The 137,679-nt window shown below is 49.4% G+C and overlaps 9 protein-coding genes, 3 long non-coding RNA genes and 1 other non-coding gene across 40 annotated transcripts in view; 8 read left to right on the plus strand and 5 right to left on the minus strand.

The window, feature by feature from the left end:
* Window positions 1–3,528: 3,528 nt before the first annotated feature.
* SMIM33 (small integral membrane protein 33) lies at window positions 3,529–3,973 on the minus strand. The gene has a single exon (XM_075163860.1). The coding sequence runs from the start codon at window positions 3,971–3,973 to the stop codon at window positions 3,551–3,553; it is 423 nt and encodes a 140-aa protein (XP_075019961.1). The 3' UTR covers window positions 3,529–3,550.
* Window positions 3,974–6,899: 2,926 nt separating this feature from the next.
* Window positions 6,900–28,738, plus strand: ECSCR (endothelial cell surface expressed chemotaxis and apoptosis regulator). Of its 5 annotated transcripts, none has more exons than XM_075163861.1 (11): window positions 6,900–7,091; window positions 17,235–17,276; window positions 17,868–17,918; window positions 19,771–19,884; window positions 20,390–20,437; window positions 22,360–22,434; window positions 23,003–23,101; window positions 24,342–24,440; window positions 25,047–25,083; window positions 26,448–26,547; window positions 27,103–28,738. In XM_075163861.1, the coding sequence occupies exons 1-11, from the start codon at window positions 7,034–7,036 to the stop codon at window positions 27,109–27,111; spliced, it is 732 nt and encodes a 243-aa protein (XP_075019962.1). In that variant the 5' UTR covers window positions 6,900–7,033; the 3' UTR covers window positions 27,112–28,738. The 5 variants fall into 5 exon arrangements, with proteins under 5 accessions (XP_075019962.1, XP_075019963.1, XP_075019964.1 ...); XM_075163862.1 differs by having other exon boundaries at window positions 6,955–7,091; window positions 22,360–22,407; window positions 27,103–27,729; XM_075163863.1 differs by lacking the exon at window positions 20,390–20,437 and having other exon boundaries at window positions 6,955–7,091; window positions 27,103–27,730.
* Window positions 28,739–31,196: 2,458 nt separating this feature from the next.
* DNAJC18 (DnaJ heat shock protein family (Hsp40) member C18) lies at window positions 31,197–49,058 on the plus strand. 2 transcript variants are annotated; one of them, XM_075164037.1, is made up of 7 exons: window positions 31,197–31,340; window positions 31,537–31,682; window positions 32,862–33,047; window positions 36,198–36,310; window positions 37,682–37,791; window positions 39,868–40,040; window positions 48,597–49,058. In XM_075164037.1, the coding sequence occupies exons 1-7, from the start codon at window positions 31,303–31,305 to the stop codon at window positions 48,965–48,967; spliced, it is 1,137 nt and encodes a 378-aa protein (XP_075020138.1). In that variant the 5' UTR covers window positions 31,197–31,302; the 3' UTR covers window positions 48,968–49,058. The 2 variants fall into 2 exon arrangements, with proteins under 2 accessions (XP_075020138.1, XP_075020139.1); XM_075164038.1 differs by lacking the exon at window positions 48,597–49,058 and adding an exon at window positions 44,157–45,220 and having other exon boundaries at window positions 31,202–31,340.
* Window positions 49,059–49,189: 131 nt separating this feature from the next.
* PROB1 (proline rich basic protein 1) lies at window positions 49,190–55,738 on the plus strand. Its single transcript, XM_075164036.1, has one exon. The coding sequence runs from the start codon at window positions 51,018–51,020 to the stop codon at window positions 55,347–55,349; it is 4,332 nt and encodes a 1,443-aa protein (XP_075020137.1). The 5' UTR covers window positions 49,190–51,017; the 3' UTR covers window positions 55,350–55,738.
* A 793-nt stretch (window positions 55,739–56,531) lies between these two features.
* On the plus strand, window positions 56,532–57,968 carry MZB1 (marginal zone B and B1 cell specific protein). Its single transcript, XM_075164041.1, has 4 exons — window positions 56,532–56,724; window positions 57,033–57,139; window positions 57,214–57,318; window positions 57,421–57,968. The coding sequence occupies exons 1-4, from the start codon at window positions 56,533–56,535 to the stop codon at window positions 57,596–57,598; spliced, it is 582 nt and encodes a 193-aa protein (XP_075020142.1). The 5' UTR covers window position 56,532; the 3' UTR covers window positions 57,599–57,968.
* Window positions 57,969–58,071: 103 nt separating this feature from the next.
* On the plus strand, window positions 58,072–62,522 carry SLC23A1 (solute carrier family 23 member 1). Its single transcript, XM_075164040.1, has 15 exons — window positions 58,072–58,107; window positions 58,591–58,662; window positions 58,854–58,955; window positions 59,060–59,217; window positions 59,299–59,387; window positions 59,475–59,542; window positions 59,632–59,813; window positions 59,913–60,033; window positions 60,141–60,297; window positions 60,457–60,604; window positions 60,720–60,825; window positions 60,903–61,032; window positions 61,274–61,417; window positions 61,574–61,669; window positions 61,843–62,522. Exons 1-15 carry the CDS (start codon window positions 58,072–58,074, stop codon window positions 62,088–62,090), a joined length of 1,857 nt encoding a protein of 618 aa, XP_075020141.1. The 3' UTR covers window positions 62,091–62,522.
* A 2,000-nt stretch (window positions 62,523–64,522) lies between these two features.
* Window positions 64,523–74,148, minus strand: PAIP2 (poly(A) binding protein interacting protein 2). 3 transcript variants are annotated; one of them, XM_075164044.1, is made up of 4 exons: window positions 73,998–74,148; window positions 69,485–69,644; window positions 66,896–67,075; window positions 64,523–65,613 (listed from the first exon to the last, which is right to left on the minus strand). In XM_075164044.1, exons 2-4 carry the CDS (start codon window positions 69,620–69,622, stop codon window positions 65,548–65,550), a joined length of 384 nt encoding a protein of 127 aa, XP_075020145.1. In that variant the 5' UTR covers window positions 69,623–69,644; window positions 73,998–74,148; the 3' UTR covers window positions 64,523–65,547. The 3 variants fall into 3 exon arrangements, with proteins under 3 accessions (XP_075020145.1, XP_075020143.1, XP_075020144.1); XM_075164042.1 differs by lacking the exon at window positions 73,998–74,148 and adding an exon at window positions 70,022–70,517; XM_075164043.1 differs by lacking the exon at window positions 73,998–74,148 and adding an exon at window positions 70,381–70,499.
* Window positions 74,149–74,354: 206 nt separating this feature from the next.
* Window positions 74,355–78,794, plus strand: LOC142088594 (uncharacterized). Its single transcript, XR_012675877.1, has 2 exons — window positions 74,355–76,132; window positions 76,821–78,794. It is a non-coding gene; the product is annotated as an uncharacterized LOC142088594 (long non-coding RNA).
* On the minus strand, window positions 77,863–105,282 carry MATR3 (matrin 3). 12 transcript variants are annotated; one of them, XM_075164046.1, is made up of 15 exons: window positions 105,043–105,134; window positions 95,529–96,601; window positions 90,949–91,010; window positions 90,382–90,423; window positions 90,022–90,125; window positions 88,795–88,847; window positions 88,188–88,313; window positions 87,426–87,551; window positions 87,068–87,238; window positions 85,650–85,781; window positions 84,219–84,262; window positions 83,366–83,756; window positions 81,260–81,653; window positions 80,534–80,655; window positions 77,863–78,935 (listed from the first exon to the last, which is right to left on the minus strand). In XM_075164046.1, the coding sequence occupies exons 2-15, from the start codon at window positions 96,417–96,419 to the stop codon at window positions 78,885–78,887; spliced, it is 2,709 nt and encodes a 902-aa protein (XP_075020147.1). In that variant the 5' UTR covers window positions 96,420–96,601; window positions 105,043–105,134; the 3' UTR covers window positions 77,863–78,884. The 12 variants fall into 12 exon arrangements, with proteins under 12 accessions (XP_075020147.1, XP_075020146.1, XP_075020153.1 ...); XM_075164045.1 differs by having other exon boundaries at window positions 104,874–105,133; XM_075164052.1 differs by lacking the exons at window positions 95,529–96,601; window positions 105,043–105,134 and adding exons at window positions 103,152–103,211; window positions 104,874–105,003.
* Window positions 105,283–105,382: 100 nt separating this feature from the next.
* LOC142088596 (uncharacterized) lies at window positions 105,383–109,204 on the plus strand. Its single transcript, XR_012675880.1, has 3 exons — window positions 105,383–105,676; window positions 106,708–106,856; window positions 106,943–109,204. It is a non-coding gene; the product is annotated as an uncharacterized LOC142088596 (long non-coding RNA).
* Window positions 108,736–110,707, minus strand: LOC142088595 (uncharacterized). 2 transcript variants are annotated; one of them, XR_012675878.1, is made up of 3 exons: window positions 110,598–110,707; window positions 109,922–110,019; window positions 108,736–109,062 (listed from the first exon to the last, which is right to left on the minus strand). It is a non-coding gene; the product is annotated as an uncharacterized LOC142088595 (long non-coding RNA). The 2 variants fall into 2 exon arrangements; XR_012675879.1 differs by lacking the exon at window positions 110,598–110,707 and adding an exon at window positions 110,360–110,427.
* On the minus strand, window positions 109,234–109,437 carry LOC142088980 (small nucleolar RNA SNORA74). Its single transcript, XR_012676071.1, has one exon. It is a non-coding gene; the product is annotated as a small nucleolar RNA SNORA74 (small nucleolar RNA).
* A 14,416-nt stretch (window positions 110,708–125,123) lies between the features above and the next one.
* The window catches only part of SIL1 (SIL1 nucleotide exchange factor), a 101,800-nt gene continuing 89,244 nt past the window's right edge, over window positions 125,124–137,679 (plus strand). The window contains exons 1-4 of one of the 9 annotated variants that reach the window (XM_075164063.1): window positions 125,373–126,266; window positions 128,802–128,859; window positions 128,962–128,985; window positions 129,508–129,677. The gene's annotated coding sequence lies outside the window, so the exon portion shown is untranslated. The other 8 variants (XM_075164067.1, XM_075164062.1, XM_075164061.1 and 5 more) reach the window with 8 other exon arrangements.

Below are 137,679 nucleotides of genomic sequence, written 5' to 3' on the forward strand. Positions count from 1 at the left end.
CCACCGAGCTCTCAGCAAGCAGCGAACCTCCGAGCAGAGGGTCTCCGACCACCCTCGCCCCAACGCAGAGGTCCCGGAGGGGCTCGGCCGGCTCCCAGCCCTGCAGGGAGGCACTGGGTGATGCGGCCGCTCCCCCCATCCTCAGCCTCTGCCGGGGCTCGGGATGCCTCCCTCAATTTTGCACAATTTTAGGCAAGCCTGCAGCATCATGAGCAGAGTTTCCTGCAACCCCAGCTGTAAAACCCCTGCTAAACGCTCCTGGGAGCTATGTGTCTCTGCAGGGGTTATATAGGTGTCCCCCCCTGCAGGAGGCGAACACCCTAATTAGGAGGGAAATAAAAGGAGGGGCAGGCGATGCCTAATCAGGACAGAGTTAATAGGTGATGCAGCAGCTTTTAAAAAGCTTCCTAAGGCAGCAATCTGGCTTTGGGAAAAGCAACTAACTGCAAAGTCTCTGCCAGCTCCTGCCTGCTGTGCTCCAGGAGCTCCCCTGCGCAGAGGGGACGGTAAGGAGAGTTATTGTTGCTCTGCGTTCATAAAAAGATTATTGTTAAGGAGGGGAAGAAAGTTGTAAGTGAAATAAATTGGAACAAGCTCAGTGTTTGAATAGAGTAATAATGTTATGATAATTTGGATGCACAGCCTCTGCCGCTTGAGAACCCTAATGTATTTTATAAAGTCTTGTAATACAAAGAGCAATCCTATAAGCGGATAGCGGTAGAGCTGGCCAAATATAACAGAGGAGAATCTGTAAAAATGATATTTTATTGTGTAGGAGAAAGCAATCAGAAGCAGAGCTGAGATGTAACCCTTGGTGTCCTTCTGGAGGAGAAAGCTGGCAAAAGATTGTCGCTTGCTTATATGATCTAGTTTGCTCTTACGAGTCTTACAGTATTTTTTTTTCCTGTATTTCAAAAGGTTATGTCTAAATATCTGTTTGCAAATGAAATACATGGAAAAAATCCTGAAGGCCAGAACTTCAATACTAGCTCTTTCCAGAAAAGGTCACATAGAAGAAAGGGCTGCTGACAGCTCCTGGACTGGGCTGGAAGGATCAGAGCGCAGGACAAATATGGGGGAAACTGGAGCCCTGTCAGCACCACCGTTCACTGCCAGTTTTATTTGCTTTTAGCCTGACAACCTGAAACACCTGAACAATGGCGAAGCGTTTTGCAACGGTGGGGTTTCCCCAGCTCCTCCACTGTGTAAGTGATAGATCTAGGCCACAGCACGCCGAAACATAAATCAGGCCTTTACGAGTCCCCAGCGGCTGCAAATCAATGAGTTCTAGCAATAATTACCCATTTTATCTTCCTCTTTATTAATAGTTAGGCATTTTTAATCTTTTCTTTGCAAACACGATGTTTCCCTGTCCTTCAGTGGGAGCTGCCACGAAAGCTCCTTTCTCCGAGTAAAGACTTTGCCTTGAACTACGCTGCTCCCCGATCTGAAACGACACAACCACGAAAGCCGGGTGACGACTCCGCCGATTCACCCTGGAGGGGTGACACCGTCTCAGCCGATGTCCTCCAGACACGGTGTAGCCAGTCCGGGTGTAGCCAGACAGGCAGAACTTGTGACGGTTGGAAGGGATGTTCTTAAGCTCTTAGACCGAGCCCTCGCCATGGACCATCACAACCTACAGCCGTCGCCTGAAGAGGTGTCCCTGGAAGGCGGTTGGCTCTTCAGGTGGTGCTGCTAATTAGGGACGTATAAATTAAAAAAACATGCCCTGTGTTGACATGCAAGGGGAGGTGGGACTCAGTGATTTTCAGATGAAGTGATAGACCTTATCTCCTCTAACCCAGGCGTGGGAAGCTGGTAATGCACTAGCACCTCTGGAAAACAAAAGGGGGAAAATATCAAAACAGAAAACAACCCCCCCAAAAAGAAGTAATATAAATTATATTTATTGTAAAGACCAAAATTTTCCAGCAAGTCCAACCACCGCTTAGCTTTAAAGTAAGTGAGAGGAAGGACGCTGGAGCATCTGCCATGCCAGAAACACCTCCAGCGCCCAGAGGAACAGGTAAAAGGCCCCGTCCCTTGTCCAACAGTGCACAGAGGGATCTGTGCCGGGGGTGCGGCTTAGGACGGACACGGATCTGGCTTTTCTGTCCTGGGGTGGGGAGGGGAGAGGCGGGAACCGTATTTTGACTTCTGGGACTCTTCAGCAGAATAAATCTTTGAGGGTGATCCCAGAGGCTGCGCTCCCTCCCCAGGGACTGTCCTCCGAGCCCACGCACTGAAGACAGGCTTTGATGTCCAGCTTCCACCGAGGGAGGAGAAACCGAGACCAATTTCTTGTCCGAAGAGACGCCCGGTGCCTCCAGCAGCAGAAAGGCTCCCAGGGCTGAGCAGGTCACCACGGTCTGCTACCACCAGGAGCCTTATGGAGCTCAGGATGTTCTGCCTCTCCATCTGCTCCCTCTATGCCACCTCAACGAGCTTCTGCCCAAGGTGACTGAGCCACATCAACATCCATCCCACCGGGGTTGGCTACGCTGACCCCACCATCACTCCCTCCTCAGCTGGGACGTGCTCTGCTGCTTCCAACGCTGAAACCACCCGAGTCTCCAGGTCCCTGAGCAGAGCTTCCCTTGGCACAGGGACACAGACAGAGATGGGAACAATGAAGACGACCACAGTGAAGATAACCTCAGGTCTCCCCATCCCTGCTATTGTGTACAGAGATGCTGCAGGCTCTGCCCAGAGATGCACGCGTTTCTCCACCGGTGCCAACACCTCAAGATGTTCAGCCAACTGCAAGGGGTGGCTGATGTGCCGTTATCACCCCTCCTGCCTCTGCCGTGTCACCTCTCTTCTCTCACCCACCTCCACTGAGGGACCGGACACGTTGTCCTCTGCCGCTGGCTCCACCGCTGAAACACCAGCGCGGGTCCAGGTGCTGCCTCCTCTCCTCCGGCTGTTTTGCCGTGACGGGCTGAGCCCGCTGCCGGGGCTGGCAGGGGGGAGGACAGTGTTTCAGCCCTCCGACGGAGGAAAAGGAGGGCTGGAGGCTTTTCTGTGCCATATAGACGGCATAATGAGGACACTGTGCATGTGGAAACATCTTTAACCTGGAAAGCAATTCCAGATGAGGTAACTTCCAGCTCCTGTCGAGGGGCCGAGCATACACCCAGAGCTCCCCAGCTGGGGCAAGGACCAAGACAGCTCTCCTGGCCGCTCCCAGGCAGCGTGGGACAGGGAAAACCAGGGCGAGAAAAACCAGAAGAGATGCTAACGCTGTCCCACGTAGGCTGACCCAGCCCCAGAGCCTGGGCTGGGGACCCAGCTCTTGCCTGGGGACAGTGGCAACCCCCCGGGCTGGACTTTTGGGGGCTGATGATGGGTCATTTGAAACGATGATGGGTCACCGCAGTGACACTCAGCCTCCTGGCTGAGCCTACCTGGGGAAAGACACAATCCTGGGGAGCTACAACCTCCGTGTGCGGGAACTGGTGAGTCTCGGGCTAAGCTAACATCCCAGTCGCTATTTTTCCAGTGGGAGATGGTCCCTTGAGTCCTGCCCAGGTGGCCCACAGCCTCGTCACAGGTACGTGACCTCGATGACATTGGGCTCAGCGCTGCCGCAGGGAAGGTGATGCTTGCAGGAGCACTGGCAGCTCATGCCGGCTGCATCCACGCCGGCCGGCTCCCACTGGCAGAGCTGGGCAGGCAGCTTCTTCTGGGAGCCCAGATTCTTCCAGTCCATGAGGTGCACCCCATTGTCCAGGTCCTGCGGCATGGGCTCGTGGTAGAGGGTGATCTGGATGGTGCGGAGCTGAGGGCCGTAATGCACCACGATGATGATGAAGACAGCCAAGAGGACGAAGATGAGGACGATCACTGAGATCATGGGCAGGGCATCGGATTTCTTCGTCACGCTCCTGACAACGGAGACGGGAGTGAAGGCGGCCACGTCCTGGAGCTCAGGCTGTCTCAGTTGGCTGCCGGGCGCAGAGGTGTTCATGGCTGAGCAGGCTGACCTGGGACAGAGAAACGCGGGGTGGAAAGGGGTGACCACGGAGCAGAGGCCATCCGATGTCCTCACCTCCTGCCCCCGAGTCGGCAGCTCCCGCCTGCACTTGCAGCTGCTGGGGAATGGGACGGTCCCGTAAGTGCTCCCTCCCCCGGGCTCGCAGGACAGGATAAATTTTGGTGGTTATATCTGGGGTTGTAGGACGGTGCCCTGGACACGTTCAGCCGGGGAGGCGATGCCCTGCATCCCCTTGTCCTGGACACCTTCAGCGTGGGGCTCTTCCCTCCCCACTACACCTTGCTCCCTGGTGGGGAGCCCTCCACCCTCCCCTCTTCTCCCCCGGCCCCACGGTGCTAATCCAAGACCAAACCCACGGGGACCTCTCTGGGACACCCAACCCCACCAAAACACAGCACGAGGCATCCCTTGCCACAGCCGCAAAATCCCGTGGGAGCCAGCACGGGTGGGAGCAGGGGGCGGGGGGGGAGAGGAGGGCGGGAGAGCCCTCCCCAGCCCCGCGGGGGTACCTTGGCGTCCCTGCTGCATGGAAACCATCATCTCCAGCGACGAGGTTGGGAAGCTGACGGCAGGACCAGCAGAAAAACCTCCGGGATGGTTCTCCGGTGTAGGTGCAGCCAGACTCACCTCGGAGGCTGCCACGTCACCCCTCGGCCCCACACCCCCCCGGGATTCCGCGGGGCAGAGGAGGAAGCGGCTGCTCATCCCGCGGGCAGGAGAGGTGCTCCCTTACCTAGCCCGGTGCCACATCAGCGCCGCCGCCCCCTCCCTCGCTGTCACGCACCCTTGCCGGAAAAAACCCTCCTCTCGCCCGCTGCAAGACAAGCGCCCTTTTGTTCGGGGAGAAAGCACCTACCGCTCCTTCGGCTGCACACGTGCAACCCCCCGGCTGCCTAACTGCAGGAAACCTCCCTCCTGCCACCGGCTTGGCGTTAAAATTTAATGCGGTTAAGAAATCGGTGTAAAAAATCACCCTTCTGCATGTCAGCTCTTTGCACAGCCTGGCGAAGCGTATCCACACAATGCTCCGGGCTGGAAGGACCCTCACCCCGAGAGATGATGCAGCCCCAGGGTTGATTTTCTCTGCCGGGGGGTCCCACTGCTGCGAAGGACCGTTCGTCAGCACGGCTATGGCCGGCAGCGGTGTGAGTCCACGGCAACGCTCCGGACCCTGGGACCCGCTCGGGGTGGCAGGCAGGAGCCAGTGCCAGGTCGGTGCTCGCACCTCTCGCCCCTCACACGGCGGCCATGCAAGCAAGGCTGCGGGGATGCCCTCGAGTCCGGCAGCTCCTACCCCTGCAGGCAGGCGGGTACCGTCCCCCTGGTCCAGGGATGCCATGTGGTCAGACCCTCTGCCACCCGGAGTGACCCTCAGCACATCTCACAGCAGAAAAGATGGATCCTCTGGAGTTTTAGCCATTATAAAACATGTCTCCCCATCTTTCCGTCCCAAAACAACACTGCTCTTACCTAGAGGCTCTCAGCAGACAAGCTGGGGTGAATATCTGGGCTCTGTCTTTCCTGCACATGGGGAGGACAGGGTGGGAACTGCCTCTTCCCCCATCCAGCCGAGCGTCCAGAAGAGATTTGGCCGCACATTAGAGCTTCTGGGAATTTGCACTCATTTCAGGATTCAGTAAAACCTTAATCTACAGCGTAATCTCTGAGCATCGCATCTGTGCAAGGGAGAGAGAAAATGACGGGGGAGGCTGCTAACGGAGGTTTTGTAAAAGCAAAGGCTGCCGTGGGACACTGGCTGCTTTTGGCCTGATGGTTTGCTTGGGTTTTTGGAGGTGTTTGAAGAGACCCACTGAAACGCAAGGAGCTGCGCAGTGCACGGGAGATCTCTCCCTCCGTTCCTACCGCCGTCTCCTGGTGTGGAAAGCAAGGACCTTGCCGGCAGCATAAGACACCCCCTTGATGTTCTCCGTGCAGTGAAGGAGCAGCTGCGTTGCCCTCGGCCGAGGCTCTGCAGCTTTCCAGGGGGCTGTGTTGGGGGCTGGACCAGCCCCTCGAGCCAGCAGACGCAATGCTGTGGATGTGCATCCTGAACGCCCGCACCGACCCTCCGAGATGAGCAGACACGGGAGCCTTTCCCACGTGGGGACACCGAGACCCTTCTCCTCCTCCCAAACACCCATTCACATCCACCACGGGGCAACCTGTTACCTCCGAAGTTCAAACTGTGTCAGCAGGGGACAGACAGACAGACAGGACGTGCCTAGACAAGTGCATCACGAGGTCGGGGCCAAGAAACCAAATGTCCCAAACCCCTGGGGCTGGATGGGGGTTAGAACCGGCCCAATTTTCCAGTTCCTCCCCTTGTCAAGGAACTGGGGTTAGGGTAAGTCAAAGCCTGCCGTGTGCCGTAGGTCCTGCGGGGAAGGATGGTGCTGCTGCTGCCTGAAAAACAGCATCCCAAAGCCGGCATCCCAAAACCAGCACGTCCTGGTGCCCAGACCCGCTGGAGCTGCACGGGGAGGCGCAGGGCTCGGGGCAGCAGCGGCTGCTGAGTTACCCTGGCCCCACGAGGAGCAAATATTTCCAAATCCCTCCCGGAGATGTTAAGAAATCCCCTCTCGGATGGGAGGGGAGGACCGGCTCCTCCAGCAGCTCCTCGCCCAGGAAGGACCACCGCAGCCTGCAGCCCTCACGGCTGATGCGGAGCGGATTGGACCTGGGGTGCACATCCTCACCACAAAGCACCTCCCAAAAAAGCACCCTAAAGAAGCTACTGAGGCCCAAAGCAGGGCAGGCCCGCCGTGCCGCCGCTCTCCCCGCTACCAGAGCCGAATCCCCCAACAAACTGATGGCGAGGTTTCCTTTGCCGTCGGTAAGCGATGTCTCACATCCTCTCCGACCATAATGGGCTAAAAAACACAGTTCCCCTGTGGATTCAGCCCGTTTCCTTCTATTCTTTAACAGGAAGCTCTGCGAGAGTCAGCCCAGGCAGGCAAACCGCTCCTCACCCTCCTGTCCCTCCCGGGATGGACAGAGCCTTAGCGGGGCTGCAGAGCCACAAGCACCGAGAAGATGCTGGCCCCGTCCGTCCATCCGCTCCTCTGGCTCTTCGGCTGCGTGCTGTTCCGAGGTGAGATGCTCCGCTCGCCGCCCGGGGAGGGTGAGGCGGTGCTGGGCGGGGGGTTTGGGGAGCCCGGCTTCACGGGGGGCACCTAAGGGAACCAGCCAGACGTTCGAACACGTAGGAGCTGCCATCGGAAAGGGCAGCCTTTAAATTCAGGGGCGGCAGGAGTCAGGTTGCTGGGAAAAATGCGGCCGTACCAGGTTTACAGAGTTTATTTGACGCGCTGGAATAAAAGAACCTGTTTCCTGGTTGACAAAAGGAGTGTTTCTGCAGAGGGTTGCGATGCTGAGGCGTTTTGTAGTAAGTGACTTTTGTCAAATAAGCGTAAAGGTAGAACATTTAAATGTACAGGACATTATTTTCCTCAAAGGTATTTTTTCCTTGGCTGATTTTAATTTTTCCTCTCGTCGATATAAATACAAAAGCCATGTGCAAGACTCATGCAGAACGTGCCTCGTCCTTATTGTAACAATTCTGCTCCTTTGTGATAATTCTGCTTTAACTCCTCTTTCCCACGTGAGTCGCGGTGTGGGATGAAGGAACCGGTTTCCTGCTCTGAAGGGTGACAGGTTGTTTTTTCCTGCATCGTCAGGCACCTCTTGGGCTGCTGACAGCTGGAGTAGCTGGGAGCTGAAAAGCATTCAAAGGAATATAGACTGCAACATCACCGCTGCTTCTAATAGACAACCACCTAAAAATAACGTGTCTGCAATCCAAAGTTTTTATCATTAAACCGTAGAAGTTGCCTATGGGTTACAGCCACTGTGCTGGTAATAATGGGATTTTTAAAAGGCAGAGAATATAGAAACCAATTCCGTTAGTAGCTGTGTAATTCTGAGAAGTAAGAGCATGCGGATTGGAAAATTTCTCTCTTCATTAGAGGGCAACACTGCTGGCTTCAGCAGAGGGGCGAATTGTGCCCGCTGTCATACAAGGGGCTTTGAGGCCCCTCGGCCATCTTGCTATGCTCCTTACTTCTGGCCAGAATGCTGTTTTTTCCCTTAAAACTACTTGGTATGGTTTGCAGGGGACAGGAATGCCACAGAGGTTGTCACACAACCTCTCTGACGCCGAGGTCCAGCCCCTGCCCGGCGCGGGACCGCCGGCTGCACGGCCCCCAGAGTCACCTCCCCGCCGGACCCAGCTGCAGCGTAGGTGGCAGGGATGCCACCCGCCGTCCTTCGGCCCGGGGCGCGTCACTTTGTCCTCTGCAGTCTGCTTAAAGTCACGGGGCAGGGACCGTTCTGGCTAGCGCCGGACCCCGGCGGGGCCAACGCCGACGGACGATGCTAACGGCATCGCTGATGCTCGATGTGCATCAGCTGATGCTGCAGTCGCGCCTCTCCGGCTTCGATCAAAACAACCGGCCTTCCCCGCTGTCTTATATCCCGTCTCGCTTTTTTGCATTGATCTGACAGTTCTGAAATGGCTTTAATCGTATTTTTAACCTTTTAGCAAAGTCACTAAGGTGGCGCAGTACTTGGGGGGGGGAAAGCTTCTGCGCAAGGCAAAGCAGCAGGCTTAGGGAAAGGGGCAGAGACGGGGTCAGCGATGCCGCTGGTTCCCCGACAGACAGGCTGGAAAAGGGAATTAGAAGGTCTTGAACAAGACAGAAGAGCTCAGAGGTCTCCTTGCACCTGAGGAGGTGGAAGTAACCTTGCAGGAGTGACAGAGTTTGCTTTGGCTGGAAACTAATACCTGTTTCTACACAGGGGGGGTTTGTTGGGGGGTTTTTTGTAGGTTTGGGTTTTTTTTTTCCCCTTTGTGCAAGTTCATTAATTTATTAATGAATTTTTTATTTCTTAATTTAAACTTCTAAGCTCTCACAGTTATTTCTAAAGGGAAGTTAAATACTGTTGTTTTGAAATTGCTGAAGTGGGAAGGTTTGGAACATTTCCAACCTGTTTTTCCTCCCCCAGAAACACTTAACAGAAAATTTGTCCAAACAAACCTCTTCCTATGAACAGTTTCCATTACAATGGGCAGGCATTTTCCAGACAAAATATTTCCACTGAAAAATTCCTCCTCGAAGCTGGTGAGAACCCAGCAGGATTTTCCCACCGCCGCTCCATCCACTGCTCTCCTCATCTGCGCCACAGCCAGTGGATGGATAATGCCACGAGAAGCGTAGTATATTGAAAACATATAAATATGTCGATATATTTTTTTGATATAATCAAAAACATGGGGTGCAGCTAGAGGACAGAGATTGAGCTACCAGGGGACCTTCCAGACAGTGCTTGCATCCTAAAACCAGGGCATCTGGTGCATCCTAAAACCAGGGCATCTGGTGCATCCTAAAACTGATTCCTTGGCCAAAAAGGAGCAGCCAGCACAACCCTGAGCTGGTGAAGAAGGAAGAGAAAGCAGGAGGCGGTTAGGAGAAATGTTTGTTCACAAAACAAACTGCTCCCTTCTAGTAAACCGAAACCCCGCAGATGACTCTGCACATCTGACCAAAGTGGCCAGGGATGGTTTCCAGGAATTATGTCCCATTTACAATAGGTGAGTCAACAACAGGTGTCCTTGGAGGGGTCGGTGCTGGTAACCCAAGGCCGGGAATGCTCCTGCTGGAAAAGCCAAGGCGTGGGCTTAAGCCCGAGGCTGGAAAAGGGAGATCTGTGCCTTGCGTAGCACCAGCACAAGGCACCTCGGCTGGAAGGTCTCGTCACTCCACTGCCCGGAGGAGCCCACCCGGCATCACCCAACCACCATAACGAGGAGGAACCTCCCATTCCGTCTTTTTTGTAGACTTACGGGCTGGGGGGGACTGGTTTTACCTTTCAGCTAAATCATCCCAGCACAGCAGAAAGGAGCAAAGTCCCCTCTAGTATCTCTGGCTGCGGGGGTGTTTGGAGGTATAAAAGTTTCCAGGAGACTTTGCCCCTAATGCCGGTAGCTCGTGAAACTTCCTACAAAGCTGGTGAAACACCGGGGATGCAGTTAAACGGCACTGCCTCACCAGCAGCTGGGTTTCACAGGTTAGGGAGAACCTTCTCACCACTGGCGGGGGACCTGGTTTGGGACCCCGTTCCCTGAGATCAAGGTTGCTGATCCAGGACACAGTGCTGGGACAGGGACATCGTAGCACAGAAGCAGAGCTAGTGGCTTGGGCTTCCACCCTACACCAAGAGGGCAAAGAGCTGACGCGGAGCTGTTTATTGCAGAAAGGTGGAAGAGGGGGCCGTGGAGGTGTGGAGCGTGTCTGTCCACCCTCCGGAGCAAGCCAGGCAAACCCTTCTGGCACTGGGGACAGCCGCCGCTGGCTCCGGGCAAGAGAGGGGACCCACGGGGGGTGTCCCCCACCTTTCCCACCACCACCAGGCACAACTGCAGACCCTGCACGCTGGGCAAGCACAGCTCTGGGCAAGCAGCTCCAGACACACGATTCAATAAGCTCCTCTCGTACGTTAGCTAGAAGTTGCTAAAAATCTTGGAATCACACTGAAATGAGTGTGATTAGAAATGAGGGAGAAACATGTCACCGCTGACGATGCACCGGATGGAGACACAGGACCACTGGGCTTTGTGTCCGCCACTGATCACAGCCACGTAACGCTCCCGCGCCCTGTTTTCCCCAGAAATAGGGATAATAAAATGACCTCTTCCATAAAGTGCTTGGAAATCTGGGAATAAAGCCTCGGTGATATCAGCAGGGTCACTCACCAGCAACGCCCAAGTAAACCTGGGGAATCTTGGAATTACTGGAAAGAATAATAAATTTGTGAATAAAATTGGAAACAGTAGCAAAGAGCCTCCATGAAGCTGGGGGAAGCAAGACGTGCCTGGTAGGCACCTACCACTGATCCACCACATTGGCTGTGCTGTCGCAGGGCTCTGCGGACGCCTGTCCGGAGGTGTAGCGGACGCCTGTCCGGAGGTGTAGCGTACAAGCAAATACAGCAGCTGATCTCCTACAGCAGCTGGAGCACACAACATTTGGAACAAAACCATACAGACCGATGAGGACCACCTGCGAGGTGGCCTGTACGACGGCAGGACCTTGGCTGGTAGCCTCACCAAGGTGTGAGCTTAAGCAGCGCTGCTGAACTAACCTGCAACTCGTGACACCTCTGCGCCTCAGTTTCCCCATCTACAGAAAACAAAGCAGAGCTAACACTACCCCTCTCCTCTGTAAAGTGCTTTGAGATCTGCTGATGAATAATATTATTTTTTAAAAAAATGTAGATAGGCAAAAAGCACACGCTGGGCTCTGGCTCCCATCAAGCCTGGCTAGGTGGTCCCCCCACCTTTCATTTGAACTGGGCATGGAGTGATTTCCTCCTCCAAAACCCCAGAGCCAGGGTCAAACCCTAGGAGCAGCGTAGCCAGGAGAAGGGCAGGACCCACATCACCAGCACTGCAGAGACCAGGAGCAAACACAGAGCTCTAAAACGAGCAGGTCACAGAGGAAACTGGAACCAGTAAGCAGCTGGGAGGGTGACGGCGCAGCAGCCCGATGGAGCGGGTGTTCACTCCCCAATCACCACGGAGCAGCGGTGGTGCAGCCAGAAGAGCCATGCTGCTTTCTTCCTCCAGGAGCAACCACTTTTCGTGGAAAAAACAGACCTCAGCACGCACAGTGATGCAGCAGAGCCCGCTCCGTGCATGCGGTTTCCCCACATTGTTTGTCCCGTGGCTTGTTTTCTACATTCAAGTGGTTTTTAATTGACTTCTGCTAAGATCTGCTTCCAGAACAGCTCACCGGAGAGGAGCGCAGAGCGTGATGCTCAGAGAGGATGCCCAGAGCTGGGTGCAGCCCTTGAGGAGGGGCAGAGGAAGGCTGAGATTAATTTTAATTGCTGACGAGATCCGGGTTTAATTCCTGGCTCTCTAAACTTTCCATAACACTTTGGCCGAGTCATTACAATTCAGAACCACTGGGCAGTGAGCTGCCAAACCCCCCATGTCATTTGGGAATTAGACGCTTAAATACCTCTGTGGATCTGGGACCTGATTTAGGCTGTCAGTTATCCAGCCTGCATCACGACACTTCTCTCTCTTGCTCCACAATTTCCACCTTACCTGTTCTGCTGTGTGACCTGCAAGGCAGAGGCACCTTTTTTTAGGTGCTTAATAAAATGGGACCTAGGCTTTTGCAGATTTCCTAATACAGGATTATTTCCAGGTTTCCTAATACAGGATTTTTTTTCCATGTGAAAGTCCTAAGAATTGGGTGTTGTTGCTCTCTGCTGCTTCAGCAGCTGCTGTGCTTCACCCAGGAAACAGCTGCACTTGCATTAAGGGGTCGGTATATTTTTGTCACGGGTCATTTGACAGAAGTGCCAACATACGAATTGAAAAGTCTAATTTTAGGTGGCTAGGTCTCTTTTTCTGAAAGCATTTGTTTATGCAACCTGCAAGCAGAGGGTGACACCGAGGTTGATGCAGCGAGGCTGCACAATGCCACACGGGCTCTGCAGCCCCCTGCCACGCAATGCGCTCCCTGGGGACAGGTAGGACATCACCACATCTCCCCCCAAAACTGCCAGGGAAGGAGAAGAGTCCAGCGAGTCCAGGGTTACACGTCATCAGGGATAGACCATCCCTCCCCATCACCAGTTCTGAGTGGACAGGACCAGTCCCAGTGCCTTCATACTGGTGCCAGAGATCCTCCCCTGCGACTCCATCCCTCTATGAATACAGACTGGACAGCACGAGCCCTTCTTGAGCCTCACCTAAACCCTGCTGAAGTCTTCCCCACAGCTGGCCCAGGTCTCTGCTACAGCAGTGCTGATATACGGAGGCTCTGATGTAAAGTTTGGGGGTTTTAAATGTCAGTGCCTCTCTTTGATCAGCAGCTGGAGAAACCACTCTTCAAATGTCTACGATTGCAAAAAATAATACCAAAGCAGAAATACCTAAAATTCACCTTTTTTTGTTTCGCATCATTCTCTTTGTGTGCTGAGGAGTGAGCTGCTGGCTCTGGGTGAGAGAGCCGTGAGAGAAGGCTCCATGGAAAGACCCCTCCGCTCTCAGTCCAACACTCACATCTAACCTCATAGAAGAACTACTGCAAGTAACAGAAATCCAAAATTCCCCTGCTCGCCCTCTGGAAAAATTAACCGAAAAGCAGCTAGCGCTGAGTCAGAGCTGAACTGCACCTGCAGCTCCGAAGCGCTCCTCGGCAGCCCGATGGCTCCGGTGGGTAATCAGGAGTTTCCCATTACAGCAAGAGCAGAAAGCCGTATTTCCCATCGTAAATCCCTCAGCAAGCTCCCCATCTCCACCTAGAACTGCACAATCCGGCTATAAATCACTTGCATCCAAACACGCAATGAATATCTTGGCAGTGCTTGCGCTCAATGGCGAGTCATTTGAATGGCTTTGATGTTTATTGCAATTACAGCTGCGCTGGCTGCCTCCCGATTATTATTGCTAGCTGTTTATATAGCCAGAGCCCTCCACGGAGGGGAGCAGGGAGCTGGCAGAGGCACCGGGAGGAAACGGTTTCCAGCACCGTTTGCACGAGAGTCCCCTCGGGAGGTCTGCGGGGAGCCGCGACGCGTGGCCCTTTTTTGTTCGTACCCGTCCTGCTGCCCAGCCCCGCGACGTGACTCGGGTCTCTTCCTGCTTTGCGCACGTCCAGCCCTCTCCGCTGTAATTCAGCCGGGATGCTGCGCACCTTCACCAAAAGAAAACACCTAATATAACAGGACTTTTGATTATTTAAGTTGGCAGGGAAGGCATAACAAGCAGCAGCAGCCAGAAGTCAAAGCCAGACATGCTCCACTTTGAAATAACGTGCGGTCGTGTTTATAGAGCCAGGGCCATTTATTCCTGAGCAAAGTGCCAGAAGTGGATCTCCATCCCTTGGCCTTTCACTTCTCCACAGCAAAGCTCAAACGCAGCAGACCAGGGCGAGCATGAGGTGAACTCCAGGGACTGGAAAAAACCTGTTTATTCATCTTATTTACAATAACCCCATGGTTTAGTTTTGCAGACAGAGAACTCCTTATGAGCCAGTGCTCTGGTGTGACCTTCAGTGAGGGGCTGAGCTGTGGTGGAAGAAAGCATTGAGTACGGTCCTCTCGCCCCAGCACCGGGGATGCTGGAGCTAGCCCCCGGGATGCTGGAGCTAGCCCCCGGGACGGTCCCATCAGCAATGGCAGTGCAGGGCAGCAATGTCCTCTCCCTCGCTTTCGGCTTCCTCCCGTCCCCAGAGGCTCCATTCAAGCTCTCAGATTTCTCCTCAGCTGCACTAAAAATGGTTGAATAAACTGCCAGCTCAGCACCTTTATTCCCCTTTTCCTTCGACAAAGACTAAGTGCAGACAATAGCTCTTTCTTCAGCGATTCTGGATGCTTTCACATGCCATGTACACTAAAAAGCACCTGTGATAATTTAAAAAAGAAAATGTGTTACAAGCAGCTACTTCTCCCCACGGAGGAACAAGACAATGGCATCCGCAAGGGAATTTTGGAGAAAGGAGCTGTTTGAGTTCGGCAGCTGCTAGAGGATATTGGCCCCCATGATGACCTCAGCACATTATTTTTTGTGCTGAATGTATACAGAGTACCTTAAGGCATTTGCAAACCAATGTCCAGAAATTGCGCTGTAAAGCTGTTTAAGAAGAGGAAGCCCAGTGACAAAGAGAAAACTCGGCAAACTCTTGGGATCGACGGAAAGAGCCCAAGTCACCGCATGTTCTCCATGGAGTCAGCTGGGCCCCCGGGGAGCAGGCAGTGCCCCACAGCATCCCAGGCGACAGGGCTGCAAAGGGGTGCATCCCCCTGCCTCAAAAGAAGCATCTCTACCTCTTTTAGAAGGGCAACCGTTTGCCCAAAAGATCTTTTTTTCCATTGCATTAGTTGATTTAGTAAGTGATGTTACATCTGTCCATAATCCTGTCTATGTTACTAGACCGATGCTCATTTAACCTGCTCTTCAAAACCTGCAGAGAAGGATATCCCACAATTCTCCTACACAATCACTCCTAGCAACTCACTATCCTTACGTTAAGGCAGTTTCCTATTGCCTAGCCTCCCTTTTCCTTGCTGCAGTTAAAAGTCCTTGTTTTCTGGTCCTGTTCCCAATGGATTTACAAAACCAGTTAGTCCCTTTCTCTCTATGTAATTAAAGGTCTGATCATGTCTCCTCTTTCATGGACTAAACAAGACAGTTTTCCCAGCCTGCTGCCCAGAAGGCTAGAAGAGAAAAGCATAGAAAAGATCTAAAAAGTCAGGTCTGATTTTCACAGCCAAATCCTATCTGGGAAGAGACCATGTTTTATTACATATTCACCGTGGTTTGCACGCTGTTTTGGTTCCTGTTTGGCTGGGATCATTGTCATAAAGCCTCAGACAAAAAAACAATTACAGCTCCAATGCAGTTACGTGAGAAAAATGAGATCAATCAGGAGCTCGCTACACCCAGATGGTCCCAAGGGGTGAGCTCTGAGCCAAGCCCTGATAACCCACATGCACTGGATGCTAAAGATCTCATTCCAGGTACACACCACTACCAGGGCATTCGTCTGACCTCTTTCAGACACCTACAGTGTAGGGACCTACCACAAAGTTCGTCACCTACATCGCCTCTACGGCTCCTGGTAAGAAACGGGATGTTACAGGCTCCTCTAGCCACAGCTAGAGTAAGGTAGAGGTCTGAAATAGGTCAGAACAATAGGGTTTTAGGAGTGCCTGGTCCTCTCTTTGGTGAGAAAGAGAGTCTGGAGATGAGCTCTCTTGCAGGCTGGCTCACGAGAGATGTAAAGCAGCAGGTGAGATGAAGATTAAAGCAGCAGGTGAGATGGATCTCGTCTACAGGAGGACAGATTCTGGCTGTAAACGGGTGCACAAGCACTGCTCTGCTCTGGCTAGCGCTGCGTTGCTGGACCTCCCCTCCTGCCACCCCACGAGGCGCCGCATCCTGCAAAGGCACTGCCCCTCACCACAGACCACTGCTGCAATGGAGCCCGGCGGCATCGCAAGGGGACAGCGAGCTGGAAGGATTCAACCTTTACCGCTGTCCCTTTTTGTCCGAAACCTTTAGCTCTCGTGGGACTCCGGTGAGATGGATCACCGGTGGGATCAGATTCAGCTGGTGTCTGCAGCTGTAATGGGTTTTTTTTCATTAATCTTAAGTACAGACAGCACCAGGATCATCAGCAATAACCATTAAAAAATACCGATTAGGATGTGCATTTCAAAAATGACAGACTCAAAGTCACCTTTTCAAAGTTAAACCAATTGGGTTTGATTTGAGTGTTTAAAGTGCATTTACATCTTGTCCTCAATTATGGGAACTGGACATTTCTTCTTCCCGTTTTAAATGGCAGCATTTTTAATTAGCATCTCATCTAATCATAGGACTCCAGGAGCTGGGCCTTAAAGAAAAACACCAGGGATCCTGAGAGGAGGCAACATGGGGGATTGGTGCAGGGATGCTTTGCCATAAATCCAAAACAAAACAAAACCAAAAACACCTTTCAGTTGAGAAACTAGGGACTCGGTGCCACACCCACAACCCTGGGAGAGCAAAGCCCTGCGTGGACCTACAGGACTCCCCACCACCACCAGGGAAGGCAGCTCCGAGTCAGTCCCCAGGCTGCAGCCCCTCGCCGTGTCCAGACTTACATGGCCACAAGGCTTCAGCCAGCTTCCCAGGGTGCAAATACACGGGGCAGAAGGATCAGAGGTAGAAACAGGAAGGAAAACAGTCCCATCGGCTCCTGGAAGCCTTTACAAACTTCATCCATCCACGCACTAAGGTCTCAGGGGAACAAAGCGTTCAAATGAGCGTCTTAACGTTTTAAACAGCGCCAGAATACAGGTCAAACAGCCTTTCTCTGCCAAGACCGAGCTGGAGGCAAACAGCTCATGGGGAGGGAACGACCCCACTGATTTATCTGGCCTTGCATTTCCCTGTAAGAGAGGAAGACGGCTCCCTGAAGGGTTGGGCTCCGTCTGGGGAGGAGGGCATTTATCCCGGCTGAATAAACTCCAGTACTAATTTACTCAGAACCTGATAGTTTTGCACTCAGTGTTTGCTACTACTTCTTTGCTAATGCTTTTGGGGAAATCATGTATTTCAAAGTCATTCCTACAGAAGATGAGGAAAACCCAAACCACACAACCAGCAAGAACACCAATGCATTAGTGACAGTCACAGATTAGCACCGCTAATACTCTTCTTCTTTCATTTCAGGTACTACAACCTCCACAGACTCCTCTGTCCACGCCGTAACAGGTACCTCCTGGGTTGTGATCTGCTTTAAACGTCTATTTGGATGTGGATGCGCATACCCGTGTGGGGATGCAAATGGAGAGTCCACAAATGGGAACCAGATTCAGAATTCCCATCCACTTCCCATCCTTTTCCCAGGACCCTGTGTTGCCCACCTCTGCCCACTCCATCTATCATCATTCACCCCCAGATCTCCAGGGGCCATGGAGGGCACTGCGCCCCAGAGGATGACCTTGCCCAGCTCCCCTTTTTCGGGTCTCTGCCCCCAACCTTGTCTGGAAGAAAGCAATGCCGTGTTTCAGGAAGCCTAGTGAAAGCAGAGGGATCCTGCCTCGTCTTTGCTCTCAGGTGCCTCCAGCTGTTTCCTAGCAGTTCTCCATCAGCACGCTCTCCTCCACAGATCCTCAGAGCCAAGGTCCCTATAGCCACACCGGTGAAAACTCCTTAGCATCTCTTGCCTCCGTCACCCTTCCAGCTCTTACTGGCTATAACGGCCCCTTTCTGGCCCATCCTTCAACCCTCCCTACAGGGATCCCACCAACAAGGAGCATGTGTAGGAGATGTCACCTCCATGTCTCTCTGCTTGTGTTACAGGTCAACCCCAATCAACACCACACAGCCCTGAAGTAAAGAACCATACCTCAGGTAACGCTCATCTGGAGACCTAAAAGTGCTGCTCAGGGGCATCCTGGCTTGGAACTGGTCTGACCTTCAGTCCAGCTGGGCCATCCAGCAATAAATGGGGCTGTGCAGCAGCAGGGTAGATGAGAACAGTGGTGGGGAAGAAGGAAATTTTGTGGCGTAAGGGCTTCTGATCCAGCCAGCTCACCCCAGAGGGATCAAGGCACAGGTCTGAGCAAGAACAGGGAAAAATCACTAAAGTGAATAGGGAGAAGCAGGGTCGGCAGGTCACAACCCGGGGAAAACCCTGGGCTTTGTATCTGGCGCACACAAAGGACGCGACTGCCCAGAGCCCGGGCAAGGGGCCAGGCTGGGCGGTGTCCGTGTTGCTGCATCCTCCTACCTGGCATCACCTGCTTTGCGTGGCGGCTCTTCCCTGCGAGGACCGTCGCCGTGTGCAGGACGTGCAAGCTCAGTGCCTCGCATGCCGGCCTGGCCTCGGCTCCCGGTGTCGTGACGGAAGTAACAGCCATGAAGTCATTGTTGTAAGAGCTTCCCTGCATTACATTTACTGTTCAATACTGCTCTCTTGACAAGCCTGACTGCATTTTTCTATTTTTTTTTTTTAATTAAAAACTTCCAGTGCTTTGCACACCCTCAGTACCTCCCATACAACAGGTCAACACGTTCCCCGCTTGTCCAAGAGGAGAAGGGGAAGCATGAAGAGGCTTATCCTAAAATGTACAATGTTTGTGTCAGCACAGGAACCAAACACTGCCTTAGCCCTAATTCAGTTATTCATGTTGGGGTTTTTGCTTTGTTATCTACCTTCGTGGAAGCAGCAATCACTCATAAGGACAGAAAAATATTTAAAAGTTATATGAACCTCTGAGGAGTTCCCTTACTTTATTCTCTTTTCTCTGTTCTCCCCTTCTGCTGAAACCAGCTTCAGGACACTACCACATGTACGTGGTCACACAGAAGCCCTGGAACTGGGCGTAGGGAGGTGTTAGCAGAAAGTTACGTGTTTCAGTCTGAAAATACACAAAACCAAATACACAAGAGGGGATCTCTCCAACTCCAGATCCACATCTGTTAGCCCACTTGGATCTTTGGAGACAGATCTCTTCCTGCTGTGTTTGGGAGGGGGAAGATCTCAGGTTCTGCTTCCATGCCTTGCAGAAAAAATAAACTTATTCCTAAATTCAAGTATTTTGGTGAAGCATTTGGATAAAAGGGAAAGAAAAACAACCAACCTTAAAAACATTTTCACTCTTTTCTCATTTTTATTGGAAAGTCAAAGAAGTCTAGACAAGGAACTTGCCTATAAATTCCAAGCTAGTGATCCACTCTTCCTTGCAGAGGGCTTATTGAAAGCTTTTTCCCCCACATCTTGCTCTGGATCATGTTCTTGCTATGCAGCTTTGAGTAGCAGGTTGAAGAAGATGACAGAGCCTCCAGTCCACTGCAAGAACTGAATTATTTATGCTTAGAGACTCCCAGTGAAATGAAGCATAAAAGTTAGCATTTCAGTTAACAAGCAAACACGTGGGTGCCAGGCAGCTCTAGCCAGTTAAAGTGTCCAGTGATAAAAATACCTTCATTTTCAAAGCAGGAAAAAAGTGGTGGCAAAACCAGACTTCCTCCATGTGTCTGCTGAGTTCTGCCAGCTCAGCACCTCTGTACACTAAAAAAACGCAAAAGCTAATGCCAAAGTACAAAAGCTCACTGACTCTGAGCAGGACGAAGGCTATTTCCTTGTCTACTCATGCCCATGTTTTCCCTAGAAGATTATCCATAACTGCCAAGGAGTTTGAGGCCTTTTTACAATTGTGTGAGCAGAGCTCTTTGAAGTAACGCTATGTTTCCTCTACAGAGCCTTCAGTAAAATCAACATCACCAACCGACTTGAATCTCACCTCTGTGGGTCAAACTACTACAGCCAAGTCCCCTTCCGTCACTACAACACTGCTAGCGTTGACTGTGCAAGGCAAGTATGGAAAACTCAAATTTTTGCTCAGGCAGGGCCTGTTTATGCATCCCTCCTTATCCTGGGGGCATTAGAAAGGCTGGGCTCGTCCACACCATGCTAGTTATTCAGTAGCAGCAACTTTTGAATCTCTCCGAGTCTTTGCCAAAAGAGCAGCTCACTCCAGCTCCCCAAAAGCACGGGGCTGGACACAACCATGACCTAGACGTGGCAGCTGCACAGCAAGCCCATACCAGAAGAGCCAGATCACGCTTTACCAGGTAATGTTTTGTAGAGGAGCTACAGGCACCCCAGCCTCCCCAGCAGACCTCTCCCAAGCTCACCTCTCGTGTACACTCTCTAAACCGACTGCACGGCTTGCTAGATGGACATCCTGATGTTTGTTTGAAGGGGAAGTCTCATGTAAACAAAGTTTTTTACCCCACGGAAACCCATCAGCTCTCCATAGCACAACTAGTAGCAAGTTCAAGAGTTAATTCTCCTTTTCCATGTTTTCTTTATCCAGATGAAAAGTCTAGTGGAAGCAGCAGCACAGCAGCCTCACCGCCACAAGGTACTTTGTCCTTTTATAGAGTGACAATAAGTTTAGATAATTTCACGGCAATTATCTTACTTGGTTCACATGGTGCAGGTTATCTAAGCACTAGTCTTCATCTTGGGGTTGAGCCATCAGCAACACCCAAAATCACATCTGGTATCCTTACAAGCAGTGATAAAACACAAGACCAAATGCACTTAACATCCTCTGCCTGGGATGAACTTGAACAGTTGAAAGACTGATCTATGTTTAGGAAAAGGGAGCCCTTTTAACATCTTTAAAAAAAAAAAAAAAACAAAAACATTTTGCTTTTGACAGTTTGCTTAACCCAGCCTGTAAGCAAAAATTGGAGAATTCAGTAAGAGTTTTCTCAGAATAAGGGCAGAATCCAAGTGAGTGGGAAGACTGAAATCTAACAACTGAGCTGATTCCCCATGAAAGATTCTGCCTCAAAAATCTGCAATGGTCAAGATAGAAACTGCTCTGCCCCTCCAAGTACCTCGCAGATCTTCTCTAACGCAAGCAAGGTTAAAAACCCGTGGTCAGCCCTGCCTGCACAGATGTCCAACCAGCATGCCTGTGCCCAGCTAAGCCAAGAGCCCTTTGCATCAGAGCAGATTGCTATTAATTATAACCCTGCTTTATATCTGAAAAGCTCCATACATCTTTGACTATAGAAATGTTGCTGATGCTTCCAAAAGCGAGGTCTCCTGTTGTGTGAGACTGAACATTTCCCAGGGACAGGGTATCCATGCCAGGCTCAGCAAACCACAGCTTCTGCCCACTGCCCGTGGCTAGAAGAACAATTTCAGAATGAAATAAAGGGTTTGATGACTGGTGAAAAAATTGTACAGCAGTAGTCCCTGCTTCTCAGGACTGTTCTGCTCCATGTGGTTTCTGAACCAGTTAGATTTGTTATTTCATACCTTTTCCCCTTTTCATAAGATTTCCCTTTTTTCTTCTGACTTTTGGCAAAATTACATCCCGAAACAGTGCAAGACAGGAACCCCAGTTTCAGCTGCACACCCTGCGCGCCACTGCAGAGCGCCAGGAGTGTTCCACACCTCTCCAGGCAGCACATACTTTTGGCCAACTCTGCTGTTGGGAAGGTGGGGATGGGGAAGGAGGAAAGAAGATCCTACTTGACCTACAGATGATCTTCTGCAGCTCTAAAGTATCGGTTTTAGTCTCCTGACAGGGCCTATAGCTCTTCATTAAGGTCAATGCAGATAATCTGGTCATTCAACACACATCCAGGAGGCAGCAAAGGATTTTTTTCGCTGTACAAGTGAAACACACAGGGTATCTCTAAACCTGCTTGCACAGGCATTGGAAGCAGATGTCACAGACCAAACAGCTTCATCTAAGCCAGTTTATCCCACTGAGAACTGGAGGCCTTGCTCAAACAAACCTCTACCCTGCCACAGTTAGACTACATATGGTGTACAAGTTAGCACAACTCAAACTAGCTTAATTACTTCTAGATAACCGAGGACAGCATACCCACTAATGACAAGGACAAGCCAAACAGTCAATCCACACCCATAATCTGCAGAATTTCTTCCCCTAAGCAGATTTTTCTTTTTTTTAAATCTCAACGTTTATGAGCAATAGCAAATCTATAACCTTCCTAGTTCACTCTTCTAGTATTCAATTGCTGTATCTGCCCAAAAACTGCATCTGGGACTGCAGAACCCCAACAGTTTATACAAGGGTATTTGAATTTTGGTTCTCTGAGTTTCTATTTGGACATTGAAAAAAAAAGGTACAAAGTACGTTTGGTGGGAAGGTTTTAGCCCGAGTATGAATTCCGTGTTTTCCCAGATATCACCAGCATTACTGTGAATCCATTCTCCTCTCCAGCATGCCCATTAATTCTTTTGGTTATTGGATGACACTCAAGGACAAGACTCACGTTCTGCGTTTCCTCTATGCAGGTCAAGAGCCCAAGAGAAGTGAGAGTACCACAACATCTGCAACTCAAGGTGCTTCCTCCTTTCCCTCGCAGAGAGGTGATTACCGCTAGGTATTTTATAGCCCTTTCACAGCCAACAGCAAGGCCATCATACTGCTATCTTCAAGGCAGCATGGTGAACAGCCAACAAGTACCTAAGGGATGCTGGCCATCCCATCTAGCCCTTGAAAAGTCCGTAAAGCTCCACAGAAGCAGCACTTTGGGGCAACCTGTTGAGCCTGGAAAGAGGGGTTGTGAGTCACAGCAGGAAAGGTGCCACTATGGCAAAAAGTTGTAAAAGGAGGGGGACAGGACAAGCCTCCCCCTCAAACACACTGCCAGATCAGTCCTTCACCTGCCACGCTCAGCTTCATCACTAGGGCCCCAGCAGAAAACCCGGTGGGTGTTCTCAGATTGTCGATAAAAGGGGCCACACCAAGGCAATCCGATTCCCATGTAGGTCTTGGTCACTTTGCGGTTAACATTGATGGGGCTGGCCAGGATCCAATGTTATTCTCTTCAATAAAGAGCAAGTGCGAGTTAGGTCCATTAGCATTGCTAGGAATCCTCTTCCCAACCTTGGAAGAAAGACTTTTAAATAAAGCTACCTTTTTCCCCTCTTGTAGGCACCTCACAGCCAGTTACCCCAACACCAAAGTCTTCTGGCTTCTTGCCTGTGCCCACTCCGACAGATGATAAATCACCGCTGACGGTGGCAGCTTTTGGTAAGGCCTTGTGCAACCTTGGGAGAGGATGGGGGGTCTGTTGCGCCAGGCCATGCTGTTTTGGACACCCAGCTTCGAAGAGGCTTCCCTGGAAATGGCTCCACAGTTTTCTTCTTCAGTGTGCCTGATCCTGGAGTTTTTAGAGTGCAAGGGAAACCCTTTGAGAAAAAGACTTGTCACCAGCAGGCAGTAAAGCACCTAATAAATACTCCCGGCCATGCCCAGTATACAAGGGACAGACAAGTTGAAAGTCCATCATAGCTACATCTGAGCTTGGGATCTTGCTCCCAGCACCAGCGTTTGCCCCAGCACCATGTTAGGACAAGACCTGGGCACAAATGATCCCATGCTCTGCCTTGGTTTCCCTGACAGGGTCTAGAATAAATACGCTACCCGCCTGGAAGCTTAGACAACTTTTTTTCCCCTGCAAACCTGTTGGGACTTCATTCCCACCCTGCCTTACTGCCTTCCCCTGTACAGTGGCACCCTGCTTGGCAGGAAGCAGTCGAGTCCTCCGCATCCTTCAGACTGTGGAAGGATGGAGCAAGAGACACCATACCTTAACCTGGCAATAGGTTTGAAGATAGACACAGGGTAGATTTAAGAGACCCACTCTGCCTTGAGCTATACTGTCACCCTCTTCCATGGGGACGAGCAAAAAAACCTATTTGCTCATTTCAGTGTTATTTCAGAAGCATTTTTAAAAGTCAAGTGCTAACTTCATAAGCATCATTTGCTTATATCCTCCAAGGGAAGCCACAAGAAGTCCTGAAGCAGTCTTAACAGGACAAGATTCCCGTGCAAGGAATAGTTTGACTTATCGAGGACAGAAGTATGAATCAAATCTGCAGTTGGCCACTGGTTTACGAGACAGATAACATCACTCACAGTCTTTAGCTTGTCTCTCCCCATTACATTACATATTTATCTGACTTTATATACCTTTAGGATAAGCTTTACCAATTGTAGTGGGGACATACTGACTTCAATCAATCCCCAGTGTAATCAGCTGAGTTCTGCCCTCCTGGCACTGCCTTACCAATTAAGTATTCATCAGAAGCCCTTTGAGGCTAAAACACAAGAGGATAAAGCCATTCGCTCTAGTGACTACTTTCTTCTCTGCCTATTACGTACCGTGCTCATTTTAATGAAAATATTGATTTCCTACCCAAGTTTTGATGACAGTCTCTGCTACCCCAGAAGCTGTTGTATCAATCACAGTTCTTTCCTCCATCCCCAGGCGTCATCAGCTTCATAGTTATCCTGATAGTGGTTGTGATCATTCTGGTCAGCGTGGTCAGCCTGAGGTTCAAGTGTAACCGCTCAAAGGACTCAGAAGGTATTACCCTGGGGCGATCTGTCTTTCCTTAACCAAAAAGTCATCAGTTTCTACATGGAACTGGCAATTCCTAAAGGATGCTTTTAAAAAGCTTACACGGTGGGGAGGTTTCGAAGCCAAACTGGAACACAGATTCAGCAGTTAGGAATGTAGCGTGACCACCTTTTTAGAGCCCCAGCCCAGACCCACCCGCACCAGGAAACAGTCTCAAGTTTGCTGCAGTTAAATGTGCAGATTTCCAGAGGTGGGCAGCTCTTCCAGCAAAAGTCATGGAGTTTGACACTCCTCTTCCCTAGGAATCCGATTTCCCACTAAGCAGTGCCCACTAGAGGGCAAGGCTGCTCTACAGCAAGACGGATAACTGCCAAAAGACCAAAGGATGCTAGTGACTAAACAGGCAGGAAAGCATTCAGTCCTGCCTGTACGTCACGTTAGTTGAAGAATTTTCTCTAATCAACTCTCAAATATCCCCCATGATGTCTCTAATCTCATCTGAATTTCGTTGATAACCCTGTACAACGTAATTCTGAATATGGCTGACTTATTTTATTGCTTGGCTGTGATGTTTTCTCACCTGTACATCACTAACTGCTTTTCTCCCTCCAGACAAACAGAAACCAGGTACCTCCATGGTATCAGAGAGGTAAGGCTGCTTGCACTATTCACATCCTATTGAAAATGCCTATTTTATTCCAGAACGAATTTTAGCAAGGAAAAGAGGCTGCTTTGGTTATTTCAGGTGGAAGAAAGCATTTCAAGACATCTTTGAGAGAGGTAAAAAACAAAATGAATGTTGATAGTACCTCATCCTCTGCCTGATGGAGCCCAAGGTAGAAGTTCAATATTTAGGGGCCTCATTTCAAAGCTGCACTGATATCTGAAGACTCAGCACCTTCCAAAAGCAGTTTGCTTGTCTTTCTTTGCCTAGATACAGACTTGAGGTCTAAACTTGGGTTTCTGGATCTCAAAGCAGCCTCAGTGAGATGAGATCAGGTCCCCAAAAATATATTCCAAGATGCCTATTACTGTCATCTAGCAAGAGCAGGATAAGGGGGCCCCTTCTCTTCCAGGAAGAGAAGCACCAAGTGGAGGATGGTCCATCTGAACCCCATGGTCCATCACTGCTACCCAAGAAGAGAGGCTGCACGTGGGAAAGCAGCAGGAAACAAGAGCTGGAAGGGACCAAAACATGTTTCTCCTATTTTTCCATCTGACAGTTTCCTACCAAAGTAATAAACCCTGCTTTGGAAAGAGGCAAGGAACACAGGGATCAAAGCCCCTAAGTATTTAGGTGCTAAATTTGCATCAACGGTTCACAAATACCCGTAATGATCATGATCTAAGTGATCTGCAGCCACTGAGGCAGGACATATCAGAGCAGAGGACTGTGCCCCCGAGGCACCCTAATCCCCAAAGTCATCCAGTCTCCACTGGCACTAAAAGCACATCCCAGCCCCCAGGGCAGGGAGAAAGGGGAACTCCACCTTCCTAACAGTTGTAACTCTCACTCTTAAGAGAGACGCTGGCAATACATGAGCAGCAGCATCGGATGTAAAAATATCCAGGGCTCCCTTTGCATGACAAATAAACGTAAGGGTGCAGGACACAGGGACATGGTAATGTTTCCTTTTGTTCCAGTTCTGGTAACGGCTGCAGGGCTAGAAGGTAATTCAGTCACTGAGAACCAGATCCAAACTGCTCCTTGACTCTGCCTACAAGTAGTGACACAGGTGACAATGGTGCTTTCCATCGGGCAAACCAGCACCCCATCCACATTTGAATGCACTGCTTGTTTCCCCAGAGATCTCCCAACCTGTGTTCGGACACGAGGCGGGGACTTTGGCACTAAGGATGTGCCTGAATCAGCAGCTCAAAGGGCAGCGTAAGTCAGCCCTGGTGCCGTGTGCCAGCCAGACGCAGCCTTGCCAGCTTGCCTCCAGTTGTGTGCAAAGAAACTCCCTTCTCTCGTGTTCCAGAGTGGTTAATACTGCCTTCTCTTCTTGACAGCTGCTCGGCAGGCACCAGCCAGAAGGATAACAGCATCACTCTGATCTCCATGAAGAACATCAACATGAACAACAGTATGAGTTACCCACCATCAGAAAAGGTCTCCCTTTTAAGCCTCACTTTGTAGAGAGTTAGCTGGGGATTATTTATCTTGCTGGATAAGAGCATGCCTTTGAGTTATTTCTCTGCTCTCTTATTCCTTCAGAAAGATTATAAAAAACAGCTGCCATCAAACTCCTAAAGGTCCAAACTGGTTCCAGTGAGCCTAGTGAAAAGTTTGGATGCCCACCTCAGGTTTATCCAAGCTGCCTGAACTCCAGGCATCACATATACCTCACGTATATAGGTGCCATCACCTAGGGCCAGCCATCAGAGCTAGAGTGGTTTGTCATTATATGAAGAGGTAAATAAGCTAGCCTTCGTGAAGTAAAGGTCTCGCTCTCTAGTCCAAGCTTACCGCGCTCCTGCTCTCCAGGTGATATTGGAGCACATTCCCATCAGTACTTTCAGACCCATCCCACAGAAGTAATTCACATCATTTTAAGTTGTTTTAAAGCTAAACCAGCACCGGGACTGGGCTTGAGGGAACATGTTGCTTAACTTCTTTTGCCAGCCCAACAGGCTGCTGATGCACCATGTTTTGTTCCTTTTGCAGGTGCTATGAAGACAAGGGCCCAGAGCTTGAATCTGACATGTGACAACCAGCAGTGACTTTCTAGGTTCTTTTTATTTTCCTTTGGGGAAAGAGGAAGGGTGGACTTTATCTATAAATTATTATGTCCTTTCTGATCAATACATTTACAGTAGCATCCCACATAGCTTCCCCTCCTGGGGTCTAAGGGCTTTCTCCAGTTACAGCCTGCCATGCTCAATGGTTGATATCTAACTCTATTTTTTATATGCCTTCAAACCCTCAGATTATTCCAGCAGCAAGAAGCACCAAGGAGCCATCTACTTGGCTAATAAACTGCTTCCTTAGATTAATGGCCTTTATAGTCTGTGCCAGTCACAAGCTCGTTAATCAGTATAGCCCCACATTGAGCCAAACCCGTGCATTAGAAAAGCATGATCTGAAGCTGAAGGCCTAATGGGACTTAAATGGCCAAATGTTAGGTCAAATCCCAGCACGATTGCTCCAGGCCCCTTAGCCTTGGTGCCCTCATTGTCCCCACAGCGGTGAGGATGATCATATCCACCTACCTCACAGGGTTGTTGTGAGGCTATGTTAATCAACGTCTGTAAAGCATTTGGAGAGCCATGAATTAAAGGAGCTGCTGAAATGAAAACTGCCATCTTAAATACTTTATTATTAATAACTGAGCTTCAGGCAGGCAGATCGCTATCTTCCCACAGGTCCAACATGCTCAAAGATGACTCATCTTAAGTGTAAAGAACAAGGTCTCTGCATAGACAGGGTTTTATCTGAGTGTAGAAAGGAGTGGCCACAAGCAAAATGCTGAGCTACTTCAGCTCCTGAAGTCTGGTAGCCTGAGTTTGTTGGGAGAGCTTCCATCTTCTGTACCACCGCTTTCCCAGTGCTTCCTGATAGACGAGAAAAGCAGCATCCCCTTCCACAGATCAGCCAGAGCACCCGCCTCACTACAGCACCAAGAACGACCAGAGCACCCCCGAGTCACCACCATAACGAGAACAGTCCTTCGTTAGGCTCCACAGTGCAACAGCTCATGCTTGGAGCCAGCCGGTTCACACCCCGCGCTGGCTCAGACCCAGCTGCCAGTCACTTTTACTGCCTACAGCAAAATACATCCCTATAAGCCGAGTGACTGAGGATGATGGAGACGTCAATACCGAGCCTCCACGTGACCCTAGGGGAAATGATGCGCTGACGGGTATTTATGGAGGTCTCAGCTGCCTTATTCAGCAGCATAACGTACTGAAGCACTAACTCTGCAACTACCTTGGCCTCTGCCCATCTTCACCATGACTCCTGCTTGCAAGCTTCACCAGCTCCACAGTCAACACAGACCTCCAGAGCACCTCACCCACCCAGCCGCAGTACGCCGAGATACTGCCCTCTCCCAACACGAGCATCAACATCCATCAACCCTGACAGTAAACTGTAAAGTCAAGGAAAAAAAGATTTAGCCAAGCACCCAAAGTAGGTATCACTGCACACATTCCCCTGCACAGTTCGATGAAACATAATCGTTTAGCTTCATTTAATTTTATAGGATGGATAAGAGATGTTTACTGGAACGTGCAGTGCTAGAGGTAGCTGTGCTTTGCAGCTGGCAATGAAGTGTTCAGCAAAATAAATGCAACGTTTGCACAACTCCTGCTAAGATCCAACACACTTTCTATCTGTAACACACACACCAGGCAGTTCGATAAGCTGCTTTTTTAAAGAAATGAAGCCATTTTGGTAAAATTCCTGAAAAGTAAAATGTCATCACTCCACTCACCCACCCTCCACCAGACTAGTGAGTTTGCTTAAGCACAAGATCCCAGGTGATTCCCAGCTAGGTGGATCCAGACAGCTCCGGATCCCAGAGACCTGTGACTCAGTGCATGGAGCCTCACAAGTAGGTTTTCAGTCCCAGGAGGACACCGCAAAGGCAGCTGGTAGGCACCTGTAACATCACACACTTCAGTAATTGTCAAGCTTTAACTAATCTCCCCTCCACACCGACCTCTGAAAGATGGTCCCACGCTTAATTTTCCTTCCTTTGTGCTCTTTCTTCCCATAGATTCTTGAGGGTCTTACCAAATAACCTGAACCTGCTCCACTCTAAAACTGATCCACATCCAAAAGCAAAATTCCAACTTTGACCTTATGCAAAAGAAAGAATGAATAAAAAATAAACAATGGAAGCGATGTAACCCCTAACATCCAGTCACTGCTGCTTGCATGAAAGGAGAGACCTTCTCCAAGCTGCTGTGCTCCTACAAAACACACTGGTGGAAGACACCAACTCCCTCACACCATGACTCCACTCCCACAGCTCATTAGCCCAGCTTTAATTGGCACATGGGATGAGGGGAAACGAGCAGCAGCATTATCAATGCATGAACGCAGCTGGAAGAAGCTGCAGGACAAGCCCTTGAGGGGTTTCCAACCAAAGCTTGGTCAGAAGCGTGGACCAGGCGTTTCTCTGGGCTCCTCTCAACACAACGACTTAAGACCATCTCCCACAGCCCTGCCAACACAGTGGTGCTGCCCGGAAGGCGCCTTCACCGCCGATGTCACTCCCTGACGCGATCCTCCCATGTGCGGGACAACCAGGGGATCAGGCCCAGCCAGCACAGGTTCATGGAAGGCAGGTCCTGCTTGACCAACCTGATCTCCTTCTATGACCAGGTGACCCGCCTCGTGGATGAGGGAAAGGCTGTGGATGTGGTCTACCTGGACTTCAGTAAAGCCTTTGACACTGTCTCCCACAGCATTCTCCTAGAGAAGCTGGCAGCTCACGGCCTAGACAGGTGCACTCTTCGCTGGGTAAAAAACTGGCTGGACGGCCGAGCCCAGAGAGTTGTGGTGAACGGAGTTAAACCCAGTTGGTGGCCGGTCACCAGCGGTGTTCCCCAGGGCTCAGTACTGGGGCTGGTCCTGTTCAATATCTTTATCAACGATCTGGACGAGGGGATCGAGTGCTCCCTCAGTCAGTTTGCAGATGACACCAAGCTGGGCAGGAGTGTTGATCTGCTGGAGGGTAGGAAGGCTCTGCAGAGGGACCTGGACAGGCTGGATCGATGGGCCGAGGCCAACTGTATGAGGTTCAACAAGGCCAAGTGCCGGGTCCTGCACTTGGGCCACAACAACCCCAGGCAACGCTGCAGGCTTGGGGAAGAGTGGCTGGAAAGCTGCCCGGAGGAAAAGGACCTGGGGGTGCTGGTCGACAGCTGGCTGAACATGAGCCGGCAGTGTGCCCAGGTGGCCAAGAAGGCCAACGGCATCCTGGCCTGTATCAGAAATAGTGTGGCCAGCAAGAGCAGGGAGGTGATCGTGCCCCTGTACTCGGCACTGGTGAGGCCGCACCTCGAATCCTGTGTTCAGTTTTGGGCCCCTCACTACAAGAAGGACATGGAGGTGCTGGAGCGTGTCCAGAGGAGGGCAACGAAGCTGGTGAAGGGCCTGGAGCACAAGTCTGATGGGGAGCGGCTGAGGGAACTGGGGGTGTTCAGCCTGGAGAAGAGGAGGCTGAGGGGAGACCTCATCGCGCTCTACAACTGCCTGAAAGGAGGTTGTAGCGAGGTGGGTGTTGGTCTCTTCTGCCAAGTAACAGCAATAGGACGAGAGGAAATGGCCTCAAGTTGCGCCAGGGGAGGTTTAGACTGGACATTAGGAGAAATTTCTTTACTGAAAGAGTGGTCAGGCCTTGGAACAGGCTGCCCAGGGAAGTGGTGGAGTCACCATCCCTGGAGGTATTTAAAAGACGTGTAGATGAGGCGCTTAGGGACATGGTGTAGTGGGCATGGTGTGTTGGGTTGACGGTTGGACTCGATGATCTTAGAGGTCTTTTCCAACCTGTATGATTCTATGATTCTATGATTCTATGACTCCCAGTCTCGGCATCGACCTCACACAGTTGGGCCTGGGACGCACTGTGGCAGGGAGGCGAGCGGCCGGCACCCGCTCCCCTCAGGAAGCTGCCTATGACGTCACCGAGCCTCGCTACAGCGTCACAAGGCGCCCCCTGAAGCCCTTTAGGCCCCGCCCTGGCGCGGTGCCCGCTGGGTACTGTAGTCCGCGCGCCGCCGGCCGGGGGCTGGGGACTCCCGTACCCAGAGGCCCCCGCGCGGCCGCCGCCTCCGCGCACAACATGGCGGCGCGGGCGGGCCGGGGCGGCGGGCTGTGAGGGGCGCGGGGGGCGGCCGGGCTGCCCCGGGGCCCGCCATGACCTACACGGCGGAGCAGCTGGACGGCGTGCGGCGGTGAGCGCGGCGCGGGGGCTCCGCCGGGGCCGGGGCCGGGGCCGGGGCCGAGCAGCGCCTGAGGGAGCAGTGGGGTCCGGCTCGGGGGGGAGCTGCGCGTCGGTGACAGGCGGCGGGGGGCGATGGTCCCTGGTGGGGGCCTGCGGCGGTGTCTAGGGGCATAGGCCGGTGAAGATAAGCTTGTGTGCGCTTCCAGAATAAAGAGGTGTCGGAACTACTATGAAATTCTGGGGGTGGAGAGGGACGCCAGCGAGGAGGACCTGAAGAAAGCCTACCGCAAACTGGCCCTGAAATTTCACCCTGACAAGAACCGCGCTCCCGGAGCCACGGAAGCTTTTAAAGGTGAGGTGGGGGCTGGCCCGGTATCGAAAGTCACAAAGCAAGAGTAAAACGAGGACAGGCTGCCTCAGACTTACAGTTCTGCACCTTATATAAAGGCATCATATGGGCCCATATAGCTTGTCATTTGTATATATAGCGATGCGCATCGCCACAAAACCTGCAGCTGGTCGGTGAGATTTGCCTTTTGATCTTCAGAATACAGATTTCCATTAGAAGCAAAGGGAAACATATCCCAAATCTCATCCCTAGATACTGCTAACGGTTCAGAACGATGCTTGGAGACGATACTGGCCGTGCAGGAGAGCGTGGTGTTGTGTAATCAATAACTGCTGTGTGTCATAAATAAGATTTTTATATATATATGTACATGCAAGCATGTGAAATTTGAGTCCAATATTCTATGTCTAATGTTGCAATCTAAACCTGTATCACCAATGTTAGCATCTAAACTCTTACATCTTTTGCCTTTTCTGTGCTGCGTTGCAGCTGCCTGCAACAGCACTGTAAGGCAGCGCAGGGAAAGTAAGATATTCATTCATAGTCTATTAGAATAAGGAGTTTTTGAAGGCCTTTTCTTTATTTTTTTGTGTTACGGTTGTATTTCGCTGTGAACTTGTTTACAGCCATGTTTTGTCAAAGATCAAGGAAGAAGATGAACCAAACAAATACCTCTGGGTGGTTTGATGTAAAGTGTGAAGTAGATACACTGTACAGCTTCACAAGCATCTCTGCCGACAGAAAAACTTGGAATATGGTTCTGCATTTTAATTAGTCTCTGCAGTTATTAAGTTTGTATTAACTCTGTATGGTATATGGAGTGCGCTTCTATATCAGTGCTTAGTTTGATCTGATAAAATGTTACATTCTCACTCAATCTCTTGACTGACGTGGACTCTCTCACCTCAGTTTTGCAAATATTTCAACACTGTCCATATACGTTTAACACTTTTGTCTTTCTCCTGGTATCAGTGATACAGGAAATAGGTTCCATCACAGGTAATGCCAGTGTTGTAACACCTTTTTTACAAGGGCAGTTCTTTCAAAAGTAACTCAATCTCTGGTCAAGCACAAATTTGCTATGCCTGTTTGGGCTTTTTTGCTCTTCTGCTTATAAAAGTCTGAGATCTGGAAATACGGCGTGATATGCCTGTGTAACACTTCTTTCTATTCACTCTCCAGCAATAGGCAATGCTTTTGCAGTTCTAAGCAACCCTGAAAAACGATTACGATACGATGAATTCGGAAGTGACCAAGAGCATGTCAGCGCTGGCCGGGCCAGGCACTATAATTACTACACAGAATTTGAAGCAGACATTACACCAGAAGAAATATTCAATGTGTTTTTTGGTGGGCACTTTCCTACAGGTCAGTATCTCTGCAGTGTTTTTGAAATGCAATGAACTGACACTAGACCATAAGGGAAGTTCAGCTTCTCTTGGTGCTGCTCAGGGAGCTGATTATACATCTGAAAAGAGCAAAAACTTTTTTGGATTTACTCTTTTCTCCCATCCTAGCTTTTTATGCCTGGAAAAGCTCCCCTAATTCATAGTTTAAACTTCAGATTTTAGCAACTCCCTTCCCCAACAAATGTTGTCAAAGCCCAGCCTTGCCGTCCAGGAATGCTCCTAGAAGAGAGAGCTGCCAGTGGGGCAATGGCTGTTGCTGCCGGGGCAAGTTCCTAACCTCCCAGCCTCTCTCGAAAATTTCTGACAGTACTAGTTAGGGGTAAGAACATTTTAGTCTGGCAAGGTGTTAGGCTGTTTGATTCTTGGGTAGGCAACATTTTAGTACCAGCTGTAGCTGAAGACTCTGTTGCTTTTATTCCCTCCGTTGGCTGAAGCCAGCAGTGGTATGGGAGGTAAAATAAGGTGTGAAGGGGAAGGGATCAGAGGTGTCTTTGCTGATGATGATGTACTTCAGACACCTTGGTGCATTCCAGTTCAGCATGGCAGCAGCTCCTGGCATTGTAGTCTCAGTGCCCCTATAACTAGGAAAACATAGGAGTTCATTTGGCTTGCAATAGCTTGCATACTGTAAAGAAATTAAAACTTCTTAGCTTAGAAGGCGATGTCTGCCAGGAAAGGCTGGCTGTTACTGGATATGCAGCATCCAGTCACAGAACAGTAGATCCGTCCCTGTAGCAGCTCCGTGCACGTCTCACTCCAGCCTTGACTTTTGTATTTGTAGTAAAAATTAGAAAGATACTGCAAGAGCAATGGAATAGAGGTTTGGACTGAAAGTAAATCTGAAAGGTATGGTGAGCTCAAGGGTCTTCCTGGCAGCATTTAACAAATTGCTTTAACATTCTTGTAAACTTTTTCACCTCCAAGGCGTGGTACAAAGCAGCATACACGCCAGTTACAACAGTCTAAAGCCACAGGTACAGGTAATGACTTACAAGCTCCCCATAACCTTAGTCTGTGTGGTAGCATCTTGCAGCTCAGGGGACCTCAAATTGTTTTTAAAATCTGATTGGTAGATGGGCAAAGTGAGCCAAACTCAGCATGGCGTAATTCCACACAGAGTTTGCACGTTTTCCGCTTCTGACTTTGCAAGAAATTGCACCTGCATGTGCCTTTTGCCTCGGCCACCAGTGAAACATTGCCCTTGAGGAACGCGACTGCTATGTAGCTGTGGGCGACAGGGATGCTTGGAGTTGAGGACAAGAAATTGAGGAGCTGCGGGAGGAATTTGGGTACTGGGCATGGCAGGTTTAACAGGTAGACTGGCATGAAGAAGTAAATGGGAATTTTTATTGAAGTGGCAAAGAGTAAGAAAATTTAAAGATAATTTCATAGTAATCGGTGTTGGTAGTAAACAATAGTTTCCTCAGCAAAAAAAATGTTTGGGTCTAAATTTATGTACATTTTCCTAATCTAAAAGTGAGTTTTAAATTATGGAAAATCGTCAGTTCAGTAGTTTTCCAAACAGGCAAAGTTCACACAGTTTCTACTTAGCAGAGAATTACTGGTAACAGGGTGTCCAGGTAGTTGATATAAAGAGAACTTTTTTTAAACTGTGATAATGTTAAGTAGGACTTGTGTGCGTGAGCTGAAGTTTGTGCTAAGCTGCAGTGTTGTGCTGGGGTTTTTTTGTGACACCTTGCTATCACCAAGCTTTCTGGAAATCTGAATGAGAAATGTTGGTGTTAGGGTAAACTCATTTGTACAGCTTTTGTGGGTGGGTTTGTGGCTTTGTTTTTACCGTGCAATTTTCCTCCATGGAAATTCAATGGAAAAATATTAAAAGTTAGAATGTTAAATGTCATAAGTCTAAAAGGAGACTCTCCACATGGCATAGTGTTGCAGTTATAATGGGTAGAGGCTACAAGTTGAACTTCCTTCTCATAAAAAATAAATGCACGTGGAAGGAAAGAAACTGCTGGCAGAAATTCTTTGAGAAACTTAGGATTTTGGAAAACTTTTTTCTAGGCATCCTGCAAAAGCCATTTCTCTCTTCCCACACTTGCTTCTGTTTTTTCACAGCTTGATAAAATATTGTCTGAGCAGTGTTGAATGATAGAAACAAACTTTCTTTTTCAAGAAAGAGACTTTCCTTCTTCAAGCCAGCCTTGTTTGGCTCTCTGTTGGAGCGCTGACTGCAAACACGCCTAGACCCTTGGAAAAATCTTTGAACAAGCAATAAAACAGATGTTTTGACACAATAGCAAAGGTCACTTCCGCCCAGGTTTCTTGCAGAATTCATTAGGAAATTAAGAGAAAGGACAGTATAAGAGTGTAAAATAATGTGACATCTTTCCCAGGGCTTATAAATAGATTTGCATTTCTGTTGTCATGATAAGGCCATAAATTTAGATTTTCTGATACAAAGACATTCTGAATTTCAAAAGAGGAGGGCACAGTTACTATTAAGATATTCATATGGTGATAAAATCGGAACTCAAGCTTCAAATTGAAACAGCATATGCAATTCTTTCCTCATTTTAGAATTTTTAAAAATAAATCAACTACATTTAATGTGCAAGAAAGGAAATCCTGAATTGTATTCTTTTTTTACTCAAAAAGCTATTTTTTAAATCTCTTTCCTTAAAGGAACTATTGTTTGAAGGAAGAGGAAGTAGAAATTAGTGTAGAAGACCATATTCAGTAACTATGGGAAGGCATAATTCATGGCTTGAGTCTGGTGAAGCGAATTAATTTTCCTGGTTAGAGCCTGGGGATGCAGCACAAGCTATGGCCTTGCAAGTGAATGTGACAAAAACAATATTAAAATACGAGATAAAATAATAAAAATTATGGCATGGTTCTGCAGTTTGATTTAAGTTAAGATGAACTTGAGGCAAACTTTACAATTTCTCTGGTACACTTTTTGGAACGACATATTATTTTGACATTTAAATCTGAGGTGTCTTTGCGTTTTTTAATTTCCAGTCTCACAGCTGTAGTTCAGGCCCTGTAGTATAAGCCTGGATAATCAACTAGAAACTCTGAGAAATACAGGTGAGTACCAGCAACTGGATGAAAATCATGACTCTCTCTTGGTTTCTTTTAACAGGAAATATCCATATGTTCTCAAACGTAGCCAGAGACGCGCACTATTATCCACGGAGGCACCGAAATGAAAGAGCATGGACGCAGGAGCAAGAGGAGGAAGAAAACAGGCCACAGGTAGCCAGGAGGAGGGATCTCTTGGGCTTAAATATTTCACCAGGGTGAGGGGTCCACTGAAGGGTGGGGGGTCCATCTGAAGCCAGGACAAACGCTCAGTGTTTATCAAGTGCTGCAGCCAAAATGGATGTTTTCAAAAGTAACTAGATTGTCTTTTATTAATCACTACTTTAAAAATACATTGTATTGATAGGATTATAGGCCCTGGAGTTTCTGTCACCAAGTGTTTTGCTGGCACTTGCTTTTTGCAAGCTCTAATGGTTTGGTAAGCCAACAACAGTTAGTCCAAATGTGGACTGATAACGAATACGGAAGCACTGGCTTGACCTCACGGCATATTTAATCCTTCAGTAAATGAGCACAAGAGTTTCTGCCCAGGTGCCACACAGGTGTTTTCCAGCCCAGGGCAGGATGGGTCTGGGATACTTTTCTACCAACTGAAACCTCCAGATGAGACACAAGGTGTCATCTGTTGCTAGCGCACATACGCACGTGCCACCTGCCTTGGAAGAATCTTCCTCCAGAGGCAGTCCTCCAAGGAAGATGAATTTTTCCCTGTGAGTCTTCTGAAGTCGGGCTCTGAAAAAAACCCTGATACAGCTTATAGACAGCTAAGCTAGGGCAAATGCATCCCACCTACTACTGCGTCAGGAATTCTTACTGCTGTCCCAGGGCAGAGAGCAAAATCTAAATAGCTGCATATTATATTTTGCTTCTGATAAGAAAAGGCATTTTAGAAGGGTGCTTTAAAAATTAGATGAAGAGCAGAAGAAAGATCTGTGTTTTCTGTATGGCTATCAGAACTCTTTGGTCCTTTGATATTTTTTTCCCACTCTTTTGTTCTCCTAAATTAATACAAACAAAAAAACCAAGTGCTTGCATCCTGTCCCAAGTTACACTACATATGGTCACTTAACCCTTTACTTTTCAGCCATTTTATCCAGTGTTTGAACAGAGATTGAGATTTTTAGAATGCACGTAGCAAACTTCAGAAGATGCATGGAAAGCCGTAGGCACAAATGGGAATTGCAGTGTGTTCCTGCAGTTTGGATTGTCAGCTGGTCACTGACAGGTACAGTGCTGTGGGCATCTATGGCCTTGTGAAGGAAGCTGTAGATGAAAGAAATGTCATGAAAATACAATTGAAAGAAAATGGCTTTAAAGAGTTTTCTGAGATTATTAATAAAGGTTATTTTGAATGAAGTTAAAATGTCATCCCTCTCAAAATTCGAAACTACTTCCTCGTATTTTCTTTTCGGTTTACATTTAATACATTATTGATCTATGATAGATAGCCTGGTTTCTGTGAACAGATGCATCCTTCTCCATCTGTATCTTTTCTTGATTACTAATTATTGTTGTTCTTTTCAGAATTCATATTCTGCATTTATTCAGTTGATGCCAGTTTTCATAATAATTGTAGTGTCAGTTATAACTCAGCTGATGGCTACAAACCCACCCTACAGCCTATTCTACAAATCGTAAGTCATTTAAAACCACATTTTTCTGGTGTTTGGTGTTTGCGATAAGGAGGTAGACGGGAAGTTGGACTTGATAGCAGAATGCACGTTAGTGTTCTGTTCTGCTCTTTCTAGAAAGTGTTACCAATTTGTAAATAAGGAAGTGCCAACAGTCTCTGTCGACGAGTTCTCCTAAGCACTATCGCTGTGAAGTTAACTACGGTGTGCTTTATTGTGCTGTGTGCTGAACAAATAGAGGCACTGAGCCAGAAAGCTTTCTCAACTGGTGTGAAATGTTGTTGCACAGTGATGCAGTAGCAGGAACGTGGGTGTAGCTCAGCTACAGTGCTGATCAGCCTCTGGTCTGCCCAGCCCCAGGGATCTGCGGACCACCGCTGAGGTTCTACGTAAAGCAATTAAAAAATTAAGCCAACGGTTCGCAGTATAAATCCAAATGTGCTCTGGAGCCTGAATTCCACTGGAAGAATTGTCAAGCTCCACAAATCATTAAAGCCTTGAAACACCCTGGTTTAGCATCTGTAAAGAAGCAGGACCCCGGGGTTGCAGAGGGCAAACTGAACTGGTCAGCTCTGGAAGCAGAAGGAACACCACCGGACCTGCCGAAATCGGAGGTTGTGGGGCAGAGGAAAACCCACTTGCTCCTCTCAGCATCCAGTGTCGGGAGGAGGGAAGCTCTCTGGTGGGAAAGAGCTCAGTTCAGTCGCCTTCACTGGCTCTTACTGAGATGGGAGTGGGAGTCAGCAGGTTTTGGAGAACCTGCTGCACAGAGCAGTAGCAGAGTGCTCCAAACACTCCCCTTGCTCCCTTCTAGGAGTAAAACTACTTAGGTTTAGGCCCATATCCTCTCCACTGTCGTAGTAGCCCAACACCTTTTATCGTTTTTTACCACAAGATGTCAGTGTGTAGACCTAGCATAAAAACAGGAGGGTGGTTGTTTTTTGAGTGTGGTTTTTTTTTTTTTTAGAGAGTGTTTTTGCTATCTGCCAGCCCCATGTGAAACTTCCCGCACTGCCCCCAGAGCAGCTAATCTGCTTTTCTTCACTACCTCCCCTTCTCCTGTTGATTTGAGAAAGTCAGGCCTGAGCCTGGTACGCGGTTTTGCTGTTTCTCTAAATCATGTCCTTAAAAAAACTAACAGTCTAAAAACTAAAAGAAACTGTTTATATAAAGAGAGCATACACCTCTGAGATGTAGCGAGAGAGAAGGAAAAGAGGAGTCCAGGAAATAGAAGGGGCAAACTAGATTCCATTGAGTAGAGTGTAACCTTTGTGTTCTGGCTGCCTGCCTCTTTCTGTGGGTAGTGATTTGAAAAAAACGGCTGGGTATCTATAAGGAAATTCAAAAAAACTGTAAGAGTATAGTTTAATCCAATGGCTGTGTCAGAGTGGCTAATTCTACCTGCAGGATATTCTTTGTGATATTTGATATTCCATGCCCCACTTCGCTTACTGATGATTACAAAACCCTAAAGGAAAGTGTAACTAGAATCTCCCCTGCTAATTTTTATTTCTACTAAAGGATCCAGAAATCGGGAAAATCCGGATCCAATTGCATTGTGCCCTAAGCAATACTGGGGCCGTATGCCTTTCCTATAATCTCTACATTTGTTACCAATTCCCGTGGATTTCTGGACTTAGCTTGCCAGAAATTACCAGCAAACAGAAGAAAGTGTGTGGAGCTTCCGTTCACAGATAAAATCTGCTCTTATGTTTTGGGAGTGCCTTGACTGAGCTTTTGAGAACAAGCACAGTATTTGGAAGGAACGGTGTCAGCTCGGAGTCAGTTCTGTGTCCATATCTCCAAATATTAGATATTTTTCTGTGTTTTTTAGCGGGGGGGGGGGGGGGGGGGGGTGTGTGGGTGTGTGTGAATTCTGTTTGTAGTGCACAGCTTGCAGTGCCTGAGACTTGTAATTTCCTTGTTGGATGGTTGAGGGAGCTAAAGTCCTGCAGAAGGTAACTGTAAAGAGCTGTTGTTAAATACTGTCCTCTGGAAATGCTAATATGGAGAAACATCTCTTGATTTCTTTATATTTGAACTGCTAAAAAATCTGTTTTCTCCATGATGTTTTCACAGGTCCATAGGCCATGTTATTAGTAGAGAAACAGAGAACTTGCAGGTGCCTTACTATGTTGATAAAAACTTTGAAAAGAATTATCAAGGAGCAGAACTTCAAGAGCTAGAGAAAACCGTTGAAAAAGATTACATAGACTATATTCAGACCAGCTGCTGGAAGGAGAAACAGCAAAGTAAGTTATTTTTGTTACAGGTGTATGCCTACAAGCCATCAGTAGTTGTGTGATGGCTATGCTTCACAAAGCACTGCCATTTTTAGCCTCATTTTCTGATGCTTATAGTTATAAGCAACCTTGCACTGGTATTTCTCACATCTGCTCTTAACACTGAACTTGCTATTCTTGAGGGTCTGTCAAAATTCATTTTAGGTGATTCTGAGAGACAAGGGGGAAGTAGATTTCACCATTTGAGACATTTTTTTCCACTCAGTTCTTATGCTTGAATAACTTGGTGATGATGTTTTAAACATATAATCCACCACGTTTATCTGGCTGTGATAGATTGTGAGGGCTAGAAAAGGTCTTAAGACATCACATCTTCCACGTTTCCTTTGCTGGAGCAGAATCATTTTTGCTCCGACTGGCTCCATGGGAAGATTAACTTTTTCTTCAAAACTTCATCAGAAGGAGAGCCCGTAGCCTATTCAGGTGCTTTTGGTAGTCTTGCAGTGGACTGCAAGTTACTGGTATCAGTTTTCAAAGAGCGTGCTTCTGTACTTGTTTTGTGTGCTTATTTGCATTTTCTATCTTTGGATGAGTTTGAGATTTCACCATAGTCAAGATTGTCTTTTAAAAACAAGAATTGAATGCAGAAAGGGAGAACACAGAAATGTGAGCATTCAAAATCATTATTCTCACGTCAGTCCTAAGTCGATCAGTGGCACGTATAAAGGCATGTATTTTAACCCCGTATTCTATTATTTGTTAATTACTACTCTTCTAGTTTGTTTAAAATAGAGCAAATCTCTGCTTCTTTTGTAACTGTACAAAGTAACAGAAATCAAATTACGAGGACTAGCTGAAGTTGGGATGTTGTGACTGATTTTTTTTCAGCTAAAGAACTCAATGAGTAAACACAAACTACTGCTGTGCATAAAGGAAGCTGGAAGAAGTTGTTTCTGTGTAAATGCTTAATAGTAGGAGGCAACCTGCTTTCACACACTAGTAGGGCTTTCTAAATTGCTCCGTGTAAAACAGTCCTCAGCACGCTACTAAAAAATGACTTCGCACTTGTTTACAGTTTCTTTACCAATGGCATCATTATGGAAACATAAATGTCTAAACAAGACTTGTTTAATCCTGTGCTAGAGGTAACAATACTTTTGCTGACTCCAAACTATTTACAGGTTTTTTGATGGGAAGGGTTGTTTTGTTTTCATCCAGAGACTGTTTTGTTTTATTTTACATAAAAGTTACCAATCTTGCTTTTAAAGAGAAATATACAGATGTAGGCTCTGAAGTTAGAAAAGAAAAGGAAAGAACCCATAATATAAGACCATAAAAATCCCAAACAATCCCTTAGTTTTTGGTGTGCTTGTGATCTCAGAGCATCTGTGGCCGGCAGTAGCAGCCTCTAGGTCTAATGTGGCTGTTAATAACCATAAATGCAGGTGTTGTGCATAGGCTTGCTATAGGGATAGAATTTACTTCTTACCGAAAAATCCTTTTAATTGACCTTGTGCAACTGAAAGTTGCTATATTGTCTCTTTCACGTAGACCCTGAGCTAAGGAGTGCCGTGCCCCAAAATGGGCAACAGGGTTTGCAGGGGGAGGGGGAGATGATCCAGCATTGAATGCCAAGTAATGCCTGCAAAACAACGTTCCTCTGGAGCTTTTTACACTTAGAGACTTTATTAGTAGCGCATCTGCAAATGTATTTACAACATCCACAATTAGCAGTAGTCTGAGGAGACCACCGTAATTAAAAAAAAACATTTTCAGAATGATTACTGTCTAGGCCAGCCAGCAGGTAATGAGCACAGCTGAGACTGTGCTAACTTTAGTACAGCCAAGTTTATAAAAATAAACTGTGAATACAAGATGGAGTGCTGGGGAAAAGTTCGCTGGAGATGTTGACACAGTTCTTAGTCAGCTGTTGCTTCATAACTTTGGTCCATTAATTCTTGTTTAAGTGTTTAACTTCATGTGGTCAACTTTTTTTTTTGTCAGTTGAATGTCTATTAATAGTACGTTTGTTTTGTTTACTGAGAGTGCATTTCTCTTTAGCACCAGCAAAATGGACAGAATTATATAGGAACAGTTTGATTTTTAAAGTCCTTGATTTTATGACTTGAAAAGTGTTACCTAGTGTCCAACTACCTTAATGAAAACTTCAAAAGTAACTGATCTGTCGGGTATCTTGTCACTTTTGTACTGCTGCAGTAGACAAGTGTTCCTCCCTTCACAGCAGAATAGTGTGTAAAAGTTGCATATGGTGTGGTTTTTGGTCTTCTGAAATTTTTGATACAGTTGAGTACAAAAGGCACGTCCCAGGTTTTTACAGGAGATTGTTCGGCTGTGATAGCACAATTGTAAATTAAGACTGCAGAGAGCTCTAAGTCAGAGAAAATTACAAAGAGGCAACTGAAAACAGAAAGAAGAAGGATACGTAGTTGGAATTAGGTAGGAGTTCCTTAAAAAGTACAAAGGAACAACTCTATGTAAAAGATTGAAAAACATAAGAAACCAATGTGACAGAATGAATGCTGTCAAAAGTGGAAGCATTTGCAGTGAATATTTTTGCCCAGTTGGGTAAGTGCAGACTAAGATTCTTCGCTGCAGAACTCCAGGGACTCTGGTCTAGGGGACAATTACCCAAGTCTAGTTTTGCTGAAGGTTTGTCAAGGCTGTGCGCCCAGCACCATTTGAGTGGCATTTTAGTTATAAAGCCTGAAAATTGATTTCTGATCTAAAATAAAATGTTTATGCCTGTCAGTTTGTAAAGCTTTTCAATAAATAGTTGGAGGGTTAAATGGCTTTAAATTTCAGTGGGACAGGGACAGAGGACGTGAGGCATGAAAGGACCTATTGAAGTTCTTTCCACTCTGAATGATTTTGTAAAATGAGGGACTTGTAAGATATATAAAAGCTCTTTGAAAAATTGAGTGTCATCAGGTAGCCTGTGCTTAGGGAAATTTTGACCTTTTCAGAAACAAATTACTGCTGTTCTCTTAGGTGCATCTAATCCTGGATCTAAATTATTCTTCAAGGAGAAAGCTATATTAAGACTTCCTTAGCTAATCAGCAAAAGAAACTTCTCTGAATTATTGGGGGGAAATAATTTAAACAATGGGATTATTTCAGTTTTGAGAAGAAGGGGAAAAAATATGCAAAGTACATTCGAGACTGTATATGAACGGGCACAGAGGCCTTTCAGACACGTCCCTCAACTGGCTGTTCACCTTCCTGTAATCAATACCAAAAAAAAAAAAAAAAAGAATTTATAATGCCTTCTGGGCAAATCTCTTGCCGTACAGAGTTTCTATTCTCAGAAGCGCAACATCAAAAAACCAACTATCTGTACCTTAAAGTATATATTCGGATGGGTGCTCTGGACCCTTCCAGAATGGATCTGCCAAAAGAATTGCGTTTCTCAGTTAGGTGGGCAGGGGTGTATGTCTTGTAGTTCTGCTGAGCCTATGAGGCTGCGGGCAGCTGACACAGCCCCAAGGCAGCGATAGGAAAAGTAGTCGTGAGGCTCTCTGTCCTTCTGGCCTGCCACTTAAATACCGCTGGTAAGGGTAGAGTAACCCCCTCCGCCGGTCTGTGCCTGGTGATACCTCGGTGAGGACCGGTGCACGAGGAGATGAGATCTAACTCAGATGTCGATAGCGGTATAGCCTAAGGCAGGTAGCAGATCAAATGGTATCCTACTAGCCCCTTTTTGTGCACAGTTAGTTTAAACATATACGTATATTCTAAAGCAATCACATATTCTTTAGATCATTAACATAATTTTAAATCTTACGTGACTTCTAAGCTATATTTCTACAGTTTGTGTTTTCTTTGTAGACAGTAATAATCAGTCTTGGGTTTTGTCCTACTAGTGCACTGGTAGAGAGGGTTATTATAATTGTGTTTTCAAGCAATTATGAAAATACTGTTTTCTTAAGTAGCTAGCCTGGTTAAACCTGATGGCCTGTCTTTAAAGAAAGTTGTTAACATGCCCAGTTTCACTGAAACAAGGTGAATTAAAAAAAAACATGCCACGAGGATGACAAAGCACTGACAAACAGTTATGTAAAGTAGGCTCATGACTTCATCCTAATATATATTTTTTTCATCTTTCAGAGTCTGATTTGTCAAATTTGGCCAAGCTGTACAGAGATGAGCGGTTAAAACAGAAAGCAGAATCACTGAAACTTGAGCACTGTGAGAAGCTCTCCAGTCTGATTGGAATGCACAAAGGGGGCTGACCAGGACACACACGTTCTGTAGTTTTATTTATTGCTGTTTTAACTTATGTTTTTATTTTCCTTTGTATAAAAAGGGAAGGAGTCTATTGTAAAGAGTCTGAACATTCGATTTCTTCTGTATATAGTGCAGAGATGGGCCAACACAAGCTGCAGAGCTTGTGTTTGCTGTAATATACTGTACACTATATTTGGTTCCAAGGACCAGTGGCACTTTGTAAATTAATTCCCTGGGAAACGCTGTTAGTTTGGAACCTGTCTTCATTGGTAGTTCGTCTGCCATCCAAACGGTATATACTTCCCAGGAGAGCAGACAAATGTCTTCGCTTTCTGTATTTTATATGGACCTGCAATTCACTCGATCATACGAACAGCGTAGTTCTCAGAATTCAGTGCGCTAGCCTTCTCATACTGATACCAAGCGGGTGTCCTTGCTTCTACGGGGGTTTGTAATGAGAATTTAGATGGAAGGCAGCGTGTTTCCTGTTCGAGTGTAATACACAATGCTTAATTCAGAAGAGTCCAGTACCTGCTTCAGGTGAGCACTTGAGCATGCTCCCAGCTCTCCTGCGGTCACGGGGACGTAACCCTGTGCTTGTCTGACTGGGGGGCCGTGCCCCTTCTGCTCCTCGGTGAGACAACACGCTGAGATGCCAACAGCAACACCGAACAAGAAGATGAGAGTCTCTGAATTGCACCAATTCTAATGTCTGCCAAACGGTAGAGAAAGGACAACAGTATTTATTTTCTCATATGTTTTCAGTGGCATATTTTTAAGCTGGCTGTTTAATTCTGATTTTTATCTGCAAACTTTTCTCCAGCTGTTACAGGGGTTCTGCTTTTTCTGGTACAGTTTTGATGTAGCATATTTTTACTCTGTTGAGCAGTTATGAATGTTTCGCTGTAGAGATTAGTATTGCAAAGAAAAAGATCCATGTAGAAGTGTCCTGTTTTTTCTTGATCCTCCTTTACAAAACCAGGCATTTAAAGGCAGGTTGAGGATGGGTTATTCTCGTCAGCGGCGGCGAACAGGGTGCTACTCCAGCTGAGCGTCATTAACCTCCTGAGCCAGTTTCTCTGGTGGGGTGCCGCGGGTGTGAACCACACGTGGAATGAACCGTTCTTACAAAGGACATCTCCACGCTGTACAGGCACTGGAGCTGCAGGCTTCTGCCCTCCCTCCCCGATGAGGGGCCGCGGCAGAGGCTGTGCTCGCCTCTGACGAGGAGGTACGTGTCTGTTAAAACTGAACAACTCTCTCGTCTTGCCCCCGTTCCTAAAACTCGCTACGAGTAGCACAGGATGCCTCAGATGGCCTTGGCTTTTAAACCCAGGAAGCGAAGTTTGAGAAATGGCAGAATTAAAATTGCCTTTAAAGCTTAGACTTCAAGTCTCCACGTGCGGGCGTTACGGTGCAGTCGCGTACTACTGCTCTGCCCGTGCGCGGCGGCTGTCCCATTGGTATGGTGCACCAGGCGGCTGGTACTGGGAGCGGGGAACTGGGACCGTAGGTACCAGAAAATGTCCCTGTGGCGTCCCTGTCCGTCCGTTACAGCGGTGGGAGGTTGGGCAGCAAACGAAGCTGGGAGCTGCAGGAAGAGAAGCTTTTCTGGTGATCAGAGCAGGGGGGGTTGTCTTGGGTTTGGAGACGTGGTGCTTCTGCAGATGCGACGTACACCTCCCCTGTATGATTAGACCTTGCAACTACCGCAATATTGCTGCTATGAAATGGGGGTGGTTAAAAAAATTTTAAGAACAACATAGTGACTCCTTAAAATAGCATTTTCATGTTAACATTTGTTCCCCGTTGGGCAACTTTGTAGGAGCGCTTGGGGAAGTTGAGCAGAGTTTGTCAGCCACTCGGGGCGGGAAGAGCGCCAATAAAAAAGGCATTTAGAGGGGGTGGTTGTGAAACACGTTTTGTGTGAGAGCCTGTAAGGGCAAAAATACTTGGTTTGGTTATTCTACATTGGTAATGTGGCTGGCAGTAGGACAGGCGGCCTTAATTCTGGTATTTCCCAGTTTTGAGCGCATAATATGAGCGTGTATAAAAAGCAAAATTATTTTAATGTTGCTTTTTATATATTAAATAGTTTGCAGAATATATTTGCAATATATTAAAGTGGTTGGACTTTGTTCCAGGTTTGGTATCTTCGCTGTCATTCCTGTTTGACTCCCATGGCCATAAGGTGAGATAGGTGGGGAGACCAAACACTGGACCTGTGATGTCCTGTACACAGCTTGAATTCATAGGTAGTATTTTGCACTTAAAATAGATTGCACCTTTCATCCAAAGATCTCAGAGTGCTTTATGGAGGTGGGAAACCTCCACGGTGGGAGAAGCACAATAATTTTAAAAGTTTTCTCCGCGACTAGGAAGGCAGCCAGGATGAAGCAGAAGATGAGACTGAAAGGAAAAAATATTTCAAAAAGCAGGAAGATGTTCCTGTTCGTAATCACAGTCAGGGGCGATACGGTGACTGCTTGCCTGCCGGTGCTGTGCGCTGTGGATAAGGGCATTTGGCTCTCAAATGACCTCAGCGATACACACGGGTGCTGCTTTTTGTAGAGCCCTGGCATCCTACTCCATAGGGGGAAAAAAACAGAAAGGAAAATCCTGTCTCGTGCCCGTGGCTGTTGAAATGCATTCCTGTCATTAACCGAAGGTACTTGCCAAAGCGCGATTGACTTCCAATTATTCCGTGGGTCTCTAAAGGGAGAAAAAGGTGTTCTCTGGGCACCTGGTTGGCCGGGCGGGCTGCCGGCTGCACAGTGGGGTGCTCCTGTTTCCTGGGGAGTACCAGGGACTGGCAAACGGGTTTCTAGACATATATAATTTTTTTTTTAAATGAAAGACTTGACATTTCTGTGCCTGACTTTGAAACGAGGGAGAATTGTGTCGTCTGGGAGTTTGTTCCCCGCGAAATGGCGGCGCGGCAGCACCCGCGGGCATGGGCAGTGAACCAACCGCCGTCCCCGCGGCGACAGCCCGGGAGAGCCGCGGGTATTCCCCGGGCCTCGGTGGAGCCTGAGCCCCTCCCCCGGGCTCCGGGGCAGGGCACGCCGGGGATTCCCGACCGCGGCCCCTTTAAGACGGCGGGGGTGGGGGGGCAGGCGCGCGCGTTGCTAGGAGACGGGGAAGGCCCGGCGACGGCGGCCGCCATTTGCCGCGGGGGTGCGGGAGATGGCGGCGGGCGCTGAGGCCTTGGGCTGCCGCCAGCGGCGGCACCTCGCCGAGGCGTAGGCGGCCCCCAGAGAGCGCCGGGGCCGGGACTGGAACCGGGGCCGGGGCCGGGCTCGGCGGGGCGGGGGGGGGGGGGGGAGCCTATCTCCCCTCCCTGCCTGAGGAGGGGGTGCGCCTCGCAGGGGGCGGGGCCTCGCGGTGGGAGGGCGGCCGGGAGGCCACGCCTTCCCTGGCGGGGCGGGGCCTGTGCAGGCCCCGCCCCCGGGCGCAGGGCCCCGGCCCCGCGGGTGGCAGCGCGGGCGGGGGGAGCGGGCGGCGGGCCCGGGCCCGGTGCCGCGGCCCCGAAGTAACACCTGCGGGGGCGGCAGGAGCCTCCCGCTCCGCCCTGTGCCCAGCCCGGGCCCGCGCTCCGGGAGCTGGCGCCTGAAACCGCCACCCCGGCAGACCGCAGCTTCCAGGCGGCCTGCGGCGTGCAGCCCCGGCGCCTGCTCGGGCACCATCGCCTGCTCGGGCATCGGCCCCCGCGCTGCGGCTGCGCAACGCGGTCAGCGCGGTGGGGAGGAAGGTGAAGAAGGCCTTGCACAGACTCCGAGGTGGATCACTTTGCAGGCGTGGGCCAGCCAAGCTGTTTGTCTCCACCCCAGGTTGACCCTTGGGATCTGTCCGAGCTGCTGGCGTGTTTCAGATGCCCGGTTCCCTTCCGAACCCCAGAGGCAGCTTTGGAAGCCTCTGCCAAGCTGGGCCAGTGTTTCCTGCTCCTCTGGAGTTGCAAAAAGTAGCTCCAGCGTGGGAGAGGCACGTCCTGCTTTCGGCAGCCGCTAGCAGCCGTCGTCTTCCTCCTTGCTGCCTCCCTTTCAGGCTTGCCAGCATTAAGAGGTGAGCACGCACAGAGCTGGCACAAAAAACAAGTTAATGAGCAAATGCAATGGTAAGTCTACAGGCAGTATCACGCTGGCTTAAACATAAAAGTATTCAGTATTTAATTTGCAAGTCTGGCTCAGCCTGGGTCCGCCCGTTGTTCTGTAACGTGCTTGTGCCTAACAGGCTGCTCCCGCACACACACGGAACTGCTTCGGGCGCTGGAAGACAGGTTTACGGCCTCTTAACCTAAAGTGGTTGTATTTTGGTTGGCAGGTGGACCCCGGGGATCTCCACCATGCCTTCCTCTCTCTTTTCGGTGTAGAAATCCCGAGCCACATCCAGGAGGGGGGATGCACCGAGGACCAGGAGGAGGAGATGCAGGCGCTGGGGCACGGCTCTTGCCCGACAGGTTGCTGGCAGCCTTGGGCTGCAGCCGGGGCGGTGAGAAGGGGCTGCCCAGCCGGTTCCCTCTGTGCTTCAACAACACACCCATCCTTGGGGATGTTGGAAGAAACCAGCCGAGCCGGCAATCCTTGCTGCAACCTGGCCACGCTTTCCCGTACAGCTGGCCCTATGGAGCAAGGGCTGTACGGGGCCATCCCGTCTCCCGCAGCGCTGAGAACGGGTGCCGGGGAAGGGGATGAACGGCTGGGTGCGCGATGGTACTTTCCAGCCGCCCTCGCAGCCTCCGGTATTGCCATACCGCTTGTCGCAGCCTTTGACATGCTGACCGTTTCGGGGTGTCAGAGTGAAAGATGGAGCAGCAGCAAGAACTGCGCCTAGCGTGAGTGCTGGAAAAGGGGCAGAGGAGAGGTTTAAAGCAGTCATACAAGTTGCTGCCCTAAATCTGTCTCGCACCCACTGCCAGGACAGCAGGACCTGTAGGCAGTAGCGGAAGGACCTTTCCCTCCCACTGGGCTGATTATTTTACCTTATCCAGAGCTTCACCAGCTCCCGCAGCCCGTGTTCCCTTTGTGCCTTCTCTGCCCCTCCTCCTCGCCCCCGGTAGCGGTACCTCGGATGCACCGAAGGCATCGGCAAGGCACCCCAGGGAGGCTCAGCAGGACGCCGGTGACCCCAGGCTGGACCAACCTCCCTTTCCCACCAACTACCAGTGGCCCTGGGACACCGGGCACGACCCTCAGCGGAGGAGAGGGAACGAGACAGTATCTCTCTGGGATCAGGGGCTGAGGAGGAGCTCAGCCCGAGGGAACTGCATCCCCTGCCCCGTTGTGGGGGGGGGAACTGCATCCCCCCGGCACTGCGAATCCAGCAGCAGGCGGGGGCTGCGTGCGCGTCCCCGCGGTGCTCCCGGCTGCGCTGCGCTGGGGCCGGAGCCAGCAGTGACTCAGCAGGCGCCCGCTGGGCTGCCGTGCCGCGAGCCCACGCTGCGGGGAGCCGGGCCCGGGGGGCTCGGGGACGCTCCCGGCCAGCCCCAGGCTGAGAGCCGGACCCCCTTCGCATGGGGACCATAGGGTTGTTGCAGCACCCAAGCAGCAGCCCAAGGTTTTGGGGTGCCGTAAGCCATCCAGGCAGCATGGGGAGCTCCTCCGCTGCTAGCTGCATCCCACCGGCTCCCTGCAAAGCCAGCCTGTAGGGATTTGGGGATTTGAAATCCCCCCCTTGCTCTCTTGCACAAGGCCACCGCGCCAGCCAGTGCTGCCCACGGCAGGTCTCCTCCACGCCCTGTGGCCACAAATGCCACCTGCAAGCACAGCCCTGCTCAGCAGCGAAGGGTTAAGCGCCAGGCCAGCTATCAGGGAAGCTTTCCTCTTCCTTTCCTTGCCAAGGTTTAAATTTAGTCCCTGCATGAACCCAGACGACTTGGGCATCGGGTTGCTCCGGGGCTGGCAGCGCCAGGGAGCACCTGCTACCGCTGCTTCGCTGCAAAAACCCCCCTGAAAGCGAGGGCTGAGCTCTGCCGGCGGCGGTCAGGGCCGGCAAGCTGCGGAGACCCTTGTGCCGTGCCGGGCACCCCGGCCGCTTGCTTTGGATCCCCCCGAAAAAGGCAAAGAGTAGCCGTCCGTTGTTCAGCCCTTATGAGTCCTGGAGGTGCTCGGTGCCCGGTTTGATTTCAAGCCTTGAGTTTTCTCCTGGCTGCTTGCGATTCGTTTTGGGGGAGCTGCTGCTCGGGACAGGGTGGGTTTTGAGGAAGCCCCCAGGATGGGGACACGCTGTCCCTGCAGCAAGGCGGGCAGAGGCGCCGGGAAAGGAGCCATGGCAGGGACGGAGCGGCAGCCCGGGGCCTGGCCATGCCCTCTGCGCCGGGGATGGGACATGCCTGGAGGAGTCTGCGGGTCCCCCAGCCCCCGGGCAGCCCAGCCTGCTGCGCCGGGGGGCACGGCCCAGGTACCCCCGTGGGTCATGGGGACGCCTTGGCACCTCTTCTGCGGGCTTGGGGAGCAGCAGCGCAGGGCGAGGGGGCAGGGGATGGTGCTGGCAGCCCCCCGGCAGACCCCTAAGACCGGGGGCGGCGGTGACATCCCTGCAATGCGCTTGGCATCGCCTCCCCCGGGCTGGCGCTCGCTGACGTCCATGTGATCGAGGGGCTGCTCCATCCCGCCGCTGGGTCCAGCCGCCCTGACGGTGAGGGAGCCAGAAGGTCGAGCCGACGTCCCCGGCGGAGCGTCCCCGGCACCAAGGAGGGTCCCCTGGCACCAGCTGGCACTCCCCGGGGTCGGGGTCGTCCCTGACATGATGCCCTGCGGGAAGAGGGACCCCGTCCTGCTCTCCCACGCCGAGCTGCCCGGCACTGACGACGAGGGTCCCCGCAGCGGTGGGGACGGCCGGCGGTCCACGTCGGAGGAGGAGGGCCACCTCCCCGGCCTCCCCCGCGACGACCTCGCCAAGAGCATGTCGGGCTCCTCCGTCTCCTCCTACCACTCCGCCCTGTGCTTGGAGGGGACCGAGACCTTCAAGGACTGCCTGGAGTTTCTGGACGAGGAGGGGACGGCCCCCCGCGACATGGGGCGGCGGGGCGGCTGTGCCGAGGGGGCTGCCCCGGGGCGCTGGGCTCCGGCGGGGGCCCCCGGCGTCCCCCCGCCGGCCGGCCCCCTCGCCCGCCCGCGGCAGGCTCAGCTGTCCATCGTGGCTAAGAATAGCCCGGTGCCGGGGGGCAGGATGGGTCCCCTCCGCGGGGACCGGCAGCCTGTCACCACCGCTGCCGGCGGGGAGCTGGCTCTGCCCCGGCAGCCCGGGGGGATGCTCGGCGGGGCGCCCAGCGATTCGGACGAGGTGGACGGCGAGGTGCGGGCGCTGACGGCCAGGGCTTTCCGCAGCCTCTCGGGTCCCTCCGGCGCCTGCCTCGACATGTGCAGCTCCCACACCTCCTCCAGCCTCTCCAACTCGCTGTCGGAGGACGGCGGGCAGCCGCGGCGGTGGCCAGCAGCCGGCGGCGAGTCCCGGGGCACGGTGGCAGCCCTTCATGGCAGGGTGGGCTGGCCCTTCCCCGCCGGCGTGGATGGGGAGCTGCTGGGCTTGCTGGGGAAGGAGCAGTTCGAGTGCGTGGACGTGGAGCTGGAGAGCGGGGAGGCCAGGAAGGGCCACTGCAAGAAGAGGACCGTCCCCAAGCGCCAGATCCTGCTGAAGAGGAAGGAGAGGAAGGAGACGGGTTTCGGCCCCTGGGGTGACAGCCCAGCCCCCCAACCCCTGCCCCCTACCAGGAAGGAGCCCCCCAGCAAGGGCAGAGCCATCGGAGAGGACTTCAGGCTCAACTACAAGCAGTTCATGAAGTCGGCCTCCCTGGACGCCGACGCCAGCAAGACCAGGGCGGCCTCTTGCCTGGTGAAAAACGTCCTCGCCAAGAAAATGCAGTACGAGCAGAGGATCAAGATGGCGCAGAAGGGGCTGCGGGGCAGCTCGACCTCCTCGGGGCCGTCCTCCGCCAGCACCGACCTGCTGGGGGACGGCCTGGAGGGCAAGTCCAGCTCGCTCTCCCGCTCGGACTGCAGCTTCTCAGCCGAGGACCTGCGGGGCGGCGGGATGCCGGTGGCCACGGTGGCCGTGGGGGATGCCACCACCACCCCTCCCGCCAAGGGGGTGGTGCTGAGCGAGGCGACGAGGGAGAGCGTCTGCAAGCTGAAGAAGACCTTTAATGAACTCAATGAGAGGATGAAGTACCAGGAGGTGCTGGAGGGCCACTGGCTGCCCGGTGCCACCGAGGAGCCGGCAGCGGAGAGGATCCGCTACCGGCGAGCGCGCGCCTTGTTCGAAGCCCACCCTGGGGTGGGGAAGGCGCTGGACGTTGCCCCCAGATTTGAGAGAGCACCGAAGCCGTGGCCCAGCTTGAAGCAGCGAGCCATCTGCCCCAGCCACCGCCAAACCCTCCTCTTCGAGGCCGACAGCCTGGCGCTCCCCGCCGCGCCGCCCCGGCACCTCTTCACCTCCCGGGCGCAGGAGGTGAGGCTGGTGCCGCAGGGCCAGCGGGAGGAGAAGCCGCCAGCGGTGCCCCGCCGGCCGCCCAGCCCCGGCCCCCCGGCCCAGGAGTCCCCCCCGGCCCCCCGCCCAGAGCCAGAAGATAAGGGGAAGGGGCGCATCCCGCAGCCCCGGGACGTGCGCAAGCTGGTGAAGAGCAGCTACAGCCTCCGCTTCGGGACTGCCGGTGCATCCCGTGGCACCTCGGCACCGGCGAGCAGTGAGGAGCCACCACCGGCCACCCCGCTTGTCATCCACTGCGCCTCGGTCCGCCGCCGGGAGCCAGCGACGGAGCCGGGGGACGGGGAGGTGCTGGCAGCTGCCGGCAGAGAGCCAGCCCCGGCACGTGCCGACGGCCCTGCAGAGCTCGCCGGCGGCCGGCCCTTGCCCACCCAGGGCTCCCCCGTCCACATCACGAGGGTCCAGGCCACGCGGAGGGGGGTGGCCGCCGCAGAAGGGCCACCGGCATCCCCCCCGCGCCGGGAGCGGAGCGAGCTCATGGTGCCACCGCGGGTGCCAGCAGCCGAAGGGGTGCCGCACATGGAGACCCACCTCCACGTCCTGGTGGGCCGGCGGTCCCCGGCGGTGGCCGGGGAGGGGTGCCCGGCTCAGAGCAGCACCGTGCTGCGGACGGAGAAGACCGTTCTGCTCCCGCCACCACCGTCGAGTCCCACAGAGGGAAAGGACGGACGCGGCCATGGCGGCACTGGAGGGCTCCACGCTGTCGAGGGGCCCGAGTCAACAGTGCAGCAGCATGGCGGCAGCGACCGCGGGGACCCCCGGGCCGGACCCCTCGCCGGCAGCAGCGTGCACCCACAGCCTGGGAAACTGGCAGAGAGAAGCGCACCGAAGCCACCCCCAAGCGAGCCGGTGTCGGCGGGGAGCAGCAGCTCTGCGGGCAGCACCGGCCCCACCGCCCCGTTTCGAGCCGGGGAGGGCGGCGAAGGTCCCTCGGGCTGGCTGCCGGAGCGGAGGGAGGCCTGGGAGCGTTCACCGAAGTGGCTGGCAGCCACTGAGCCGTACCTTCCTGCTTCCCTGGCAGAGAACTCCAACTACTTAGCAATTCCTGTGAAAGCCCCCAAATCCTCTCCAACGCCAAAGCTGCCCTCGGTCCCCAACCCGGCCAGCGTGTCCTTTGGGACCCCCATGGTCCCCAAGCCAGTCAGTGCATCCTTTGAGACCCCCTCAGTCCAGAAGCCAGTCAGCACGTCCTTTGGGACCCCCATGGTCCCCAACATGACCAACTCATCTTTTGGCTATCCATCAGCCTCCAGCCTGGCCAGCACATCATTTGGGGCTGCCTTGGTCTCCAACCCCACCAACAAGTCTTTTGGGACCCCCTTGATCCCCTACCCAGCCAGCGCGTCCTTTGGGACCCCCTTGGTCCCCAACCTGTGTGGCACATCCTTTGGGACCCCCTTGGTCCCCAATCCATCCAGCGCATCCTTTGGGACCCCCTTGGTCCCCAATCCATCCAGCGCATCCTTTGGGACCCCCTTGGTCCCCAGTCCATCCAGCACATCCTTTGGGACCCCCTTGGTCCCCAATCCATCCAGCGCATCCTTTGGGACCCCCTTGGTCCCCAATCCATCCAGCACATCCTTTGGGACTCCCTTGGTCCCCAATCCATCCAGTGCATCCTTTGGGACTCCCTTGGTCCCCAATCCATCCAGCGCATCCTTTGGGACCCCTTCAGTCCCTAATGTGGCCAACTCATCACTTGGGATCCCCTTGGTCCCCAACCCAGCCAGCTCATCCTTTGGGTCCCCGTTGGTCACCAACCCAGTCCCCGCTTCCCTCGGGCACCCATCAGTCTCCAACGTGGCCAGCTCATCCTCTGGATCCCCTTTGGCCCCCAACCTGGCCGGCGCTCCACTGGGGACCGGTGTGTCCCCCCTGGCCAGTGGGGAAGCGCCCTGGAGCAAACCCAGCCCCGAGCCGCCCCTGCCCCGGCCCCCCGAGGGCCTGGCCACTGGGGAGCGCCTGGTGCCGCTGCCCCCAGCCCAGCCCCAGCCTCGCCTCGAGGACGTTCCCCATTTCCTGAGGAGGACCGACGGCGCTTCACCGAGCAGTAAGAGCGCACCGAGCCCCACCAAGCCCTTCGCCCCCCACCTGCCCACGCACCGGAGAATGCTCGTCGATCCCGACAGTGGGAAATGCTACTACATGGAGCCGCCGCGGCAGCCCCAGCTGAAAACACTCTACGACCCTGAGACGGGGCAGTACCTGGAGGTGCTCATCCCACCGGTGGCATCGCACACAGGGCTCTACCAGGCTCCTTTCAACCCCCTGGTCATGGCCCCAGGGGTCTACACTCCACCCTACGTGCCCTACGGTGGCTTCCCAGGGCTCCTGGCACCTCCGCCACCCGCCGCCCCCTCCCCAGCGCACCCTGACCTGCCGGCTGCCGAAAACCCCGGCTTCTCCGGGACCTTCAGCCCCGATCCCAAGGGCGAGGGGCCACCCGCCGCTGGGGGTCCTGACTGCGGGTACCTGGAGAGCCTGTACTACATCCCCACGGGGATGCGGGCCAGCCCCGGCCCCAGCCCCGGCCAGCCCCCTGCCCGCGCCAGCCCTGCCGCGCCCGAGAAGGGACCACTGCTCCGGATGTGACGGTCCTCGGCCGGGGAAGGACCCGTGTGGCATGTCCCTTCGCAAGCAGCCGGGCTTTAACCCCAAAGCCGGCATCATCCCCGGCACAGGAGAGACCCCCTGCCCACGGCTGAGCTGGTGAAGCGCCGAGGGGTAACGGGCACTGTTGGATCTCACCGGCTCCTCATGGGAACAGGGAGAAAAAGGGTATTTTCCAATGTGAGCACCTGGCAGCCCCGGGGGGGGGCCTGGACCAGATGCACGGCCCTCGCTTTCCGCCGTACAGCCGGTCCCGTCCCGAGGTCTGCACAGGGGGACGATGGCCACCGCCAGCCCCCCACAGCCACGGCTGCGGCATGGACTCCCTAAAATAGTAATAAAAATGCTGAGACAGCATTAAATCCTGCCTATTCATCCTGTGTTTGTGTAGTCTGTAAAGGGGGGGTGTCAGGGGCTCCCACAGTCCCCTCGGGGAAGCTGAGGCACTCGGACCCTGCAGTCCGTCTGTCTGTCCTGGAGCACCCACTGGATGAATCCCTGGTCCCTGGGGCAGGAGGGGACTCTGCAGTCGATGGTGATCCCTGAACTCCAGCCCTTGAACCCCAAACCCCATCCCTGAGCCCCAAACCCCAGCCCTGAAAACCAGTCCTGAATCCCAAAACCCAGCCTTGAACCCAGCCCTGAGCCCCAAATCCCTGCCCTGAGAACCAGTCCTGAACCCCAAAACCCAGCCCTGAACCCCAAAACCCCGCCCTGAGCCCTAAACCGCAGCCGCAAAAACCAGTCCTGAACCCCAAAACCCAGCCTTGAACCCCAGCCTTGAGCCCCCAGCCCTTGAACCCCAAACCCCAGCCCTGAGCCCCCAGCACTTGAACCCCAAACCCCAGCCCTGAACCCAGCCCTGAGCCCCAAACCCCCAGCCCAGGAGGGACCCCGCCATCCCAGGGAGGGTTGGGGTCGAGGAGGAGGGGTCAGGCGTTACAGGACTAAATTACACCAAAAACCTCCTGGAGGGGGGACAGGCGGTTGGGGACACCCCACGCACTCACACCCCCCCGCCCCCCAGCCCCGACGCCCCGGGGATGGACGGGGCCACGTCAGCCGGATGCAGGTGCGTCGGCCGTGCATCAGCGCCCGCTTGCCGGCCCCGGGGGTTTATAGCCACCCCGCGCCTCTGCCCCGGCACTTTCGGCATCGCGGCAGGATGCGGCCGGCGCTGGCAGTGTGGCTGGCCCTGAGCCTGCTGGCGGGGACGGGGGCCGAGGAGATGTGCGGGGGCCCCGCTGCCGCCCCAGCCCGCTCCATCCCTGCGCCCCAGCTCAGCCCCGAGGAGCGGCTCTCCCCCCACATGCCCGAATCCCTGCGCTGCGACGCCTGCCACGCCATCGCCTTCCAGGTGGGGATCGGGGAGATGGCACCCCGAAACCGGGGGCGAGAGCCCTCGCAGGGATGCTCCGGCCTGGGGAGATGCTGCCTGCTCCCCTGGGGCACCCCGCTGACAGCTGCCCCCCCCAGCACCCCAAAAAAGCCCTTTGGGGCCAGCGAGCCCCCCTTGCAGCTGCTCTCGGACCCACCACCCCGTGCAAAAGGGCTTCAGCTGCTGGGGCTGCAAGGAAGGGGGTGCGGGCCCCGTCCCCGCTTGGGAGCAGGGTCGTGGGGAGGCTGCCACCCTCACCGGCCGGTTTCTGCCCTTTTTCACCCCAGATTGAGGAGCAGCTGCGCAAGGCAGAGGGGAAGGTGGGCAGGAAGGCGCTGAGCGAGCCCGACTACGTGGAGGTGCTGGAGAGGAGCTGCTCACAGGGCTGGGAGAGGTGAGCGGGGTGTCCCCGGGGATGGGGGTGTCCCCAGGGACCGGGGTGTCCCCAACCCCTGCCTCTCCCCGCAGCTACGGGGTGCAGGAGCTGGACGGGGAGAAGCGGCTGGCGGGGCCGGGGCTGCCGAGACAGGAGCCCATGAGCGTGATGGTGATGGGGGGACCCTGGCCGGGCAGGTAAGTCGGGGGGGGGGTTGGCAATGTGGGGGCGTGCCGGGAGCCCTCCCCTTGCTGCCATGGCAGGGGGGACGCGGCGTGACCCTCTCGGGCTCCTCGCAGGCTGTCCAAGATGTGCCACGGCTACGTGGGCGAGCGGGGCGAGGCGCAGATCTACGGGGCGCACCGGCGGGGCCCGGCCGCCCTGCGGGAGCTGCTCTGCCACGGGGAGAAGGGGGCCTGCGCCGGCGGCAAGGCTGGGGGGCCAGCCCCGCCCAAGGCGATGCAGAACGAGCTGTAGCCCCGGCGCGGTTAATGCTTAATGCCCCGGCGACCTTCGGAGCCGACTTCGTCCCCAGCGAGAGCCGACACACGCCGGGAGGTGGGCGCCTTCCCGGCGTCGCCCATCACTGGCATTGCCACCGTCCCTCGATGCCCAGGCCGTGCCGGGACGATGCCGGCGGCAGCTGGTGCCCCGTGCCACTGGACCCCCCGCGAGCCGGGAATTACTCTGTAACCCACCGGCTCTAATGTTTTACCAACGCGGTGCTCACGGCGGGAGCGCCCGGGCCCCGCCGGCGGTGCCAGCCCTAATTAAAGGAGTTAATAGCTGATCCGTCCCCAAGGCAGCGCTCCCCGGTTTCACAACCGGCAGCCAATGGCCGCCTCCCAGCCTGCCACCCCGCCGCACAGCCCGGTTGGTGACTAAAGTCCTTCCCACGGCCATAAAACCCCCGAGCGGTGACATCGCCGCCGGGACCGCATCACCGGAGGATGGGGACCCGCTCGGGAGACCTGGCTCAGCCCCAGGTGAACGCAGCCTCTGTCCCCGTCCCCTCCTCGGCCCTGCCCCGGTGCAGTGGGGAGGGAAGTGGGTGGCCGGGGGTACCGACCCCAAGTGATGCCCAGCTCGGGGCCATGGTGGCCAGCTGGGACTGGCAAAGGATGGGATGAGCTGCGGTGAAGCCCGGGACCAAGGGGACGTGCCGGGATGCTGCGGCTGGGACTGGCTGTGCCATCCTTCCTGGCACCTGCAGGGTGGTCTGGGCACCCCAGGGCCAGTGGGGACCCCTCCTCCATCCTCCCCTGGGGACAAACCATCGCGTAGGGACAGCGGGTTTCAGAGCCCAGACCCCTCTCGGGGGGCAGAGCCGGTGCCGGGTGGGGCTGACCGGCCACGCGTGCCGAGCCGTGGCCCGGTGGCCCTCGCGTCCCCGGGGCAGAGCCCGTCCCCGTTCCCATGGGACACCCGGGACAGCACTGACCCGGCTCCCGCCTCGCCCTCGCTGCCAGAACGGGAACTCGGCTCTCGCCCCCGCCGGCCCCCCGCATCCCCCCGGGAAGGAGCTGCCTGCGGTGGGCAGGGTGAGTAGCGGGCACCCCCGCACTGCACACCCCGGATCCTCTGTAACGCCGTCGGATGGAGACCGGCAGCCGGGGCCCCTCCCCAACCCTGAGGACGCAGGGGGTCCCACGGGGCAGTCTGTGCCACCCGTGGGGACAGTGCGGGGTCCCCTGGGGCGAGCCGGGGCTGAGCTGTGTCCCCTGCACGCCAGGACCCCGGGGCGGGCGCCGGGCCCCCCCGGCCGGCGGTGGACATGCTCTACCGGATCGAGGACGTGCCCCCCTGGTACCTCTGCATCCTGCTGGGCTTCCAGGTACGGCCTGGAAGGGGGGTCCCCCCCTCCGGCAGAGCCCGAGCCCCCGCTCCCCGCGGCGTGGGGCACCCCACGGCACCGCTGAGCCCCCCCTCGCCCCCCAGCACTACCTGACCTGCTTCAGCGGCACCATCGCCGTCCCCTTCCTGCTGGCCAAGAGCCTGTGCGTGGGCAAGGACCAGCTCACCGTCAGCTACCTCATCGGCACCATCTTCACCTGCGTCGGCGTCACCACCCTCATCCAAACCACCGTGGGCATCAGGTAGAGCCGCGGCCCCGGCGGAGACCCCCCCAGCCCGTCCCCAGGCCGTGGGCGCAGGCGTCCCCTCTCGTCCCCCCCCAGGCTGCCCCTCTTCCAGGCGAGCGCGCTGGCCTTCCTCGTCCCCGCCAAGTCCATCCTGGCCCTGGAGAAGTGGCGATGCCCGCCCGAAGGTGAGGGCAGAGGGGGTGCAGGGGGGTCCCCAGCTGCTCCCCCCCCCCCCCTGCCCCAGGGACCACCTCACCCGCCTCCATCCCCAGAGCAGATCTACGGCAACTGGGCGCTGCCGCTCAACACCTCCCACATCTGGCAGCCCCGCATGCGAGAGGTACGCCCTGCCGCCACCCCCGCGGGACCCCAAAATCCCCGGCGGGGTGCTGACCCCCTCTCTCTCCCCCCCCCCTCCATGCCCTGCAGATCCAGGGGGCCATCGTGGTGTCCAGCCTGGTGGAGGTGGTCATCGGGCTGCTGGGGCTCCCCGGGGCGCTGCTCAGCTACATCGGGCCGCTGACCGTCACCCCCACCGTCTCCCTCATCGGGCTCTCCGTCTTCCACGCGGCCGGCGAGCGGGCCGGCTCCCACTGGGGCATCGCCGCGCTGTACGGCACGGGGGTGGGGGGACAAGGGGGTGGGGGTGTCCCCCATGGAGCCAGAAGCACGCCGGGAGCATGAGGGACCTCGTCTCTCCCTCCCCCCAGGACCATCTTCCTGATTGTCCTGTTTGCCCAGTACCTGCGGCACATCACCATCTGCCTGCCCGGCTACCGGCGGGGCAGCGGCTTCGTCCTGCTCCGCGTCCAGATCTTCAAGATGTTCCCGGTAGGGACTGGCCGAGAGCCGCCAGGTCCTGGGGGGGGGTGTCCCAAAAATCCCCTTTTCTCCACGCGTGGCTTTGCAAGCGATGCAGGGAGCCTGTGCCCCCGCAGATCATCCTGGCCATCATGGTGGTGTGGCTGCTCTGCTACGTGCTGACGCGCACCGGCGTCTTCCCCAGCCAGCCCGAGGCGTACGGCTACAAGGCCAGGACGGACGCCCGGGGGGAGATCCTGTCCGTGGCACCCTGGTTTCGGGTCCCCTACCCCTGTGAGTGCCAGGCAGCCCTGCGGCATGCGGGACCCCCCGACACCCTTTCCCCCCAGGGGATGCGGGGACAGCATCACCCCAAAGCGGCACCGGTGAGCACCGGGGGGGTCGGGTCCCGGGTGCCCCCCACCCTGACACCCCGCTCTGCCCCCCGGGCAGGCCAGTGGGGTCTGCCCACGGTGACCTCGGCGGCCGTGCTGGGCATGTTCAGCGCCACGCTGGCGGGCATCATCGAGTCTATCGGGGACTACTACTCCTGCGCCCGGCTGGCCGGAGCCCCCCCTCCCCCCGTGCACGCCATTAACAGGTACGGCCAGCCGGCCCTGCCAGCCCCCTGCCCACGCCGTGGCATCCCTGGGCACGGGGCAGGGACGCCGCAGGAGAGCAGCGGCGGGGAGCAGCCCCTTCGTGTTGTTCCCCAGGGGCATTTTCACCGAAGGCATCTCCTGCATCATCGCCGGGCTGCTGGGAACCGGCAACGGCTCCACCTCCTCCAGCCCCAACATCGGCGTCCTGGGCATCACGAAGGTACTGGGGCCCGGGAGGGGTCCCGACTCGGCTCGGGGGGACGGGCGCCGGCACCCACCGCCGGTCTCCCCGTGCAGGTGGGGAGCAGGAGGGTGATACAGTACGGGGCCGGCATCATGCTCCTGTTGGGGACCATCGGCAAGTTCACGGCGCTGTTCGCCTCCCTGCCCGACCCCATCCTCGGCGGGATGTTCTGCACCTTATTCGGTAACCTTGGCACGTCAAACCCGGGGCGCGGTTCCCATCAGCCCCGGGCCATTTCCCCAGGGATTCGGGGGCTGGCGAGGCCGAGGGATGCAGGGCAGGCTTTGAGGGTTGGGGTCGAACCACGGCTGGGTTTGAACGCCCCTCGCTGCCTTTGCGGGCAGCCCACCCCGACGCCCGGCGCCCAGCCGGCAGCGTGGGCATCCCTGTCCGCCCGCAACCCGGCCGTCGTCTCCGCTGGCAGGCATGATCACGGCCGTCGGCCTCTCCAACCTGCAGTTCGTCGACATGAACTCCTCCCGCAACCTCTTCGTGCTGGGTTTCGCCATGTTTTTCGGGCTGACGCTGCCAAACTACCTGGATTCCCACCCCAAGGCCATTAACACAGGTACCCGCCCCCCCCACGAAAAGCCCCAATTTGGGGTGTTTAGGGAGAAAGGAGGGCAGATCTCGCCGGCGTTTGCCCACCCTGGGTAAGCAATGATTAATTAAGCAAATCCGGCTTATCGCAGCACGCGCCGGCTCAGTCCCCGCGCTCTCGCAGGTGTCCCCGAGCTGGACCAGATACTGACGGTGCTGCTAACGACGGAGATGTTCGTCGGGGGGACCATCGCCTTCGTCCTGGACAACACCATCCCGGGTAATTAAAGCACATGGAGGCGGGGGGAAGAAGCAGAGGGGCTGGGAGGCAGATTCGTTCCGGCTTAGAGCTGCGAGAGGGGAGCGGAGGGCGAGGGGGGGCTGATGCTGGGCATCCCGGCTGCGGGCAGGCAGGGGCCGGGGTCTCGGCCGACGCGGTGCCGGCTGCCGCAGGGACGCAGGAGGAGCGAGGGCTGGTGCAGTGGAAGGCGGGCGCGCACTCGGACAGCACGGCGAGCGCCAGCCTGAGGAGCTACGACTTCCCCTTCGGGATGAGCGCGGTGAGGAGGAGCCGGTGGCTGAAGCACGTGCCCATCTGCCCGGTCTTCACGGGGTTTAAGGCGCGGGCGAGGGGCAGCGGCGCGGCGGCTGCAGACGTGCAGGATAATGCAGACGGGCTCTCCGTGTGCACGAAGGTCTGAACGAGGGGAGGGCTCGCACTCCGGCGCCGGAGAAGCCGAGCCGAGCTCCCGCGGGTGCTGTCGGGGTTCGTTAGCACCCGCCAAGTCCAAAGGCAAGGCTTCTGGTGCTCGTCTCAAACACAGGGCTAGGGAAATTCAAAGGTGCCTTTCGGGGACATCCCCAGCTCCTGGGGTACCTGCCTGGGGACCACCACCCTCCGTGTCATTGCTCCACCTCAAGCTTTAGCTGGTTGAGACTTGTTTGGCGCTCGCTGAAGCTCGTTAGCCACCATCGGAGCCAGCCAGAGCCCCCGGAGCCACGAACTCTCACCCGGGGCCACGAATTTTCAGGCTGTGCCCTCGGCTTCAGCAGGGCTACCCAGCGGCTGAAGCGGGCTCTGTGCGGGGTACGGTATCCCGACCAGCTGGGTGCCTATTTTAAGATCATACAATAAAAAAAAAAATAAAAAATTCAAGCCCACTTGCCCCACCGGTATCTTTGCTGTGCCCTGCACCCTCGTCACTTCTGCGTTTCGAAGGCTCCAGCAGCTTTCCATACTCCCTCCCGGGCTGCCCAACACGGGGACACGCTGGATTTCGTCCCGCCCCAGCTCCTGCGTGCTCAGTCGGCTTCTGCCCGAGCCCCGGTGCAGCGGGAGAGGGGGCTCAGCACGAGCCCTCGGCAAACCCGTCCTGCCGCGGAGGGATGGGCGGCCGGCTCCAGCCCGGCCGCGCCGGGGAAGCGCTGCCTCGTGCACCGGTTGGTTTTCAGCAGCGGGCGCAGAAGGCAGCCGATGGCCTCATTGCAACGGAGTCGAGCTCATTTCTGGGCTTGGGTTCAGCACCAAAATCCAAAGGCGAAGGCAGCATTGCGTGGCCCTGTCACGGGCCGTCTGCGCTAGCGTGGTGGCACGGCCGCGCACTCGCTCCCCAGCGCAAGCGGGAAGAGCAGAAGTGAGAAAACCCACGGGTTGAGAGAACAGTTTTAATAAGTGAAGAGAGGAAGGGAAAAACCCACCAAAAAACCCCAAGTGATGCAAATGCAATCACTCGCCACCTCCCCCACACACAGCGACGCCCAGGCAGGCTCCGAGCAGCAGCAGAACCCCCCCGTCCTGCTGCCCCCGCTTTGCTGTCAAGCACGACGTTACGTGGTGCGCAATACCTGCCTCCCCTCCCAGTTCAGCCTACTCGCTGGGGCCGGCGCAAGAGAAAGCCCCGACGCTGTGCAAGCGCCGTTCAGCAACAGCCGGAACACCGGTGTGCCATCGGCTCCGTTGTAGTCGCACACCCCAAAGGCAGCGGGGCAGGGGCTGCGGTGGAGAAGGGCAGCTCCATCCCAGCAGAGACCACGGGGAAGCTCACCTCCTCCGCGCACCTCCCCGCGTTACGTAGTTGGCTGGGATACAGCAGGGAAAAAACCAAAGCAAAGAAACCAGAGCGTGGTCAGGCTGGCTGTTCCACAAGCAGCCTTCAGTCGCTCCGAGCTAATCGCAGCCGGGCTGGAGCCCCGGGAGCTCACCGACAAGCAACCGCTGCCAGCCGTGCAGGGGTTCTCTGCCGAAACTCCAGCTAAAAATAAGCCAGGGCACGGTAGCGTGTTATTTCCTGACCTCCTGTCTTCAGGTGCTCGAGTCTGAACCATCTCCAAGTCAGTGCAAACGCCAGAGTAGTTCTGCTGCTTCTAGGCAGGCCAGCAGATCTCAGAAGGTTAGGAAGCGGGAAGGGAACGCTCAGTAAGGAGCCCGGGATAATTGCGATTAGCATTTTGCAGAGCAACGGCAAAATGAGTTGGTCTGACTGAATTCCTCGGAGAGGTTCTTCCACCTGGAGCAAGACTGACGCAGCGATGTGGTGACGCTGTAGGCTAACAGCGGTGTAAAGGCTCCATCTCACTCCTCGTCTGCGGTACTGCATAATTTCTGAAGCGTCTCCATCTGGTTCACCCAGAGCTTAAAAAAACCGAAGATAAATAGCGAGGCTGGGCAAAGCGATGAAGCAAGGGTGGATCAGACCGGTATCCCAGGACTGCTGGAGGCCGCTCCCGTTTCCACCACGCAACTCACCCGCACCTCCTGCAGCTCCCTCAGGTCTACGGGACCGAGAGCAGCCCAGCTCCCACAGCCACCGAGCCAACGCCTCCGACAGCGCGCGCCAGCAGCGGCTTTATATAGCGCCATCAGCTCTGAACCGGGACCTCCCGTGCTGCCAGCGGCGGTGGAGCTGAACGGGGATTAGCAGCGGCGAGGGCAAAGGAAAATATGCCCAGGCAAGCGCATAAAGCGGGAGGAAAGAAATAAAAGAGCAGTCAGAGTCCAACCTCAGGCGCGTATTTTGGGCTATCGTGTTACAAAGGGCCTTACAGGCACCGTATCCGTAACGTCACCCCTTTCCTCTGCGCGCTGCCAAAGGGGTTTCCATGTGAGATGCATATTCATGAGACAGCCACCACATCAGTTCTACTATTATTTATTTTTTTAAATATTTTTGAAAAAATATAATTTTTTTACAATATTTTCAACTTAAACACTATTCACACTGAACACGTATGGCAGCTTAACCTACCCGAATATGAAGTTTAAGAAGCCAAAACTGTTCTAGCTTTATTAAAAGAAAAAAAAAAAAAGTTGTTGTGCTGTAGACTATTGTGTAGTGATGATTAAACAAAGCAAGGGAAAAGCACCACTCAAATCACTAATGCTAGGGTTTTCTTGGTTAAATCCAGCTATAATAAAGTTGTATGCTAAAAGTTACATAGGCAGTGCTATGTACGTGTCTGGGTTCTTGGAAGAAATTGTGATGAAACTCACATCTCCTTTAACATAATCAGGAAGTGAAAGGTTTCTAACATGATAACACACTGCAAAGTACAGGGAATTTCTTCCTTCCAAGCGCTCGGATGTTAGTTCAGTAGCTGAGATCTACGACTCTGTACAGGTCTGTAAAATTTCTGTTAAAGCTCATGCTGCTTAAAAGGAGCATGAAGTTTTTTAAGGGGAAAAATTAACATTAGTAACAATACTGATATTTCAAAGGAAAGTTAGCTAATTTGCATAACCATCAGATCTCCTTGCTTTCATTTTTAAGTTAAGGCATTATCAGGTGCAAACTAGCACCAGTTAACACGTCTTTAGTTAAAAACAGACCATCGGTAGCAAATTCCAAGTCCTATTTAAAAAGACAGAGTCTGCAGAAGGTTTTATAAACGTGGTACTTTGTCTCAACTTGACTGGTGCTTCTTACCTCACTGCCTCCTTTGCAGAGAGCCAGGGCCCAATTATGTTTCCATTAAACTTTTGACAGATTTACTTAATAACAGTCTCAGCACTTTTATTGAGCATGCAAGACTAACAAAACTTTGGCAATGCATAAGTGTAACACAGTGACAAGAAGAGAGAGCTTTTACAATTAAATCTTCTAATACTGGCTTCACAGTGTGGAAATTGTGCTACATCCACCAAGAGAGGGCCCAGTCTACTCAAATATTTAAGTACTTCACCCCAGGAACAAACTCCTTTGCGTTTGGATTCAGATTACTCTTGACCTGAGGAAGGGAAAAACAGAATTCTAGCTGAATCATTATTTTCACTTTACATTTTCAAGCTGAACACAATTCTAGGCAGACAGCATTAAGAACAGTTTACGGATTTAGAGTAACAGTCAGGCATACAATAGGGTTTTTGCACATCCCCAAAGTCTCTATGATCACTAGAAAAGCCCACTCCTCTGTGCTAGTACCCGAATCCTTCCTTAGCACCACCTGGACGTTTCAGTCAGATGAGGGCTCAGGGAATACGAAACAAGGAAACCACAGGCATGCTTCAAATACAGCAACTTCGCTTAATGCTGAAATAGCTTTTTCTGAAGTTGAGCTGTTAAAACGTGCCATGAGGTTTTTAGATCTTGCTTATTTAAGCAAGAGGAGACTTGTTCCAGAAACTTAAGCCACTGCTGGGAATTTAACGTATACGAGCACTGTATTGATTTTTTACATTTCTGTGTCTGTGACTACCCTGACCTCCCCACTTGGCAAGCTGCTGCTCTACAATGTCCTGCAGTTACAGGTGGGCAGCCAGCATTTTCAAAATGAGCTCTTTATCATAAAGAAATGGAGGATTAGGCTTTCGTGTTCTTAATTGAGTCTAAAACTGCTGCCTGCAGCTGCTTAAGCCTGGAAGAGCAGGGGTTTGCATCTGAATTTCACAGCAGTTGTGTGACCTGACGGTGTGGTTTATGTACTCTGTATCAGAAACTTCAGGGTTTGTTAGGGAAAGTATGTGCAGACTGCCCTTTCCTTTTAGTTAAGCTCTGGACAGAAGTCAAACAGAAAGAAAGAGGGAAATAATCATAGTTTAGCTGCTTTCCCCTTCCTTAGAATTTCTACAAAGAGATCTGCTATGGTTCGCACAATCCAAACCAGACCTTAGAACATGGCTCGTACCTACCCAACACGTAAGTGTTGACAGATGCTGCATTAAACTTTTGCAGTCCTGTGTCGAATGGCACTTCACATTGTGTGTGAAGTGCTTCGCTCACTGCCTTTCTCTCATAACATACTACGCGTACCCAAAGCCACTTGAATTTATGCCATGGGCTAGGAAAGGCACCATGTGGTTATGAAGAAAACCACTGAACAGGTCATGTCACTCCAGGAAATATCCCTTACCCAACCGTTCCACATTTCCCCCTCCACCATAGCCAGGCATGGTTTAAGAGTCTCTGGCCTAGGTGTAAAGGATTTTCCCTTGCCATTATCAGCAACAAAAATCAGCCTTGGACAAAGAGAGATGTCAAGCTTTAGAAATATGATGAGAAACTGAATTTACCACCAGATCCTCCAGTGATGAGCTGTCACTGATAACAAGGTCATTGAACTGGTCCTGGATTTGATCCATTGTTTGTGGGAGATCACGGGCTGGAATAAACCATTCGTGCTCCTCCTCTTCTTCCAGCATCTCCTGGAAACAGCGCTCAATAAATTCTTCTTCCCACAACTCCTCTTCGATCTATACAATGAGAAGAAACTGCTTCATCAACAAACTTATTCAGAGCTTGTGTCTTCACTCCAAGGTTTGTGCACCTAGCCGACCTTCTTTCTAGCTATGCCATAGGACTTCTAGCAGAACACCAGGCTCGTGCTGCAGGAAGGCAATCAGCTTTGATTTTTTAATGTAGAAAAGTGCTTTGTCCCAGGAACTTGGGCTGCAGTTAAAAGGGAATGGCCGGAGAACCCCCCAGCCCTAGCTGTTTCGTGTGCAGCTTGTTACGAGCTCAAGGAGAAGGAAAATGTCAGTTCCAAGTGAAAATTTCAGTTGTACCCACTAGTCTGGACTGAACTCACTGAAAGTATGAGGAAGGGAACCGGGGACACCACATGCAGCCAGGCACACTCCCTTGGAAAGTGTCCTGCAAGATTCTTGGGGAAAAAATAACCACTGCCTGTCACTTGGAACAGGGAACAAGCAGCATCTCCTCGGCTGTCGATTATGCCTTCACCCAATGTAGTTCTCCTAAGGAACTCCACATGCTCTCAGCAGTCGTTAAGAATGCTGACCTGCTGTACAATTCAACTGATGCAGAACTGACACGCATTGCAAAGATTAAAGGAAAGTTTTGCTTGGTTGTTCAGTAAACAAGCTTTGGAGGGAGTTCATCCTGACAAATTTTCCATGTCCTGCATCGCGGTACTCAAGAGTGGAAAGCAGGGAAATAGAAGCTGGTGTGAATGACTTGCCAGACATAAGGGAGCAGAAAAATGATTCAGGACAGATTTAAAAGTTCACTCGATGGAGGCTCAAACAAGTTTTCCTATCTAACCTTCACTCTGAAATCAAACACATACTTGGTCCTAAAGTGGAAATTCAGTTACATACCACAAATACCAAATCAAAAAAATTAATGCCAGAGTTCAGAATTCCTGTAAAATCTAGGTCCCCTGTGCTTGGGGCAAACACGCTCACCAGCTCACTCGGTGCTCAAGATGCACAGCTTTGGGGAACAGGGACTCCTCACCACAGGCTCTAAGGCACTGTCCAGACAATCCAAACCCCGCACGGAACACCGACTTAGTGATTTCCCCAGTAAAGCACTCCAGCAAGGACGCCGGTCTCCAATCAGTCCCGCCTGTGAGGCACCGTCTGCGACCTGCGTGCGGGTGAAAGGCAGCCGTGGGCACGCAGCCACAAGCTAGTATTACAGCAGGGGTTGCCCAGCTCCGGGTTTTTTGTTACACGGTTGTACACCTACAGGTGCCTCCAACGGCAGCTCCCGAAGTACTAAATAACGTTTAATTCCCCAGATGTCTTGAAATTAATATTGCCTGTTTCTATTTTCCAGCCCAAGCTTAACTCATTCAGGTTCCCACAGAGAGATGTGCCTGCAGCGGCAGGTGACCAGGTTGCGAACACAGCGTTCGCCTGCCTGAATAAGACCATTCTGCCCTCACGCTCCCGTCTTTCCTCATCTCCAAAAACGGAGCACATACCTGGAAAATAGTTTATTCACAGCACAACTCTCAGCTCCTTCCCCAAGAAATACACATCCCGTATGCTAACTACAGTACAGTCCCCAGCAGGAAAAACCCACCAAACAGGAAACGACACAGAGACCATCCTGGCATACGCACAAGAGAATTTAGATTTTGCGAGCAACCTGAATTTCAGATTAGCTTTGTGCCCAGCTGGCACCCTAAAGAGAGAGCAGCAGCATATCCTGTTTCAGAAGCTCAGACTTCAGCACAGCCATACTGTGCTGGAGTGCAGAGAAAGCAGCTACTTGAGTACAAAGATCAAGTTTTGACTAAAAAAGGGGCGGTGGAAAGAGGTAGGCTGTTCCCAGCCTCCACAGGAGAGAAAACTGTGTCCAGATGCAAGGTGAAAGATAAAGTTAAGGCTTCTTTCCAACCTGATTGCGAAGGCCAGCTGCAAGACACTGAAGTATTAAGCAACGAACAGGACTGTCACCCAACAGCTATGTCCACCAACTCCCTTGGGAACAACAGCCCTGTTGACGAGGCAGGTACGCACCCGGACACAGCCAGTTCACAACTACAACAGCCGGCGTGTTCGCACATGTAAAACCTCCGCAGCTCAGCAGCCTAGCAAGTCCCTTCCAAAGTGCCACACAGAGTCTGTCAACTATTTTTTTTTCTCCCCCTCAGAAGTAGGGAATCAATGGATGCATTAGAACATACCACACTTCCCATATTTTCCACCAAGATTACAGAAAATAGGCATTTATTGCTAGAGAAAGTGAGCTCTGTCTGCTCCCCCCTTTATTCCAGCAAGCCCATCCAAAAACCCTCTCTCTGAAGGATTCCCAGTCTTGTACCCCAGCTGCTAAGCCACAGCACCTCTCCCTTCAGCTAGAAAATGGTAAAGCACATCACAAAACATTTATAGAGGGAAATGACTTGCCTGCCTGTTAAATTCCTCTTCGTTCTCCATCCACATGTACTCCGCAAAGGGATTGTCATCTTCATGAGAATGACCATTTATAATCACATCTTCACTGATGATGCTTGGGCTAGTACTGCTGCGACTTGGATCTTTCATGGCTGCGTCTTTGATTTGAAGTCTGCAATTAAGAAATGCAGTAATTAAAGATATGCAGATTCACTCATCACCCTGCTTCTGCATAAGCCCGGCCCAAAAGCAGGCTGCACCTGTATTTGAAGGGTCCAGGTAGCCTTACCGTGACTGTAGCAGAGGAGCTCTGCTAATCGCAACGAGTAAAAGAGTATCAGAAATGCTGGTTCCATTATATCCAGTCGAGTGACAAATTAATTTCCCAAATTAAACCTCACCAAATCAGCAAATGCCAAGTACCAAAGCCAATGAAAAGTGACAGAAAAAAAACAGAAGCATGCATACTTGCCAGTAGGAAAGTATTTAAGGCAACATTCAAGAAACAAAAGGAAAATCTGTTTTGCAAAATACTTTTAAAGCTCCCACCTGACTTTCAACAAACTCCCCTGGAAATGCACTGCCAGTGTCCGTACTGTTTCAGAGGGGGTGGGCAACACTTCAGGGGAATTTCCAAGGATACCCATGGTAGGGGAAACTTCGCTGTGACTTTTAGCCTACCCAAATTCAGTTACGGGATGTTCTATGTGATCGCATGAACTAACTTACACGGCCGTTTCACCGCTGGGAAACCTCGCAAGCGAGGCAGAAACCATTACGCGCAGATTCCTCGCAGAGCCAAGTTGGCTCAACAGCTCTTACAGCTACTTCATTAGCGAAAGCCCACTGATTGGGAAGCCTCAGGAAAAGACAACATCGTAAGGCACTGGAGGACGGTACGTGCTTGCCTCTCATCCCGCTTCATTAATATGGATTGAGTCACGCCTGGAGAGCGCTCAGCATTTCTGCGTGTCCACGATATGCGATATCGCAACGTAACGTCCCGAACTCAAGGAATGAAGGCACAGTTGGCAAGCATGTTCTGTCCACCTAATCACAATCAAAAGCAGGACAAAACCTAAATTTGGTCTCAATCCTTGTGATAAGAACGGTATTGCAGCCTTTCCGTCAGGCTTGTAAGCCTGAGTGAAGCTTGTTACTCCAAGTTCAGAGACCCAAGTCTGCTCACAGCCTAGGTTCTAACTGAAAATCTTATTTGTGTTGTAAAGCAAATGAGACAATGCTGCTGTTTTTCCTATACCATGCTCAAGCGCAGATACCAATACTGGAAAAGCTGAGAATTTTTAGATACTAATACTGGCAGTGTTAATTTTTTTTTTAAACAGCATACAAAGCATGTGAGGCAATGAGTTAAAAAAAATAATCAAACTTGAATGTTTTTCTCATGCTAAAAATTTGCAACAAAATGATGCAGCAGTGAGTGAAAATATTTTTATTTTATTCTCAAATCAATGTTTTAGCTCATTGTCTACATATCAAAAATAACTTATTCAGAGAAGAGGGTATCAAAATATAGCCTCCGTTGTTATTAGAGTACAAGGGCTTATCATGTAGCAGCTCAAATTTTCTCTTTATATTTCACTTGGTCCTATTATCTATGGAATTAATGCAAGTTTTAGTTCAAAATGTATTGTTGATAACACCAGGTCAAAGGCTTGTCATATCCAAATGATCAATTAAGAAAAGCACAAAGAAAAAGGAACTTGCCTGGTTTGCTCTATTCAAGGTTTTTAAATCAAAGGCAAACCCAAGTACGGAAGTCACTTTAGCTTCCTAGGAAGTACAACAAATGAGACCAGAACCCGGGTATTCTAGCAAGAGAAAACAGGTTCTTTTTGATGTTCTTTCAAAACAAACCTGCAAAGGATTACTGGCAGCATTTAACATAAAACAGGAAAAGACAGTGCATTTAACACTCCAATTCAAGCTTGAAATTGCATTAAGCAACTTCAGCTGTTCACAAGCTAACAAACAGGATGGGCTAAAAGAAATAAAAGACCTCAGAGTCTAAAAGCCTAATTTCTTCTCTCGCTCGCTCTCTTTTTTTTTTTTTTTTTTAAACTGACAAGTGTTTTCACCTTTTCTTTTGTGGACCGAATCTTGATATTAATATTCCACTGGGCTTTCTGCACACCAACAATTTACACTACAGGTGCATTAGCAGTTTAAAGTACTCAAATCAAATTCCAGGCAACTTCTACTGCACCCAGATAAGTCCATAAAGGTAAAAAAAATTTAAAAAACAAAACCAAAACCAAAAATCCTTCTTGTTTGTGTAAAAGCCTGAAAGGTTAATTTGTTGAATCATGGACTAGTTTTCCAATTTCTTAAGTGTTCCCGTAGAACACAATCTATTTGCTTCAGGAGGGAGGGAAGAGAAGTTCAGTGTTTCACGTTTGGACCAAAACAACTTTTTCCATTATTGCCCAAGGACGATGTGGACGATTATCTTCAAGAAAGATCCAAGGCTCAACCTCAACTTCATCTGATGAAGCCCTAAGTCCGCTAATGTTTTCCCACAGGAAAACATGTCAACAAACACTTATCCTGCATGAACAGTTAGGAAGCCCCAGGCCAGTCCCTTACTCACAGCACTCCTTGTAATTTGATTTTCTGCAACTTGTAATAAAATATACTTATAGGTAGCTTTCCATTTCGCCGTTTCAAGATACAAACCAGTTGGCTTTCTGTGCCCACTGGCGAGGACAAGATTAGTCTCGTTTCGCCGGTATTAGAGACGCGTATTTTAGTCATGAGCTACAGGCAATTCTGAGGAGGAGAGCCAAATGCCACTTTAGTCTTGCAAAAAGCCACAATCTAAGGGGGCTGCTGCAGAAAACAAGCCACAGCGACAGGCTACACTACCGTCGTGAATAAAAATAACAGATTTTCCATCTGGGAGTAGGTGGAAAGCAGAGGATCTCAAAGCTCCTTACACTAGAACAGGAAACAGAACATTAGTAGTGCCAAGGAACAGAAAATATGGAGAATTCTGCCACAGGGCATGATTGGAGATCCAGCCCCAAATTATTCTGGGATTTTGGCAGGGGTTCTACAGGAAGAACAGTGTAAGTGCATAAGGAAAGGCACTAAAAAATAGGATTTTTATCTTAGGAATGAAGTCAGAAATTAAAAATCCTGTTACAACAGGACTTTCAGTTGAGTCAAAGTGTTTTCTGTATGAAGCGTGGAACTTGTTACTCCAGAACATCATTAAGGTCCATTAATTTACCTGTTTCTCTGAATTTTGCGGCATTTAAAGTAATGAAGAGCCCTAGACCAACCATCATTAAAATTCAAAGCTTTGTGATTGAAGATTTTGCATTTAAACCCCAATCACAAAAGAAGATTATCTACCGCCTACTTCGGAAGATAAGGTCAACGGGCCTAATTCCATAGAGCAAAACCAGGCCCTTACCCTTGATTAAAAGAAAAAAAAAAGAGAAAAAAAAATAAGATATTTGCTTTAAGCATCCAAAAGCAACACAGCACAGCAAGCAGCATGTTAGGATTTTAGCATAAGCTGCAGTTTAAGCAAAGCTGGTTTAGTGCAGCAGGGAGTGCTTTGTACTTCTGCAGAAGACGGTGTTATTTGTTTATTAACTAGCGATTACTCCTGTGAGTCAGGAGCACCGGCCAACTTTCTTGTCATCTAATTAGATTAGCAAGTGGCAGTTATCACGTAAACTGATTATACTCCGTATAATAAATAGGTTTCTTAATCAAATTCATGAGGGATGCTAATGCTATCTGATCTAAACACTTCAAAGCGTTGCACTGGAGTTTACTTAAAAACAGCCGACTCATTTACACAGCACGCCAGCACCGAGACTTCAAAAAAAAGCTGGCTGTCAGGAGCGGAGCCCGGCAGAGCCGAGCAGCCCCGCGGGAGCGGGCAGGCCCGTCGGCTAAGGAGCGCCCTCGCAGGGGGTAGGGTCTGCTCCCCGAGACGCCCTGCTCGGAGCCGATGTTTTCAGCAACAGCCAGCGCCGACGCCCGCGGAGCCGCTTCGCTCCAGCGGGAACCGGGCGAACCTGCCAGGAGAACCTGCTCGGCTCCGCCGCTCGCTCTGCGGCGATACCATCTCGGTTACGGAGGCGGGGCGGGCTCTACCCCTCCCGGGGGCGGCCGCCCCCTCGCCTCGGCGATAAACACCCGGGAAGGGCAGCCCCCCAGCTCCCGGCGCGGGCGGCTCCAGCCCGGCCCCCCCCCGCCCCCGCTTTGTTCGCCCACAAGGGCCGCCCCCGCGGCGGGGGTTCCGTCCCGGCAGGCCCCGCGCCGCCGGAGCGCCCCCCCCCACCCGCTCCGCAGGACCCGGATGGAGCTGGAGACAATGCAGACGGCGCCACGGGCCGGCCCCGCCGCGCAGGCTCCGCCACCACGGGGGAGGGGGGGGGGGGCACCGCCCGGCGCTGCCTCAGGGGAGGGGGCGGCTCCCCCCGCCCCCCCCGGCGGCGGCGGCGGCGGCGGCCCGGGGCTGCGCGCCCCACCCGCGCCGCCTCACCTGCGCGCAGAGGGAAGGGCCGCGGGTGCGCACGCCGGCTCCGAGCTGCTCCGCCGCCGCCTCGTCCCCCGCTCGCTCCCGGCTCCGCTCCGCGCCCGCCGCCCCGCTCCCCTCCCTGCGCCGCAGACCGCCGGACGTGAGATCACTTCCGCTACCTGCGTGACCTCGTAGGCCCCGCCCCCTTCTCCCCCGGAAGCAGCGGCGGCGGGCGCGGCGCGCCCGGCCGGCAGCCTTGGCGGGGAGGCGGCGCGCTGCATGCCGGGACGCGCAGGCTTTCCACCAGCTCGGCCCGCGCGGCATGCCGGGAGTTGTAGTTCGGACGGGCTGCCATTTCGCGCTGTGGCGGCGGCGCGGCGCGGGGCACGCCGGGAAGCGTAGTCCCGCCGGGGCAGGGCAAGCCTCCATCTTGTGGCGCCGGCTGGGATGGAGGCGGTGCGGGGCCCGCCGGGGCCCAGGGCAGGCCCAGTCCCGCCAATAACGAGGTAGTCCCCGAACACCTCCCGCTTCCAGGGCCGACCTGCCCCGCTTGCAGCGGCACTAGTGCGGGGAGGGCACCGCTCCCTCTGTGCAGCCCCGGCCTGCTGCAGCCTCTCCCCCGCCGGGCACGCCAGCGGGCAGCGCGGGGAGGGAGCAGGCCTCGGGGAGCGGTACCGCACGAGGAAACCCGCCCTGCCGCGTCTCAAGGGCTCCCGAGCCTTTTCCAGCCTCCCTCTGGGGACGCCAGCCGCGTCCTGGGCTTCAGAGGGGGGAAAGGAATTTAATACTTCCTGAAGAACACGCCTGTTTACAAAACAAACGTTTCTGCACTAGACTCGTGCGTTTTTAAGGCTCTATATTGGGAACCAGGAGATAATGAACGCCCTTTTCTGGGACCTACGTAAGTGCCGAGAATTCAACACTATTTACAAAATGGGGTGAAAAAGCAATTTTTATTCTCTCCTTTGATTCTCCCCCCCCCCTTTTTCTTGCAGGTACGGTGGAAATTGCTCTCTCCTTCAGACACTACCTGCTAAAACTAGCACACGGGGGTTTTAGCAATGATCAGGTGCTGTGCTCCTCGCTGTGTTTACCCATCCTCCCAAATACTCTGCCTAGGTAACAGGCTTTTCCAGTCCCCTGATCTTCACAACCTCTTAAAAAGCAAAGCAACTAGACACCAGAGTTAAAGACCTTTTGTTCCATCCGAGCCACTGATGAACGCAATCTGACTTGATCTGGAGTCAAAACAGTGTCACAAAAACCACCTCCACTCAACGCCCACCTCAGTACGACGGACATATAAGCACAAAAAGCAGGAAATCTGCCCCAGCAGCAAGTTGGGAAATGTATGGCAGAAAAACGTTTCTCTGTGCAACTGCAAAGCCCAACAGTGTGTGTTACTGAGGCCTAAGTTGCACAGAAGTAACCAACCTTTGATAACCCTGAAATCCATTAGTGGTTAGAGAGTTACCAAATGCGAGGAGATTTTTTCAGGCTCAAGAACGGTTGGTGAGCTAGCAACATACAGACCAACTTGCTCAGCTTAGCTCTTCGCATCGCACCACCTGTTAGGCTGGAAAGTCTTCTCTGCTATCAAAACAATCGTGTAGGCTGCCTTGTAAGCAGGAAAGGGGCTATCTGAGGATAACAATTTCATTAACATTTCTCTGCTCAGCCCTTTTACCTCCTTCCTTCCTTCTAAATTTGAGTAAGGGATAGCCAACTCTACAGAAAGTCTGGATTTTCTCAGATTTTCTGGGGACTGATTCTCCCTTGATCAAGCTGTTTATACTGATTTTATTGGTCACAATTACTAACTTGTTTCCAGGGCTCAGGAGCTTTCTCTGTGGCCTGTCATACGCTCACTAAATGCTTACCTTCTAGCCAAGTATAACCTTAAAATAGCCCTGCAAGGGTCACCCTTAAAAAAATCAAGATTACTCTGCTCTAACTACTTTTATTTCCACAACTATTTCCAACTCTCTTTTAATAAATCCAGCATGACACGTGGCTTTCTCATCTATCACGGAGGCTTCTTTTTCTACTTTCTTCCCACAGTGCTCAGCAAGCCCAGGGCCTCGTTGCACCTCTGCTGAAGTACACACACAGCAAAGAGGCAACAGCCTCTAGGGTTACTCTTCCGAGTTGAAATTCAGGTATGAAAGCTGGCATCTGAATCGCAGAGCAGTGCAGACACAATTATTTCCAAAGAGTAAGCAGCCCGTGGCAAGACCACATACCAATCTGCCACTGAAGTGTGTTTCTGGCACCTGTCCTCAAGTTATTCTGGTACCTTCTTTTCACCAGAAATTAGAGTAAGGCATGTATTCTATCCCTGTCCTTTGCATGTAAAGACATTCTGCAGAAGCAAATTAGGCTTGACTTATTTTCTGATACATAAAAGGATCATGTTGCACATGTATAGGCATGAAGACTTACAAAGAGCTGATCAGGGTTGTGAAAGTACATGCATTAGGCATCTAACATCCACCGACACCAGAAACAGAGAGTTGATGGGAGCAAGGGATTTTTGACTCCGAATCTGGACTATACTGTAACTACTTTACTCCGGGGATTTCTTTATGTTTAGACACTAAATAAGATGGAACATCCTCCTACAGTTTAATCCCCAGCAGTTACACAAGTTAGCATTTACAACAGGTTGAGGATGCTAGGTGTAAGATCACCAAACTGCACAGCTATTTAAGATGCAGCTAATAGCTAAGGAAGGGCTACTTTAAAAATAATGTATTAAAATACCAATCTCAACTGTGCATGTTGTAAGGAAAGTGTTAAAATGCTTGGGGAAGACCTTCAAAATAAATTTTTATCTACCGTCTTTAGAGAGAAGCGGGATGACTGCCAAACATCGAATGACTGCTTTGAAGTCAGGTCCTCTACTTGGCTGATGAACTCAGCAGCCTCTTGGAGACAGATGAATGACAAATGTCATCATAAGCAGATGGGGTTCCAAGTACATCCTTGTGACTTAGTCAAAATAGAACTGACTGCAGGGCTGCTGTTGCATGCACTTTCTTTTAGGGGCCTAGGAAAGCTGTAGAGTAGTTTTAAGACTAAATCACTGCATTACATTTAATTGATTTCATACAAACACAAACAAAATTTTGCGTACTAATGAGCGCCATGTACAAAGCAGTAACTTATCTTTGTAAAAGTGCAAGAATGAGTCACTGCATGTTAAGATTTTATAATCTGGATATGCTATTTAAATAAAATCTGCGCCATTAGCTGCTTATTAGCATTTCACCACTCTGTATAGAGAGTCCCCAGAGAAACTGCTACCATCACAGTAGGTGGTTGAAGCTATACTTAATTCTTGCACAAAAGGGATTGCACACCTCCCCTTTTTATGAGGATGCAACAGCAGAAAGTTCCAACTGGGGAGACAAGTTATCAAGACTTTACTTCCATAAAACACACCATCTTGTGTCTACTAGATGTATTTGCTTAAGTAAATTAACTTCATCAAGATTCAGCCTCCTACATTTGAAAACCCTTCTTAGCACTGAAGCCTCCCTGTTCGGCCAAGAGGCTCAGGTTGAAAGAATTGTCCCTAGTCATTTTTATCCACATGAACATGATGTGGCTTGAACTTCAGCTTTGATGAAAATACCATAAAATGCAAGAAATAAAACTGTCAGCAGAATATACCTACCAGTGTTTTAACAAGTGATATTTTAATTTGTTTAGAAACGAAAGAGGTTTTAGGAAAGAGAAAGAAAAGTTATGCAGTAAGCCGCTAAATCACAGGTGTTAAAACATGCAAATTTTAAAACGAGAGCTAGAGTTTCAGTGTGGTATCATGAACACAGGAGTAAAGAGTTCAGTAGACACATTGGTTAACATGCCAAACATCTATAACGAATTACTGTTGCCTAGCTTTGTTTATTGGTAAATCACTTTAGTAACCTGAATTCACAAATAAGCAGTAAATAACAAAAACTACAGATAAACACAGGTTACACATGCAAATTCCTGTTCACATATCACATGTGCAGGTACATTAAGAGCACAGTTCTAAAGATTCTTGACGAAACCAGATTTTAACAAAAAACGGTTTTAAAATGCAGGTATGAAAAAATTACATGTGAAGAATATAAAGATACCTTTTTACATTTCAGGACTCAAATGCTGCTTTTGAATATACTAGAGATGTACGACAGCTACAAGATTCAAGTAAAAGCAGGAAGAGCTCAAGGAAATAATACTGGTCAGAGGAGAATGGGCATTTACTTTTCACTAAAAATACACAGAATAGCTGAATAGGAAAGTCTATCAAGAGCTTAGGAAAAAAAAAATCACGAAGTTGTAAAGCTGACTAATCACTAATTTTCCTATTTGCTATATAACAGCAGTGACGTTAAAAGAAACTGCAATTCAACATTTAAAAATGCAACTTACATTTAAAGACTTTTCAAAAGTGAAATGCAATGACAGCCTTACACTCAAAATTAAATATCTGCTAGGCTCAGACTGAAATATGGAATGTTCTAGATAAAATAAAAATACAGTGTTACTTTTTATTTTTTATTGAGAATGGAATTGAAAGACAATTTATGAAGCTTGAAAGTAGTAAATTTCACTTAAATGAAGTTTTCTTCCCATAGATGAGCTTTCCACAAGGGTGCAAGATTTTTTTTCTTTAATAGCTTGAAGTGTCAAAACGAAAACTTGTTGCCATTCTCACATTAAGAACAAATTTTTGTCATTAACTTAACTGCATATGCTTTTTGCTACAACATTTAACACATGAACAGACCTATAATGCCTACTGTATTTCACTAAAACAAAAAAGAATACAGTATTTCCATCTACTACTTGTACTGCTTTTAAAAAAGATTAACATTAAAAACAAAGCCACTGTTTTCCTTACATCCTTCCTTCCTTTTAAGCTTCTTTCTTTTGCCTGTGGTCTTCTGCCATTTTATCCAGAATTTTCTGTTAAAAGAAAGCAACCATATTTTGGATATATTTAAAGAGTTTCTCACAGACACAACATCAATAATAGAAACATAAATCCAGTTTTCAAGTTGTAAAATCTGTGAGTATTAACTGCAAAGATCATAACTAACACTGGCACTTCTCCATACGCTGAAGTGAAGTGGAGCTCCTCTGAAGCACCACGTTTTCCTCACGTCACCGAACATGGAGCTCACCACCAGTAAACACGGAACGGCAGCCTCTGCCAGCATTTACCTGGCCCTGCCGTTAATGCCCTCCCAGCAGGCTGGCAAGGCGAGGGAATTGCTTTCCATCTTGTCATGGACTTGCCACAGCAGTTGTGCCACTTACCTGGTCAGAATGTGCCATCTATAAAGCTAGGGACAAAAACATCGCACCTCCCTAGAGAGGGTTATTCTGGAAGTTTGAGGACATTTTTATCACTTCGATGACATTTGGTGGCAATATCAATTCATCTATTTATTTACTCTTACTGCTCTCAAAGTGAACGAGACTCCCAGCTAGAGAAGTGCCTTGCCATAGTGAAACAAAAGCTCCATTTCCCCCCCTTCCTTCCCCGGTTTTAAAACCACACCAAGTCATTCAAGAGCAGCTTGCTAGCCATTTGAGCCCTGGAAAAAGCAAATCAAATCATGTTTCATTTGAGTAAGTGATAAAGTTAATAAATTGGGATTATTTCCCCCACTTCCCCTTTTACATCAAGTCCCATAATTAGGTACCTCGATGGAAAAAAAAAGAAAAAAAAAGCTATGGGTGATGGATGAGGTGGGTTTGTCTTACTACAAGATTCTGCATGGTAATTGATTTTCTGATCTACTCCTTGATAATGTTGTTTGCTTTGTGACATTTATTTGTGCCATCTGCCTTCCAGGGCCTGTATTTGTTTAGGGTTCCCTATTATTGCAAGGGAGAAAGCAAACATTTTGAGTCTGAGATGCCACCTTCTTCTTTTCTTTGGTACCCCCGGGGTTTGTTTTCAGCTCAATAATCGACTGGTATGAAATCAATTTATGTGAACACTGCATTATTATTAGAACTTCATTTAGGATTTCCCTTTCTCAGAGGCGGTATTTAAAAGCAGCTCCCAGTACACAAAGATACAGCAGCAGCATAATCATTCATGCCATGCAATCATGTGATACCTAATCCAATTAGAAATTTTAAAACATGCTCACAAAATCAGAAGTTGCAAATATGGATTTTTTTTTTTAAATATATAAAAACTTCAGCTTAAGCTGGTTAAAAATACTCTCAAAGGGACAACTGGAAGGGATTTGAGTCATCTGTATTTACTCTGCACCGCTACTTCTAAGCCTGGCCTTTACTCCAATCAGAATGCCCTCTTTAATTCAAATTTACAGAAAAAAAAGCTGGAGCCCATCTTTAAAATGTGTATCCTGTATATTATTTTCAAAAGATGAAGTTTTGGAGAGGTCTAGCTTGAGTTAAAAGTTATAGAATAAGCCAATTTCCACTGCCTGAAAGGTTTTTTTTTTTTCCTCAGTCCAGTCTCGTTCAGATCTATTCCCCAGGAAAGAATCACGCCATTTAAAATGAACAAGTTTTTGCCTTACCTTCAACTTTTGATAATGAGGAAGGCTGCTGCAATGGGTCTTTTTTGCAACATCTTCATTTGTGTAGAACAGGGAACACAATTTGCAATAAAACCCTGTTTTGGGTACCACATAATTCACACCTAGAGAAGTAAACACCACAAAATAAACTAAGAGATCTACTCTACATCATTTCTTTTAATGTCATATGTCATTTCAGCTAAATCTTAAAACCATAATTCACTTTACATTAAAAGCTGCTTTAACTTTAAAAGTCCTTGTTTTAGTTTAGTCAAACCGGGGCCTAGTAATAACTAAATATGTGCAGGCTTTTTTTCTTTTTTTTTATTTTAAAAATCAACCTTTCAGATTAAGGGTCCATTTTATTGGTTCCTTCAAAAGAACTAACAACGTTCTGTGATTCGTTTCTGAGTTCTGAGTATTTAGTATGAATCTAAACTATCACCACTATTGTGATTTGTGCTGTTAATTGAATTTGTGTTGCTAAAATATACCTCTTCCAATTTAATTTCTGCCTAAGGAAAGTGTTATGGAGAACTGTATGAAAATAAGGGGAAAAAAGAAAATACTAGGGTTACGGGAGGAGTGAAGAAGGGGAGAGGAGTGGGAAGCCCTAAAATGAAAGGCTCAGAGGCAATGTGTTGCCAGAAATAAAAGGCAAATGAAATGAGAAATGCTACTGCAATGCACAGAGACATATTTGAAAAGAAATGGAAACAGCCTTACCAACAGGAATGTTTGGCTGGTATGGCCCAATCCTAAATTCATCTGGAACAAGAGATTTCTCTTGGACATTCTTTGTTTCCTGTTCATCCTGGGTGTCTGTATTTTCATGGGCATTTTTCTCAGTATCCTGTGCTGCTGTGGTATCAGAAGCTTCAACAGTTTCAGCCTTCGAATTATCTTCGGTTTTGGTTCCATTTTCTAACGTTTCATTTTCCTGCTCTGGCTCCTCAATCTTGTCTACCTTGATTTCTGCCAAACTATCATCGTTTTTGCCAGCAGATTTTACTGCCAAACCCGACTTGCGGAGTTTTTGATGATCCGAGTCTTCTTCATCACCAACCTCATCTAGAGTGACAAAACCTTCCATGCTCCGTGGAAAGCCACCCACGTATCGCTGTTGAGAAAATGTTTTCCTTATGTCAGCTCATTCTAAAACATTTCCCTCAAACCGTCTTAAGTTTCAGAAGAGAAATATCTTCTCCAAATTCCCTGGAAAAATGCTCAAATTCTTCCTTCAAGACCTACCCTCACTCATTCAAAAGGTTACTCAAGCATGCAGAAGCGTAACAAGCTCTTTTCAAATGTACTCCACTGTCCCAGAATCAAGTGTTCAATTTCAGAATAAATTTTTTGGTTTTGCATCATGAGGGTCCACTGTTATATCAACATATGATCTTCAACTTCAGAATTTCAGTACCTTTTTGCTCTATTCTTACTTTGAAAGTCTTTTTAACACGAGTATTTTAATTTTAAGTGGAAGTCATTTTGGAATGCGCAAGTTTTGTTTCTATTTGAGACAGTCCCACATGATCCTCAAATTCATGCCTGCGTAAAAGGTAAAACCTTACCAGAATACTTCTGTGCCCACTAATAATATGAAAGTTCATTTTAAAAAAAAAAATTAAGAGCTTTTTTTCAACCAGTGGAAAGCTTGGAGCTTCTGCATTTAAAACAAACAAACAAAAAACAACCCAAAAGACACCAACCACCAAAACAGTGGAGGTCTCTTAAAATCCAGCTTGATTAAAAGACAGTGAATCTGTCTGAATTCTGTTTTTTTTTTTTTTAAATGTTCCTGCTGATACGGAGACATCAGTATTCCACATACTTAACAGCAATCCTGAGTAGTACTGAAATAGCATTAGCTTTACATCTGTGCTCTAAGAACGTAGGTCTTCAAGGAAGCAAGTCTGGGTTTTGAGGCAGTTTATCGTAACAGATATCCACATATAATAAGAAACAATCACTGCCGTTTGCATTGGCAATATTAATCCCAACACCATGTAACTAGCTTCCTGATAGAAGGATCCCCTAAAACTGAAAACCATGCACACTTCATTGATTAAGAATAAGGAACATGCCTTACTTTTTTGCAAAACAACATTCTAAGTCAGTAACGTTACTAAAACTTTGCATGCTACTCCACATAACCAAGTATGATTTAAACATTAAAAAAGCAGCTGGTAGGACATAAAACACCACAAGACTGTGGGATCATCTGGTCAGAAACAGGAAATTCACAGCAAGTAGCCTATGACTGCAAACACCTTGAAAGTACTTCCCCCCCTCCTCCCGCAATTGGAAATGGGCTTTGGCTAACCACAAATGGACCTGCCTACCTTCTGGCTAAGCATAAAGAGTAGGTGTACATACAATTTTGTCCGAGGCTAGATCAGCCTCAAGTCCCAAATAAGTAAGTTTTCGAATGTTACTGTTCTGCTCTGCGCTCAAAAGAGTAACTAACTACGGACAGTCTCATGAGAGACTGCTCAGGAGAAAACAGTTCCTGGTTGCTTAGTATTAGTCAAAAAAGGGGTGAAGAGAAAGGCAAGAAAAACCCCAGGAAGCGACACGGGTAGAAGCCTACGAGTTAACAGTTTCTGTCAAAACAGAAACAGTGATTTATAACTGATCCAATTTGCAAGTTGCATCCAATGGGATCTTCCATTTTCTTCACAGGAGCTTTAACACCTGTTTCTCTTCAGACAGGTGTGCCATGCATGTGTTCTAAAGACCCACAGAAAAAGGTCTAAATTGAATGTACTGTGGTGTGCTATTTAAGTTAGACAGGCTTCTCCACACTCAGGTACCTTGCTATATCATTACCTTTTTAAGCTTTTTCTTTGTTGCTGGATTGGCCACAACATTGCCCTCAGTTTTTACGGTCACATCATCAGTTGTGTCCTTTTTTTCTTCAGTAGTCACATCAGCTAAATTGGCAACATCTGCATCATCTGCTGCTGAGCTGCCACTTTCTAACAGTGCTGCTGCTTCCTCCTCATCCACTAGCAGCTCATCTTCAGATTCAAGGAGCAAACTAGGCTCATCTTGGTCTGCCTGTTCACTGCTTTTAGCGCCCGACGGCTCAGCAGCATCGTCTTGTTTCTCCTCTTTCACTTTATCTTCTACACTACCACTTTCAGGTTTCTGAGTAGCATCTGTTTTAGACTTCTTATCACTTGGAGAATCTTTGCTGTCTGGAGAATATGTTCTCTTTCTGTAAAGAACAAAGAATACTTGCTCGTAAACCTGAAGAGAGCCCAGAAATGACTAAAAAAAGGTACGCTGTATTTTTCTAGACAAGCCTGAAAAAGATTGTGTTTTAGTTCAGGGAATGGAAGGTTGAGGGAAACCTTGAAGGATACCATTCTTCAAATATGCAAAAGGCTGCTGCAAGGAGGAACTGTCCTTACAAGACAGGACAACTGCTCATGGGTTTAAACTGCAGGAAGGCAAAGCTAATTAAGGACTGGAAAAGATTTCTTGAGGAGCCTGAAGAGGCTGTGAAATCTCCATCATTAGAGGAAGAGGGTAGGTAACATATTAGAAACAGTAATCTCAGGGCACAGTTTGATCTCAGAGCTTGCTTGACTTCTTTTGTATCATTTCTATACTCTGGATAAAGTATTTTCATATTTCTTTTAAACTACATTATGCAACATTAGCAATAAGAAATTACCTAGTTTTATCCTTTTTCAGCAGTTCAACTCCTTTGTTTGGAATCTGAAATCAAATAAAAAAATTTGTAAGTCACAGTAGACTATTATTTATACAACTGTTGCAGTATTAATGCAGACCAGACAGCATAATCTAGCCAAGCGCTTCCAATTATGTTAATCCACAGGTACTCTTTTACCATGCCCACCTACCAACCGATTAATCAACTGCTATTATGCTAGACAGGGCCTTACCAACCTAGAAATCCCATGTCTTTATTCACAGTAATTATCACTTATTCAATACAAAACAAATGGGATATCCTGCTCCAGAAGAATCATCAACAATTCCTCTTTTGTTTATGAACTGATACAGTGTGGTGCAGGCAATGGCACAAATCAGTCTTAATCTACACTCTATCATTAGTAGTGGGCTACATGGAAAGCTTTTGAAGACTCGAAACACTTATTTAGGAGTTACTGAATAGGAAATTCCACTTGTATGGTAATAACATGGAAAACTATTCAATGCATTGGTTAAGTATTTAATTTGCCATATAAAGTGTTCATTTTTGGTGCATGATCATGTGCAATAGTAAGATTTCTCCATACACCACAATAGAAAGCTTATGTATTTTATGAGGCAGCTTGACAGTTCAGTTTTTTCCTGCTTTTCTACCCAGTGTCCTAGTCTGATGGAGAAAGTCTTATAATTGCAAGAGTATTATTAGCATTAGGTGTTATGTCAAAAAAAAAAAGCTATCAGCCAACTCTTCCCTCCTTGATATGAGCTGCACATGCAAAGCTTATTCTTAAAAATTAGATCATAAGACTAAATCTATCTATCTAGGTAGTTGGGGTTAGTGTCCACAACAGGGATCAAAAAGCTTTCTGGTGCTAAAGAAAAAAGGTTTTGGATGGCACCCAACACAGCAAACACATTCTGTTGTAATACTTCATAGTTTAAAAAGGAGTCCCTAATAACATTTTGTCTTTGTTCTGTACACAAGAGTACGTGTACAATGAAATGGACAAACCGACCAGCAGCTGTGAAAAGAAAAGCCAAGAATTAAGCACACAATGTGTGAGTACATAGTTCTGCCACCCAGCTTGGTTTTACTCACTGATCATTTTCAGAGGGGGATGAGAAAAAAAGAACCCACATTACAGAATGTTCTAAATGGAGAAATTTTAATTAAAATCTACACCAATTACTCTAAAATCTGAATTCTAGTAGTTGTTTGGGTTTTGTTTAATCTGAGAAAAAATCCTTTTCCTTTGTTCTAGGCCTCATAACACCACACTCATGCTAAGTAACTGCACTTAAGTATCCAGAAATACTAAAGTGAATCCTTCCATTTTACAAGTGGCATTGAATTCTCAATAAGCAATAGCTGTCTTCTACTTCACTTTACACCTTTAACTACAATTAAAAAACTAAAAGCACTACTTACCCTTAACACCAGTTTCTTGTATTTTTCAGATAAATCCACTTTCACACATCTGCCTTGGAACCAAAGCGCTTTGTTGGCACAATGCTCAACCATAGCTAAAGCATCTTCTCTGGTCTCCATCTCAATGAAAGCCTGAAAATATTAAAACACGCATTAAAAACAACTATGAAATACACAACACTTTTGCAGGCAAAGCTATTTAACTTAAAACACAGCGTTTCCAAATGCTGAAACAAAATTATAAGATTCAGCTATATCCATCCTCTCCAAACTAGCTGTACGTTTTAAAATTAACCAAAGTCCTCTATATATCCCAGCTTTTCAATTCAGTAATATCTGTCCCATAGAAAGTTCTGAAATGAAACAATAGGCATTTAAATAATCTGAAAAAAAGAAAGGTCACCATAAAGTAAAATATAATTCCAAACAAAAAGCAACTGGACAATAAAACTCATTTGTCTGGGAAATCCAGGGTAGCTGAGAAACTACCCCAGTATTTTATTTTTATTTTTTGAGAGAAGCCTGAAACAGAAAGGCAACAACTGCTGGTCCATAAGCCCTGCTTTGTGAGGTGTTCCTCCAAGAAACAAACCTATGACACACTAAGTTTGCCAAACAAGCTTTTAAAAAAACACATCTGGGCTAGAGTATCATTGGCAGATAGAAGAAAGCTGTTTCTGCATCCAATTTAGACAGCAAGGGATTTTATTTTTCCAGTGAAATAAGGTCAGGGAGGACTTCCTAGGGGTCATACAATAGATTCTAGTAATTTTTCATTCCACAAGTGTGGCATTAGGGGATTCAGGCACTCATCTCATTGAAAAAGTGCTGGAATTTCTTATTTAACTCAAGGGAGCAGCAAACTGGGACAGCAAAGCTGAAAAAAAATTTAGAACTAAACACTTTAAACTCCTGTGTATTTATAGAAATCATGTACATGCACATCCAAAGCATTTTACTATACACATGCAATGCACTATCTTCAAATTTTTTTTTAAGTTAGAGAGCCACAGCAGGACTGCTTTTGTTTAGTTTTAAAGAACGAGAAATAAAGGGTAAACGAAAGAAATGTGTAATAGTGGAATGTATTTGTTAATGTTTCATAGGTAATGATTTTTCAGCCTTAAAAAAAGTTCCAAGACTCCTAGAAATCTGCATAACAAAAAAATTAAGCCTCAGTGCTAAATATGCCTTCTTCAAGCTGAGGCCTGTTTTTTTTTTTTGAAAGCAGCTCACATTACAGTAACATTTTGCAGTAAGCTAGATAGCAAAACACCACCTACATAGTCCTCTAATAATTTCCATATCTATGCTAGAGCACAAAGTCTACACATGCACCAATTAAAGGCATGTCATTTCTTCACAGTTAAAAACCTTAGTTTCAATCTTCACACATGTACGTTCCTATGGTCAGTTACCTGGCTTTTCATTCTCATGAGTATGTAGTTCTTAATTTTTCCATACGGTTCAGCCAGTTTGAGTACTGCGTTGTCCGAGTATCCTGAATGAGGTAAATTGCTGAGGTGGATCACACGACCAAGTTCTGGTTTTGGCGGCTCAGTTTTTTGGTCAGGCTTGCCCTCAGGTTTCTAAAATTAAGAGAATTAAATTTTTAAAGGCATCCTACATAAAATATACGTGGGTGACTGTCCCTTGATTAAGTTGATACAGCCGAGAAGTACATAAATAAAGAATAACGTAAAGGCAATGGCCTCATAACACTGACTGCCCCAGATCAAAATAAGGCAATGTTAAAAAAAAGCAGAAGTGTTTTACCTTTATTCTTTTGTATTTCTGTGACAAGTGGACTCTGACTGGTTTACCAAATACCAGCGCAGGTGTTGTTGAATAGTATTCTACTGCAGCCTGGGCATCTTCAGTGGTCGACATTTCAATAAATGCCTGAAATCATATAAAAACAAATTAAACGCTACTCCTTCAAGAATTAGTATTTTTGTTTAAAATCTCAAGCTCTTCCTTGCTTTCCTGTAAAAATAGCTGCATCAAAAATGAAAATTGCCTTTTGGTTACAACGTTAACTGACCTGCAGAACTTGGCATGAATTTCTCATACTTTATTTAGGTGCACAAACAGAACTATTTGGTTTGTTTACATTCCACCTAGATTTGGATTCAGAACATTCAATTGCTTCCTGCTTTTTCTCTTCTATGATATTGGCTTTTTCCACACTTCAAAACATGACACTCGGTATAATACAAACTAAGACCAAATAAGTGTTCAAAGTATATTAGAACAAGAACAGAATTTGTAAGCATAGTTTATTTTTGAGAAAGCTATGAACAAGCAACAAGAAGGATATTTTAAAGAATATGTAAGTTAAAATGCAGTACTACATTTCCAGCATTTCTGGAAAGAAACATACTAGTCACTCTTCCTTTCACACATGCGACCTTGGTGACACGTGTGTAATCTTGCTTGGTAGCTGAGCAAGTCCTTTTACAAAAATCAAGCTCAGACAGCAAGCATACTAAAGTCACCGAACAGTACCAACAGCAGTACTAAAGGGCCTAATCTCACCTCATTGATTTTGTTTAGAATCAGGTGATTTGTAATTATTCCAAATGGTTCAACAAGCTGAAGCAGCTGATATCTCAAGTTCTTTCCCCTCTGGAAATCCATGATGTGAACAACTCTGCTTGTTTCCTGTGGAAGACAAAGCATGCATACACAACATTGAAAGAAAATGTGTATCAGCTAACCTAAAAAGAAAGTCTGTCAAGGCTCTGCTCTACTTTTATCTTTCTTTTTTTTTTTTTTTTAATTTTTAGATCTTCAGTAGTAACTAAAACAAGATGCATACAGAAAAGGCACAGAACCTTCAGGGATTTGCACAGAGGAAGATGCCTACCACGCCAAAGTTGCCTTTCTGTATGTTCACGTCCCACAGCGAGAGTGTTTAAATAGAGTCTGTACCGTTTTGGAACAAATATTTTGTAGAGTACTTGGCACAACGAAACCGCAATCTTATTCCAAAGCTTTGGTATTTCCACACAAATAAACCCTAAAATCTCACTTTTAAAGACAACCCATTCATTCAAAAAAAATCTTATGAAAGCAAACAAAAAGCATATGTGCATCAAATTGTGGTTTAAAAAAAAAAACACAACAAATTTTTAATACTAACCACTCTGCCCTTTTGCATGTGTCTCGGTCCTTGCATATTTCCATTTCCAGCTCCTTTAAGAAATTAAAAGATGAGCAAGCTTAGTTCAACCTGCAAGACTGCTATTAACATGTCTCTTTACAAGTTTTTAAGAGATACAAGTCACTTGTAATACTAAACCAGAATGACGTCACATTTTAAAAACTAATTATTTCATTACAGTCTGAAAAGGCTGTTACTTTATTTCAGAGCTCTTGTAACTTGAGATCCTCCTTCCCGATCATTCTGTTCAGTTCAACATTAGAGAAAGAGCTGCCCTTACTGACGTGCAGAAATAGCAGAGAATAAGTAAACCCCATTGAAAAAAATCTCTCCTGTTTTAGAGTAAGATTTGCCATAGCAAAATGTCTCCGTACACAGAAGATGTGAGATCTCTTTAACTAAGATACCCTTTTTACAATTGAGGTTTTAGGTATAGAAAAAAAAAATGGTTTTGGTTCTAAAACAACACAAGTTCTATCATAATGCCCATTTTCCCAAGAAACACCTGAAAAAAGCCTTTCAGATAGTTTGGCTCGAAGTCAAGTTCAAGATGTTTTGAAAAATTAACAGTATTATTTTAATGAAATTAAGTATGAATGCATCTGTCATCTAAAAAATCCTTTAAAGTGTCTGAAATACTTGTACCCTGTCAGGATAGCTCGGAAAATTAACTCGTTTTGCTTTTTAGTCACTCTAACTATTTAAAAGGCAGTAACAACTTCAAAGGAAGTAACAACTTCAAGCAAGAACCCGACTCTTAGCCTGCCTTCCTGTGAATAAGAGGCTTCCACGATCTATCTTCCTATTTCTCAGTTGCTATTCAAGTCTATTCATCAAATTCATTTGATATTAATCAAGGGGGAAAAAACCACTCAGGACATTGAATTCTTGCAAATTTCACAGAAAAAACCACCAACGTGTAGCTAAATGGAAGACAAAACAAAAAATTTCTAGACAGGAAAAAAAGAAATCAAACAGTTAAAAAGCCAGCCATAATAACATGGCTGGTAATTAGCAGATGGTGGAAAAGTGAGAGTGTGGGAACCGAGTACCAGTCTTTGGCTAGGGAGGGACTAATGTATTTCAGTTCTACTGCTCAGAAAACTGAGTGTTTTGTTTTGCTAAAACACCAGTATCAAATTAAAACAAGGGGAAAAAAAAAGCAAGATCTTAAGTCTTGTAAAAGCAGGTGCCTGTTAGTGTTACCTCTTGGCCCAACAGGAGGTCCTCCAAGGTGAAATGGAGGTGGTGGTGGTCCCAGAATTCCTGGTGCAGGGTTTGTGGATTGCTGCAACATAAAGGGATCACCCCTAGAAAGAGGGGAAAGAACACCTTAATTTTAAAAAAAAAACTGTGAGGCTTTCATTCTTTAAAAAAACCCCTAATTTCTGCAGAGCATCCAACGAGATGTCAACTTCAGCTACTTTTACTGCTGCTCTTCAGCTAGTAGAAAACAAAGGGAGGTATCCATTTGAAGAAAAGGTGTGTTGTTTCACATAAAACGTTAAGAACGTCCTCTGCTTCAAATAAAGAATTACAAATACTTTAAAATTCATTACTACTTACATTCCATGTCCTGAATCACTGTCAGGATTCCATTCTGGATATCTTAAAAGAAACAAAAAAAAAAGAAAAGATGAGAAAAATACAATCTCCTCTACCTATGTCATAATTTGCATACATGCATACACGTTAACACAGATAAAACACATGGTAACACTGCCCACTACAGGACCACTACAAGAGACATGAGCGGTACCTATTGACAGAACACAAGTGTTATTCTTAAATGAGAAACTTCTACACTATATGCAACATGCCTGCCAATTTATAATACAAATTGCACACAGTTTGTTTTACAACACAAATTTAGAAGTTGGTATAAGTGATTAGTAAAAAATTACAATAGATTCTCAACTCTTAAGATCCAACTCTTTAAAACATTACATATAGATCAGTAGGATTCAAGTTATGAACCGAGATCCCTTTTTTGTCCTGAAGATGCTCTAAGTTGCATGTTTTTATTCCCTACAAGGCACAGCATGTTTTCTAAACCTGTGCAACATAATTGACCATTATTTAGTTGTACATGCCCTCATGCCACAAGAATTTTACTGTACTTCAAATTCATACATTTCAAGCAGCAGCTGACAACGTCGGCTGTGAGTCGCTCCATTGATATGATGGTTCCACTCCTGCAGCAAAGTAAATAATTAAAAATTAACAGCCACATATGGCAAGCCATTTTTAACAGAATAATCTTGTATAGTGCAGTATCTTCTCTTCTAAGCTGAAGTATCGAAGATACACAGGTAACAAAATCTTTTTGTAGTGCTTTAAAGAGACACTGAAATTGGACCTACCTCTTAACTCCTAACCTGGGTGAAAAGGTGTCTGATGAAAAATGTGTTGCAATCTATGGGTTTGATCCTGCCTCAGAGGTGCAAAGCTTACCAGGGGATAACTGCTACCGCATACATGCGTATCATTGCAATTTCAACTTTTAGAACTGGATGTTGAGATTTTTTTTTTCCTTCAATAATTTTAGAATTTCCTTCACTCTCTCTGCTTCATTCCTCAGACTTTTAAAGATTAACGTGAACTAAACACTCAAAGTTTTAGAACCATAAAGAAGCCAAGAAATTGCAAGGAATTCAGAAAGGAAAGACTGAAAGAAATGAAAGTGCATAGCTAGGACAAACTACAAGTATACATAAAAATATATGACCATTTGCAGGGAATAATCAAGAAAAAAAGGAGATCTAAATCAAGATGATACAAAGGAGGAATAATGGAATTAAACCAAATCAGCCAGGTAAAATTCCTTCTGTTTCTGGCTTTAGCAGTAGAAAGGAATCAGGGCTTTCTATGTTTTCTCTGTAGATTATTTTGATTATGAAGGGAGTTATTTATTTCAAGAGAAGAGAAGGGACTCCTCCTTTATCGAAGTATGGAGTGCCTAATCTCCACATCCTTACATTCTTACAAGTAACAGCACTAGTTTGTGCTATATTCACATTTGTAAAGTGACAGAACTTCTGAAGTTTCACTGCTGCACATCTGTGAGCCACAGTCTAACTTCCACTCTGCTGCTCTTCAGTAAGCAAAGGGATCAGCAGAGACGCACGGGACAAACTAGCTTTAGGTTCACAGAGAAATGAAGGGGAGAGTAAGTATAGATCTTCGGGGGGCAGTTTAACAACTGAAGGTTTTCCCTTATCGGCTACATTTTCAACTGTGAATACGCGTACTGCATTGGCCGACTGTTTTGTATGTCTCTTCTTACATGTGTAAGACCTACGAATGGGTCAGCACCCACAAATGATTTTTTCCTAATCCCTCATCTTTCCTAATTTTTAGTTTCTGCCACACTATAACCATCCTTCTGGATACAATGAGACACTCCTAACGCTTACTGTAGTGTTTCTATATGCTAAATGCCTACCTTGGACTTTCCTCAACAGAGAAAAACCTTGAAGTCTCCCATAAAGTACTGACGTTAAACTACATTACAATATTACTCCACGATACACAGAATGTAATGTGGAGCAAGATGAAACCTTCACTCATTTTATCAAGAAGATGTAAAATGAGAGCACCACTTCTTGTTAACTGTACAAGATGTAGGCTCTGCAACTATAAATTAATAAATACGCTGGCAATTAGGATGAAAAAAAAACACCAAACCCCCCAAGCAAACCTACCTATCTATGAAATATTCAATACTTAAAAACAAAGCTGCTTCAGTTTAAAACTTGCTAACAAGTTTTAGTACTATACTACAGAAAACAGTCATTTAAACACTAAAAAACCCTCTAAATTTGGGTGCACAATCTGTAAAGCCTCGGTGGCTGATTCTGCTAGATAAACCATGCTTTGAAGCTGTCTTAACATGTAATTTAAAATTATTATAAACTGAAACAGAAATCATCTGCAAACTAGAGCCAAAGTTTGGGAGATCTAGTTCTCATTATACTTCAAATGCTTTTAAATTGGCAAAAAAGGGAGATCTGACATATAATGTAGGATTTTTTTCCCCAGGGAAAGTTTTCAGAACAACAACGGCTCATCTACATTACTAACTTTTTATTAAATACAATTCTTAATCTGGATTTCCCTTTACTCCCTGCCTCTACCCAGTCTGAAGCATCACTCCTGTGAGGTCTCAGGGCACTAGATATTTACAGACACTAATTAACATGAACGCCCAAAGTTAAGCTAGAGAAAATCTGCACTGAGTTTCTTAAAACTCAGATTACCTTTTGCCTCAATTGATGCAAGCAAGAGGACGTACTGTTCTGCAGAAAATTAGGCCAAACTTAAGCACCTAATTTTAGATAGCCCTCTATTAGGAACATGGCCATGTTTTTCCTTTGAGATGTATCACCATTTCAAGTGTTTAACCTCCAAATTTATCTGCTCATGTTGCATCAGCCTTTTTCTTTGGCAGAGAAAGCAATCCCTCCACATCTAACACCTCATTCCTTGATAAAGGGATCAGGATTGACAAAATGCCTAAAAAAACCGAGGCTCGATTTACTTCACAATTAGACAGAAAACAAACTGGGTCTTAAAATATATACACATCAAATTAAAGAAGCAATTAAGAACATTGCTAAAAAAGAAAAAACAGAGGACTAGTCTGCCAGCTTAAGTTACACTAGGGGTGTTTAACCCCTTGCTTGGGCTTAAAATACACATTGCTTTATCATACGCTTTTAAAAAATCTTCTATGATATTTTTATTTGAATGTGGGGAAAATGAGATTTTGATACTGGAGTAATAAGTTTACATTGTCCCAGCTAAGAAAAGCATTCCCTTTCTGCTTTCCATAAATTTTGGTTCAGATCAGATTACTTTAAAAGTTAAGTTCTACTTGATTCAATGTTGTGGGAGATACAAAATAAGAAATTCTGTAACTGTTAGGTATGCAAAGCAGAGGAAAAAAGGAGAGAAAGAGAAAAATTCTTGCGGTAACATTATTTCTGAAATTAGAAACAAAGCCCAAACTTAGGTCGTAAGAAACAGATGATCCAATCTCAAATATTTTATGGTGTACTAGCAGTTTAAGTCAAAGCATATTCCTAAAAAACCAGATGGTTTTACATGTTACAGAAGAAGTCAGCCACTTAAGTTATGCTGTCAAAAGAATTTGGTATTTCTCATACCTGGAAAGATATTTCATGTTGGATATCCTTTCAATAGATCTTCGTACCAAAGCAGACTAAGAACCACGAGGCTTTAAAATAGAGTGCTAAAAAGAACCCTACTTACAGGATTACTGGTTGCCATCTTCAAGGGCCTCAGAAGTTTATGTTTTCAATCTAACCAAATGAAGTCCTTTTACAGAACTGAGCATGGCATCTAAACTGTTAACACTTAAAACCTTTTATGAAAATAAATGTCAAATATAGGAGACAAGAAACCCGGATTACTGTGATTATTTTATATAAAAAGTAATTAAAGCAACACAAGTTCATAAACTGTCAGATCAGCCGGAGTTGTACAGTGTGTGCTCTAAAACTCGTGTGGTCATTTCCTTGCAGGGACAGAATAATTCTCATGTTTCAAAAAGATCAGATGTACAGAAGCAGCACTTTTTGAGAGGTAACTGTAAAGAAATAGTTAGTAACAGCAATTCCACATTGTATCAATTTTACAGTAATAGCATGTATTATATTTTCAATTGAAGGCCTTCAAGCTAATTAGCCACTAATTGTGACAAGAGGGGCACTGTATTACCCAATTAGCCAATTAAATTGCCTAGTATACTGAAAATCAGCAAGATGAGTAAAATTGGAACAGCTGAAAGTGAGAAGGCTCTGAAAATAATGTCTGAATAAACAGGCCATTTTGAGTAACCCGCTACCTTTGCAGAGAGCTGAACTACTCGTGAATAAACTAAGAGGGAAGTCTCAGCATAACCGAATATACCCGAAGATCCACTCTACTGGCGAGCCAAGTAAAGAACACTACTAGGAACACAGAGCAGGATACTGCAACAGCAGACTGATTGCTCGGAGAGTCTACAGGGATAGATGCAACATGTGACAATAAAAAGTGAGTCTGAAGTGTCTAAGAAAGTTGTGAAAAAGGAGAAAAATGACGACAAATTTCAGCCATAGTATGAGATAGAGTGTTAAAGTGAAATTAAAAAGGCAAGAATGAGCTAATCTAAAACGTGGTTTTTACTTTTGCAAATAAGTGCCAGGGCTCTACATTAACTCTTTCCCTTTGGACAGGGAAAAAGCAGAACTGTGCAAGAATGCATCTTAACTACATATAAATCAGCAATCAAGACAGATGTGGAGGAGAGCTGAAACTAGCTTCCTGAATAGCACAGTAGATACACTGCAAAAAATCCCCAAACCAACAAAAAATAAAAAACCCACCCAAAAACTGCTTGAATGCCAGATGTTTGTGGTTAAGAGAACATGTAGATGTAAAATACAAATAAGATATCCCAGTAGATGATAGCTGTTTGACTTGAAGTTAAGCAATCTGGGCAAACAAAATACATTAATGTAAAGCCCTGGTTTACAGTGTTTGTTAACAATTACCTTGTAAATAAACCAAGTGCCTTTTTTACTCTCAAACCAACTTTCAGATCATTTCAAAAGCAACCAGGCTATAGAAATAATTAAAGAAATAGGTAAAAACAGAACAGATACTACAACGTAAAGGAAAATAGAAGTATCTGGTGCATAACTCACCTTATTAGAATGAACTGGCATATCACATATAGAGCACAGATGGGGATAACCCTTCGGTAAGAATCCATGGAAGTCTTCAATATTGCTATTTGGAGGAGCACCTCTCTTTTTCTCAAAGAGAGATCTCTCGGGACCAGGACCACGACCCATTCTGTCATACTCACTGTCAAATTTATGATAGTTATGCGAAGTCTCACCATAAAAAGATTCATCCCTACACCTTTCTCCATCTCTTAATCTGTCATCTTCATAATCCATTCTGTCATAATAACCAGATTCTTGAGAACGACTTCCATGGTCATAGTCAACCACTGGGTTGAGACTAGGACCACGATCATCAAAGCTATCTCTTCTAAAATGCCTTTTTTCTTCCCAATCATCCCTAGGTACTCTGTACGGTGGTTCCCGTGTGGATGATCTGCCATCTCTACCATAACCTTCTTCAGCTCTCCTCCTTTTAAGTTGTAGAAGGATCTGAGGCAAGTTTTCAGGAGTAATCTTGTCCTCGGGATAGCGACTCAGTTCATCTAAGTCTCTAGCAGACAGACCAAAGCTGGCCAAAATGTTAGTGGCCTGGTCTGCATCTCCACGGTGCTGAGAAGACAAAGGGAGCGGACCTCTACTTCCAATGTTAAATATAGACTGCAAATTATGGGAAGAGGTACTACCAGAAGACAGTGCACTATGAGATCCTTGTTGGTTCAATGAAGAACTCATTCCAAGATTCATTAAGCTAGCAAGGCGTGCAGTACCCTGGTTCATCCTTCCAAGAGATGCTGGCATATTTAAAGACTGGGTAGCAGCAGCAAGAAGGCCTATTCCTGCAGAGAGGTCACGCCCATGACCTTGTGAATCCCTACTCAGAGATGACTGCTGGAATGACTTGGACATTGTAGAACTATAACTTGTCTACTTTATGAATCAAAAAAATTTTTTTCTTTTTTTTATAAGATGGCTGAAAAGAGAGCTCACACTAGAAAGCTAGGCAAACTTCACTTCAAAAATGGTAACGCCAAGAAAGAGGATCAATAATGACCGCAGATCTTCTTCAAGCTGAGAAACACCAGACAATTCTGTAGAAAAACAAGCAGTTTTAGTCATAAATCCCTTTAAACAGATGCAGTTTTAAACTTATGCATCATGTTGATCTAAAAACATTAAAGATCTCAATCTTACAAGGCTTTTATTACATAACTTAACAGATTCAAGAGGTACCCAGAACCTACATTTATTATTTCAGATAAAAATACAGTCGTGTTTCCTATACATACTACTCTTCTTCTACAAAAAGCTACTTTCATACCGAAGACAAGTGAATTTCAGAAGTTTGGGATGTCTGAAAGCATCTAAAGTTTACCAGCATATAAGCCTTGATCTCTGGTTAATGGTTTTGTTTATACCCTACATTACTGTACTGTGTCTATGAGAAGACCACAAAAAAACTTAAGCCCATAGAATCCAAGATGACTTTGGCATATAATACATATTTGAAAATGAAACCTATACCACCACAGAATAGGACGAAAGGAAGTTAAAAGTAACTGAAGTTTGGGCAAAAAGTTTCTGCTGTAAGATCTGGTAAATAAGACCAAACATAATATTCAATCTTTATGCAGTAAAATTCAAATTACCGATGTGAAGACAGATGTGAACAAGAAAAATAAGTTTTAAATTTTGCAGGAAGTAAACAAGACCTCTTGCTCAAATTGCAGTTATACGGATAACAGCACTTGGGAAGTGACTCTTTACTCTGTTATATTGCAGCCGTGACATCAGCCTGTCCTCTCAGACCTCAAGCTAAACAAGGTCAGGCTTAGTACTGGGATGGGAGACCCAAGGAAAACCCTACTCCTGCAGAAAGAGGCTCTAGGTGAGTCAGGAGATGGCACTGCGCCCCAGCCAGCCCTGCAGGACAGCGGCGTCCCTGTCTCGTACCAGCATACTGCTGCTTCCTTGGTTCAGCTCTGACACTTTCATACCATGACCACATGTGGTAGTTAAAGATCCTAAAGCAATACTCGTAAGAGAGAGAGATCTGCCCCGTGTCCCACTGAAATACTAACCTCGTATTTAAATATTTGGTTCAACTGCATTTACTCGAGGTTTTAACTAAACAGTGTATCAATATCCACAGTATATTTTATGGTACAATGGATATATTTCATAAAATGTTCTTTTTTCTTTTTAGTGCAGAGCAGAAATAAACTGTAATACTTCTCCCCATACTCTTTCAGCCCTGGGATACACAAACTTCAAAGCAATTCAACACAGATGAGAACATTCCACCAGGAATACGCTCTTCTTGGGTCCCCGATGTGGTAAAGCCCTTTCAAATCTCTGCAGAGCAGTTTTGCCTCTCCAACACTGCCACTCAGATGCACATAAAACACAATCACTTGAAAAAGAAACAGGCACAAATTGCACAGCTCCAGATGAAATCGGCTTCTAAGAGAACAGGTACGTTTGGGGAGAAGTGAAAAGGACAAAATGAAAGCAAGGATTTTTCCTTGAAGAGACCAGTTCTGCAGAAGGCAATTTCTCTTGTACTGGAAACAGAAGAAAAAAGGTCAAGGTTATGAGCATGTATCTATCCCAACTGCCTACTCAATCCAGAGCCCTGTTTCAATAGCACGTAAAGTTTTTTCTACTTCAAGTCGAAAAGCATTTGGGTTTTCTTTCTCAGTAACAGCGCGCTACAAAATTATGCATTTATGTAGAAAAATAATGGATTCCATGAGAGATACATAAAGGACACAAAAATCCACACAGAACTCCACCTTTGAAAAGTAACTGCTTTATACAGTTTGCTACATATTCTGTTATCAGTACATCTGAACTCATATTCCAGCTCTGCTTTTAAGATCCACGTACTTTGGAGTCACTTAAAGTAAGCTTAATTGTGTAACATTTGGTTAAGAATAAGAAATTGAGAAACATGGGGATGAAAGTAAGTTTAAAAGTATCGGAGGCAGAAGACAGAAAAGCACTGCAAAAAGCTTCAGAGGAAAACAGTAAAACAAGAACATACGGAGAGCAGATGAGGCAAATTCTAAGTGAGATATCCAGCACAGGCTGACCCCACTAAAGAACACCTGAGTAGAAAGCATTTAAGAACTGTATTGTAAAAACCAAGCCTTTTTTGGGTACTGTGTTTTAGCTTACATACATTCAGTAATCTTCAAAGCACTTTATGACAATTTTACAAGTTAATCCTTACTCCTTCCATTTTTACATATAAATTTTCTTCTAGTTCATTCACACACTTACAGAATGGTTTGAAACTGAACTTACTGGATTCTTCATAAAATCAGATATTCCAGAGAGCTTTACAAACCAGACCCTGACAGTGATTCAGCAGACAACCATGTGGTTGTCAGGAAAGGCACGGTGCATCCTGCTGTTAATGCAAGGACCTGCACTATTCAAGTTTTCACTAAATCAGGAAAGTTCTCCACTCTTCCTCTTTGAACAGATGCTCACTAATCCTCCTGTCACAATTTTCAACTGGCAGTTCATTGTCCGCTGCTCTGGAGAGATTAGCAGAGAACAAACCCCATCACATCCCAGTCTGTCACGGCCCTGGGCTGCAGAGAACCTGATTACATGCCATGCTTTGACCCCACATACGCACGGAGGTTTTATATAACCATACTGTGCTGCTGCTGCAAACACCCACAGAAGAAAGAAGCAAAGGGGAGGAAAAAAAAACCACAGTAAAGATGGGGGGAAAAACGAGACAAAGAAACAAAGAGGGACAATCTTATGAAAAAGCATGAAGTGGGACAGTACGACAATTGTATGATGAAGACAGAATATAAAGTTGGCAGTTGGTGTGCTAGCCAGTGAACTGCCCTATACCTAATCAGGTATTCAAGTGGAGGACTTAGAAAAACTAAGTTTCTGAGTTATCCTCAAAAATCACTATTTATCACATCACTGTCATCTTGCAACTGCTGTTGTACTCTACTCCTAACCATCCCCATTCTTTAAGATCAGATGAAGAAAACAAAACAAGGTAGGGGAAGAGCTCTAAAAATCATACCAAAGAATGTTTAACTTCCACATGGTCAGGTTTAATATGCGATTCTGAGGTGGCATTTCTTGCGTTGATCGCTTCCGAAAGGTTTCATGTCAGTATCTGATAGAGACAGGTTCCCACGGACCAATGCCAGCTTTTAAGCAAGTGTGCCATCAACTGAGTCACAGCAACAAGATGAGTATGACTGAACAAAGCTGTCTAAAGATCCAGACATGATTTAGCCGAGTTGAAAGTGTTATGCTAATTGTTCTTCATGTAATTTCAGCTATACTGGGAACAGACAGGCTTTCAGATATACATTTTTAAGATCTGTGGACAGAAATTTGGCCATATTAAGATTTGAAAATATATAATATAAAGCAATCTTGAAGTCAGTTGAAAGTCAAAATGTTACTAGATTTCCAGACAAATGCGGACAATGAAAAAAACATTTTATATCTACAAGTTGCAAAAGAGTTTTCTGTAAAGGCAGACAACAAAAATAAGAAATTTGAATCCTACAGAATACACTGCTACCAAATAAAGGCCAAAATGAGGCTGATTTTCAAACACTGTAGAAGGTTTTTCTTTTAATGTAAAACTGATTATAAACTCTTTTCAATAAAACTTATAGAACTCTTGCTCCACATAAGTATTAATTTTGTTCCTGAAAACAGTTTAATTCAGTGAATTCTTGGGATACATTGATCGTGCTGAACACGATAACCTTAGATTACCACCTTTTATGGAACACCAGTAGGCTGAAAATAATTCCCTAGCTCCCTATTCCTTCTACCTCTTTCAGGTTTTTTTAACCTGTGCTTAATATTAAAGTTATAATATCTTGTTCTTAGAACAACTCGTCTTTTACCTATTCCTCTTCCACTATTTATAGAAAAGTCTCAAAAATGAAAAATAACTGTTTTCACTTTCTAGTCAGTTTCACTTTCACTTCAAAAACAAGAGTACTCAAAACACACTGAATTTAATCAAATAAACTCAATTATGGTAAAAACATGAAATAATTTGCAAGCTGAAAAACACACCCTCAGTTTGTAACAACACAAGACTTTTGAAGACTGTACACCCTTGGGAAAAAAGTCTCAGAGTTTCACATCCACAATCCTTGCTCTTTGGATAAAAATTTACAGGTTTTTCTTCTCCTCCCTTATGTGTTATACTCAGTGCAGCAATCCCTTTTGCAGCCATCTATTATGCTATGGAAGAATTCTTCTCAGCAAATAGAAGAATATGCTTCTCAGCAAAACTGTCTCCAAGACATCATGGCAAAAAAGGTTATTAACAGAAGAGATCTGGAAGTTCAAGTGAAAAATTTAGACAGACAGCTCCCTATGTTGCTCTGAGAAATAATGGTAGTAAAAACAAGAACTTGCAAGGAAATTAGAAGCAGATGTTATCTAGCTGCTGAATGACCGACTGCAACGGATTTGAAGTCTACGGGATAATTTTAACTTGGATAATACAGAAAAGGCCACTGTTTTTCCAAAGGCAAAGGGGGAATTGTCTAGCAGCCTTACAGAAAATGCAGATTATCACCCATTTCAGGTACCAGTATTGAGTGGTTATTTAATATGCAAGAAAACAACTCATCTTGTTCAACTGATCTTCAAAGGTCACGACCTCAAAAATTTGAGCAGCACCTGGCACACTGGATGCATGTGCTTTTTTTGTGCACAGATTAGACAGTCTGTTTCAGGCCTTGCAGAACAACTGGAAGAGTTTTATTTCTTAGGATTATGTTCAGCTTCATCTCAGTGACCTGCTTGATCAGAGGAGCACGTAATCTGAGATCTGAAGTTACTGTAACAGAGGATTGCTTCAGAACAGGGAAGTATTACATATGAAAAAGACATTTTTATAAATGGGGAATTAAAATGACTAGTTTAGCAATCAAGAATCTTAAAAGAACTTACACAGTTTTCAACGTTTGAATGCAGAAAAGAGCACTGTAAAAGATGCTGATTTCCTATTTCTGCTTGTTATGTAATTTAAAAAATTCAAGCATCCTTCTTTTCGTAAGAAGCGCATGGAAAAAAGTGCATTTATTCCTTTACAGAAACAACAGAAGTGAAAAAAGGGTCCAAGGAACAGTACAGAAAGAGTAGAGGAGGCAAAAAATGTGTACTTTTAGCAAGGGAAAATAGAAACAGCCAGGAACATGTAGAATAACTGCTATCACGCGTACTGACCGCTCCATAAACACATGATTACCTCTATGTCTTCCATGCCCTCCTTCCCACTACTTGTAAGCCCGCTCTTTGTCACTACCTTCAGAGCTCCACCTCTACAGCAAGATGGATGCACACAGGTTCCGGCACCTACGAAAAGCTCCGTGAAGCCATTAAGACTTGGTGAAACAGAAGGGTCTGCCAAAAACAGAGTCATTGCAGAATGATGTAGGATCTTAGATTGGAAGCTCTGGTAATAACGGCCGTATGTTCATGCACTTGGCAAAGCGAGGAGACAATCGCTATTCATTCACACCAGTTTTGGGGATGAATAGTCTCACAGGCACCAAAACTTTGACAAACATACCATAATCATTTTTAAAAAAAAATTAGGTCATACATAAAGTGATCCAAAGACAGACCGTATCAGAGAGTTAATCAGTGTAACAGAGAACCAATTTAACTTCTTTTTTTTAAAAACCAAAACAGAACACTTCTGTATTCTGATCTGGTAAGTGATTAAAAAGCCTTCTGACTAATCAGTGAATGTAAGTCTGCCTCCAGGCATTTTCAGAGCAGGGATAAAATCGCATTCTTTCCCAGCTGAAATCTTGCATGCGGTTATAGACATGTATTCTAGCTACAGAGAAGAATCAAGGGACTGTTTGACTGCTTTAGTGCTCAAAATAAAAACTCTCTTGTTTAAGTTATGACTACACAATATGGTACTTAAACACTCGCAAACTAAATTAGTTCAGAAATATTGTGAGGTATTTGCTTTTGTTTTCAAGACTTGTTGACTTAGAGCACTGAGGAAGAATGCAAGCAGCATAGAGGCTACAAAAATACACTCATAAATCCACAAATAAATTGAATGGAAATAATTTCTTTGCAGCTTTGCTTACAACAGCTTCTCCCCCAGATTTGCTGAGCTACCCAGGACACTGTCAAGTATTAGATTATAAAATATCTTTGCATTCACCAAAACTCTCCGCAGAGATATGTGCAAGTCACAGAGGAGGGTAGTAGACAGTATTTACTTCTTTATTTCCCACCAAATTAAGGAGCATTTTTATTTCAGTGTAGTCCTGAATAAACCAGGTGGCAATCATATTTCAGTTGTATGGATCATAATACCATGGATCCTTAATTTAGTTTGGAGCCTCAAAGACTGACTCTTCTTCCCTCCTCCTTAATTGGCTTTTAGTTTTTATCTTTAGGAACATGGATATTCACATTTTAAGGATGCATTTAGGAATTCCTCTTCGTTAGTCTTCCCATCATTTAGTGCTGGGATGTACGCAACACCTAGATACATGCAAAACACTGGAAACTGAAGTTTTCAATACACAGCAACTTCAGACAGCTTCTTTAAAACAAACACACAAAAAAGGCTCGTGACATTGCAAGCCTCACCAGAATCATTAGGAAGCAATCAAAATTCTTGAATTTGTTGTGCAGATTTCATCTCCTTACCTAGTGCACAATATAAAAGTACAGATATTGGGTTACCACTGAACAAACACTTGGACAAGGCTCAAGTGCCAGTATCCTCACTCAAATTTAATTATTCCATGTAATTCAGTAATGAATCATTTTGTGTGTTTTTTTGCTAAATTCAAGACAGAAGTTCACTAATTTCTCAGTAATACATTAAAAGTGTTAATATACATTTCACTACATTTTGAAAAAATAATGTATGATTTTAATATATTAAAGTTTTCAATGTATTAACATGTTTCAAAATTCAGGAAGATTAAACCACTGGATGAACAGATTCTTTATAAAGAAGTATCAGAAAACACTCCCTTTTCCTCTTCTGAGGCACGAAAACTACACAGACTGCTTTAAGAGACTTACATTTTCAACAAGAGTTGCTCCCTACTTATCTTACTCTAGGAAGTCAGGACCACCTACTCCACTGATAGTTCAAAAAAACCCCAAGAATTTAAGGCTGAGTAAAAAGAATAAAGACTATTCAATTGTTTAAAAAAAAGTATCAGATACTTTTTTCCCAAAGGTATGCTTCGTGGAAAGGAAAAAAGCCCCACATTTAAAAGAGGGATTTTTTAGCTTGTTTTCTACAGCATAAATGCTTGATTTATCAGAACAAAGCAGTTCTTCAGGTTCCCAGAAAGTTCTTTTTAACTTTTGCTTATTTTCAGCATAGGTGAACTTTATATCTCATTACTTCGGCTCTGGAAACAAAATATGTACATAAAAAACATAGAACGTTATTAATCCACCACAGGAGGAGAAAAAAAAAAATCCCTGCAGCATGATTTGTAACCACAGCCTAAATTATATGAAAGTGAAACTGAGCAGAAAGAGGAGTCAAACGGATGCTTCCACTGCCAGTATTCTTAATGCTCAACTCATTAATTCTTAATGCCAGATAAACATCAAAACCAGCAGTTTTTGAAACTAACGGCCTTCAGAGACGTTAAGGCGGCATGCACGTTACCGACATGCCATTTAACTTCCGAGTGGACGTTTTTGGGGGCTGGGGAGGAAAGATGCCGACTGTGAGGCCCCAGCCGGAACCAGGAGCGCTAGCGGGGCGCTCCGGTGGTTGCAGCCGGCGGGCGAAGCGTGGTTTTAGCTGGGGTCACCCCCGAAAACACGTTTTACGTGCCGAAACACCGCGCACCCGCGAAGAACCCCCTCTCCCGCCCTCAGCGAGCGCCGGGCAGGGCCCACGGGGCGCTCCCGGCCCGCCGCTGCGCCCCCGGCGCAGGCCGCGCACGGCCGCCGGAGCCGGCCCTTCCCGGCGGGCGGCCGGCCGCGGTGCAGCAAGGGGGGGCGGCGGGGCGCCGGCGGGCCGGGCCGCGGGGCTTTGTTCGGGCCCGCCGGAGGCCGCGCGGCCCGGCCCGGCCGCAGTACCGCCAGGCGGCGGGCGGGGGCGCCGGCTGGCGCTGCGGGCGGCCCGTGGGGCAGCCGGCGGGGCCGCGGCACCGGCCGGGCCGGGCCCGCCGCTCCCGCATGCGCGCTGCCGCCGCGCGCCAGGCCCGCTCCCCCCCGGCCGCTCCTAACGGACGTCCACCCCCGCCTCCCCACCTCCCCCCCGCGGAGCGGCGGCCGCCGACGCCGGTTCCCAACATGGCGGCGAGCCGGGGGCGGCCGCAGCGCCGCTCCTACCTGCGGGCCGGGGGCGGCGAGATGGGAGCGCGGCGGCGCCTCCCGTTCGCTGTCGCACCAGCGGCGGGGGAGGGGAGGGACGGAGGGAGGGAGGCGGCTGCGCGAGCCCCGCGCACGTCTCGCCACGCTCGCGAGAGCACGCCCGCCCGCTGCCCGCCCGCTCACGTGCCCGGCGGCGGCCGCCCCGCTCCGCGCCGCTCGCCTCCGCGCCGCTCCGCTCCGCTCGCTGGCTACGGCCGCCAGCCCCGCCCTCCGTGTGTGGATGTGGCCGGGCGGGGGAGAGGGAGGCGCCGCCGGGCCGGGTCTCGCGAGAGGTGGGAGCCGCTCACCGTGCTCTCGCGAGAGTCCTGCCGCGCCGCACGGCGCCGGCCCGCCGCCCGCCCCCCGCTCATTGTCCGCGCGCTCCCGCGGGGGCGGATGGGAAGGCGCTCGGGGCGGGGCTCGGCACCGCCCGCCTGTCCCCGCCCCCCCGTCGCGGGCTGAGGGAAGGGGGGGTCGTGGGGCCCAGGTTCGCGGCCGCCCTCAGCCTCCTCAGCGCCTCCCGCCCGCGCAGCTCTGCCGCCACCGCCCGCCACCGCAGGAGGGCGGCGGGGGGACAACCGGAGGGACAGTCCCTGGGTCGGTGCCCTCTGAACCCCAGGCTCCCCGGGAAGAAATGTGTCCCCAGCCCCAGCGGAGGCTCCTCAGACAGAGCCAGGGCTCCCCTCGGGTTCCGCGCCGGCCGCTGCCTCTCCCGCTGTCCGTGACTGGAAACGGAGGAGCGGGTAACAGTAGCCAGGCGCTTTAGCGTGTATTTGCCCAAGGTAATACGGGTTCCTCGCTGCCACTGGGCTCTTCTAACCCCCAAAGCGTTGTTACCTTTGTAATAGGGCAGACACTCATAGTCCCTGCAGCTCCCTAGGCCGGGCTCCTGGCAGCCAGTGCGGCCATGCTCTGTCAGCTCAAGCCTAAGGACTGCTCTCCTCAGCAGGATGAAGATGTTACCATCTCTAAAATATTTAAGACAATGGGCTCTCGATGCCTATTAGGTTCATTAGAAGATTCTGGTAAAAAAAAAAAAAAGACCAACACAGCTTGTGTGCAAGGCTTTCCTTTTCATCTAAGCCAATATTGCCACCTTGCGCTGGTGGGAGGAAAGTTCACTTTTCCTGTGCTCTCCTTAAATTTGTCGATTTTTATGACCGAAATAGGACTTGTAGAATTGGGCAAGTAATATTTATCATTTAAAATTCTTTCACATTCAATATTTTTCTTTCCAATTTGATTTGGAGCTAAAGGCTCAGTCTCTCCATCATCTTGGAAGCTGCCATGTTCCAGCAGCTTTACAAAGGTGAGGGTGTGTAGCTGAATTCAGTCTCCAGGGGAAAGGAAAAATCTGCCTTTTGAATTCACCATAGGCTGATTTTTCTTCTCTATATGTGGCTGGAGAGTACAATGAAACAATAACACAGAAGGTGTTTGAGAAAAACAGGGGATTGGTACAAAATACTTGTTGAAATAATATGAGAGTGCTCAGAGGACAAACACAAGAAATTCAGCTCTCTTAACATGCTCAGGATAAAAAACAATTAAGCGCTCAAAAACAAACACATAAATCTAAGTTAACAATACTTCAGTACTGCAGAGCAGTAAAAGCAGAGCAAAGCGCCTTGATGAAATGTAGAGCAATCCAGCCACTTTTGCCCAGTAAAAGTCATATATAGATTGCAAAATGTACGGTGCTAATAAACAGAATCATAAATCATGTTAGCATTTCCTGAGTACAAAAGCGGTTCTTGCTCCATTTCCCTGGCTTTATTTCAACGCCAGTGTTTTGTTCCTCTTGCACCACAAGGGTTCTCTCCCAATTTCCTTTGCTGTCCTTCGGTCAAGGCACCAAACTGGCGGCAAGGTGAATCATTTTGACCTTTATTGATTGCATTTGCACTGCAAAAGGAGCCGTACAGCGCTGACCGTCGCTACCCTGCTAACACAGCCGCTGCGGTAAGACACACAGCTCCAGTTCCCTAAGCCTGTACTCTTGCCCATCACTGGAGAACATTTATGACATTCCTGTTTCTCTTTTCCAGTATTGCAGGAAGCCTGGTGGATTTGGGGAAAAAGTGCTACCTCCCAGCTGTCTGAGAGTTGCGGGGCCTCAGAAGAGCTCTCGCGGTGCGTGAGGCGCGCACCAACCAAAGCTCTGCAGCCATTCCGGAGCGCTCTGATGGGATATCCCCCACTGCCAGTGGCAGGCGTGCTGCGAGGGTGCCCCAACAGACTTCCCCTGTCCTTCCCTACTGCCTTTTTTGTCGTAGCGCAGCCAGGCCTTCAAGTCTTGGCTCAGCCCTGAGATGAATGTAGTAGAGCTTTATTGCGGAAACAGTTTTTCAAGGAAATAAGCCCGTCAGCGTGTATTTATTGTCCCTATAGCACGTGCTTTATGTGGCTGACAGAGAGTGGCTATTCCTCATTTTTGCCCATTTCAGAAATACCTGGTACAGAAGTGGAGTCCCCTGGCACAGCGAGCGTCTGTCTTGGCAGTCAGCGGGCACAAAGCCTCTGCAGCGAGAACTGAGGGCCCACCCTGAGGGCAGCGGGCAGCCAGCCGTCAGGACACCCCTCGCTCCTGCCCCCGGTGAGGACTGGGAAAGAGAAGATGGCTAGGCACAACATAAATCCATAGGAAACCTGGTCATTAGTTTTGCAGGCAGAACTTGTGCGTATAGAACCAGTAAAATTGTATTCGTGTATGTCATAGGCTTCAACTAAGAAAAAACTTCTTCCCAATAACGTTGAATACTTCAACAAGTATTTCTGTATAGAGTATAACAAATGCATACTCAAAGATCAGTGATATTCCGATGGCAGGAGGGCTAACAGATAAGTGAGCAATGCCAGGGACATTTAAAAATTAAGAAAGTCCTGAAAAAATTCAGCGCTGTAATTCATTTATACGGAACTAACTACATGACAGAAGCACCTATTTGACATAAACCATCAATAACCTAGGAACTAACCCGATGTGTGCTATCGTTTTATCAAAAGCCTCACGTTCATGAACTCCAGCCACTAACAACTTGAATATGTTGACACTTACGCTCCTGCAGATAGCATGGTGTACAACAGCGGTCTCCTGTCCATGCTTCTGAGTTTAATTTGTGTATAGATGGCACTGTAGCTACAGTAGCATCTATGACAGGATAATTGTAATGTCACTGAAGACCATCGAACCATTTTTTAAACACTGAAAACAGAAGTTTTAGTCTAAAAAACCTCCTAAGTTTGGATTACTTAAACACAGGGTTCTGCAGAAGACTGCACTGAATCCGAATGGGTCAGGCATCTCGGCGAGAGCAATACACTCCTTTATTCTGACAACTACAGTCACTTTTGAGTTTAAACAGCATTTTTGTCTGCATCCATGATGGTCGTCTTTCCCCTCTCCACCAGTTTCAATCTATTTTACATATCTGGCAGCCTTTTCCAGCTCCCCCATCTTTTGCGGGCTTCGTCTCCCCCCAGGCCCAGGGAAGGGAGATAACGAGAAAGTTCTGTCAAGTCAGGAACTGAAGCATGGGAAGATCTCTTGAGAACTTGTACTGGCTGTGTAGCAGCAGAAATAGGAATTCCAGACCTTACATCCTTTATGGAAGACTTTAAACATCTGATCTCCTTCAAAGTGCTGGAGGAAAGGAAGCCTTGTTAAAACTCCATCCTTGCAGCAGAGGCTACGGCGGACAGCGTGCGTGCGTGGCAGGAAGGGGCACCAGGCACCCAGTGTCCTGCCTCTCCAGTCTCCCACAGACAAGAATTCAATGCGACCTTCAAATCCTGCTGGACCCGACAGCCTTACGATATAATGAAAACCAAAACGAGCAAGTTTAAATATGAGCAAGTTTAATAAATAGAGGTCACAAAAAATATAATTTAAAACAAGCAGTGAGATGGAATTAACAATCAACAAATTGCATATGTAATTCTTGTTATACCTTGCGCCCAACCATCTCTGATGTTTCCAGTTACTACATCCAGATCCTGAAAACAAGTACTTCTCCAGCAGTCCACTTAAATTGTGGAAGTTTCCATCTTCTCAATCTCTTTCAAATGGGGATCTTCAAAGCAGCACCAACAGCTCATTTCTTTTCTTCTGACAACTACTGCTGGTCCAGCAAGCCCCCACCTGCAGCGAAACTTGCCAACCATTTGCCTGTAATTAAAAATCATACAAAGACACTTAACAGGAGTATCTCTGAAGACTCCAAATTCAACCCTTAACACTGACCAGTTAATTAGCTGACCTTCATTTTTATACAAAAGATGCAATATTAAACAAAATGCCTGCAACAGAATTTTTTTTTTTTTTATTTTCTGACTGCGTGTTGTCTGCATCCAATCTAGGATTAACTCCACCGAGAAGGAGTTACTCCACTCTCAAGTATGCAGAGTGCTGCCAAAACCTGGCACCCTCTGGCACTAGAACAGCACCAGTGGTGCCAGGAGTGACTCGGCAGCGCATTTCTCTCCCAGCAGCATAACACTATCACAGGCACTGAGCAGCAATGGGTAGCTGACTACCGCTGGATGAAACAACTCAACGTTGACTTTTTTAAAGGACAGAAGGAAGTAGAGGCCCAAAAGTACATCCCTCTGGTGACACAGGCCTCGCTTCTAACACCTCCCCTCATCAGGGCTTCCTCCAGCAACGGAGGTTTATCACTAGATAAACCAGGTTATTATCTCCACCCCAGAGCACCAGAGGCTGGCACAACAGCCCACTCGCAAGCCGGCAGAGGACATTTAGTTTACTCAGTATGGCAGAACGAGCAGTCTTTTTGCCCATCTCCCCTTGTTGGCTTGTGGAGAGACCTCACCCACACAGCTCGAAAGGCTCCTGAGCTCTCCCTGCGCCTCAAGTGCGGGTTATTCCTTCACATCTCCTCTGCACAGGCACAGGTCACGCTACCAGAGCGGCAGTCTCCTCCCGAAGACACCTCATTTGGCTGCTTCCACCTCCTGCAAAACTCAGGGGTTTTCATAAACGAAGGCCACCAGTGAGGACCCATTACCTGAGGGCTGCATCATCCAGACGGCCCTTTGCCACCCAAGGCCTTCGATTTACAGCAATCCCTTCACGCACGCTTAAGCCGCATATCAGCTGGAAGCCCTAAAGAGAGCACAAGAGAAACATTACTTCAAATATTCAATTAATTAAATCTGTATTAATATTGCTAAACAGCTGGGATCTGGCTTGCGGAAGGGGAAAAAAAAAAATCAAACCGAATAATAGGCTGAAAAATTACTTCTAAACGGCACAGACTGAACGCGTTACCCTCTGGTCCCAGGGCCTCAGAGGTTATCAGCCAGCGTGGGCCGCCGGGCACGACCGCCTTTCGGCCATTAATAACAATTAAAAAAAAGGGGGAATATTTCACGCGGCGTTTTCCGCTTCCAGAGCCCTGCGGAGGGGCGAGACACCCCAGGTCTCCAACCCCGGTGCCCCTCACCTCACGGCGACCGGGGAGGGGACGACGCCCGCCGCCTTCCCCTCACCTCACGGCGGCCGGGGAGGGGACACTCCCGCCGCCTTCCCCTCACCTCATGGCGGCAGGGAAGGGGGAGGACACACACTCCCGCTGCCTTCCCCTCACCTCACGGCAGCAGGGGAGGGGGGACGACTCCCGCCGCCTTCCCCTCACCTCACCTCACGGCGGCAGGGGAGGCGGACCGGCGCCTGCACCTCACCTCATGGCGGCCGTCCCGGCCCAGTGCCTCTCCCTCCCCTCATGGCGGCGGGCGCCGAAAGAGAGCGGGCCCCGCCGCGCCGCCGAGGTGTTTCCGCAGGCACCGCCCCGCTGCCTCGGCCGCTCCCCTCGGGGCGGGCCCGACCCGGCGCGGCGCGGCTCGGGGCGCCGGAGAAACGGCGGTGTCAGGTATGAGCTTGTATCTCATCAGGCAGCGTTTCTACAGAGTGAGTTCCCACCTCCAGTCCCCAGCTGTGACAGACAATTAAGGTTACAAAGGCGCTTTTCATCAGCGCCCAGCTAACGCCCCGAAGCCGCTCTGCGGTCGGGCTGGGCGGTACCGCCACGGTACGCGCGGCAGTAACGTCCGAGGGAAACGGGACCGACTGGCACAGCAGAACTTTTCCTGCAGCGATTTATTGAATTTTCTCTCCCCTCCCACAGCATTGCTCTTTCTGTTGCTGCGGGGACTGCCTGTGCGGCACAAATGCTGTCGAGCCACGGTCCGGTGGGCACAGAAGATGCACGGTACCGAGCCTGCAGCGCGGGAGCTGGAGAACGCGGGTGACCCGGGGCAGGGAGCGAGTCCCGGGCACGGGGGTTCGGGAGCTGGGTGTAACAGTGCAGCATCGCTCGTGCTGTTGCAGGTGTCGGTCTGTCCCTTCCTCGGCTTGTAGCACACGTATTTTTGAAGCATTACAGCTCCGTGCTACTGCAGGTCCCTCGAGCTGTGCCAGCAGAGCGTGGTTCATGTCCTGATTTAACCCATCCTGCTGACATACGGGAGCAAAATCCCTCGGATGTGATCCCTCCTTTATTCTGTAACTGAGCATTTGCTCGACAGGGGTTAAACAGGCTTCTGGAGCCTGTTGTGTTGCTTTGAACACAGACTGCAGGGCTGCGTTGGCGTGCAGGGAGTTCAAGGCAGGCTGTGTCTAGACTAGAGGAGCTCTTCTGAACGTCCGCTGTGCTTTTGTTTTGTGGTAATTTACATCCCTAATCTGGCTTGAAACAAAGCATTTCAGTCCCTTTAGTCCCCAGCTCGGCACTTGCAGGCGAAAAGGACGATGTACTTAGCTTCCACCAAGCTAAGATGAACAACAGGCCAAGCAGGGATCTCAGTATCAAAGAATAACGTGGTATTTGCTGACATCGACTATGGCCTGGGAGAGGAGGAAGGCCAACACAGCTATGCAGGTGAAACCGCCATGAAACCAACTCTCGGGTAGTCAAGCCAGTGCTGTGGACACTGCTGGGGTGCTGCTTCAGGCAGCTGCCCGCATCTCCCATCCCCAGGCCTGGAAGCAGGCGGGAGGTCAGGCAGGAGGACCTGCTGCCCAGCCAGGCGCTGTTTCCAGTCACGGCGTGGCTGTGCTCAGCTCTGCAGACCGGCGTCTGGCCAGGCTGCTGCAGCGCAGACTCCAGGCATGGCATTGCTGGGCTCAGCCTGCTTCAGAAGCCTTTTCTCATCCCCTCAGAGGGATGCAGCCGATGTAGAGGGCACGTTCGCCAGGAGGTTGTGGCAGAAGAGGGCTTTACTTGATATCCACGGCAGAGCTGTTGTGTTTCACTTGGTGTGGCACCTTTTATCCAAAGTTCACAAATAATGTGCAAGCATTTGCTTGAGCCCCCCTCGCCACATGAGATAAACCAATGCTCCAAGCGCAATTACTAGAGGGGAAAGCTGTGCAGGAACACAGGGAAATCTATGCTGTGAAGTGAGAGGCTGGTCCTGGCATCGAGAGGTGCTGAGTTCTGGTATTTGGCATTCAGAAAGCTTTTGAAGTATTTCCTGATCCTGCTGAAAACGTCTTATTATAAGAGGCAAAGCATATTAATTTGGGCCCCACACCGTGCTAATGAGTTATACAGCTTCCAAACTGGAGCCATCGCTTAGGCAGCCTGCTCCGGGTTGCAGCAGAGCTCCCCATCCATCCCCGTCTGTGAGCACGTGCCCTCAGCCACAGGCAGTAAGATCCCCAGTAACAAAATCATGAAGAGCCCTCTGTGTTTGCTATTACCTGTCCCTCCACCATAGTAGCTTTTCATCAGCCTTGGATCTTCTGCGTTGGAGCATAGCCAGGAAACTGCTGCCCTTCACTAGCTTCATCACTAGCTGAGAAAGCACCTAGCATTTTCCACCGCTCAGCACCAGCCTCTGTCCCCGCACGCAGCCGTGGCTGTCCTGGGCAGAGCAAGCCGGCATTTCCTGGGATGAGGCAGGGGCAGGCTGCCTCGGGGAGGAGTACCCCACACGCCATGGCCTGCATGATCATCCCTGCATCCAGGAAGAGTAGCTGCCCACCTTGGGCCAAAAAAAGGCTAAGAAACATTTGAAGAGGACAGGGATGGGAGCAGATGATTGCCTGAGGCAAGAGACAGCATCAGCTGAGCGTTGGTGGCATCCCCAAGCTCTGAGAGCCTAAGCTACAGGAGGAGCATGGGGGAGGGATCCCAGCCTTTCCCCAGAGGTGTTTAAAATGTCTCACTGGACCACAAAGCCCCGATGAAAAACTTCCTTTGAACAGATCCCAAGTGAGAAGTTCTACCTACACCGCCGTGCCTGGCCATGGACACACGGCATGCTGAGCCGGTGTTAAGGCATCTGATGGAGGCTGGGGAAGGTGTAGCTGTGTCTCTCTCCCAGCAAGGGATTTGGCAGGACTACACCTGTAGTCTGCTTGTTTCAGGGCAGGCTTTTTGCTGTTTGCAGCCCACAGCCATTTCTGAGCTGGCTTTTCCTACCTCGTGTGTCTGAAGTGCAGTATCAGGGGTAAGCAGAGAGCCAGCTCTGGTTCCCCTTAGCTGGTGCTTGATTTCATTTTTTCCAGCTTCACAGATCCTGTGTTTCCTGCACTGGTTCTCCACGCCCCTATGTGTGCATCTCAGCATTGAGGTCGGTGTGGATGCTTACAGCAAAGTGGATCTTGCTGAACTCTCCAGCTTCAATTCGGGAAGAAAAGTACTTTTACTGCTTGGATATGGCACTTTGAACCAGAGGTCCTTCCACTGCAGCTCAGCACACAGGTGGCACTGCGTCCTTCCATGCTGAGAAGGAAAATTAGCCCTCAGAACCCAAGGAGAGACTCAAGACAGATTCTCCAGCCTGGAAGAAATTGCTTTCTTAGCCAGATAATCGAACTAGATAGAGAAATACTAATGGAATAAATCGTTTCCACACTCTCAAAGCAAGAATAGGGACTTTTCTATCAGAGACAAATTTTCTCTTAGCCCCCGACTTGTTAAACTGGGGTGCTTCTGGGCTTTCTATCCATCTGAACGGGAGCCATGCTTTTCATCCGACTCCAGAGAGGACCCTGCAATTTCCACTTCCCCGCTGTCATCAGAAGATGGCATTACAGACTTAAAAGCTGAGCCGACTCTGCTCATGCTTAGAGATCTTTCCGAGACCCTGGGGTGTCCAGCTGTGGACTTAACCCTGCCTGCTGAGCTCCTCCAGGTCTCAGCCCCCAACACTTGCTTTTAATCACGTCCCTTTAATGTCAAGGCTGTGCTTTAAGCACACGGCACACGGAATGAAAAGCTGCAGCCGTTATTCCTGTAACCTGTGAGCCATCCAATTGCACTGATTTAAGCTAGGTATAGTTTTGACAGTTAATGGCATGCAGAGCGCTTTAATCTGGACCTGCAACACCTCCGGCTCTTCCAGGGCCTCCTCTGCCCCCGAGGAGACACTGCTAATCAGACCAAGCCGTGAAGTAGTTTAAGATGTCGCTAAAGAGAGCCACGGGCGAATCATGAGCGAAACACACCCGACTCGTTTTGTTGCAAAGCACTGTCAAATTTAGAACTGTCTTTTGTTTGCCTGAGAGTGATTTGGGAAAGCGATGATAAGTCTTTCAATAATTTATAGCTTTAAAATAATAACAAAAAGAGAAAACTCACTTTTCTTAGATACGTTTTTTGAAAAATAAAGTTTACTTTGAGTTAGGTGCGTAAAGCCCCAGTGCAGTGCATTATCCCCTCTGTATTTCTCCTGCTACCTGTGCCCTCACAGGGGTGCAGCCTGCCCACCCATGGCATGACCCACAGCTCAGCTTGGCCCCGCTGGTAAGGAAGCTCCAGCCCCACTCGCTGCCCCAGCAGCTCAGGAGAGGGCATCAGCAATGGCCTTGGCTCGTATGGGGTTGTGCTCCCCTTCAGCCCTTGCTGCTGCCATCAAAGCAGGCAACGCTTTGGCCAGGCTACCATAGTTGTGCTCGCTTGCTGGGTAGTTTCTGTTTGCCGAGGGTTATACGCAGCTTGGATCAGCCCCAAGGGACCACCAGCCCTTAATGGCCCTGACCAGCCTCTCCTGACTCCCCCACACTCAGGGAGCCCCATTTAAGCTCAGCCCTGGAGCTTCGCTCCTCCCTTGAGTGGTTCTGCAGGAATGCCTGGCTCCAGCCCTGCCTCTGCTCCTGGATGGACCCCTTGGCTCCTGGAAGGACCCTTGGACATATGTTGTAGCTGTGTCTCTGGCTCTATTTTCTAGGTGAATTTTAGACCTACGTTGTAACCATGCTTCCAGCCTTGTCCTCGGCTCATCTCTTCTTGTTCCTGGGTGGGCCCTGGACCTGGGTTGTTCCAAGCTGTACCTGGGACTGCTGGGGGACCCTGTAACCAGCACCGGGCTGTGCTCAGACCTAGTGGGACTGTGCTGGCTGGTGATGGTGATATCTCTGCTGGGGTCACCCTGGTTTCCCTTCCCTTAGGGAGCAGCTGCCCTTCCTGCTCCCTGCTGGGCCCATCATCTTGTTGCAAGAAAGTACAAAACCTGTTAGTCTCTACACTGACCCTACTCCCCATGGACCTTCCTGGGACCTGGTGGGAGGGAGTTGTTCTGCTGTGGTATTCAGTGGCTACATCAGGAGAGGAAGATGCAGGGCTGGGTTAACATGAGGCTTGCTGTTGGATGCTCCAGGCCTCATCCACCAGTTGTTTCCTGCAAGAAGCAGCTGTGATCTAACTGCATCTCCTTCCCTGGCCAAGGGCCCTGCAGCCTCTCACTAGGGCTTCGTATTTGGCTGTCTTGATAGGTCGGTGGCTGTGCTGCCTCCTGGGGTGACAGCTCTCCGCGGTGATGGCAGTGGGCAAGATCTGTTGCTGAGCTGTCTCTGAGGCTGTAGCTGGATGCGTCCCTCTGGGCAGCGCAGGGAAATGCCGGTCAGGCTGTTCCCTTCACTGTGGAGCTAGAGAGCAACCTCCCCTGGCGCAGAGGGAAGAGCGATCAAAAAAGGTTATATAAACCAAAATCAGCCTACCAGCACCAAGTGCAGTGCCGCTCCGCAGCTGGCTGGGCAGCAGCATGCCCTGCCTGCCTCCCTGCCCGCAGCCCCTCTCCCCAGCCACCCCCCCCCCAGGCCTGCCTGGGTTTCAGCTCGCTGCCAGAGCACGGGTCTTTTTGTTGTTCAAAATGTGCTCGGGCAGCACGAGGAGCCTGTGCGGTTCCCCTCTGTTCTTGGCTGAAACTGCTGCAGAGCAATTTCTTTTTCCCTTTTATCTCTGGCAGAGCCCTGGAGCTCTGCTCCCTTCCCCTCCCATCCCTGCTACTGAGCTCCCCCCGGCCGAGTCTCCTTCCCTGGCGTCCCCTTCCCCTTCCAGCTCCTATTCAACCCCCATGTTTTCTCTTCTCTTCCCTCCTTCAGCGCTGCCATCCAGGAGACAGATTGCAAACTGCAATCTCTTACTCAGTGCCTTTCATCTAACAGATCCTAAACCACTTTCTCAGGGTGATAAATGTGATCTGCTAATCCTGTGGAGGGGGATCCCCCGGGACACAAGCCACCTCTGGGATCTTTGGCAGATCTCGTGGCATCAAGCCGCAGGTTCGGTCTCGGTTGCAAATGTACAAGTGGTAAAGTAGCTGCCTTGCCCCCGAGCAGGGGCATCACAACTTGCTCCCCCACACCCTCTTCATCTTGGGAATTTACACCTGCAGCAAGACTAACCAAAGCAGCTCTTCCTCCCTGCAGCGGTCCCCCAGGCCCCTTTTCGGCGAGGAAGCAGCTCTGTGGGGCAGGCAGCAAGGTACGGGATTAAGTACGGGGAGGAGACCTGGAGGAGGCCTTGCACAGCACCCACCTGAGCACGCGAGTGGGCTGTTCTGGATCTCTAATTACTCTAAATCATGCTGTGATAATAAACCCCAGTTACGCTGAGTCCCATTTTGCTGGTGCTGGTTTAATTCTTATAAAGCCTGACTCGCGCCCCAGGGGATTTTAGCCGGTGCTGGCACCAGGAGCAGGGGCTGTAAGCACGGCCCGTGTATCCTGGGGTCGGGTGTGGGTGGAGATGCGTGGACACTCCAAGAAAAGCACCAGCCCAGCATTTTAGAGTAGAACTAACTAGAAACAGTTTATTCCATTAAAAAAAAGAAGGAAAAAAAAAATCATTCTTAATTAGGACAGAAACCCCCAGATTGGCTTTTTTAAAGAAAAAGCCTAAAAATATCATTTTTGCTTTGATTTGAAAACTATTTTTTGCTTTTCAGACTGCAAGATAAAACACATTTGAATTGATGATGCATTTCACAACAAAAATATATCCCTTTTCATCTTGAAAATGCTGAAATGGGTTGTTTCAAAATTTTTGACATTTACCCCCTTTTTTAAAAAACAAAATTTTTAATTTAGCTGAAATGTCTTTTTTTGAAAGGAAACTCTTGATTACATTTTTTTACAACAGCTTTAATTAGAATTAACAATTACAGCTGATTCTTAGCTGGGTGATAAACAGCTGGACTGAATCCACTCCGCAGCCCCCTCTGCTCCGGGACTTCCAAACAAGCTCCAGCACTAGCGGGCGTTCAAGCATTTTAGCCTTGTCTAGTCACTGGAATTTGTTTTTCTGTCTTTTTTTCCCCTACTCTTTCTCCTCTGCGGATGTTTTTTACCAGTGCGGCATCTCTGACAGTCAGGGAACTTCACAGTGAGTTGAGATCGCGTGGATTTCTCGAGGAAGAAGCAGCATACTAGTTTTTCCTATTTTCCTCCCATGAGGAAAGCAGGCAACAGGAAGGCAGCTGGGTCTGTAGATACTATGTTCACCTCCAGATGACAGGAAAGTCTGAGGTCTGTGGGACCATCGGGGGGAAGAGCGAGGCGAAGGCTGGGGATGAAGCTAGTGTTGCTGGTAAAGGGAAGCACATGGCATTAAAGCAGAATGGGCTAAGCCTGAGAAAAGCATTAGGTGAGGATCAGGAGATGGGTTGGTCTGGCCAGAAGAAGGCCAGGAAGGGCATCCTGCTTACACCAGACCCCCATCAGGCGGAGGGGAACCCTTGCTTGTCATGCACAGGGTGATGCTTGTTGTATGCAGCAGCTCAGGACCCCCAGGGCAAGGGCTCGTTCTGGGCAGCTCTGAATCCGTCGGCCCAAGCTGCTGTGTCCACCGCCTCTGCAGCAAAACCCATCCATTAGCCGGAGGGTTCCCAGGCTCGTGACCACCCTGGAGAGCCCCAGTGACCAGCAGAAAGGTGCTGCAGAGAATCCAGGTGGCTTTTTGGGGCTGGAGCCCAGGTCAAAACCTTCTCAGATGGCATCCCAAAGATGTCCAGGGCCTTCTACCCCATGGTGCAGGGCTGGGGGGCTCAGCTGCTGTCCCGCCAGTGCTTCCCTCTGTCCAGGATGATTTTCACATGCTCTTTGGGGACAAGGGAAGGATCGCCGCAGCAGTGTGAATGGAGAGGAAGGGCATGGTGGTGGAGGGGAAGGGAAGATGTTAAAGTTTGCTCTTAAAACCCCTAAAACCTCTGTTTCAGGCACCCAGGCAGGTTTGTCCAGCCTTTGCAGGCAACCTCCAAAGAGCCAACAGGCACTGGGGCACCGTCCTTTGCCAAAACCAACGGCCCCGGTGCCCACCGTGGCTCTCCTGCTGCCGGGTCCAGTGCTCGTCACTGCTGCTCATCCCTGCCTTGGCTCGTTGTTCTCCCTGGAGACAAGCCCACGGCTTCAGCCTGTCCCACCTTGCTCCTCTTCCTCCCCTGCCAAACAGTTATTACCATCTCGGATGATCTTGAGATGGTATTAAGCGGGAGGGAGGTTTCCATATAGAAGTCTCCCTGTGATTAATGAATTAAGAGATTTTGTGAAAATTAAAGCCTTTCTTCATACTTCGCACTTTCAGCTCTTCAGCTGTTGCTTTTTCTGCTTCTCTACAGAAATCCCTGTGGGCCTGGCTCACCCCATCCCTTTTACCAAGGTTTCCTCCCCACCGTGACCTGGAGATGTGGCTGGCAGCACCCACTGCTCTTTGCCACCCAGTTTCCCCAAAAGCTTCACCCTGGCAGACCCTGCCGCTCCCAAGCCAGCGGTTGCAGAGAGGAGGGTGCTGCGAGCACGGCTTATTTATACACAAACCCAGCCCAGGAGAGGGGCCGTAAATTCCTCTTTATTTCCGTATTTATCATTGCAGTTCAGATGGATGAGGAATCCAACGGAAAGTTTAGCCGAAACGGAGAGGAAATGAAAAAGTGTCGGTAAGCGGCAGCTCAGCCGAGAGACTGGCAGCCTCGAGGGTTTCCAGCAGCAAAAAGGCTTTCAATTACCTCGCCGCGCTGCTGCTCGATAGCATCTTTGTTTCCACAGCCGCGCTGCCGGGATGGATGGGGCAGTGGGTCCTCGCTGTGGAGCACCCTGTGACCCCAGCCGTTTTCCCAAAGTCCGGTCGTTACAGCGATGTGGACCTAAGACTCTAAAAAAAAAAAAAAAGGCATGTTTGGTCTTGTTGGTGTTTTACAGGGCTGTTTTCTCCCTGATGCTGGTAGGTACCATGAGCAGCAGCAGAATGTGGGTGCTGAGGTGCAATAAATATCTCCAGGTAATGAGCATCGCGGTCACTTGCGCCATGGTGGAAAGGAGCCACAAAGGCTTTGCTGGACAACTTCAGAGCATCCAGCGCTGGGCGTTGGTGATGGATGATGATTTAAAGCCCATTTTTGCAGGGAATAACGGCTCATAACCGTCCCCTCTCCTTTAACTGTGCAACACCGCTGAGATTTATGGTCTCCTTGTTTCCACTTTGAGAAGTGTTTTATTAGTCGTCCCTGCACTTGCTCCCAAACCCGCGTGTGCTGTGGTGTGGGGATGCTTCAAACGCAGTGAAGAGGAGGTGGCAGCGCGGGATGCGGCTCCCGGAGTGGCAGGGATGGGAGCTTCCCGGGAGCTTTCCAAGGATCTGAAACCTTCAGCCCTGGGAGAGACCATCTGCCCACGGGCCAAGGGAGCCTGGCTCAGCCCGGGCAGCTCTGCCGGGGGGTAACTGGGACCGCAACTCTGTGCCTAGGGCCGTGTGTCCCTGGGGAGGAGGCTGGGGATGGAGCTGCCCCGTCGCTGCCTGCTCGGTCCCCCTCCAGCATCCCACGCTGGTGGCTTTATTCTTACCGAAATCCCTGCTTGGACACCTGGAAAGGAAGGACACCTAGAGGTGACTGCTTCTAGAAAGGGTCCCTGAGGACCCTGCTGCCCGCCCAGTCGCAGCCAAGCTGGTGGCACTAAAAATTCAACGTTCCCTTCACACCAGTTATGAGCTCGCCAGGTCCCTCTGCTCTTGCTACGGGCTTTATTCTCCTCTCTGCTTCTAAACCATCTGTACATGGCTTCCTAGGAAAGTGGCTTTGAATTGATCACCTTTGCCGCCTTATCTAATTTAATCCAAACCTGATATCAAATGGGAGCGAGAGAGGGAAGCCCGGTGGGAAGCCTGCGTGCGGCAAACCACTTGGCTGTGATGAACGGCATCGTTAATAACCCGTAATGAAATGCTGGAGTCATCTGGCATTGCCGGGCTCTTGAAATAAGGCAGAGCCTGCCCTCGCTCCCCCGGCTGAAGCCGCCAGGCTCCCACGAGGGCCGAGCCATCCTGCGGCTGCGTCCCAGAGGGAGAAGAGTCGTCAGGGACCGACACCCGCCGGGATCCCGGCCCCGAGCTGCGCCGCTGCCGCGCGGGCAGCAGCTCACCCGGACGGAAACCTCGTGCTTCGGCCCCGCTGGCAGAGCGGGGACGGCCCCTCGGCTGGTCACATCCCATTTACCGCTCCGGAGCCTCCGAGGGATTGACGGCAAAAGTGCTCAGATGAGTCTTTTTTTTTTTTTTTGGACAGTGAATGAAATAGCGTTTGGGCTGGTGGTGACGAGAGGCTGCAAGTGGGACCCGTCTGATCCTTACAGCAATTTGGGGAGGCTGATGCTGACGTGGCAGAACTGGTCCTGCAAAAGCCCCCAGGTCCCAGCACTGAAAATGGGTGAGAAAAAGCATTTTTAAAGGCAAGCGGGGTAACCCTGCAGCTGTGATGCCACCCCATCTCAAGCCTGGGGTTCACCTCTGCCCTCTCTGGATGCATCTGCACTGCAAAAATCATCTGCTCTGAACTCAGACTGGGTCGTGACTCGCTGCTTGAGTTGTAAAGACACGGTTCATCATCTCAGCGTGGAAAGCGGCCGCCGCCAGCCCGCTGGCAGTGGCGGGGCCGGCCGGGACAGGCTGGGAGGCGATGCAGCACGGCGCCGGAGCTGCAGCTCGTTAAACAATTACATCCGCTGGAGCCTGAATTTCATCTAATTTTTTGAAGCTACAGCGTGACACAAAAGGCTGAGCGGAAGGAAGGGAGGAAAGGCCAGAGGGGAAAAGTATTTCAGACAACAGTTCTCTTCCCAGTGACTGTCTGGCCACAACTCCATCTATTTTGGTGCAAGTGCATAGTGCAAAGCCCAGATCGACCTAACGAGTCTCCTGCAGCCTGTGCAGTTTGCTTATTATCCAAGCGAACGACACCTTTCATCCCTCGTCCTCCTGCCCAGCCCGCCTTGGCCCCGGGATGGGACCAAACCCAGCTCACCCGGGATGCCCTGGAAAAGGCTCCCCCAGCTGCCAGAGCGGCTTCTTCTTTCCTGGCATCCTCCCGGGGGAAAAGGGCAACTGAACCCTGCTGGTGACAGCTATCCTGTGCAGGAGCCCCGTGAACATGTTGCTGCGGTTGAGCTGCTGGAGAAGCCGAACAGTCCCGAGGAGGATCCCAAGGAAGGGAGGTGGCTCCAGCATGCAGTGGTCCCGGGCACAAACCCACACCCCTTTCCCTGGAGAAAATCTGAATTTCTGATGGCCCAAGAGTCACCTCAAAACCGTCCCTGCAGCGATTGCACTGTCTCACCTCCAGCTCCTGCCCGGGAAGCAGCAAATATTCCTTGAAATCAAGTAATTAGGGCCAGTCACAAAGGCAAGGAAAAGTTTTATTGACCTTATCATGACAACGCGGTGTCAAGCTATTGATCTGGGCTTGTTGCTGAGCAAGGACAAGTTTTGTGTCCTCCTGTGTGGTGGGAACCAAGCTCTCCCTGCTGCTTCGCTGCTGCTTAGGTGTAGGACTGGCCCGACTCTTCTGGCCCCCTAGCCTACTTCACTGCTAAACTTGTGAAGCTGTTGACCGAGAAGCTGTCGGTGCCGTTTCGCAGGGAATAACCCACTTCTGCGTCCTCAGCTTTTCTGATTTCCTCTTTTGAACAGCTGAGTGCTATTGATAAGGGAAGGCTGAGGTCCCCGTGGCAGGCGTTTGGGGATGCCAGTGGCTCTGGGCTCGCAGGCAGCCCGTGGGAGATGGGCAGTGGTGCCCGGTGGTCTCTGCCTGGGAGAGGGGATGGGGCAGGACCTGGCGCACGCCTGGGCGCGATGCTCTGCCCAGGGAGATCAGCCCCGAATCCCTCCCTGCGCTCAAAGCCGAGCCGCTTTGAGCAAAGCTTGCCCTTAAAAGAAGGTATTTAAACACAGGGAATCAATTGCAGTAAGTGCAAATTCGTCTGTTGATGCCGCTGTCCAGGGGCAGAGCGGCTGTTTACTGTGGTGCGTGATGCTGCGGGGATCAGCGGCTCTGCGCTCGTTAACGCTCTGGGCCACTGACGATGCCCAGAAGTGGCTGGAAACAAAGACAACTGAAGTCTGATGGATTAATGTTGCTTCCCACCAATGCAGCCTGCGATCCATCAATTACCTATCTGCTTAGTCCTTTTCTCCATCCTTTTACAATCTAAATAGCACATTTTATAGTTGCTGCTAAGTGATGTGATCAACATCAATTACCTACTAAAAGAGAATCAAGTCTTGATTTAAAATTAAGTGCTGCATTTTGCCATGTTCTTTATATGTAGCCAACAGAATAATTGCAGTGACATAAAAACTAATTACACAACTCCACAATTAGGCCTCCCTCCTAGTGCTGCGATTGTCTTTTAAGTACATTGATGAAAAATTACTCCCAGCCCTAAATTACTCTCTCACACCCGTCTTCTCCAATACCTTTGAAAAAAAACCTCCACTCTATCAGATCAAACAGAAGAACTTGAAATGCAAAAGATAATACATGCAGAGCGTGTTTTCTAATCTCTTTGATGTGCAAGCAGTTTCAGACAGCGGGATTAGGCTGGTATCACCCGAGGATGCAGCAGCATTCCTCTCTGCAACGATGGACCAAGCACCTTGGCGAGACTTCCCAAACCGCCTGGGGCTGTCGCGGGGCCGTGAGGCCGGCGTGCCGGCACCCTCCCGCGTCGGCATTAGGCTGCGGCCAGGGAGAAGCTCCTCTTCCCCGTGCCCCAGCCAACGTTTGGCTCTTGGGCTGCAAGCAGAGGAGAGGCCAGCCCTGCTCGGCTGCCAGCCTTGGGTTTGGTGCATGGAGGGGTTTTATTGCTGCTCCTGCTGTGCCTGAAAGAGAGAGCTCACTGCGGCTTCAGAGAGATGCCTGATCATCCCGTTAGTGCTGTTCCACCTGGTAGAAACAACGGGAAGAGCTGGATGCAGCTCGCCTGCCCCACCGGAGAAACCACGGTGGGGTTTGGGCAGAGATGGATGGATGAGCCCCATCCTGAGCTGGTGGCAATGCTGCTCCGGGAGCTCCCAGAGCCCCGAAGGGAGGAGAAGGAAGAGGCTGGAGTACGGCAGTGCTTTCACGCATCCAAAGGTCAGGAGTTACGTCTTGCCAGAAATCACGTAGCTGCCTGAAAAATCATGCCACTAACCCCCAATAAATCTGTGGAGTGCTCCTGATGGGCTTTCTGGGTTTTGCTTCTGGATTCCAATTTTGAGGTGCTTATATCCAACCTGGAAAGACTGAAAACATTTCATTTACTGGAAAGGAAAGCTAGGATTTGCTTACAATCGATCTCCTGCCTCCAGGATCTTTGTGGGTGCAGGCAGCAAAGCGCAGTGGCAGCAAAGCTGGCAGCAAAGCTCGGTGCATGGGTGAGCAGAGCCGTGAGGACACCGTCCCAGGGGACAGAGTGGGCCTGCCAGTCCCCTTACACCCTGCCGTCCCGTCAGTTGTCGCTTGCTGTCGCTGAGCATCCTTTGCTAGATAATTAAGCATTGCAGGTTTAATTTTGGCCGCTGCCTGGTACGCGCTGAAGCCCATGGGCATCCTCGTGCATCAGCTGCTCCCCAGCCCAGCCCTTGCCGGGGAGGAGGGTTGCGCAGCTCGTGGCTGTGCCTTTTCCGTCATTTCTGCAATGCCATCACTCAGCCACCGGCCGGGAGAGGGGTGGGAAATGCTTTGGCACCCGATTTTAATCAGCACGGTGCTGCGAGCTAACGAGGCAGAAGGGACCCACGGGCTCACACCTGCGGCAGCCCGGCAGTGCCCGTGCCTTCCAGTCCGACTGTCTCACCTCTTCTTCAGCGCAGTCCAGGGGACGTCAGGTGCCAAGGCTGTGAATTAACACCCTTGGATGTTAAACTTCACTACCTGCCTCAAAAGGTGTGAAAAACAAAGAGGGTGCTGAAGCAGCCAGCGGCAGGGGAGATGGCTCAGGCCAACCACATCTCACCAACCTTGCAAATGTCACCTCCTTTTCCCTCACCACCCCTCTGGCGCGGGGGTCGGGGGGAGCTCGGGAACAGGTGGCGGCTGGAGCAGGGGAGGCCCGCGGGAGCAGGCACCCTTCCCCGGCTGCATCGCTGCTGCCTGGGGACTCAGGGCCGCCCCTGTGCCCCTCCCGTTGCTCCCCCAGCTCCCCCCGAGCGAGGCCGCTGCCGGCACCCCGGGGCTGGCTGGAGGGGAGGGCGAGCCCCGCGGTGCCGCGCAGGCCCGAGGGACGACGCACGACGAGCGAAGGTCCCGGTGCTTGGAGCCCGCACGCGGGCGGCTGCGGCGGGCGGCCACCCCGAAAGCAAGCAGATGCCATTTAAAAAGCCGTTTATTTTGTCCTTCTTCTCTAAAACCGATACGGAGAGGCGACCGTCAGTCAGTCAGTCAGCCCCTCGGGGTGACCGAGTTCCTCCAGGGCTCGGCGGGGCGGGTGTCCGCTGTCCGGCACAGGCTGTTTGCCCACAGCTAGGGCGTCCCTTGAACGCCCGGTGAGGCCCGCTACTGCCTGCTGGGGCCGCTCCCGGCGCCGGCGGCCCGGGCCCGGGACAGGGTGCAGCTCCGCTCCGTACAGGGGCGGCGGTGCCGCCTCACGGGGAGCGCGGGCGGCCTCCGCGGGGGCGGGGCCATCGGCGGGGGCGGGGCCGCGGCATCGACCAGCGCGGATTGGGCGGGGGGCGGGGCCCGAGCGGAGCGTGCGCAGTGCGGAGCGGTGAGTGGGGGGGCGGCCGGGGCCGAGGCGGGAGGGCGCTGCCGTGACATCCCCGGCCCGGGCCGCTGCTCGGTGCTGGGGGACTGGGCCGCACACGGGCCCTGCGAGGCTGGGCCGCCGCCTCCCCCCGCGCCGGAGCGCGTCCTGCCGGTGCCCTCGTTCGAGGGGAGCCGGCGGTGAGGCCTTGCCGGGGCGGGGGGCCTGCCTGCCGCGGCGCTTTCCCACAGAGGGGGCCCTGCCCAGGCTCTGAGGGCGCAGGGCCCGGAGAGCTGCTTCTGGCGTGGAGTAGCGGCGTTTGCCCTGAACCCGGGGGGCGGCGGCCTGCTTTGGGCAGGGCTGGGGAGTAAAGGCAGGTGCCTGGGCTGTCGTGTTCTAGAAGGGACCGAAAATCAGGGCCCTGGGGTGGGCACCGACCTGCATAGTGCAGGGCAGGATGCCTGGGTCCCTTACACTGAAGCGTTTTAAGTACAAATTCAACAAAACAGGAGCAGTTTGGATTCAGCCTTGGGCACAAGGGTGGGCTGGGAGACCTCAGGCCCCCTTTGCACCTGGGCAGCTGTGGAATAAAAGTGTCCTGGTACCTTTGGTGGAGCTCTGGGCCATTAAAATGGAGTTTTCTTCAGGGTATGCACTCAGTAACACGAGGCCTGAATTTTAAAACGGTTTAATTATTTTGGTACAAGCTTGCATATGGCTTTCTTGCCGGAGAACTAGTGAAGTTAGATGTTGCCCAAAGCCAGGGAGTGAAAACTGAACAAATGGAATTTTGTATATAAACACTATTTGGAATATTGCCTTAAAATGTTTAACTTCAGTGGTTGGCTAACACTCACATGAGAAGTAATCTTTGACAAATAATCAACACTACCCGCCTCTCAAGATGGCCTAGGTTTACGCTAACAAGTTCTGTAGACACAGTTTCTTAGGGGCAAGTTATATATTTTACAGTGTTTTGCTGATAAAACTAACCTGGTACAAATACGGCTTAGAGGCAGAAAGTATGGCTTCACTGATACTGTTTAATTTGCTTGCCAAAGGAGTATAATCTGCACAGCCATTTCTGTTGGTAGAGCTGTCTGCGCGAGGAGGCTGCTCCGGCTACAGCCCTGGTAGGAAACCTTTTAAGTGCAGATAAGTCTCTAGGCCTTAGCAGCCGATGACACACCCTGTCGTTTACCGAACGTGCTACCACAGTGTTTCTGCTCTGCGTGATCCTTTTGAATTCATTTGTGTGCTGGGAGTAGCGTTACTAAGGGATGGACTTCTTTTTTTCCTCTCTTTTCTTTCCCCCAACCCTGCCTTAAAATGACCGGCCTGGGCTGCGTTGGTATTTTCCAGCAGCCTCCAAGGCGTTTCTATGGTGGAAGCATCCAAAATATTGTCCCAGAAACTTTAATGTAGAAGTGCAGCTAACGGAGATGAGAGCGGTGTTTGCAAGTTCCTGGGGTCTGCCATCTGTGTGTATTTACTAGATTTGAAGGGATACAAGTATGATCCTTTTAAAGAAATAAGCTGGAAACTGGCAATCCCTAATGAGTTACCAGAACAGCCCTTGAACCTGCGACACCATGCCCTAAAGCAGCACAAGACCAGTGCTGGTGCTGCTGCCGCCACCTTCTCCTTTTTTACAGTTGAGAATTTCTTTAGCCTGAGCAATAAAACACCTGAAGAACTCTCCAGCAGCCCCAAACCCTCTCTCTGTCTGCTCTTACTTGGCAAGGAAATGGAAGTCTACTTAAATACCCATCTGGTCAAGCTGGGCAGGTGTGGTTGAAAGCACATCAACTATACCCTGAGAATTTGCAAGGCAGTGGATTTTGGGATAAATTTAGGGATAATAGTCAGCCTTCTACGTGTTAATCCTCTCTGCTACTGACTCCCTCTGTGGCTTTTGTAACCCACCTCAGCTCTCTTACCGCTCAGCTTTCCCCTCTGAGAAATGACGTTTATCTTGCACTCGTGAAGTAGGTGAATCAGCTTTAATTAAGATTTGTTAGGCACTTTGTTGATAAGTTCCCTATAAAGCTAGTTATTATTTTTTATTAACACGTAGATATTGTTAGCACCTGAAGTGAAAAATGACACGGCACTGGGGATCTTCTGGGAAACAGCCCTGTGAAAGGAGTTGGCGCATGCTAACGAAGGCTTTGTCAAATCTCTTCTGGCTGTGGTTCACGAGGCAGCTTGCTCCTAAAGCTCTGACTCAAAAAACCTCAAAATCCTCTCGAGTCACTGGGAAATCTTCAATGTTCCTAGAAGTTAAGCCTCACGTTTGCATAAGATTTGTAGATCTTGCCCCCTTGCCGGATTTCTCGCAGAGACTTCAGTCGGCGTTTGGTGCAGCTGTGTGCAGATGGCATCTGCTGCACAGGCACAGCTGCTCTCGCTCGCTTTGAAACACCTTGTTTCGATGATTTCAATTGCTTTCAGCAATCATTGCTTCACATTATTCTGTAGGGAGGGCTTGCCCGCTCGGCTGGGTGGTGGCCCACAGCCCGTTGTAATGGTCAGTGGGGCTGTTTGGGGATGAGGGGGGAGGAGGGAAGCCTTGCCCTTCCTCACGGGCAGCCCAGGTCAGCATCCCTCGCCCTGCAGCGCGTGGGAAGGCCGTCTTCGCCGCCAAGGTAGCTTGGTGGCAAATTAAGCTGAAGAGCGTCGTTCATGAAAGGTAATGAAGACGTGGATTGAAACGGTTGTGCTTGTTCTGCCTTGCTGTGTGGGTGCCCTTTCGGGAGGATGGGGAGCTCTATTGTATTTTGGGGAAGAGAAGGCTGTTAATTTAGCTCTAAGATGTCACTGCTGTAGCGGTGTAGGAGTGGCCAGATGGAGGATGCTAAAATGAAATGCAGGGCTGGAAAAGCCTCCTTGTCCATGTCCCTGTCCTGAGGCCAGGTGAGAGATACTCGGCTCCAGACTGGACGGCGGGGGATGTTGGTGCAGATCTGGACAGGGGCAAGTTCCCTCTGGGACTTGATGAAATCCCAGTCTCAGAGAGCCTGATACCTCGTCTAACTCACGCTTTTTAGCAAATTAAGCAGGCTGCTTTGTCTCTTGCCTTGATAGGATGGGGAGCCCAACGGATGGTTGTCCGTCTTGTAAACAGCTGTTAAATGCTGAGAGCTGGTAACGACCCTGGAGGGGAGCAGGGATGGAGAAACTCTTCAACAGCTGCTACGGGGCTGTGTTTTACACCACTGACTGCTCCGCTTCTTGCCCAGACCCTCCGGTTTGTCTGCGACTTTCTTAGGGGTGGTACCCAGCACTGAGCGTAGCCTTCCAGCCCAGAATTAGGAATTTTATGTTCTTAAGTCACAGAATGATGTTTAGCTCTTTGCAGATGGAGCTGTGGTGTCACAACGCTGACACACGTCGCATTTTTAGTCCAGTCCCCATTTTCCTCAGCATTACCTCTGTGCAGAGAGCTTTCCCCTGGGCTGTATTCGTGTGCTTGATCTTTCTTTTTGCTGTTTCCAAGTGCGGTTCTTTGCATTGTTTTCCGTGCTTTCTTTTTATTGATTTGTGGGTGTTTTTGGAACTTTTCTTCAGTTTATCAATTCTGATCGTGACCTCCGGAGTGCTTCCAGCTCTTAACTGCTGGGCATCCTTTCAGGTTTTATAAAAGTACTTTCTGTTTCTTTGTTCAGGCCATTAATGAAAAGGATGAATAGAAGCAGACCTGGACTGAGCTCCGAGGGCCCATATGTGAGGTTTTCTGCTGTTGTGACAGGGAATCGTTGATAGCTACCCCTAAAGTGTGTGTGGGGGGGAGTTGATTTGGTGGTTTTTTTTTTTTGCCTTAGTTAGTAATGAGCACTGTGCCTCGTTAAGGTGAGCTCGCGTAGTCCGAGTTCCTCTGGTTTGCCTGAGAGTGTCAGGTGGATCGAGTGAACAGCCTGCTTTAATGCCGTTGTGCTGGTCGGAGGTGTGATGGGCAGATCTCTGTAGAGGGGGAGTTGTGCCCCATTTCTGAAGACTCGGGTGATTTTCAAGAGCTTTCATGAACCTCATTTAACTGGGGCTTCTCGCTGGTGCTCGCTGGGACTAGCATCGCTCAGAGGCAATCCTCCGGTCGCTCAGCCCTGCTTTCCACCGAGAGCTCCCCGGCTGTCTCTGCTTTGGTAGCAGAGCAGTTTGCAGGGAGGAATTTGTGTCCGTAGTGTCCTGCTCCCCTTTGTTTCTCTGTAGGTCTGTCCTCAGTGAGAGCTAGGCTTGTCTGCATGTGACTAAGGTAGTAAAAATACATTTTTCTCCTCAAGCAATTCAAAGTTCCTTGTGTGGTTGCTCTGCTCTGGAAAAAAAAAATTACTTCCTCTGGAAAAATTAATTACACTCATTTTTATCCCTGAATAGTGTGTTGCTGTGGGAGCGGTTGCAGGATACCTCGTTCCACCAGGGCTCTGCCGGTCACCTTCTCAGCGCGAACGAAGCTTAAGGAAGAGGAATTACTTTAACTGAAATACATTTAACTGGAGAAAACGTCACTGTCCGAACAGGACCAGCTCTAACCGCCCCTGAGTTCTGTAAGTACTGAGCTGCTGTGTTCAGCTTTTTGAATTTTAAGAGGTTGGTCCTTTTCTGAAGTGCGCTTCCACCCACTATACCACCTTTCTTTGCACATCGGCGTAACTGTGGGGTGAAATTTGGGCCCCACTGAATTCAAGGACCACACAGAGTTCCTCTGTGGTTTTCATCTCTTCCACCTCTCAAGGCTGGTAACTTGAGGTACCCGACCACAGCTGTTCGCTCAGGCTGTGCTTCGAGGACATCATCCACGGGGTGGAGAAGCTGTGCCCTGTTTGTTCTCCTTTATTGGTCCACGGCTGATGGTGGGTGCCCTGACCAAATTTCAGTTCCAGGGGAGAAAATTCAGCCTCCCTAAAGCATTCCTGTGGATTCTGTTGGATTCTTCCTTGCTTCTCTCCGGGGGGCTGCGTGCTGTAGTTAAATACCGGTAGAAAGGTTGTGTTCCCCTCTGGATTACGGCTGAAGTTCTGTGGTGGATAAATAGCTTCCCGAGTCCAGTTTGCAAAGCCCTTTGGGCTTTGTGGGATGCAAGAAGCTGTACTGTATTCTAGATGTGTGTTTGCTGATAATTCTGTAGGATTTTCAGTGAGCAGGTTGTAAGAATCCTGATTGTACCGGTTCTCTGCGCAGTCAGATTCTTTGCCCAAATAGTTCAAAAGCCTGCTGCAGAGAGAGGAGAAGGAAGATGGAAGGATGATTTAGAAACCTCTGGGTCACTGGAATAGGTGGGAGGAAGATGCATGTGTTGATCTGAAGGAGATACCAAGCCAGGTATATGCCTTTAAGCATCTAAAGAAAATGCAGGATTTTTTTAATGGCTGCCTACTTTATACTGAAATAGTTTCTTTAATGACAGTTTTTAAAGGTTTAACTGTTAATTTTAGAATTTTTATTTCAAGCATGCTTCCATAAAATTAACTTTTTCAATGCAAAACGCTTTAATGTCTTCCGCGTTGGTGCTCATTTGCAAGAAATCTATCCGCAATTATTTCTTATGTACCAGTTAAATCTATCAGCCAACAGACGTCAAGTGTAGCAAAAATGCTATAATAATATTATGGTCTAATAATAGTTATAATGATTCTAATTACCTGGCGCGGCTTTTGAGAGAAGCAGGCTCAGAAATTAGTGCAAATGGGATGTTTAACCTTGAACTGCAGAAGTAGGGCACTTTCAGAGGTGTTTGGGCTGTACCCCTTCCTCCCTGTCGGACACCCCATTCCCTTTATTTCCTCCAGCAAACCGGGAGTAACAGTCCCGTTTTAAATGTTCAAACCTCATTCTCGGTATGTTCAGAGGTGGAGAAAAGTGCTGGCGAGCTGTAGGTGAGCACGTTTCTTAAAATACCTGTAAATGTGAAGCCCGGTCATTTTTAACCGCGCGCTGCAGTCTAGCCGCCCCGGTTTCGGCGCGCTCCCGCTGCCTGATGATTACAGCGCGCACAGATTGCTCTCACCTCAGGAAGGCTGCAGGAGGTTCAGCAATCTTCATCTTTTATGCAAGCCGGTTGTGCTGCTTTTAAGTGTCAGGGAGGCTTTGCCACAGCCTGGAAAGTACAAAGCCAGCCTGAATCTGCCTGAGTGCTGCCGGGCAGCTTTCACGCTGTCCACTGAGGGGAGAGTGAGCGTGGAGGTGTGCAGGCGAGCGGACGTGAGTTGTTGATCCCGCTGGAGGCTTTGGTGTGAGAGGGGAGGGGGCACGTCAGCAGGTAGGGGCCAGCCGCCTTGCTGCTGCACGAGTGCTGTGCTTTGCCTCCCGCAGTTTGGACCCGCACAGCCTTGTCAGTCTCCATCCCCGGTGCAGGCAGGATGCTCTGTGTGCCAGCTCTTTTATGTCACTCCCAGTGCCTCTCTACCACCGTATTTTTCCCTTAGGAAGGATCCTGGGCTGCATTTTCTATATTCCAGTGGGTTTTGCCCAACCTTGCTATGTGCTGTGTAGTGTCTTGGGGTCCCAGGGCTCGTTATTATTGTAGGACTGATAAGGTGATGCATAATGGGTTGCCCTTTGCCGCAGCTGTTCATTTTTAATTTTGCGATGTGAAGTTGGTGAGGAGTCCCTGATTCACAGAGAAGAATCCTTTCCGCAGAAAAAGCCCCACGTAGGCTGGAAGTTGACAGTTTTCAGTGATTATATACCAGGCCGAACTTTTTTCCTCTAAATAATAGATTCACATGCTGATGAGAACTCAGCAGGACCTACGGGAATTCGTCTGTCAGTTGCTGATCCCTGGCATGGGCAGCAGCTGTGAATCTTTCACCGTCTTCCTGTAAAATGGATCCAGAGGTGCCCTTGCAAGGTTTTCTTCTTCATTTCCAGCCTGCTTGTAGGCTGGCACGCTCCGCTTCTTGTGAAAGCCCTGCCTGCCAGCGCCGCTCATGCTCGGCGCACGCAGCCCACCTTTCTCCAGGGCTCACGCCGGTGAGAGCTCTGCCGTCTTCAGCCTTTTTTGGGGGAGGTTTGCCTTCTCGCTGGAGTCGGTACCTCCATTGGTGCATCACCATGGAGATGGGGCCGTAGGAGCTGCAGGGCACAGCCTTTTCCAGGCTCACGTGAAGAAGGATGCGGTAACGGGCTACCCTTGTTTAGGGAAAATGATTTCTCAGAGTAAATAATTTGTCGAAGAACACTTGGCATCGCTCCAGATACTCTTAAGGAAAAGACAAATCTCGGATCTCTTCAAGCCGGAGCTGTGAGGCTCATGTAATATTCACTTGCTTTTTAACATGCTGCTTTGCTTTGCTCAACATCAGGCATCGCTGCTATGACCAACGCTGACTCACTAACCTGCTTGTGCTTTTACTTACCCTGAGAAACCAAAGCTCCCTTTGTTTTCTGCTCCTGGTAAATATTAGCAGTGTATTTCTCATCCTGCCGCAAGAGCACCTTTCTGCATCCCTTTTCTCAGCCCATTGAGAGTCTGGACTTTCCCTGCTCTGAGTCGGTTGCAAGGGTTCATTTCCCTATGACCAGTACGGCTCTGGCCGGGTTTCCAAAGGACGCGAAGGGTGCGCAGGAGCATTGAGCTCTCCTGCATGCAGGGGAGCGCAGGCACTCCCCGGCTTGGAGACCGTGCCGGCGCACCCCAGACGCTGAATAAGCTCGTGCTGAAACCTCCGTGGGGGTTTGGGGACGCTGCCCTTTCTGCTCGCCTGGCACTGGCGCACTCTTTCTTCGTCTAGTTTCTGTACAGGGAGAACCGTCTCGACAAGGTCTAGAAGAGCCCTCCGGCACCTCTCTGCCTCATTGCCTCCACATCTCATTTCAGATTTCATCTGTAAACATCTCTTTGCCCTTGCTAAACACTGTGTCTCTTAATTTCTCTCTGCAAGAGTATTATTTAATTTGTAAATGTTTTAGGACGTTATTTGAAAAATATGATATGAAGCTGTATTTCATTTACTGTAATGATTCACTAATGTGGGCATATTTCAAAGGCAGGCTATGCAGTACTGTGGGGTTTAATTAAATTTTGTTTTTCGAGTAAGCATCAATAGACAGACAATAACAAATGATGGACAATATGCATACAGAACAAAGTCAGTCCATTTTTGTTTCCAAGAGTGTGGAAGTGAAAAAGCATAGCCCTTAAAGTGTACTTGGCCTGCTCATGACCGCTGCTTTAGTGCAGCTACTCACTTTAGGGCAAGTTTTTTCTTCTTACTCTGACTTAATTTTCTTGATCTCTTCCTGCCCACAAAATAAACTGTTACACTGTGGAAAATTTCCAGCAGGAGCCTTGGGTGAGCTAGGTTCTGCTGCAAACTCTGGACTTAGTTTTGAATATTGTGTTGCTTAATGCATTACGGCTTGTAGAGCTGGGTCCTCGTGCGGGTCACAGAACCGAAGGGCTGGGTGTGAGGTTCTCGTTCCTTCGGTGGGAAACGCCTGTCTCCGCTGGCTGGAAGTGGTGTGTGCTAGCTCTGGCACAAGGAGGTTGCCAGGAGGTAAAAATGATGTTGTTGCATTTGACATTGTTGTACCCAAATCGGGAATAAGCAAGTGGCTCTTGAGTGCATTTCGTTCCTTTTCTTCCAGCAAGCGTGGGGTAATCAAGTACAAAATGTATGCAGAGAAGCTTGGAAAGTCTGTTCAACGTCAGCGGGAGGCTGTTGGAAATCATAATGGCACTCACAAGCGTGGCACTTGTACAAGTTTTCTAGAGGTAAAGAAATTCATCGATGATGTTGTAAATGGGCTCCTTTGCTTGGGTTTGTGCAGAGCATCACTTGAGGAGCAGAGCGAGATTGCTGGCTGGAGCATTGTTGAGTTCTGGTGGCTAGCGTGGGTTTTGTTCTCTCTTAGTGTTTCGGAAATTTTCCATTGTTTAGAAACATAACCAGAATTTGCTGAGGAAATCAGTGTGGGTGCCCTGACCTCCCGCAGCACTACAGCCCTTTGATTGCTCTCTGAAATCTCTCCAAGGCAGAGAGCCGAAAAAAAAGGTAAATTTTTCAGAGGAGGCCCTCGTCCTCCGTTGAGAGGTGTGAGCTCAAGCCGTGTCCTGGATTGATGCCTAAAGCTTTCCTGCCTAACCTGCCTGCAAATGGGTCCCGGGCCGGGGCAGCGGGGTGGCTGGGGGCGAGGGCTGGCTGTGCCTGGTGCTGGCTCTGCTCATCGCTGGCTGACCCGGGGTGCGTCACCGTCCAAAGAGCTGTGGGGTGGAAATTGGAGTGTCTAAAGCTTGGGAGAGGCTGTGGGAACCTGGCTCTCAACTGGCATCTCTGCAGCTGTAAGTGCCTGAAAAGCATCGCTCTAAATGACAGACTTGTGTCTGCTAACCTCCTCCTCCATGAGATCTCGGTTTAACACTCCCTGTGTTACGGTAACAGCCTGTTTTGCTCCTTGCTGGAAAGCAGTGCCACGAATACTTTACAGCTCTCCTGGTGCACGTACCGGCTGATGGTGTTTTCTGCGCTGGATGAGATGCTCGTAGGAAACAACGATCCTGTCCAAGTAAGGCTGGCAAGGCGGTGTCCAGTGCTTGATGCCAGTCCCTGTGGCTGGAGAGGTGTCCTGGTACAAATGAAACGGTGTCTAAATATAACTTGTCATGAGGCATCAGATGCTCTTTAAATGAATTCTGGAAAAAAACCCACACAGCTGAGGTTTGCACTGGTATGACCAATACCAAGGTGCCTGCCACCTTGTTCTTTCCTTGTTCTTTGCTTTAGGCTGCCAGGTTTTCCCTTTTCTCACTTTTTTTTGTTGATATGTAGTGTCACTCAAGGCTCTGTTGCTGGGTTTTGGGTTAGGCAGTTGCTTTTTGATGACTTGAGGCAGTGTTTCCTACTTCTCTCATCCTTCCTTTGGATCTCCTGCCCTTGTCCCCTTCGCTCTCACTTTGCGATAAGCTAACCTTCTTTGTGGGCTGGTCAAGCTTCCCATCCAGGAACCTCGGGCAGAGAAACTTTTCTGGGGCAATTATTCATCTTCTATGGAAGGAGCGGTTTTCCTGGCCGTGGTGGGGCTCAGCTGGCTGGCCCCAGATGAAGCACACTGGCACCTGGAACATCTGGAGCCAGCGGCTGAGCCCTGTGCTGCGGGATTTGCCCTCTATGCAGACCAGTAAGCTCTTGAGCCTGGTCTTTGCAGGAGCAGGTGAATGATTTGGGTTCCCCACGCTACTGGCTGGCATGATTAAATCTTACAGATGTACCCAGAGTAGGTTTAGGGGCTTGTCCTCCTGCCCAGCAGGATAACAGGGAGAGAATGGTGTTCCCTGCAGCTGAGCCAGGGCTTTAATGCTTCTTGCAGGACCGTGCAGCAAACGGGGGACCTGCGAGGGGCCTCGACACAAGGTCTGGAATGACACGAGCCCAGGGCATGGGAAGCTGCGATAGTGCTCGGGAATGAAACAAAAAAAGGGCTCTAGGATTATTTCAAAGAAAAAAAAGTAATCTGTAATTCAATTTTTGGGGAATTCACTTCTAGTGAGAGAGAGTGAGGCTGGCTGGGAGGGGAGGAGCGCTTGCTCAGGCGGATGATAATCCATCTCAGCACGTTACTGCGCCAAGGCTCTTTGGCAAACATTAGCCTTCTTAATGCCTCCCTAGGACGAGCGAGAGGCTGCGCCGCTGGATGAGGAGCGTGAAGTTTCTGGACTGTGAGGAGCTTCAACCCAGAGTGATAATTTAAACACCAAATTCTTTTTAGTAGTGGATATTGTTGATGGCTGCCTCGCATGGGAGTGCTGCACAGGAACAGACTGCGTTGTACTGATGTGTTTTAAAAATGAAAAGTGTGCTGGTCTTTGTAAGCACTTGGGTCTGACACCGGCCAGCTAGGTTTCTTGGATTTCTCCTTTGGAGTTTGGCAGCCGTCTGCTTCAGGGAGTACAGTGGTCTCATAAGAGGTTATTTGATCTGACACATGACAAATTGTTTCTGCTGGCGGGTACTTCAGGCACAGTCTGTTAGCTGGCAGCCGTGGATTTGCGGGCACTGAGGAAGTTGGGGAAGGCAAGCCTGCCCTCCTCCTCCTCCTCCTCCTCCTAGCAGGTGTCAGCGGAGGGAGCACTGTTTTAGCCCGTGTCCCATTCCAGCCTCCTTTTTGCCGGTTGTTACATCGTGCTATTTGTGTAGATTATTAATGTTGCTTATGTGCTAGGTGTTCCTGCAGATGCTCGTTGTGTTTCTTTTGCGCTTTGGTGTGCAGGGCAGAAGAGGAGAGCCTGTGTTTCTGGAACCAGACCCGGTTGCCATTAAAGACGCTTTGTTAAGTTGCTTTTTTCAGGACACCCTTTTAACTCTGTAATGAGGAGTGGAGTATTACATTCCTCAGCAGAATAAAAAGTACGTGTCCCCTGTGAGATACTGTAAATATATTTTATCTGTTCTATTACCTGCAGTTTCGAGAATATGTCCCCTAAGCATTTTAATCTTGTTTTCCAGAGTTGTCTCAGGGTGAGGAATCACTCCTATTTGCAACTTCGGGAATAATTACTACGTTCATTAATTTCTTCTCCTTTCCTGCTGTCCATCTATTATTGCTTCCAAGAGAAAAACCTCTCTGTAAATCTCCACTGAAACAGACTGACTGCTTGATTAGGAGGAGAGTTATGCGCGCTAGAAATGTGTTTGTGAGAGAGCATCTCATAGCCCTGCGTGTGGACGGGCCCGCCGGCGTGTGCTGGCTCCTCCAGCGCCGTTCGAAAGCACTTAGCCACATAGAGCCGCCAATGCCCAGGCTGGCTCGGCGCTCCTTGCCCTACGATTAAAGAAGAAAGCACCGCAGGCCAGCATGTTCTGGGCAGTCGTGGCACACCTGGAGCATGGTGATGGGCAGGAGGCTGAAGGTCAGGTCTGCCCAAACACCCAAGCAGTGCTTTGCCTCCTGAAGTGCTTTGCCTGCAGTGCTTGGCTGCTGTTATGAAATAGAAATTAGACAGGACAATACGGAAGCGGTTCATCAGCTGGCCCTCTTTTGTCCAGCAACTAAAAGACAGTTCAGAGATTTTTGCGGGAGCGCTGTTTGCTTTGGTCCTTTTTTGTTCTTTCTTTAAGTTCAGACTGAAAGAGCTGGAGACTGGCGGCCACTGTAATTATTACTTCTCCCTGAAAAGCAGAATAAATGTGCCATTTAACGCATAAATGACAGGGTCCTTGCCTAGGAAAAAATATGGGATCTGACCCTGACACTTCAAACCCTTCTACACGTGAGTAACCGTCCCTGCCTGGTTCTGGGTGCACTGAGATTTCTCACTCCCTGGATTGGGGTCGGTGCCAAAACTTGTCTCGACGTCTGACGTCGGCGGTCACTGTGGAGGCTGTCATTGAAACAGCCTTGATTCGCGTGGCAGCTGTATTTAGATGGCAGCTGATGGAGAAGCTCTGCAGAATAGTTTGTCTATTGCGTGACAAAATCTGCTTGCAGGAGGGGACAGCTGAAGCCTGTGGTCTTCGTGGGAGAAGCCCCTCGGTACAAACGTGGCCTGGCAGTCCTGTGATGGACTTGCCATCTCCCCACCTGATGTGGCAAGATGAGGCTGTGGCACCA

This window comes from Calonectris borealis, chromosome 15 (genome assembly GCF_964195595.1).
Source record: "Calonectris borealis chromosome 15, bCalBor7.hap1.2, whole genome shotgun sequence".
Lineage (NCBI taxonomy): Eukaryota > Metazoa > Chordata > Aves > Procellariiformes > Procellariidae > Calonectris > Calonectris borealis.

Coding starts and splice junctions, on each gene's coding strand:
- PAIP2 (XM_075164042.1), bottom strand. CDS start 70,119: ATGGGTATCCTTGGAAATTCCCCTGAAGTGTTGCCCACCCCCTCTGAA. Junction 69,645..70,021: donor GGGAGTTTGTTGAAAGTCAG/GTGGGAGCTTTA, acceptor TCTTAATTGCAG/ACTTCAAATCAAAGACGCAG. Junction 67,076..69,484: donor AAGAGGAATTTAACAGGCAG/GCAAGTCATTTC, acceptor CTCATTGTATAG/ATCGAAGAGGAGTTGTGGGA.
- SLC23A1 (XM_075164040.1), top strand. CDS start 58,072: ATGGGGACCCGCTCGGGAGACCTGGCTCAGCCCCAG. Junction 60,034..60,140: donor AGATCTTCAAGATGTTCCCG/GTAGGGACTGGC, acceptor GTGCCCCCGCAG/ATCATCCTGGCCATCATGGT. Junction 61,033..61,273: donor GATGTTCTGCACCTTATTCG/GTAACCTTGGCA, acceptor CTCCGCTGGCAG/GCATGATCACGGCCGTCGGC.
- ECSCR (XM_075163861.1), top strand. CDS start 7,034: ATGCTGGCCCCGTCCGTCCATCCGCTCCTCTGGCTCTTCGGCTGCGTG. Junction 7,092..17,234: donor CGGCTGCGTGCTGTTCCGAG/GTGAGATGCTCC, acceptor CTTTCATTTCAG/GTACTACAACCTCCACAGAC. Junction 25,084..26,447: donor ACCTCCATGGTATCAGAGAG/GTAAGGCTGCTT, acceptor TCTTCTTGACAG/CTGCTCGGCAGGCACCAGCC.
- MATR3 (XM_075164046.1), bottom strand. CDS start 96,419: ATGTCCAAGTCATTCCAGCAGTCATCTCTGAGTAGGGATTCACAAGGT. Junction 81,654..83,365: donor CAAAGAAAAAGCTTAAAAAG/GTAATGATATAG, acceptor TTTTCTCAACAG/CGATACGTGGGTGGCTTTCC. Junction 78,936..80,533: donor CTCATTATCAAAAGTTGAAG/GTAAGGCAAAAA, acceptor TTCTTTTAACAG/AAAATTCTGGATAAAATGGC.
- MZB1 (XM_075164041.1), top strand. CDS start 56,533: ATGCGGCCGGCGCTGGCAGTGTGGCTGGCCCTGAGCCTGCTGGCGGGG. Junction 56,725..57,032: donor GCCACGCCATCGCCTTCCAG/GTGGGGATCGGG, acceptor TTTTCACCCCAG/ATTGAGGAGCAGCTGCGCAA. Junction 57,140..57,213: donor TGCTCACAGGGCTGGGAGAG/GTGAGCGGGGTG, acceptor CTCTCCCCGCAG/CTACGGGGTGCAGGAGCTGG.
- PROB1 (XM_075164036.1), top strand. CDS start 51,018: ATGATGCCCTGCGGGAAGAGGGACCCCGTCCTGCTCTCCCACGCCGAG.
- DNAJC18 (XM_075164037.1), top strand. CDS start 31,303: ATGACCTACACGGCGGAGCAGCTGGACGGCGTGCGGCG. Junction 36,311..37,681: donor AGGAAGAAAACAGGCCACAG/GTAGCCAGGAGG, acceptor TGTTCTTTTCAG/AATTCATATTCTGCATTTAT. Junction 40,041..48,596: donor CTGGAAGGAGAAACAGCAAA/GTAAGTTATTTT, acceptor TTTGGTTGGCAG/GTGGACCCCGGGGATCTCCA.
- SMIM33 (XM_075163860.1), bottom strand. CDS start 3,973: ATGAACACCTCTGCGCCCGGCAGCCAACTGAGACAGCCTGAGCTCCAG.